The sequence below is a fragment of the Oncorhynchus clarkii genome, chromosome 21, assembly GCF_045791955.1.
Source record: "Oncorhynchus clarkii lewisi isolate Uvic-CL-2024 chromosome 21, UVic_Ocla_1.0, whole genome shotgun sequence".
NCBI classification, from domain to species: Eukaryota; Metazoa; Chordata; class Actinopteri; order Salmoniformes; family Salmonidae; genus Oncorhynchus; species Oncorhynchus clarkii.
Window position 1 is genome coordinate 47,625,491 of NC_092167.1, and position 144,179 is coordinate 47,769,669.

At 42.2% G+C, this 144,179-nt stretch overlaps 4 protein-coding genes across 7 annotated transcripts; 2 read left to right on the top strand and 2 right to left on the bottom strand.

The window, feature by feature from the left end:
• Window positions 1–12,106: 12,106 nt before the first annotated feature.
• LOC139379106 (CD68 molecule) lies at window positions 12,107–19,474 on the top strand. The gene is made up of 6 exons (XM_071121928.1): window positions 12,107–12,427; window positions 13,903–14,435; window positions 14,817–14,933; window positions 16,232–16,301; window positions 17,089–17,274; window positions 17,651–19,474. Exons 1-6 carry the CDS (start codon window positions 12,379–12,381, stop codon window positions 17,791–17,793), a joined length of 1,098 nt encoding a protein of 365 aa, XP_070978029.1. The 5' UTR covers window positions 12,107–12,378; the 3' UTR covers window positions 17,794–19,474.
• Window positions 19,475–55,774: 36,300 nt separating this feature from the next.
• On the bottom strand, window positions 55,775–60,374 carry LOC139379109 (protein c-ets-1-A-like). Of its 4 annotated transcripts, none has more exons than XM_071121932.1 (8): window positions 60,296–60,374; window positions 59,957–60,076; window positions 59,569–59,772; window positions 59,387–59,461; window positions 59,244–59,291; window positions 58,036–58,248; window positions 57,560–57,678; window positions 55,775–57,277 (listed from the first exon to the last, which is right to left on the bottom strand). In XM_071121932.1, exons 1-8 carry the CDS (start codon window positions 60,312–60,314, stop codon window positions 57,059–57,061), a joined length of 1,017 nt encoding a protein of 338 aa, XP_070978033.1. In that variant the 5' UTR covers window positions 60,315–60,374; the 3' UTR covers window positions 55,775–57,058. The 4 variants fall into 4 exon arrangements, with proteins under 4 accessions (XP_070978033.1, XP_070978031.1, XP_070978034.1 ...); XM_071121930.1 differs by having other exon boundaries at window positions 59,091–59,291; XM_071121933.1 differs by lacking the exon at window positions 59,387–59,461.
• Window positions 60,375–60,400: 26 nt separating this feature from the next.
• Window positions 60,401–63,939, bottom strand: LOC139379107 (zinc finger and SCAN domain-containing protein 5B-like). Its single transcript, XM_071121929.1, has 3 exons — window positions 63,010–63,939; window positions 62,543–62,872; window positions 60,401–62,299 (listed from the first exon to the last, which is right to left on the bottom strand). The coding sequence occupies exons 1-3, from the start codon at window positions 63,599–63,601 to the stop codon at window positions 61,707–61,709; spliced, it is 1,515 nt and encodes a 504-aa protein (XP_070978030.1). The 5' UTR covers window positions 63,602–63,939; the 3' UTR covers window positions 60,401–61,706.
• A 666-nt stretch (window positions 63,940–64,605) lies between these two features.
• Window positions 64,606–74,853, top strand: LOC139379493 (caspase activity and apoptosis inhibitor 1). The gene is made up of 6 exons (XM_071122310.1): window positions 64,606–64,825; window positions 69,105–69,296; window positions 70,031–70,115; window positions 70,362–70,419; window positions 70,854–70,918; window positions 74,203–74,853. Exons 1-6 carry the CDS (start codon window positions 64,721–64,723, stop codon window positions 74,700–74,702), a joined length of 1,005 nt encoding a protein of 334 aa, XP_070978411.1. The 5' UTR covers window positions 64,606–64,720; the 3' UTR covers window positions 74,703–74,853.
• Window positions 74,854–144,179: the final 69,326 nt, after the last annotated feature.

Below are 144,179 nucleotides of genomic sequence, written 5' to 3' on the forward strand. Positions count from 1 at the left end.
TTATTACAGACAGACCTCTCCCCATCTCTTTATTACAGACAGACCTCTCCCCATCTCTTTATTACAGACAGACCTCTCCCCATCTCTTTATTACAGACAGACCTCTCCCCATCTCTTCATTACAGACAGACCTCTCCCCATCTCTTTATTACAGACAGACCTCTCCCCTTCTCTTTATTACAGACAGACCTCTCCCCATCTCTTTATTACAGACAGACCTCTCCCCTTCTCTTTATTACAGACAGATCTCTCCCCTTCTCTTTATTACAGACAGACCTCTCCCCATCTCTTTATTACAGACAGACCTCTCCCCATCTCTTTATTACAGACAGACCTCTCCCCATCTCTTTATTATGGACAGACCTCTCCCCATCTTTACAACCATTGAATCTATGTTTTGACCATGACAGTTTACAATCTAAGGTAACGCCAAGTCATTTAGTCCCCTCAACTTGTTCAACAGCCTAAACTAGAGGCTTACCAGATTCAGCTGAGATCTATAGCTTTGGGAATGATTTGTACCAAATACAATGCTCTTAGTTTTAGAGATGTTCAGGACCAGTTTATTTTATTGGCAAACCATTCCAAAACAGACTGTAACTACTTGTTTAGGGTTTCAGTGACTTCATTAGCGGTGGTTACTGACACGTATGTGGTTGAATCATCAGCATACATGGACACACAGGTTTTTGTTTAATGCCAGTGGCAGGTCCTTGGTAAAAAAAAATAGAAAAGAGTAGAGGGCCTTGAGAGCTGCCCTGCCGGATGCCACACCCTGCATGTGTGACATAGGAGAAGCTTCAATTAAAGAAAGCCCTCTGAGTTCTAATAGATAGATAGATCTGAATTGTGGATTCAGAGCTATCTAAAAAAAAAAAAAAAAAAAAAAAAAAAAAAAAAAAAAAATTGTCAATAATATCAAAGGCTACACTGAAATATTTGTGTTTCTTTAACCCTAATTTTACCAGGTAAGTTGACAGAGAACACATTCTCATTTACAGCAACAACCTGGGGAGAGGAATAAACCAATTGGAAGCTGATTAGGTGCCTGTGATGGTATGAGCGCCAGATTGGGAATTTAGCCAGGACACCAGGGTTAACACTACTACAATAAGTGCCAATGCGATCTTTAGTGACCACACAGAGTCAGGACACCCATTTAACGTTCCATCCAAAAGACAGCACCCTACACAGGGCAATGTCCCCAATCACTGCCCTGGGAAATTGGGCTATTTTTTTTTTTAGACCAGAGGAAAGAGTGCTTCCTACTGGCCCTCCAACACCACTTCCAGCAGCATCTGGTCTTCCATCCAGGGACTAACTAGGACCAACCCTGCTTAGCTTTAGAAGCCAGCCAGCAGTGGGATGCAGGGCTGTAACAGTACAGCTCCCGCAATCGTTTTATTATAAACTTATTTCAACCAATCATCAGTAATTTGTGTCAGTGCAGTACATGTGGAGTGCCCTTCTCTATAAGCATGCTGAAATACTGTTGTAAATTTGTTTACAGAGAAGTGACATTGTATTTGGTGAAATGGGTTCTAAGCTGACATAAGGAAAATGGTCATAGTGTAACAAACAGTATTGCTTCCGCCCCTACCTGGGCTTGAACCAGGGACTCGCTGCACACATAGACAACGGCCACCCTCGAAGCATCGTTACACATCGCTCCACAAAAGCCACGGCCCTTCCAGAGCAAGGGGAACAACTACTTCAAGGTCTCAGAGCGAGTGACGTCACCGATTGAAACGCTATTAGCACGCACCACCGGTTAACTAGCTTGCCATTTCACATCGGTTACAATAGCATGGATCATTTAGCTATCAAAACCCCTTTAGGTATCAAAACATTTATATAAAAAAATATTTGATAAAATATTGAATTGGGCCTTTACTACTATAGCCCATAGAAACGCATTGAATAACACATTCAGAAATGGCAAAAAAGACAGTAAAAAATGTATCATAAGAAATAAGGTTTTGAAGTGTCTGTCCTATATAGGAGATATAACAAAGCTCAGGAAGCACAAAACAACCTCCATACTTCCGTTCCCTTTTAAACTGGTACCGAGTCTGTGACACCTGTGGGGTAATACTATATAGAGTATTGTGTTCGTGAGAGTACCATCTTTCCATAGAGTGGTCATGTTCAATATGCGGAGGCACAGGTTAGTCGAGGTAATTGTGGTAATGTGTACATGTAGGTAGCGGTAAAGTGACTATGCATAGATAATAAACAGAGATGGCTGGAGTCATTGGCAATTTTTAAGGCCTTCCTCTGACACCGCCTGGTATAGAGGTCCTGGATGGCAGGAAGCTTGGCCGTAAGCACTACCCTCTGTAGTGCCTTGCAGTCGGAAGCCGAGCAGTTGCCATACCAGGCAGTTGCCTGACCAGTGATGGGGTGAAATATGTTTTTTAAAATCTATATATATATATATATATATATATATATAAATGTCCATTGAAATAACATGAAATTGATCAGAAATACAGTGTAGACATTGTTAATGTTGTAAATGACTATTGTAGCTGGAAACGGCTGACTTTTAATGGAATATCTACATAGGAGTACAGAGGTCCATTATCAGCAACCATGTTCCAATGGCACGTTGTGTTAGCTAATCCAAGTTTATCATTTTAAAAGGCTCATTAGAAAATACTTTTGCAATTATGTTAGCACAGCTGAAAACTGTTGTTCTGATTAAAGAAGCAATAGACTAGTTGAGTATCTGGAGCATCAGCATTTGTAGGTTCGATTACAGGCTCAAAATGTCCAGAAACAAAGTTATTTCACGCTGTGTACTACTCCCTTCACAGAACAGCGCAAACTGGCACTAACCAGAATAGAAAGAGAAGTGGGAGGCCCCAGTGCACAACTGAGCAAGAGGACAAGTACATTAGAGTGTCTAGTTTTAGAAACAGACGCCTCACAAGTCCTCAACTGGCAGCTTCATTAAATAGTACCCACAAAACACCAGTCTCAACGTCAACAATGAAGAGGCGACTCCGGGATGCTGGCATTCTAGGCAGAGTTCCTCTGTCCAGTGTCTGTGTTCTTTTGCCCAACTTAATCTTTTCATTTTATTGGCCAGTCTGAGATATGGCTTTTTCTTTGCAACTCTGCCTAGAAGGTCAGCATCCCAGAGTCGCCTCTTCACTGTTGACGTTGAGACTGGTGTTTTTGCGGTGTACTTTTTAATGAATCTGCCAGTTGAGGATTAAAATGTTTTAATACCTAAAGGGGTCCTAAAATTCTAAATCAAATAGCTAAATGATCCATGGTATAACCATCTTAAAACAATTCCATATGTCAGTTTAGAACCCGTTTCAGAAAATACAATGTCACCACTCTGTAAACAAATTGACAACAGACTTTCAGCCTGCTAATTAGAGAAGGGAACTCAACATGTACTGAACTGACACAAATGACTGATGATTGGTTGAAATAAATTGATAATAAGAAGATTGTGGGAGCTGTACTGTTAGATTTCAGTGAAGCCTTCGATATTATTGACCATAACCTGTTGTTGAAAAAAACACGTTTTATGGCTTTTCAACCCCCGCCATATTGTGGATTCAGGGCTATCTATCTAATAGAACTCAGAGGGTTTCCTTTTTAATGGAAGTTTCCCTAATGTCAAACATGAAGGGTGTGGTATCCCGCAGGACAGCTCTCAAGGCCAAGTCATGCATTCTAAGAGCAAGTCAAGTCCAGTCACAAGGTTTCAAGTTTCAAGTCAAGTAAAAAACAAATATCAAAAATCTATACATGCAACCACTTGTTCTACTACAAATCTTTGTCTATTTATTGAGGCTACCAGACAGTTATTTTCATTATTTTGTCTACAACACATTTTTATTAGCCTATGTAATAGTAAAATAGGGACCTTGTAGATGTCCTGTGCATTGATTCAGCTGAAGGCAAGGCAGGTTGACGTGCTCAGAGTGTCGATTTATTTACAGGTCTTGGTGTTCCAATGGGGAAAGCACCATATCATACAAAACATGCATGTAGATTCACCAAATATACATAGGCAATAGCCCCAAAAGAAATAGCCTCTGTATCAGGCCTAACCTGTCCTATCTGAACGGACACAGGTGGAGGACAAGACCATAGAACCTCCCCTTGAGAAATCACATCTAATCTAACAGGAGCTTAAACAGGTAGGCCTGCATAAGAACCTGGCCCTCAGGACCATACAATTAGCCTACTCAATTGGCAATTACAACCAATAACCTGGTTCTACAATGTAAAAAGCATGTTCCATTGTTACATTGTTGCATTCGTCTTAATCAGACGTAACAGTTATGAATGATATTTCAACACAATGAATAGATGGAACAATCGTTTTCTCTTATCCAACGTTCTTCTGACTCCAAAAACGCGGAGCGCAGGCTACGTAGCCTATGCGCTCCTATTTCAGACAACAAAAATGACAGATATCACAGACACACGGAACTCCGACATAAACCGTGAAATATGAACAAAGGAACCCATACATTGAATTAAATAAACAGAACTTCTGAGTCTTGAAAACGTTCATGTGCACTATAAACATCGCTCCCACTCAGAGCATGGTAAGAAATAGTTGGCTATAAAATTAAAATGTATCGAAGACCTATCAAACATGAAACAGAAGTAGCTACGTGTTGCTATAAACGGTACTGGGATGGAATGATGAAACGCTAGCAATTGTTGTAGTATTAGATCGAATATAGATTTACCACATAGGGCCTATGCATTTAAACGTGTGAAAGCAACAGCGAACATTTAAACAATATTTTTTTTTTAAAGGAGTCTCTACTGGCGGGAGCCGGGCCTACCGTGCAACTTCGCCACCGTATTAATACATTTAAATAACACATTTCAAATGCACGCTTCATGAGTAACTGATCAATGTCAAGCAATTGTTACATGTCAATCGAACAGTAATGCTAGTAATTGTTGCTCCGTTGCTGGGGAGTTTGCGGAGTATTCGTGATCAGCACATTTTTTTGGAGCTGCATATTTTTTTTAATGGCAATCAAGGGCGCAACTTTGGTTTTAGAAGTGAGGGGATATAATATATACATATAATTTTCCCCAGTTGGATAAACACTCCAAATAGCCTACCCGACCGCTCGGGGCGTCCGCAAGGTCCTAAAGCACAACATTACCTAATTTTGTATCACATTCCAACGATATAACTGAGGGGGACAAAAATAATATTTCAGAATGTGGGGGACATGTCCCCCCTGTCCCCAGTGAAAGTTGCGCCCCTGATGGAAATCCTCTCTCCCTACAATTTGACGCATGCGTTGCACCGGATACCATCTGTACAGCAAATCATCAATCTGTTCGCTAGCTCACCCAGCCTGTGTTGATTGACAGTTTGCTGGTCAAATCAGAGTGCCGAGAGTGTGTTTCGTTTCACTCGCCAATCTGTTGCAATTATTTTTTTGCAAAGGCGATGCTGCGGATACTGTCTCTGGTTGTGTGTAGAGTAATCCGGTAGATTCTTGTGCCACAAAATACGTGACAAAACATTACAAACACTGACAATTTCAAGTCATCAATCTCAAATCAAAGTCGAGTTTTCAGACTCCAAGTCGAAGTCAAGTCTCAAGTTATTTTTATTTTCTATCAAGTCGAGTCTCAAATCATCAAATTCGTAACTTGAGTCAGTCCAGTCGGAGTCATGTGACTCGAGTCCACAACTGCTATTTTAAGCCCTTTCCTGGGTAGCTTCTCAAGAGTACTTTTAACTCGTTATTAGATTTTACTCCTGTGTTCCACCTGCAAAATAGTTAATCACTGGACTTTTCTGGTATAATGCTTTTTAAAGAGAGTTGTATAAAAAATGATTGCCATTCACAGTGTAGCAGCACCCAAAATGCTCATTTCCTTAACTTCCATTCACATTATCATACAAAAGATTTGGGTTTGTCCAGTCAAAATGTAGCATATCATATGTGTGTGTGTGTGTGTGTGTGTGTGTGTGTGTGTGTGTGTGTATGTGTGTGTGTGTGTGTGTGTAATAGTGAGTTCTGCCGAGGCACATTAAAACACTTGATATCATCGTGTGACCATTTTCAGCACACCCTGTGTGTTTTTATCACCTCTCTTCCTCATAGCCCAGAGAACAAGATATACAAGTTCTGACAGGAAACAACAACAAGCTAAATCCCTCCCTCTCAATTCAATTCATAGGGCTTTATTGGCATGGGAAACATATGTTTACATTGGCAAAGCAAGTGAAATAGATAATAAACAAAAGTGAAATAAACAATAAAAAAATCAACAAGTAAACATTACACGCACAAAAGTTTTAAAGGAATAGAGACATTTCAAATGTCATATTAGGGTTATGTACAGTGTTATAATGATGGGAAATAGTTAAAGTACAAAAGGGGAAAATAGAGAAAAATATGGGTCGTATTTACAATGGTGTTTGTTATTCAATGGTTGCCCTTTTCTTGTGTCACACATCTTGCTGCTGTGATGGCACACTGTGGTATTTCACCCAATTGATATGGGAGTTTATCAAAATGTGATTTGTTTTCAAATTCTTTGTGGGTCTGTGTAATCTGAGGGGAAAAAATGTGTGTAAAAGGGTCATACATTTGGCAGGAGGTTAGGAAGTGCAGCTCAGATTCCACCTCGTTTTGTGGGCAGTGTGCACATAGCCTGTCAATCTTGAGAGCCAAGTCTGCCTACGGAAGGTGGCAGGTCACAGTGCTCAGGTATTCTGCCACTGTGTACTCTCTGGTTTTAGAATTGAACAGCTCTTTTCGGGATATTGTTAATTCCAGGGTATTGGCCTAATTCTGCTCTGCATGCATTATTTGGTGTTTTACGTTGTACACAGAGGATTTTGTTTTTGCAGAATTCTGCATGCAGAGTCTCAATTTGGTGTTTGTCCCATTTTGTTAGTTCTTGGTTGGTGAGTGGACCCCAGAGCTCACAACAAGAAAGGGCAATAGGTTCTATAAAATATTCAAGTATTTTTAGCCAGATCCAAATTGGGATGTTGAATTTTATGTTCCTTTTGATGGTGTAGAAGACCCTTTTTGCCTTGTCTCTCAGATCGTTCACTGCTTTGTGGAAGTTTCCTTTAGTGCTGCTGCTTAGGCCAAGGTAAGTATAGTTGTTGTGTGCTCTAAATTTATGGTGTCTAGATGGAATTTGAATTTGTGGTCCAGGCAACTGCACCTTTTGCAAACACCATTATTTTTTTCTTACAGAGATTTACTGTCAGGGCCCAGGTCTGACACAATCTGTGCAGAAGATCTAGATGCTGCTGTAGGCCCCCCTTGGTTGGGGACAGGCGCACCAGATCATCAGCAAACAGTAGACATTTGACTTCAGATTCTAGTTGGGTGAGGCCAGGTGCTGCAGACTGTCCTATTGCCCAATTCGTTGATGTACAGTGCATTCGGTAAGTATTCAGACCCCTTGACTTTTTTTCACATTTTGTTACGTTACAGCCTTATTCTGAAATGGATAAAATAGTTTTTCCCCTCATCAATCTACACACAATACCCAATAATGATAAAGCAAAAACAGGTTGAGAATTTTTTGCTAATGTTTTCCAAATAAAAAAACGTAAATATCACATTTACATCAGTATTCAGACCCTTTACTCAGTACTTGAAGCACCTTTGGCAGTGAATACAGCCTCAAGTCTTCTTGGGTATGACACTACAAGCTTGGCACACCTGTATTTGGGGAGTTTCTCCCATTCTTATCTGCAGATCCTCTCAAGCTCTTTCAGGTTGGATGGGGAGCGTCGCTGCACAGCTATTTTCAGGTCTCTCCAGAGATGTTCGATGGGGTTCAAATCCGGGCTCTGGCTGGGCCACTCAAGAACATTCAGAGACTTGTCCCAAAGCCATTTCTGCTTTGTCTTGGCTATGTGCTTAGGGTTGTTGTCCTGTTTGAATGTGAACTTTCGTCCCAGTCTGAGGTCCTCAGCATTTTGGAGCAGGTTTTCATTAAGGATCTATCTGAACTTTACTCCGTTCATCTTTCCTTCGATCCTGACTAGTCTCCCAGTCCCTGCAGCTGAAAAACATCCCCACAGCATGATGCTGCCACCACCATGCATCACCGTAAGGATGGTGCCAGGTTTTCTCCAGACGTTCAGACGTTCAGCATTCAGGCCAAAGAGTTTAATCTTGGTTTTATCAGATCAGAGAATCTTGTTTCTCATGGTCTGAGAGTCCTTTAGGTGCTTTTTGGCAAACTCCAAGTGGGCTGTCATGTGCCTTTTATTCAGGAGTAGCTTCCGTCTGGCCATTGATTGGTGGAGTGCTGCAGAGATGGTGGTCCTTCTGGAAGCTACAGAGGAACTCTGGAGCTCAGTCAGAGTGACCGACAAAGCATGATAAGACATTGACTTTGATTTGTTTCATTTGTTTGTCAATTAGGGTGTGCAGAGTGACAACGTGGTCTGTCATACGGTAATTTGGTAAAAAGCTAATTTGACATTTGCTTAGAATTTTCCAAAGGTTGCTGATGACGCATATAGAACTGTAGTCATTTGGGATAAAATTTGTCTCCACATTTGTGGATTGAGGTGATCAGTCCTTAGTTCCAAATATTGGGGGAAGATGCCAGAGCTGAGGATGATGTTAAAGACTTTATGTATAGCGAATTGGATATTGTGGTCTGCATATTTTATCATTTCATTTGGTGTACCATCAACACCACAGGCCTTTTTGTGTTGAAGGGTTTGTATTTGCAGTGTATTTGTAATGTATTTCAATGTATTGCACAATTCAGTGAGTTCTGGAATCCAGTTTGTTCTGGAATCCAGTGGGTTCTAGTAGTTTTTAATAGCTGATTCTAATATTTGTAATTGATCAAGTATATGTTTTTGCTGTTTGTTCTTTGTTATAGAGCCAAAAAGATTGGAGAATTTGTTTATCCATACATCTCTATTTCGGATAGATAACTCTTTGTGTCCTGGTTTGTTTAGTGTGTTCTATGGATTCTTCAATTACGTTGAGCTGATTTCTGAGGTGCTGTCCCTTTTTTTTGACACAATAGTGTATTTATGTGTTGTTTAAGTGATTCACTTTAGCGAAGGCTCTGGTTTTCTGGGTTTTGGTTGGATTGGTTTCTCAATGTAACGATTCTCGTCCTCTTCTTCTGACGAGGAGTAGCAAGGATCGGACCAAAATGCAACGTGGTATGTATCCATAATGATTTAATGAATACAAAATACAAAAGAACAAGAGAATCAAAATGAAAACCGAAACAGACCCGAATGGTGCAAACACTGAAACGGAAAAATAAACACCCACAACTCAAAAGTGAAACCAGGCTACCTACAGTGCCTTGTGAAAGTATTCGGCCCCCTTGAACTTTGCGACCTTTTGCCACATTTCAGGCTTCAAACATAAAGATATAAAACTGTATTTTTTTGTGAAGAATCAACAACAAGTGGGACACAATCATGAAGTGGAACGACATTTATTGGATATTTCAAACTTTTTTAACAAATCAAAAACTGAAAAATTGGGCGTGCAAAATTATTCAGCCCCCTTAAGTTAATACTTTGTAGCGCCACCTTTTGCTGCGATTACAGCTGTAAGTCGCTTGGGGTATGTCTCTATCAGTTTTGCACATCGAGAGACTGACATTTTTTCCCATTCCTCCTTGCAAAACAGCTCGAGCTCAGTGAGGTTGGATGGAGAGCATTTGTGAACAGCAGTTTTCAGTTCTTTCCACAGATTCTCGATTGGATTCAGGTCTGGACTTTGACTTGGCCATTCTAACACCTGGATATGTTTATTTTTGAACCATTCCATTGTAGATTTTGCTTTATGTTTTGGATCATTGTCTTGTTGGAAGACAAATCTCCGTCCCAGTCTCAGGTCTTTTGCAGACTCCATCAGGTTTTCTTCCAGAATGGTCCTGTATTTGGCTCCATCCATCTTCCCATCAATTTTAACCATCTTCCCTGTCCCTGCTGAAGAAAAGCAGGCCCAAACCATGATGCTGCCACCACCATGTTTGACAGTGGGGATGGTGTGTTCAGGGTGATGAGCTGTGTTGCCTTTACGCCAAACATAACGTTTTGCATTGTTGCCAAAAAGTTCAATTTTGGTTTCATCTGACCAGAGCACCTTCCTCCACATGTTTGGTGTGTCTCCCAGGTGGCTTGTGGCAAACTTTAAACAACACTTTTTATGGATATCTTTAAGAAATGGCTTTCTTCTTGCCACTCTTCTATAAAGGCCAGATTTGTGCAATATACGATTGTTGTCCTATGGACAGAGTCTCCCACCTCAGCTGTAGATCTCTGCAGTTCATCCAGAGTGATCATGGGCCTCTTGGCTGCATCTCTGATCAGTCTTCTCCTTGTATGAGCTGAAAGTTTAGAGGGACGGCCAGGTCTTGGTAGATTTGCAGTGGTCTGATACTCCTTCCATTTCAATATTATCGCTTGCACAATGCTCCTTGGGATGTTTAAAGCTTGGGAAATCTTTTTGTATCCAAATCCGGCTTTAAACTTCTTCACAACAGTATCTCGGACCTGCCTGGTGTGTTCCTTGTTCTTCATGATGCTCTCTGCGCTTTTAACGGACCTCTGAGACTATCACAGTGCAGGTGCATTTATACGGAGACTTGATTACACACAGGTGGATTGTATTTATCATCATTAGTCATTTTGGTCAACATTGGATCATTCAGAGATCCTCACTGAACTTCTGGAGAGAGTTTGCTGCACTGAAAGTAAAGGGGCTGAATAATTTTGCACGCCCAATTTTTCAGTTTTTGATTTGTTAAAAAAGTTTGAAATATCCAATAAATGTCGTTCCACCTCATGATTGTGTCCCACTTGTTTTTGATTCTTCACAAAAAAATACAGTTTTATATCTTTATGTTTGAAGCCTGTTATGTGGCAAAAGGTCGCAAAGTTCAAGGGGGCCGAATACTTTCGCAAGGCACTGTAAGTATGATTCTCAATCAGGGACAACGATTGACAGTTACCTCTGATTGAGAACCATACCAGGCCGAACACAGAAAATCCCAAATTATAGAAAAAATAACATAGACAACCCACCCAACTCACGCCCTGACCATACTAAAACAAAGACATAACAAAGGAACTAAGGTCAGAACGTGACACTCAATATCTTTCTTAGGTTTTTGGATTCTTCATCAAACCGTTTGTCAATGTTTTTAATTTTCTTAGGTTGTCTGCTCTACATTTTTAGATTTGGTAGAGAAGTTGAAAGGTCAAATATACTATTTAGACTTTCTACTGCCAAGTTTACATACACCTTCACTATTACAGTGAAATGTTTTGTCCAAGAAGTTATCCAAATTGGATTTAATTTGTAGTTGCCTAATTGTTTTCTTGGTAGTTTTCTGCACTACTTTCTCTCCCCCCTCCCTCTCTCTCTCTCTCTCTCTCTCTCTCTCTCTCTCTCTCTGTCTGTCTGTCTGTCTGTCTGTCTGTCTGTCTGTCTGTCTGTCTGTCTCTCTCCCCCCCCCTCTCTGTCTGTCTGTCTGTCTGTCTGTCTGTCTGTCTGTCTGTCTGTCTGTCTGTCTGTCTGTCTGTCTCTCTCTCTCTCTCTCTCTCTCTCTGTGTCTCTCTCACTGTGTGTGTGTGTGTGTGTGTGTGTGTGTGTGTGTGTGTGTGTGTGTGTGTGTGTGTGTGTGTGCGCGCGCGCGCGCGTGTGTGTGTGTGCATGCCATTTAGAGGTGTGACTTATTTCCTGTTTTTTTTTGTCACATGATTTTGACCCCAGCAGCTGTAAAACTCAAGACCATTGCATGATCTGTGGTTGAGACTTTCCAAACCTAATGCCTATTGAAGTCCCCAAAATTATAGATTTGTTTCTGTCTAACATAATCTTCATCAAAACACGAGACAATGACAGTCTGTTCTTATCACAATTAAAATAAATAGGTATAATATTAGCCCAAGTTTCGTTTTCTTACTTTCTGCTTCATATCCTATTCCTACTGTATCAGTTTGATCACTGTTATCTGGGATCCTTGGGACGTCCCTCCCCTAACCCTAACCCTAAATGTAACCCCTACCCGAACCCTTACCATTTTACATTTCAACTTCAATTGGAGTAGGGACGTCCCATGGTTTCCGGTTAGCACGGACCCCATCAGTTTATTGAGCAATATCTACCTCAACCTCAACGCTCGTGGTCTGACTGTGCAGTGACTGAGGAATAGTTCCAACTTCCTCGAACTTGTTGGTTTAGTTTCGTTTCCTTCGTATAACGCAGCTGCTGATCGACACATTTCTCCATTTTGCTGGAGTCGTTTGTCTTGCTAGCCTACATCTCCGGGATAAAGAGTCTGGGTCAGACACATTGTAGGCTATTATATTGGTTTGAAAATCGAATAATAGAATCAGTCAAAATGAAGAAGGTACTTCTGTTCGTGTTTATACTCTGCGCTATTGTCTCAGGTAAGTTCCCCCTGATTTTCCTAAATAGAATAGATTTGTTGGTCAATCTGCTACTCATCTCAAACGGAATGTTTTCAGGTTAAAAAAAACTTCAATATTCCCCAAAATGTAATGATATGGAGTTGAGATATTTTTGATGATGTAAGAAGGGATCCACCTATTTTTCTGTTTCAGAGGTTGAAAAAGCTTTATTTTCTCTGATGTTAAATTCCCTGCAAATCAATAACCATGTGTTATTTCTGATCATTATATTACATAGCCTATTTATTTCCATATATTTTTCCATATTCCATACCCCTAATCACGTTACGGAGTAGTAGCCTATGTGTTTTGTTTTCCACGAGTTAGTTGAAGAATGGTCATGTGAGTTTCGATTTGTTGTCTAATAAATCATTATGAAATGTTCATTCTGATGAGCTTTTTAATTTTTTTTTTTTTAATTCATTCTGATGATCGTTCTGTTACGGCCGCGTTAGGACAGAGCTTTCACAGAAGGTAAAACAAATAAAAATAAAAATATTATATTTATATAATAATACATATGGGGGAGGGACAGAATTAGTTTTCATGCATTCTGGTATGATGTTAGCTAAATATTTATTCGTTTTTATCAACTTTATCGTTCATCTTTTATTATTTGATATGCTAAATATATACCACGTTCATGTTGTAGTTGGAACTCGGAAATGTCCGACTTGCTAGCTGGTTGAACGCGGCACGTGTTTAACTATAACCAGTTACAGTTTCCGAGTATTTAATAGTTCCGAATACAAAGCGAACGCGCTATATATTTAGCCAATTAAATAAGAAAAGGTGAACGATAAAGTTGATTTAAACGAATGCATGTATGGCCAACATCATACCAGAATGCATGAATACTAATTATGTCCCTGCCCCAAATGTATTATAGCACGTGAATGCGGCATTACGTCGAGGTTGTTGTTGCAGCCTACACGGAAGGCATTGAAATATTTTATTCTGCACTTCCGGATAAACCCACACCAAGTTGCAGGTTTCATGTTTCAGACTACATGCTTAGAAAAAATTATTCCAAAAGGGTTACTCAGCTGTCCTCATGGTAGAACCCTTTTGGCTTCGAGATAGAACCCTCTGTGGAAAGGGTTCTACAAAGAACCCCAAAAGGTTCTACCTGCAACCAAAAAGGTGATACCTAGAACCAAAAAAGGTTATTCAAAGGGTTATCCCATGGGGACAGCTGAAGAACCTGTTTAGGTTCTAGAAAGCAAGATTTTTTTTAAAGATTGTAGACACATGTATTTTAGGGCAGGGTTCATGGACTAAAGCCAACACCTAATTCTCCAAATCAAGATTTGAAAAAGTTACTTCACCATTCATCCCGGTTTATGGGAATCCTCAATTCAAATGATTTGATTTACATCTAATGATGATGCTGGAGAATATCTAATTAGCAAACAAGATTAAAGTTTAACTATTGGTTCTTTCTCCCCCTGAAGCGCTGGCATCTGCTCAAGAGGATACCAAAAGATCCAAACCATCTGCAACTGTCTTCCCCCCCTCTGAGTTTGGCACCACGTCCAACACTGCCACTACCACAACCTCTACTACAACTACGACTGCATTACCCACCACAGAATCCCAGACTAATACCACCACAGCAGCTCCTACTACAACACTTACACCCACTACGACTGCATCCAACACCACCACAGCTGCCCCCACAACAGCCAATACCACCACAGCTGCCCCCACAACAGCCAATACCACCACAGCTGCCCCCACAACAGCCAATGCCACCACAGCTGCCCCCACAACAGCCAATGCCACCACAGCTGCCCCCACAACAGCCAATGCCACAACAGCCAATGCCACCACAACAGCACATGTTCCCACCACTACTGCCACTCCAAAACCGCAGCCCACCCCTCCTGCTAACCTGACCGTGGGAAACTACACTCTCAAGTCGGAGAAGGGTCTGTGTCTGATGGCCCAGCTGGCCCTGCAGATCAGAGTGGAAGACACTGGAAAGGTACAGCACCGTGTGAGCCTCATGACAAACACATTGGCTGATTATTTTAACGGTCAAATTGGGTCCAACTAAGACTTACCGAAAGTGCGTTGCCCATGAGAGTGCATCAGTACGTACGAGGTTTACAAAACAGGGGAAAAATTCCCTGTGTCACCCAAGTTATTACATGTTTATCACATGTATTGAGCCACTGAGTTACCAACTCTTTCAGTTGATGTTTTGTAGATCCAGGATATTTTTTTTTTTACCATCCTCCATCTTATTGACACGTGGTAGGCCATAAGCCACCTCTGTGTTTTAATCTTCTGTTTCCTCAACATTACGTCATTGCGTGTGTATGACGTGTGTACGTACAACTAATGTCATCTGTTCATTTTCCAGACAGGAGTATTCATCGTTCAACCAGCGAAGACAATTGTTAAAGGGGGTTGTGAGAAATCCACGGCCAACTTAACCCTCACGTTCAAGGAGGGCTTCATCACCTTCATGTTTAATAAGGTAAGAAAGGCTTCGATACTCCTATCATCACTACCCACTGAGAAAAAGAACAACCACCCCATGGGTATTATTCATTAGGCACCAAACAGAAGAAAAATGTACTGAAACAGAGAGAACTGAACCTGAACTTGTCCAATAAGAATCGTTCATTTTTTTTTCGCTTTCTGTTGGAACATTTTTTTTTTTTTTTGCTACTGTGAGCCTTATTGAATATGACCCGTGTTTACAACATGTATAGACATTAGCCTGCAGTTTGTTGACCGTTTATTACTTTTATGGAGATCTATAATGATTAATCAAACACTGTTTGTAAAATGTTGAATAATGGTTATTTGTGTATGGGGAAACAAGACATGCATGAAAATGAGGTTATTCTACATGTGTCAGTGTTTTTTATTTTTAAGTATTGGATCAAAGGGCCAGGAGGTTTTCCTTGCATTGGGACCCGGACCTGGACAAACTCCGGGCCCTATATCTCTATATGCCACATGTGTTCCCAAGTTTTTCCTAGTCAGGTCACATGGTCCTGACCTTAGATAAAGCTCACCTTGTCACCATCACTTTGACATCCTGTGTATCAAGCTCCACGGTAACTATCCTGGGCTGTATCAAAACCGTCCGTGATCGGGTGTCCCATAGGGAGCTACACAATAAGCATTTCACTGTAAGGTCTACCTGTTGTATTCGGGCTCATGTGACAAATACAATTTGATTTGATTTGAATTGGCCCAGCGTCGTCCTGGTTAGGGGAGGGTTTGGCCGGTGTAGGCCGTCATTGTAAATAAGAATTTGTTCTTAAACTGACTTGCCTAGATTAAATAAAAGGTTAAATAAAACATGTACAAATTAATCTACACAGTTATGATCAATTGGTAAATTGTTTGACTGTGTTCAAAAGGGAACATTGGCTTGTAAAGGGGAAGTAGGGTGGCAGAAGACATATTTCTGCATCCTGTTAGGGAAACTCTAGCAACCTTCTGTGGGAAAAAGTGATGAATTAGTGGACTGGGTTAGATTGCAACGTTGTAATTTTTCTAGCTACTGTCTAGTGGTACTGTGAAATCATGATATTGTCATATTGTTTTAGCGGTGATGTTACTAGGAGGGTCATAAAATATATTATGGTAGATTAAACATTTGCTTTACTGCCATTGTGACGCAATACAAAGCTTTTGATTAGGTGATTCCGTGTGTGTGTGTGCGTGTGTGTGTGCGTGCGTGTATGCGTGTGTGTGTGTGTGTGCGTGTGTGTGTGTGTGTGTGTGTGAAAAAATTAATCTTTCTCTTGTCTTTTTCAGAACACCACCCAAAACGCTGTCTATGTCGACACGGTTTCTTTCTCTCTTTCCTACCCGTTAACATCTGGAGGTAATGTTACATGCCGTCTGGGCACAGAGATTCTTATTCCAACCTGTCTGTCAGTGCAGTGGATCACACATTATAGAACGATGAACGTGTTAACCCCAGCCAGTGTTATTCATGCAGTAAATGTGTTCTCCACCAAAAGTTCCTGTTTGTGGTTGACACTTTGGACTTTTTCATAGACCCACATCAGTTGCTCGTTTGCATTGATATGTCAGTCTCTGGAAAGAGATTGTGTAATATAAGGGTAAATATTAACACGGCTTTGCTTAACAACCAACCACCAACACATCTACAGATGTAGGATCTTCATTTGATCACTCTTTTTTAGTTACTGATCATTTTCCTGCATGCAGGAAAATGCAAACTTGTAGTGTATTTGAGTTTTAAAAGTGCTTCTACCGTTTGTAATTTCCACTATGAAATCTCATACTTGATTTGCCCTAAAGAAAAATGTACCAACCCCTACAGAAAATGTCCATGAATTATAATCCACATAAGAATTCACATTTCCTGTTGCTGCAGGATTATTTTCCTGCTGAAGCAAACACAGGCTCAAATTAAGATCCTACATCTGTATGTGTGTCTGCGTCATATGACTGAAACAAGGCCTTATCTTTGAATAGGGAATTTACAGTAGTGCACCTGTTCCCAGAATAAACAAACACCGTTTAATGCCATGTAGACTAACAAGTTTTATTGTTTTTTCACCAACACCTCCCTGTGGTCGGAGACAAAAAAACGATACATTTGTGATGGTGACGTTTGATTGGTGTTTGTTTTTATGCTGCAGACAACGGCAAAATGTCTCCACCTTACGTCGCCAAAAATGGGTCACTGGATCTCTTCCTCGCTAAGGTTGGCCACTCCTACTCCTGCAAGAGCGAATCAGTTTTCATGGGAAAAGGGCTCTATCTGGACATCACCCAGGACAGGATACAGGCCTTCAACATCACCAAGGAGTGGGACTTCGGCACATGTATGTATCCCATTTGCATTGCAATGTTGAACATACTAAACTTCAGGGCAAACCTGTTAAATGTCTTCTGACGTTTTGCATTGCCAGTATGTGTTTACGGGTTTTTAGATTGCTACAAAAACAAAACAAACATGTTTCATCTGTTCGTGTCATTGTTCCTCCCTGGTCCTCAGCGGTTGATTCACCAAACCGATCCAAACCAATACAGACAAATCAAACCAATCCAAACCAAATACTCTTTTAACAATTGATTAATAGCTTCAGTTGTCTAGATTAGATATCTAACACGCGCATAGTTAGTGAAATGCGAAAATGTCCCCCTGCAGATTCCATCCAGCCTTAGCTCTGACCCTAAACCCATTTGTCTGTGTTCCAGCTGACCCTTGCCCCGCCGACAGACCTGCTGACTACCGCGTGGCCATCGCTGTGGGGATTGTCCTCCTTATCCTCATCATCATCGTGGTGGTGGCCTATCTCCTGAGCAGGCGAAAAAGATCAGATGGCTACCAGTCTCTCTGAAGAGCCACTCAGGGGTCAAAGGGCGCACTGTATCAGCTCACAGTCTCAATCCACCCACCATCGTGTTTTTGTCACTTGCTGTTAACTGTTAACACTGCTGTAACCCCAACTGTTCACACATCAACTAATTGTACTGCTCACACACAAACTAACTAACTGTACCGCTCACACACAAACTAACTAACTGTACCGCTCACACACAAACTAACTAACTGTACCGCTCACACACAAACTAACTAACTGTACCGCTCACACACAAACTTTCTAACTGTACCGCTCACACACAAACTATCTAACTGTACCGCTCCCACACAAACTAACTAACTGTACCGCTCACACACAAACTTTCTAACTGTACCGCTCACACACAAACTAACTAACTGTACCGCTCACACACAAACTATCTATATGGATAAGATGAGGGAATATTTCAGCGTTGTAGACCGGCAGTTTCATTGAAGTTGATTTGTACATTCATTAATGGAGGTGGATCAAATGTATTGGATCAGATACTAGGATTAAAATATACTGACTTTGAATATACTCACTCTGAACTCTTTGGCTGCTGAACATTTTAGATTGTGTCATTTGTGCTACTGTGATATCCGGTGCTACTGTGATATCCGGTGCTACTGTGATATCCGGTGTTACTGGGATATCCGGTGCTACTGTGATATCCGGTGTTACTGGGATATCCGGTGCTACTGTGATATCCGGTGCTACTGTGATATCCGGTGCTACTGTGATATCCGGTGCTACTGTGATGTCTAGTGCTCGACAAACCATCAACTATTGTGTCTGTATTTGCTTTACCTTCTACGTCTGAAACTTTCAGTGCAGTATTTCACAATGTGCTTTCTACTATAGCTGGATTTTGAACCTATTTGGTTATTTTTTCTTCTTCTTATTATTAATTTCTTTGTGTTTGTACCACTGTCCTCAACCCTGTAGAACGGTCTATTAGGCTATTTGATTTCCGAATCGTAATCTAGATGAGGTTAATCATGGGCCTTTTTAAAAAAAAAACAAAAAAAAACGTATTCCACTCAGTTAATCAAAGGGAATGTTTCAGATTTTAAACGTAAAGTTTTGTCCAAAAGGGAGGCATACTTTTGAATGTAAATCTCGCAATTTGTGTTTTCAATTTTTTTGTCTATTTGTCTCAAGTGTTTAGTTGACCATTATTTGCTGTTACACACTCTTTCCCTTGTGACGTGGTAATAATTTGGTATGGAAACATGTTGGAGAACGTTTTATTAGTTGAATGTGACAACCATAAGTAATTGCAGGACCACTGATTGTTTATCTTGTCAACTTTGACAGTGGTCAGATAGCTTGAGGTAGAAGCTGCCTTTAACCACAGATATAGAATCAGGTGACCTCAACCGGCCAATCATAAGGAGGAAAAAAGGAATACAAGTATATGACTCTGGGGCAAATTGCATTGTAAGGGATTACATTTGAGATCAGAAAGCACATTGAACAAGTTCTGACTCATCTAAACGTAGGGAATATTACTGTTCTATGTTGCCATAGTTACAGGTTCCTAATGTTGATTAGGGGCTCAATTACTATTCTTTTAGTTTAATTTAGTAAAAATGTTATTATGTGCCATGTATCATCTTGGAAAAAAAGGTTGAGAAATGAAAACATCCCAAATAAACTTGTATTAATGTGTAAATGTGGTTTTGGAGTTTATTTGGAGTATTGAATCTGGCAAAACACTAAAGATCAAAGTTGGGGAGTAGCGGATTACATGTAAAATACACAAACAACGGGACCTGAAATCCGTTAAATTACCAGATAAAATATTGTAATCAGATTCCAGATACTTTTGAAACGCTAGATGATTACTTCGAGGATTACTTTTAAATTCAGAAAGGCTGTTTGGGGAAAAAAAATGATCTTTGACCCTTCTCTGTTTTCACAATGACATTCAAATCAGCATTGAAAAAAAGGTTCAAGTTAAAATTTGTTCCACCTGAGGGAGTCTGACCACAAATCAGAGACCACTATGACGACACACCAAATGATGACCACAAATCAGAGACCACTATGATGAAACACCAAATGATGACCACCAATCAGAGACCACTATGATGACACACCAAATGATGACCACCAATCAGAGACCACTATGATGACACACCAAATGATGACCACCAATCAGAGACCACTATGATGACACACCAAATGATGACCACCAATCAGAGACCACTATGATGACACACCAAATGATGACCACCAATCTGAGACCACTATGTTGACACAACAAATGATGACCACCAATCAGAGACCACTATGATGACACACCAAATGATGACCACCAATCTGAGACCACTATGTTGACACAACAAATGATGACCACCAATCTGAGACCACTATGTTGACACACCAAATGATGACCACCAATCAGATACCACTATGTTGACACAACAAATGATGACCACCAATCAGATACCACTATGATGACACACCAAATGATGACCACCAATCAGAGACCACGATGATGACACAACAAATGTGTTTGATGGATTTCGGGAAAAGAGCAGGAATAGGCTTTTGTAGGCTACTGTCCAAGCTATGTCTTCCAATGGTGCGACTGCTGTCGGCATCCAAAGATTATCCAACTTAAATAAACGCTTGGAGGTCAGGATGACAGCAGTGGTGTAGTCTACGGAGATACAGATATCACTTATTATTGATATCTACATAGCGCATTGATGTGAATCACACTGCTGCTCTCTCATTTAGCTATTTGCGCCTTACGGATTGTGGTTGTTGTGGGTGGCTGTTCACAAATCTAAATATGTATTTCAACCCAATAATGGTTGAATTCATAGAAGTTTAAGCTGCCTATCAATCATTGTTTTTGAAACCAATGGACAGCCAGTGAAAAATGCGCTCTTGCAACAGTTGCATAGTGCAGATCCCAGCCTATGGAACAACAGTTGCATAGTGTAGATCCCAGCCTATAGAATAACAGCTGCACAGTGCAGATCCCAGCCTATGGAACAACAGCTGTTTAGTGCAGATCCCAGCCTATAGAATAACAGCTGCATAGTGCAGATCCCAGCCTATGGAACAACAGTTGCATAGTGCAGATCCCAGCCTATGGAACAACAGCTGTATAGTGTAGATCCCAGCCTATGGAACAACAGCTGCATAGTGTAGATCCCAGCCTATGGAACAACAGCTGCACAGTGCAGATCCCAGCCTATGGAACAACAGCTGCATAGTGCAGATCCCAGCCTATGGAACAACAGCTGTATAGTGCAGATCCCAGCCTATGGAACAACAGCGGCATTATGCAGATCCCAGCCTATGGAATAACAGCTGCATAGTTTAGATGTTATGGTGTGGGGGTAATCTGTAGTTGCTACATCCATTTTTGGTAAAAGACCAAGTCTATATCATGGCAAGAAAAGCTCAAATAAGCAAAGAGAAACAACAGTCCATCATTACTTTAAGACATGAAGGTCAGTCAATATGGAAAATGTTCAAGAACTTTGAAAGTTTCTTCAAGTGCAGTCGCAAAAACCATCAAGCACTATAATGAAACTGGCTCTCATGAGGACCGCCACAGGAATGGAAGACCCAGAGTTACCTCTGCTGCAGAAAATACGTTCATTAGAGTTACCAGCCTCAGAAATTGCAGCCCAAATATATGCTTCACCGAGTTCAAGTAACAGACACCTCAACATCAATCGTTCAGAGGAGATTGTGTGAATCAGGCCTTCATGGTCGAATTACTGCAAAGAAACCACTACCAAAGGACACCAATAATAAGAAGAGACTTGCTTGGGCCAAGAAACACGAGCAATGGTTATTAGACCGGTGGAAATGTGTCCTTTGGTCTGGAGTCCAAATTGGAGATTTTTGGTTCCAACCACTGTGTCTTTGTGAGACGCGGTGTGGGTGAACGGATGTTCTCCACATGTGTATTGAAGGAAAAGCAGCCAACAAGTGCTCAGCATATGTGGGAACTCCTTCAAGACTGTTGGAAAAGCATTCCAGCTGAAGCTGGTTGAGAGAATACCAAGAGTGTGCAAAGCTGTCATCAAGGCAAATGGTGGCTATTTGAAGAATCTCCAATATAAAATCTATTTTGATTTGTTTAAGACTTTTTTGGTTACTACATGATTCCATATGTATTATTTCATAGTTTTGATGTCGTCACTATTATTCTACAATGTAGAAAATAGTAAAAATAAAGAAAAACCCTTGAATGAGTAGGTGTTCTAAACCTTTTGACCGGCTGTGTCTTGAAGAATATAACTTCTAAATGCCTCATGATCTTAGTTCAACTCTCACACGTCACGAGAACCTAAAATATAAACTTTTTTCTCTCGCTTGTTTGTAAACATTGTAAATGTTAACAAACATTGTATAGCCTCACAACATGGTTAAAACAATAATTTTATATCATGGAGGGTCAGTCCTTACATCCATAGCTCTGTCTATTAATCTGAGAGTGGTTACATTTCTCCAGGCCCATCCAGCGACCATTTTGTTATTGTTTCACCTGTGGATTTGCCCTTTAAACAGCTGCATATTATCAAGATATCTAAGAGTCACCAACACAAAGTTAAACAAAAGGCCTATATCAAATGCATTAATTTTTCACATGTAAATAGCACTTCTCAGTAGTGCTCAAAGCCTGCCATTCCATGAGCGCAACATTTATTTTTCAACTCGAATCAACGAGCCCAATCAGTCCTCTATGACAACAAAATCATAAACAACGGAGCAAAGCTGGCTAATAAGTCCTTAGTTGTGGGGGTTATGCTCGGGTAAAACAATTTGGCTAATCTATACTTACATATTTCCAAGTCTTATTCTTGAAGGTCAAGGGGTATAACATTTATAGGAATGACTGGAATTCTGATAGACTTTGGTTTTTAATATGAGAGTACAATTTAATTGTATTATTATATGTAGTAGAAAGCAATGGGTTAGAAGAAGTCTACATAACCAACCCATAAAGTACAATGTAACATCCATATATGGCCAGCTATGTAAACTTTAACATTGATTTATCCTGCAATAGATGTTGTTCAATTGGTAACAAACATTTTTGTCTTCTTCTAATGCCTCTTAAGGGGAAAGTAATCTAAAAGTAACTGAACGTAATCAGATTACGTTACTGAGTTTAGGTCATCCAAAAAATGTATTACAATTTTGGAGAGATAACTGTAACAGATTACTTTTAGGAAGTAACCTACCCAACCCTGCTAAGGATATACTGTAGGGGCTTTTAATTGAGTCATTCAAGTTATTTGGAATACATTAACTGTGGGAATGTCCTATTGTATAAACACTGATATAGTTATTGATGTTCATTGTATTCTCCCATCATGTAGATCAGGGATGGACCACTGGCTGCCTGCCCCCTTCTTTCGAAGGCCCTCGGATGAATTTCCACCTTTTTTTTAACGAACTCTGCAAGGGTCTCAACCTATTGTTTTGAGTTTGAATAGTAGAATACAAAAGACGCCATTTTGAAATTCGGTTGTGCATCAGCAGTTTTTCTCTTGTTATGTTAATCACTGATTGTCAAATAGCCCATGTCAGCTAACATTTTTTAGATTTGCAAAGTTAGTTTAGCGGCCAGCTATCTAAACTTGTTATCAACAGCGGCCCCTCGTGATGAGTTCAGATTTGTTGTTGCCCATCCCACTATGTAGCCTATGACACAACACACAGATCAATATCATAGGGGAACCTGGTCTCAGCGAAAAACGTATTATATATATTTTTAAATCCATAACACTCCATTTGGTTTGATATGTTACTTTAAGTTAGGTTACATTACATTGGCCTAACAATATAATAGCAGTTACACAATATAAAACTAATTGTAGGACATATATTATCCTATTATCCTCTGGGACGACAGGAAGCTTAATGGTTAGAGTGTTGGGCCAGTAACCGAAAGGTTGCTAGATTGAATCCCCAAGCTGACAAGGTAAAAATCTATATTTCTGCCCCTGAAGGCAGTTAACCCACTGTTCCCCTTAGGCCGTCATTGTAAATCAGAATTAGTTCTTAACTGACTTGCCTAGTTAAATAAAGGTTAAACATTTGTTTTCAATATGTCTTAATCCCACCAGTTTGGTTTATTCCATTTAGTATGATACATTACTTTCAACTGCTTTAGTATGATATGCTACATTAGGTTAGGTTACATTACATAAGGGTTAAGGTTAATGTCTGCAGGATCGGATTTTGCCAAAATGTGTAGCCGAGACGAGCGGGGACAACCAGTGGACGCATGTATTCTGGCCTAATGACAATCGACAAATTTCATTCGATTTTTGGTTTTAACGGACGTCTCTTTCCATTCACGACTGTTGTGAGGCTGGAAACGGGTTGTGAGGGGATGAAAGTGTGCGGGTAGCCTAGTAAAGGAGCGCTTTGAAGCGATTGTTTAGCAAGCACTTGCATACATCGGTCCCGTTCCGGGAATAAATCCATTCTACTTTCCCCTTGGCATGCAACTTTTGGGTTGTTAGATGTTCGAGTTAATAAGTAGTTTGTGAAGTTGCTAAATTAGATAAAATGCTAAAGTTGTCAGTGATGAGATTCGTGTGATTCGCCCAGCCATCCAACCCAACCAACCACCCTGCTTTCATTTTGATGTTAAGTAACCTATTGTCTTATGTGACCATCCTAAACGTAACATATCATACTAATTTGAGTGGCGTGGATTTGAGTCAAATATAATATGTTTTTCTCTGAGACCATGCTGTGCAAACTGGTCTTTAAGTATTTCCACGACTGGCGAATCAATCCCGTTGTTTGCAGAAAGATCGGAAGTTGGCCTATTGTATGTTTAGCATTTCTTCATAGAAAGTATTTTGTTGGTCAAGGGTTTCTCGTAAGGTAGCATAGTCTTCCTCAGATCATTGGTGGGTGACGACATAGTGATTGATGACAGGAATGGAATACACATTATCTCACTTCTGTCCCAGTCACACATACACACAGTAGCCTGCCTTTTGTTTTACAGTATTATCTGGAGAAAAAAAGCAACACTGTAGTAAAGTCTGCAAAATCACTACAGTTTTTTTATAAGTATAGGAAATACCACAGAATTCAATTTGTATACTGTTTTTGTATTTATTGAACCTTTATTTAACTTGGCAAGTCAGATAAGAACAAATTCTTATTTACAATGACGGCAAACCCCGGACGACCCTGGAACAATTGTGTGCCGCCCTACGGGACTCCCAATCACGGCCAGATGTGATACAGCCTGGATTCAAACCAGGGACTGTAGTGATGCCTCTTACACTGAGATGCAGTGCCTTAGAGCGCTGTGCCACTCGGGAGTAAATACCCTGACCATTCCCCTCCACATATTACAGTATATACCCTGACCATTCCACTCCCCATATTACAGTATATACCCTGACCATTCCCCTCCCCATATTACAGTATATACCCTGACCATTCCCTCCCCATATTACAGTATATACCCTGACCATTCCCCTCCACATATTACAGTATATACCCTAACCATTCCCCTCCCCCATATTACAGTATATACCCTGACCATTCCCCTCCCCATATTACAGTAAATACCCTGACCATTCCCTCCCCATATTACAGTATATATCTTAACCATTCCCCTCCCCATATTACAGTATATACCAAGACCATTCCCCTCCCCATATTACAGTAAATACCCTGACCATTCCCCTCCCCCATATTACAGTATATACCCTGACCATTCCCCTCCCCATATTACAGTATATACCCTGACCATTCCCTCTCCATATTACAGTAAATACCCTGACCATTCCCTCCCCATATTACAGTATATACCCTGACCATTCCTCTCCCCCATATTACAGTATATACCCTGACCATTCCCCTACACTGTATTACAGTATATACCCTTACCATTCCCCTCCCCACATTACAGTATATACCCTGACCATTCCCCTCCCCATATTACAGTAAATACCCTAACCATTCCCCTCCACATATTACAGTATATACCCTGACCATTCCCCTCCCCATATTACAGTATATACCCTGACCATTCCCCTCCCCATATTACAGTATATACCCTTACCATTCCCTCACCATATTACAGTATATACCCTGACCATTACCCTCCCACATATTACAGTATATACCCTGACCATTCCCCTCCACTGTATTACAGTATATACCCTGACCATTCCCCTCCCCCATATTACAGTATATACCCTGACCATCCCCTCCCCATATTACAGTATATACCCTAACCATTCCCCTCCCCATATTACAGTAAATACCCTGACCATTCCCCTCCCCATATTACAGTATATACCCTGACCATTCCCTCTCCATATTACAGTATATACCCTGACCATTCCCCTACACTGTATTACAGTATATACCCTGACCATTCCCCTCCCCCATATTACAGTATATACCATGACCATTCCCTCCCCATATTACAGTATATACCCTGACCATTCCCTCCCCATATTACAGTATATACCCTGACCATTCCCCTCCCCATATTACAGTATATACCCTAACCATTCCCCTCCCCCATATTACAGTATATACCCTGACCATTCCCTCTCCATATTACAGTATATACCCTGACCATTCCCCTACACTGTATTACAGTATATACCCTGACCATTCCCCTCCCCATATTACAGTATATACCCTGACCATTCCCTCTCCATATTACAGTATATACCCTGACCATTCCCCTACACTGTATTACAGTATATACCCTGACCATTCCCCTCCCCCATATTACAGTATATACCATGACCATTCCCTCCCCATATTACAGTATATACCCTGACCATTCCCTCCCCATATTACAGTATATACCCTGACCATTCCCCTCCCCATATTACAGTATATACCCTAACCATTCCCCTCCCCCATTTTACAGTATATACCCTGACCATTCCCCTCCCCATATTACAGTATATACCCTGACCATTCCCCTCCCCCATATTACAGTATATACCCTGACCATTCCCCTCCCCCATATTACAGTATATACCCTTACCATTCCCTCCCCATATTACAGTAAATACTCTGACCATTCCCTCCCCATATTACAGTATATACCCTGACCATTCCCTCCCCATATTACAGTAAATACCCTTACCATTCCCCTCCCCATATTACAGTATATACCCTTACCATTCCCTCCCCATATTACAGTAAATACTCTGACCATTCCCTCCCCATATTACAGTATATACCCTGACCATTCCCTCCCCATATTACAGTATATACCCTGACCATTCCCTCCCCATATTACAGTAAATACCCTGACCATTCCCTCCCCATATTACAGTAAATACTCTGACCATTCCCTCCCCATATTACAGTATATACCCTGACCATTCCCTCCCCATATTACAGTAAATACCCTTACCATTCCCCTACCACATATCTCAATATGTACAGTATATACCCTGACCATTCCCCTCCCCCATATTACAGTATATATATATATATACCCTGACCATTCCCCTCCCCATATTACAGTATATACCCTGACCATTCCCTCCCCATATTACAGTATATACCCTGACCATTCCCCTACCACATATCTCAATTGGTACAGTGAAAGAAGTGAGGCTGGAGAGGTGAAGCAGGTACGGGGAGTCAAACATTTAATAGGGAACACACAAAGAACGAGACAGGAACAGCATCAGAACATGTGTGAGGGGTATAGTTAGTTAGTTAGTTAGTTGATGTGTGAGAGGTATAGTTAGTTAGTTGATGTGTGAGGGGTATAGTTAGTTAGTTAGTTAGTTAGTTGATGTGTGAGGGGTACAGTTAGTTAGTTGATCTGTGAGGGGTATAGTTAGTTAGTTAGTTGATGTGTGAGGGGTATAGTTAGTTAGTTGATTGTGAGGGGTATAGTTAGTTAGTTGATGTGTGAGGGGTATAGTTAGTTAGTTGATTGTGAGGGGTATAGTTAATTAGTTGAGGTGTGAGGGGTACAGTTAGTTACCCCTCACACATCAACTAACTAACTATACCCCTCACACATCAACTAACTAACTATACCCCTCAGACAAAACTGAAACCGGGACCTGGTCAAGCCTGTTTTTTAAACTCCAACCAAACGTATCTTTTCCAGCAAGGATAATGTCTATTCTTTATGTTATATTTCTATGTTGACACTGACATTGTGGCAGCCGGGGAGCAGCTGTTGACCACCTTGCAGCAGGAGGCAGCCAGCGTGACAGAGACGAGAGACGAGAGACGAGAGACGAGAGACGAGAGTAACTCAGCAAAGAAGTGCACAGTTAAATCTTGTTGACAAAGATCATGACATTGGGTATTTTATTTTTCATTTAAAATCCCTAAAAATGTCATGGAACATGTAGTAGAACGTTCTCAGCCCTCTGTCAACATCACCAGTGTGGACATCCCCCTTCCTGGGAAATGTATCTGAAAAGTGATGTGTATATTTGTTAGATACTACTGCACTGTCGGAGCTAGGAACACAAGCATTTCACTACACCCGCAATTACAAATATGTGTACGTGACCAATAAGGTTTAATTTGTAATTCCTATTGGAATCCAGCCAGCGTTAGGATATCCAACAGTTTACATGTTTATTCCCTTGTAACCTGCAATCATGACGACTGCCATGACTAGGAACACTCTGAGTAAACTACCTAAGGCATTTAGGTTGGAGCAACCATTTCAGCAACAGGTGTGAAACATCTAACTAAATTATTGGATTACTTGAGAGAAATTTATGTTATTTATCTTTGTGTAGCATAAGATTAATAAATTAACCACTCAATCAATATACATGGAAAAACACAGATATTAAGAACAATTCCCAAAAATCAACCTGCAGTAGAGCATGCTGGGAAAAAAGAGAATTTGTTGACGTGACTTCTCATTTAGTTTTGAGTCATGTACCACATAAACATTTTAAGTAATAATTACTTGTCATTTACTTTGAGTTTAACCTAATAGAAGTATTTAAGTAAGAGATGCCTTGAGGTTTACAGTGTACAGGCTACATTTATTTATCCATTATTTTACCAGGTAAGTTGACTGAGAACACGTTCTCATTTGCAGCAACGACCTGAGGAATAGTTACAGGGGAGAGGAGGGGGATGAATGAGCTAATTGTAAACTGGGGATTATTAGGTGACCGTGATGGTTTGAGGGCCAGATTGGGAATTTAGCCAGGACACCAGGGTTAACACCCCTACTCTTACGATAAGTGCCATGGGATCTTTAATGACCTCAGAGAGTCAAGACACCCGTTTAATGTCCCATCCGAAAGACGGCACCCTACACAGGGCAGTGTCCCCAATCACTGCCCTGGGACATTGGGATATTTTTTTAGACCAGAGGAAAGAGTGCCTCCTACTGGCCCTCCAACACCACTTCCAGCAGCATCTGGTCTCCCATCCGGGAACTGACCAGGACCAACCCTGCTTAGCTTCAGAAGCAAGCCAGCAGGGTAGTATGCTGCTGGTACATAATGTACATAATGTTAATGTCCAAAATCCTGATTTATGTTATGCTGTGTAAGGGTGAATAAATGATTGATTAGGCGTGTGTACCCCTAACGCCATCGGTTCAGACTCCAGAAACTTATTTTTATGGTAAGCTTTCCTCTGAAATGTCACTGTGACAAGGGGACCTTCTGGCCCGGGTGTGGCGCTCGTGGATGGATCTGCCCTTGTCTCCAGGGCTGCCGACCTCCTCATCTGGGGGCAATCTTGCAGTTGCTACATCAATTGTTTAAAACTTTTTAATTAATTACATTTACATTCTTGAAAATTATGTCATACCCCATCAGAACCCCCAAAATATAAACTCGAAAACAATATAGGCTAAACAAACTATACTGTATAGCCTCAAAACATTTTGATATCATGGTGGGTCAGTTCTTCTATTCATCATGCAGTGAGTTTGAGAGTGATTAGATTACAGTCCTCCAGCCCCACCCTTAAGCTCTTTACCAAATCAGTGGTGTACTGACCTCTTTGTCATGGTTCGAACTGCGGATTGCACCCTTAGGATCGCTGAAATCTTCAGTGTAATCTTTACAAATGCCTACGTTTGACTTATTTTACGGACATTCATTGCGAAACCACTGGACGCCCTTAAACTTTTTGTTCCCCGTTACTTTTCATTCCTGGCCCGTTCCCTTTTAGTCAGAGGATTGACATCTGGAACGCACTATCTGTGCAGTAGGCAAATGTAGTGTAACCATAACATAAAGTAACATATCATACATGGGGCGGCAGGGTAGCCTAGTGGTTAGAGCGTTGTACTAGTAACCGGAAGGTTGCAAGTTTAAATCCCCGAGATGACAAGGTACAAATCTGTCATTCTTTCCCTGAACAGGCAGTTAACCCACTGTTCCTAGGCCGTCATTGAAAATAAGATTTTGTTTTTAACTGACTTGCCTCGTTAAATAAAGGTACAAAAAATACCAAATGGAGTGTTATGGATTTATTGTAAAAAATATAATACGTTTTTTCGCTGAGACCAGGTTGCCATATGGTATTGATCTGTGTGTTGTGTCATAGGCTACATGGTGGGATGGGCAAAAACATATCTGAACTCATCTTGAGGGGCCGCTGTTGATAACAAGTTTAGATAGCTGGCCGCTAAACTAACTTTGCAAATCTAAAAAATGTTAGCTGACATGGGCTATTTGACAATCATTGATTAACATAACAAGAGAAAAACTGCTGATGCACAACCGAATTTCAAAATTGCGTCTTGTGTATTCTACTATTCAAACTCAAAACAATAGGTTGAGACCCTTGCAGAGTTCGTTAAAAAAAAAAGAAATTGAAGGTCCTCGCAATTTTGAAATTCGGTTGGGCATCAGCAGTTTTTCTCTTGTTATGTTAATCACTGATAGTCAGTCAATTAGCCCATGTCAGCTAACATTTTTTGGTGGTCATCATTTGTTGTGTCATCATAGGGGTCTCTGATTGGTGGTCATCATTTGGTGTGTCATCATAGTGGTCTCTGATTGGTGGTCATCATTTGGTGTGTCATCATAGTGGTCTCTGATTGGTGGTCATCATTTGGTGTGTCATCATAGTGGTCTCTGATTGGTGGTCATCATTTGGTGTGTCATCATAGTGGTCTCTGATTGGTGGTCATCATTTGGTGTGTCATCATAGTGGTCTCTGATTGGTGGTCATCATTTGGTGTTTCATCATAGTGGTCTCTGATTGGTGGTCATCATTTGGTGTGTCATCATAGTGGTCTCTGATTGGTGGTCATCATTTGGTGTGTCATCATAGTGGTCTCTGATTTGTGGTCAGACTCCCTCAGGTGGAACAAATTTTAACTTGCACCTTTTTTTCAATGCTGATTTGAATGTCATTGTGAAAACAGAGAAGGGTCAAAGATCATTTTTCTTTCAAACAGCCTTTCTGAATTTAAAAGTAATCCTCGAAGTAATCATCTAGCGTTTCAAAAGTATCTGGAATCTGATTACAATATTTTATCTGGTAATTTAACGGATTTCAGGTCCCGTTGTTTGTGTATTTTACATGTAATCCGTTACTCCCCAACTTTGACCTAATCAACATTAGGAACCTGTAACTATGGCAACATAGAACAGTAATATTCCCTACGTTTAGATGAGTCAGAACTTGTTCAATGTGCTTTCTGATCTCAAATGTAATCCCTTACAATGCAATTTGCCCCAGAGTCATATATTTGTATTCCTTTTTTCCTCCTTATGATTGGCCGGTTTAGGTCACCTGATTCTACACTACCGTTCAAAAGTTTGGGGTTTTTGAAAGAAAAACACATTTTCTTTTGTCCATTAAAATAACATTGAATTGATCAGAAATACAGTGTAGACATTGTTAATGTTGTAAATGACTATTGTAGCTGGAAACGCCAGATTTTTAATGGAATATCTACATAGGCATACAGAGGCACATTATCAGCAACCATCACTCCTGTGTTCCAATGGCACGTTGTGTTAGCTAATCCAAGTTTACCATCAAGCGTTGTAAAGAAAAAGCCATATCTCAGACTGGCCAATAAAATGGAAAGATTAAGATGGGCAAAAGAACACAGACACTGGAGAGAGGAACTCTGCCTAGAAGGGCAGCATCCGGGAGTCACCTCTTCACTGTTGACGTTGAGACTAGACAGAGGAACTCTGCCTAGAAGGCCAGCATCCTGGAGTCACCTCTTCACTGTTGACTTTGAGACTAGACAGAGGAACTCTGCCTAGAAGGCCAGCATCCTGGAGTCACCTCTTCACTGTTGACTTTGAGACTGGACAGAGGAACTCTGCCTAGAAGGGCAGCAACCCCGAGTCGTATCAACGGTGTGTAACATCAACTATAGGTTACACGAAAGAATTCAGACAAATAGACAAGAAATTGAAAACACAAATTGACATTTACATTCAAAAGTATGCCTCCCTTTTGGACAAAACTTAACATTTAAAACCTGAAACATTCCCTTTGATTAACTGAGTGGAATACATTAAAAAAAAAAGGCCCATGATTAACCTCATCTAGATTATGTTTTCAGATATTAGATCATTAATTAGATACATTTTCAGAAGTCCTAATTATTTGAATAGTGGTTCTGAAATGGTCTCTAAAACTGGTAGATGTTTAGATTTTAGAGACCCTTACAGAGCGTTTCTGCAGGTGATAGATTGATAGTAGTTTGGCCATGTTGTGTGCTGGTCCGTCTAATGTTACAGTAACGGATGAATGAGAAGGTCACTGTGTAGTAGAGACTGAGAACAGTGCCTCTGTCAAGCATCTCCTTATTTCTGGCTATCTTCAAGGTTATTGTCTTTATGTGTGGTTTCCATGACAATTCATCATCAATCAAAACACAGAGAGAGCAGGTCGTACAGGTATATCATCAATATGGACCCCTGGCTAAATATAGTCTGTATTTTATGTACTTTGTACCAAGTAATTACATTGTTTTTGTTTTGTTTTTTGATTCAGTGACAATTTGTTGATTTTTAAACCTCTTTGAGAAATGACACGGTTCATCATTTGAGGGCCTTCAAAAGGGGGGCAGGCCCACGGACAGGCAGTTTTTCATCTCCGATCTAAAGTACAGTGGTGGAATAAGTACCCAATGGTCATACTTGAGTAAAAGTAAAGACACCTGAATAGAAAATGACTCAAGTAAAAGTGAAAGTCAGCCAGTAAAATACCACTTGAGTAAAAGTCTAAAAGTATTTGGTTTTAAATGTACTTAAGTATCAAAAGTAAAAGTATACATCATTTCAAATTCCGTATATTAAGAAAACCAGAAGGCACCATGTTTCTGTGTTCATGTATGTATGCATAGCCAGGGGTCACACTCCAACAGTCAGACATCATTTACAAACAATAGCATTTGGGTATAGTGAGTCCGCCAGATCAAAGGCAGTAGGGATGACCAGAGATGTTCTCTTGATAAGCGTGTGAATTGGACCATTATCCTGTCCTGCTAAGCATTCAAAATGTAACGAGTACTTTTGGGTGTCAGGGAAAATGTACGGAGTAAAAAGTACACTATTTTCTTTAGGAATGTGGGGAAGTAAAAGTAAAAGTTGTCAAAAATAGTAAAGTACAGATACCAAAAAAACTACATAAGTAGTACTTGAAAGTATTTTTACTAAAGTACTCTACACCACTGCTGAAGTATCATTGCAAATTCTAAAAGTGATTGATTGTATGCTGATTGACTATCCTATAACTGTGTTGACTGATGTCATTGTTATGTTCCCCAGCAAGAAAACCAAAAATGTCGCTTTAAACAGAAGGGGGAAGTAACAAAGAGTCACTAACAACAACCAAAATGAGACAGGAGGGGTTCTATGAGGGGTTTTAAAAGACACTCATGGGGGGGGGGGATGTCCACTGAAAGTTGCCTAGCAACAACAACTGGAACCTGAAAGACACCCATCATGAGCCGCCCACTAAATTTGCCCAAGAAGAGGCAAACTATAGAAAACCCCACACCAAACGTAGACAGGAAGCAACCCAAAAGGTGGAACAAAACAAAAACAGGGAAGATCAGATAAAGGACAGCTTTTTTATTTGATTTGATTTTTTTAGCAAATAGGGAGGGCCAATTTAAGGTGTTATAACCCTCCACATCTCTCAAGCTAACTGGAGCACTGGGCCAGCCACACTTAAATATCACCTGAGCCAACACAGGTGAAACGCCTTCCGACTGACGAGATGACAAACCAGCCCAGGTGTTACACATTCTGACTTAACGAGGTGACACCAATCAGTGCAGGCCAACGTGCTAGCGTGCTAACGTCCAACCTCAAAATATAAAGCAAAAAATCTAAACCTGTAACAGTCATTAAACTGTCTCCTCTCTGACATCAATGTCATTGGGAATATGGGAAGAAGAGCAGAAATATTGATACAAAGCATACCAAAAAATAAGTCCTTATGGAAAATGTGTAAATATGTTATTTAAATCACAGTTGCTGAGTTTTCTGTCATTCTAGTTGGTTTGAAAATTACAGGATTAAAAACAATGTGAATACATGGTATCCAAAAACATATTAGTAATATTATGATGGGCAGAGTTTATGATATTAACATTGAAGTCTCCCATGATATAACAGTTCTTTCCCCACCTAGTTCCTATAGCAAGTGTGTCTGCCAAGCGGAGGTTGAATTGTTTTCTGTTATAGTTAGGTCTGTAAAATTCACCCAATGATTTTGGTTATCAATGGTTTCCACTGGATTCTCCAGACAACAACAACAACAACAACAAAAACAATCTTCTATATCATTCGTTTGAGAGTATTCCATGTCGTCATCAAAGAGACCTCCATCGGTTCGGCCTTCTCTACACCTGCAAACATGATTATAGTTTTCAATATGGTAGAGCTCTCTACATTATCTTTACGCAACCATGTGTCTGTAACTCCAAGAATATATATATATATTTTTAATTAATTCCAGATAATCCAAGGATAAGATGATTAAACATGTACATGCAAGACAGATAAAGCAGCATGTCTAAATGTATTTTAAATCTTTCTCAAGATAATACTTACGGTTAGACAAAATATTTAGTTTGATACCAGAAAAAGCAATTTATGTCAGGATCAAAACATTTTCTCTTATCATAACCACTCTCGAATTTGGTAAATGCAATGTGTAGTATTAGGTATTGACTAACAAAATGATAGTCCAGCTAGATGTTTCAGACAGTGCTGTGCCAAGCTCTTCATCACTGAGATGATTAAATGGATAAGGGCTCAATACACATACAGATTGTATAAAATGAACGATCGATCATATCATTACTGGGAAGAGATAGGCAGCGATTTGTCAGACGAGATAAGTAGTTCATACTGTGGACATCGGTCATGACGAAACGAAGTGACTGATGCATTCACTGAGAATGTAAGATAGCCCGTCAGAAAACAGAGTCATGTTTTTAATGATCACTGTTGAGATGGACTCATGATCTCTCCGAATCTCCGTGATTCCTCATCATTCCTGGGCCTCGCAACAAGGTGATCGCAGCTGATGACAGCGTATTCACCCCGTGCCCTAACCTCCGTCATAAGCAGGGAGCAGCTCCAGCTCTCTTCTTATGCAGTCTGTCAGAGAAGTCCTTAATGTATAGAGCCCACAGTGGAGGTGTCATAATACCCATAAAACCTAGCTGTTAAACATGGAAATGGTTCCAATCGTTTTTACACAATTCAATTTTCCCAAAGGGGATTTTAGAAACACTTAAAATGAGGGCTGTGTTTCGTGTAGGCTCACCCTGGCTTGCCGTTTTGGTTAACCATGTAAATCTCTCTAGGATAAGGTTGCTTTTATCAACATATTTGGCTGTATTTACTCTCATATTCATATGGTTTGATTTACACAAGTACATGTCCCACAATACAGCACTTCGGCAGTTTACAATGAAGATCTTTTATATCCCCCCTCCCCTCCCCTCCCCTCCTATCCTCTCTTCCCCTTCTCGTCTCTCTTCTCCTCCTCTCCCCTCTTCCTCTCCTCTCCTCCCTCTCCTCTCTTCCCCTCCTCTCCTCTCTTCCTCTCCTCTCCTCTCCTCTCCTCTCCTCTCCTCTCCTCTCCTCTCCTCTCCTCTCCTCTCCTCCCTCTCCTCTCTTCCCCTCCTCTCCTCTCTTCCTCTCCTCTCCTCTCCTCTCCTCTCCTCTCCTCTCCTCTCCTCTCTTCTCCTCTCCTCTCCTCTCCCTCCCCCCTCCTCTCCCTCTTCTCCTCCCCCTCCCACTCCTCTCCTCTCCTCTCTTCCTCTCCTCTCCTCTCTTCCTCTCCCCCCATCTCCTCTCTTCGCCTCCTCTCCTCTCCTCTCTTCCTCTTCCTCTCCTCTCCTCTCCTCTCCTCTCCTCTCCTCTCCTCTCCTCTCCTTTCCTCTCCTCTCCGCAGCTGAAGGCCTGTCTGGGGATACAGGTAGGGGACTGTGTAGCGTTAGTGCTCAACTTGGTCCATTCAGTGTCAAACATTTTTTTTAAAACTACTACTTCCCTGATTTCAGCTGGGAAGTCTCACATAAAAATAGCACTGTTCTTTTCAAAAGGTGACATTCACTCATGGTGAGTATGTACAGACAGTATGTCAATGTGATTGGATATGTAAATGATATGTAAATACAGATGGATGAGGAACATTTCTATAGGAGGATGAAAACGTTCTATTACATGTTACATTAAATTTTAACCCCCCCCCCCCCAAAAAAAAAACGAAATACACAAGTCACAATGTAAACTGTTGGATATCCTAACGCTGGCTGGATACCAATAGGAATTACAAATCAAATCTTATTGGTCACGTACACATATTTGTTATTGTGGGTGTTGTGAAATGCTTGTGTTCCTAGCTCCGACAGTGCAGTAGTATCTAACAAATATACATATCACTTTTCAGATAAATTTCCCAGGAAGGGGATGTCCATACTGGTGATGTTGACAGAGTGCTGAGAACGTTCTACTACATGTTCCATGACATTTTTAGGGATTTTAAATAAAAATAAAATACACAATGTCATGATCTTTGTCAACAAGATTTGACTGTGCACTTCTTTGCTGAGTTACTCTCGTCTCTGTCACGCTGGCTGCCTCCTGCTGCAAGGTGGTCAACAGCTGCTCCCCGGCTGCCACAATGGTCAGTGTCAACATAGAAATATAACATAAATAATAGACATTAGCCTTGCTGGAAAAGATAAGTTTGGTTGGAGTTTAAAAAACAGGCTTGACCAGGTCCCGGTTTCAGTTTTGTCTGAAGACCCACAAATACTGGTCCCGTAAGGTGAGTCTAGATACAGTGAGTTGACCGGCCTGTTTTCACCCTGTATGGTGAGTCTAGATGAGTTGACTGGCCTGTTTTCACCCTGTATGGTGTGTTAGATGAGTTGACTGGCCTGTTTTCACCCTGTATGGTGAGTCTAGATGAGTTGACTGGCCTGTTTTCACCCTGTATGGTGTGTTAGATGAGTTAACTGGCCTGTTTTCACTCTACCGTTCAAAAGTTTGGGGTCACTTAGAAGTTTCCTTGTTTTTGAAAGAAAAGCAAATTTTTGGTCCAGTAAAACAACATCAAATTGATCAGAAATACAGTTTAGACATTGTTAATGTTATAAATGACTATTGTAGCTGGAAACGGCAGACTTTTAATGGAATATCTACATAGGAGTACAGAGGTCCATTATCAGCAACCATCACTCCTGTGTTCCAATGGCACATTGTGTTAGCTAATCCAACTTTATCATTTTAAAAGGCTAATTAATCACCTCAACCCACAAGAAACCTAACTAAATCTACATAAAGTCCCTACAGAATAATCAGTTATATTAATAAATGACCGATTCAGTTAAGAAATTGTTCTAAATGAATAAACTGACTTGATTTAATAAAGTTTAAAAGGAACCATTCAAATGTTCTGCATCTATCCTATAGGAATCCTGACCTTGTGGATATTTCCTCTCAACATATCACTCAGATCACTCTGGGAGTGTTCGTACTCAACTCTGTTTAAGTCAGTGTCGACAACCGATTGGACAAGGGAAATGAAGAAATAACCAGCAGGGCCATAGGCTCCCTGTCTGTGAGTTGGCTACCCTAATATAGGGCATATCCTTGACCTGGAAATAAAAACAACTATTCTTTTTATTACTATGGTAAATAAATTCATAAGGTTATTGAAAAATAAAAGATTGCTAAGATTTGTTCTAGTTTCGCCTTGCTGTGTCTTCTGTAATAACACGGAACGAGTGACTTTCAGCAGACACACAGTTAACATTCCCAGCATGCCCACTCCTTCCCGGTGGCCAGCCTCCAGTTCACTGGCATGTGGTGTGCAACATGCTCTGGGTGGCCAGCCTCCACTTCACTGTCATGTGGTGCGCAACATGCTCTGGGTGGCCAGCCTCCAGTTCACTGTCATGTGGTGTGCAACATGCTGCGGGTGGCGCCGTGTAGCCACCTCCCCCACACTGCCCGCTGGCTGAAGCAGGAGTACAATATGGATTGTTAAGCAAGGCCTTCAGTCGCCACTGTATGTTCCTGTAGACTTTGGCAGCGTCTAGGGCCAAGAAACAGAATCAGAAGGAAGTGGAGGAGGAGGGGGACAGATAGATGCCTCTTAAATCTAATGTTGGTTTATAGTAAAGCTGTACAGCAATTGGACCTGAATAGCTACAGGGCAAAAAAAAATAGGAATTAAGATGCGGGGTTTCGTTTCAAACCTGCATGAAAACATCTTATTTACCTAATTGACTGTTCATCAGGACCTTGGTTAATTGAATCCTTGAGTAGATTAGAAGGAGTGCAAAGGGCGAATAGAGTTATCACACACATCACATAGTAGGCGTTCCCTAATAGGAAATATGCAAATACATGCTAGAACGCGCCAATAGGATCTTGCTTACTCGTACTTGGCTCTGCCCCCCTCCTGGCTAGTTCTGCCCACTAGGGTGCAACTTTCACATTCCCACATTCGGGAAATTGCATTTTTTGTGTGTCCCACCCAGTTTTATCATTGGAATGTGATACAAAAACGAGGCACTTGGGGTGCTTTAGGACCCTGCAGGCGTCTCTGTGCAGTCGGGTAGGCTGTTTGTAGCGTTTACCCAATTGGATAAAACAAATTAGAATATTATGTCCCACCCATTTCTAAAACCGAAGTTGCTTCCCTGCTGCCCACCATGAATAATTTGTTCCCAATGGAAACAACAGGTTGTGGTCTATCTTTGATTAGTTAGAAAAATCTTTGCGACTAGCCTCATTAATAAGAGAGAGAGAGACCCAACTCGGCACTGCATCTCAGTGCAAGAGGTGTCAGTCACCGCAGTCCCTGGTTTGAATCCAGGCTGCATCACATCTGGCTGTGATTGGGAGTCCCATAGGGCAGGGCACAATTGGTCCAGCGTCATACGGGTTTGGCCGGGTTAGGCCATCATTGTAAATAATCATTTGTTCTTAACTGACTTGTCTAGTTAAATAAAGGTTAGATTTAAAAAAAATTGTATTAACTAGTAACACAAACATACAGAGGTGGAAAAAGTATTAAAATGTCATACTTGAGAAAAAATAAAAATATAAAATGACTCAAGTGAAAGTAACCCAGTAAAATACTACTTGAGTAGTAAAAATGTACTTAAGTACAGTGGTGGAAAAAGTACTCAATTGCCATACTTGAGTAAAAGTAAATACTACACACCAAATTCTTTATACAACACATCAAAAACCAGACGGCACCATTTCCTTTTTTAGTACTTTTTTTGACAGCCAGGGGCAACTCCAACGCAATTTAGACAGCCAGGGGCAACTCCAACGCAATTTAGACAGCCAGGGGCAACTCCAACGCAATTTAGACAGCCAGGGGCAACTCCAACGCAATTTAGACAGCCAGGGGCAACTCCAATGCAATTTAGACAGCCAGGGGCAACTCCAACGCAATTTAGACAGCCAGGGGCAACTCCAATGCAATTTAGACAGCCAGGGGCAACTCCAACGCAATTTAGAAAAATAAGCATTTGTGTTTAGTGAGTCCACCAGATCAGAGGCAGTAGGGATGACCAGGGATGTTCTCTGTTTAGTGAGTCCACCAGATCAGAGGCAGTAGGGATGACCAGGGATGTTCTCTGTTTAGTGAGTCCACCAGATCAGAGGCAGTAGGGATGACCAGGGATGTTCTCTGTTTAGTGAGTCCACCAGATCAGAGGCAGTAGGGATGACCAGGGATGTTCTCTGTTTAGTGAGTCCACCAGATCAGAGGCAGTAGGGATGACCAGGGATGTTCTCTGTTTAGTGAGTCCACCAGATCAGAGACAGTAGGAATAACCAGGGATGTTCTCTGTTTAGTGAGTCCACCAGATCAGGGGCAGTAGGGATGACCAGGGATGTTCTCTGTTTAGTGAGTCCACCAGATCACAGGCAGTAGGGATGACCAGGGATGTTCTCTGTTTAGTGAGTCCTCCAGATCAGAGGCAGTAGGGATGACCAGGGATGTTCTCTGTTTAGTGAGTCCACCAGATTAGAGGCAGTAGGGATGACCAGGGATGTTCTCTGTTTAGTGAGTCCTCCAGATCAGAGGCAGTAGGGATGACCAGGGATGTTCTCTGTTTAGTGAGTCCTCCAGATCAGAGGCAGTAGGGATGACCAGGGATGTTCTCTTGATAAGTGTGTGAATTGGACATTTTTCCTGTCCTGCTAAGCATTCAAAATGTAACTAGTACTTTTGGGTGTCATGGAAAATGTATGGAGTAAAAAGTACATCATTTTATTTAGGAAGTAGTCAAAAATATAAATAGTAAAGGACAGATACTCCAATAAACTACTTTTAAAAAATACTACTTTACACCACTGCAAACATAGGCACAGACACATGCATACACACACATGATAACATATGCACTATACATACACACGTACAGATGGATTTTGTGTTGTAGATATGTGGTAATGGAATATGGGCCCGAGGGCACACACACAGTGTGTTGTAAATTCTGTAATGAATGTATTGTAATGTTTTTAAAATTGTATAACCGCCTTAATTCTGCCGGACCCCAGGAAGAGTAAATATAAATACAAAATGACATGAATATCCATAGCCATCTCGTGACAACTCGATACAAAGTAGTTTTTCTCCGTTGCCGGGATGTGTCCTACTTATATACGTACACTCGTAACAACTTAAGCATTAAAATAAACTTCCATTCGATCAGATAAACCTCACGTAGCAAACATGCCATTCATTTTTTGTCGACCAAATTCGACACTCATTGACCCAAAAACTCCATGCTTGGTGGGCGAAACAACGCCACCTGCTGGAGAGATACAGAGTTTCCGCCAAGTTGGGTCTCTCGCTTTCTCTTCCTCTCTTTTAATCAGAAATCACATTTTCTACATTCTTTTTCTGACGTGAAATTGTTTGGTTCAAATCCAACCCTTGTACTGTACATGAAAATAAGGGTCTGGCAATTTGTAGGCTAATTAAACATGTTAAAATGTAAATAATGTGCCATGGGGAGCGTCGTAATTCTACATCGCGTATTTGCCGAGAATGATTTTAGAATACAGAGACTAAATCAGAAGGTCAATGGTATGGAGGAGGATTGCAGAGATGTTGGTGTTGGTGGTGGGTAAAGACAGATTTGCAAGTCAAAGCCACAATTTCCTTTGCCCAAAGTACCATCCATGTGTATGTAGACCTATGTATTTTACAGGAAGTGAGCTATTCATCAATGTCATGACACCAGTATAATGAAAGAGACATATCCTATAATATGAGAATCATAACGTTGAAATACCATTATCCAATTGGTAGCATATTACATGCGAAATGCATGCTTACTGTATCACTTAGAATATTATAATGCATGTTACTGGTGATTTCTATCCTTTGGCGGGCAAATTTCACAATTTAAATTTACTCAACACATTCACAAATGGTGGCTTTGAGCAGTTTTGAGGTTTAGGTTGCTTGATGTTCATAGCTAGCTAGCATCAAATCAAATTGTATTCGTCACATACACATGGTTAGCAGATGTTATTGAGTGTAGCGAAATGCAAAAACATTGTAGTGCACATTTTTCTTCACCCACCAACAACACCAAAAATCTCTGCAATCCTCCTCCATGCCTTTGACCTTATGATTTTGTCTCTGTATTCTAGAAATGCAAAATCATATCGAATTGAACACCATATAGTGATAATTTGCTTTCCTCCATTTCTGGGCGGATGTGCTTTCCCGGAACCGACAAGCAGAACTATGTTTCATGAACTGAAGATTTTTAAACAAACATCTGCTCGTCACCGATGACCGCATGCAATTTGCATAAAGTAGAGCGGAGCTGAATGTTTTCAACTACTCCCCTAAGCAGATCACCTTCCCACAATCCCTTGCGCATTGTTTCGCGTCCTTCCGTTGAAAATGAATGGGGGCGGGCCTTCGTCTGAAGAGTTCGGAAGTGGTGGAAACCCTACATGAGAATTTATTTTTTGTAAACTAAACGTTTCGTGTGTTTCAAATTAATAGGTGTTTAACCTAGTGCCTAATTAATACACACTGCAAAGCACAAATAACATTTAACTTTTCAAAATGTGCATTTGCAATACATATCTAAAATCGCCCAATTTTGTATCTAGGTCATGTGACGGGATACATACATGTTTTAATATATTTTGTTCAGGCAAAAAATGTAACAGAAGAACCATCCCCACGTATCACATTTGATGTTAACTCCGAGATTGGCAAATTCTAGTGGTCATTGGTGTGAAAATATTCATCTAGTATAATACAAAGTATAATATAATCTACTATAATATAAAGCAAGTTTCTGGTTGGTTAGATGGTCTGATTCAATAGTTGTGATTGGATACATTTATATTTCCTGAGTATCTAATCCCGCCTCTCAATACATTCACCAGTAGTCGACCCGCTTTCGTTATCTGTGGAACAAAATAACCCACCGTAACGTTTTGGATCATAAAAGGGACAACAGTGGGTGCCTTGTTTCCAAAAGTATGGATGTAACAACAGATCACATTCGTGACAAACTAATCAAGGAGTTCGGAGCGATACATGTGGTATGTGTCATGTTTCCCCATTCTCCAATGAATGCGCACACGTATGCTGCAACCCATAACGTTAGTGGGCTACGTTATCTATATTGGCCATTTTGTATTTAACATTTACACTGCTCCTGGAGAGCTACTGTGTGTTCAAGCTTTTGCACACTCTCAGGGGTGGGCAACACCAATCCTTGAGGGCCTTGATTGGTGTCACACTTTTTATCCCATGCCTAGCAGTAGCCTGAATCTACTAATCAATTGCTCATGATCAGTGTTGTATATTAGCGACACCTAGTGGTGTAACACCAGCGGGGAACTAGGGAGTCCAGTCAATACAATTACAAACAGAAAATTAGTTCAAGTTTTGTCACATACACAGGATACAGCAGGTGTAAAACAGTACAGTGAAATGCTTTATCTTGCGAGCACTTTCCCGACAATGCACAATACAGGTAATAATATAGAGAGGAAGAAAAACTGGAAATATGAGAGAAGAAGAAAAACTGGAAATATGAGAGAAGAAGAAAAAAAATAAGCCAAGCACTAGAATTCAGTTGAGTCGTGTGTTTAGTGCAGGACTGGAGGAAAAACATGCACCCCCCCAGTGGTTTTGGCCATTCCTGGGCTGATGTATGACCTCACCAATTACCTTTCTTTCTTTTGACAGGAGGTTGAAGACACATCCTCTAACCGATGTGCTGCCAGCTTCAAAGTTTTTTAAATTTATTTATACCTTTATTTAACTAGGCAAGTCAGTTAAGAACAAATTCTTATTTTCAAAGACGGCCTAGGAACAGTGGGTTAACTGCCTGTTCAGGGGCAGAACGACAGATTAAAATCTAATATAATAATTTGTTCTTAACTGACTTGCCTAGTTAAATAAAGGTGAAATAAATTCAAGATTTTCCTGGAAAAAGAAGAAGGTGAGCAGGTACAAAAATCAAATTGTAACAATGAATGATTAGACTCAAGGAAATTGCTTTTCAGACTGGAAAGCCCAAATGAAAATGCTTTCCAAGAAGTGTGAGATCAAGTGTAACTGAATAAAATGGACTGGCACAGCTTTGAATATTAATAATATGACTCCTCTATTGCACAAAGCACTAGAACAAAGAGTGTAGGTGCACTGGCTCCTCGTGTGTAGTGAGTGAGCTGCAATTGATTTTTCACACTGAATTAACAACTTATTGTTCTGGTCTGGAACATGAGTCAGACTCGCCAAAAGAGAAAATAATAAATATTATTTGTAAACATCTCCCCCCTGTTCTAGTGCCCAGCCTGCTCCCACATTGTTAGGCGTCTGCTGGCCAGCCCAGCCACTTGGCCCCCAGATCTCACTACTTGTGCTGTTCCTGCCTTTTCCCCTGGTTAATCTCAGAGGCCAGTACCAGGTCCTGTGGGCTGGTAGCCACCCTGCTGACCTGTGGGACAGTGACCGACCCTGTTCTGGGCTGCCAGGTCTTCATGCCTGCTCCTAGTGCTACTGTCTCATCAAACACACAGCAGAAGGGTGCACGTATCCTTTTTATATGCATCTTGTGTGTCCACTCTGCGATCATGAATTCTGCTACATTCTTAGAAACAAAGGAATTGCCCAGGCCTGTGACCTATTGGGACAGCTGAGGAACCCCTTTGGAACCCTTTTCTCTTAAGAGTGTATGTCTGTTTGAGGAAAGGCGAGGAATGCCCAATGGGTAAACATCTGTAGTATATACTGTATCTGGGGTCTGTAAAGGAGCAAGGATGTCTAACAGGCTGAGGTTTGCAGCATAACTCAGTTGAGGTTTGCCCTGACTGTGAGATTAGTCACGCCCTGGGTATCTTGGTTCAATCATAGTAATTATAGGCCCCTTGGCTACATTTACACATGCAGACAAATTATAATATTTTGCCTAATTATTGCTCTTTTGACAAATCAGATCTTTAGCTAATAATTGGACAAACAGATCAGAATTGGGCTCCATGTGTAAATGCAGCCCCTGTGTTTCCCAAATGTGCATTTTTAAAAAAAAACTTGTGATTAAATGAACAGCTTTATTCTGCCGTCCTGCTTTGCATTGTGACTCACCTGCACAGTCACTGACTGAGTGCAGAGTGGGAGAAAGCAAAACCAGTCGGAGACAAAGACATGACCCCGTCTCTGAGGATGTGAGGATTACTTCCACCACTTTTCTCCTCATGCCCAGGCTCCCATGCGGAAAACGGAAGGAACAGCATGGGAGAAGGAGAGATGGGAGGAGACAGGAGGGAAATGGTGCTCACGTTGTATCCATTTCACTGACTACCACTCTTCTTCTTCTCAGGGGGCTGAGATGTTTTAAGCCCCTACTCTAGATGGCCCAAAATGGAATATGATGTTCATGATCAGGGTTTGGGTAGGTTGCTTCCTAAATGTCGGGGCGGCAGGGTAGCCTAGTGGTTAGAGCGTTGAACTAGGAACCGGAAGGTTGCACGTTCAAACCCCCGAGCTGACAAGGTACAAATCTTTTGTTCTGCCCCTGAACAAGGCAATTAACCCACTGTTCCTAGGCCGTCATTGAAAATAAGAATTTGTTCTTAACTGACTTGCCTAGTTAAATAAATGTACAGTTAGTTACCTGTCCAGAATTGTAATCAGTAATGTAACTTGGATTACTCATCTCTAATGCTTCACCTCCTTATTGATTGGCAACTTGAGCTGGAGTTCTTATTTGGATTACTCAAACTCAGTAACGTAATCTGATTACATTCCGTTACTTTTAGATTACTTTCCCCTTTAAGAGGCATTAGAAGAAGACAACAAAATATGTGACCAATTGAACGACATCTGTTGCAGGATAAATCAATGTTAAAGTTTACATAGCTGGCCATATATGGATGTTAAATTTTACTTTATGGGTTGGTTATGTAGGCTTCCTCTAACCCATCGCTTTCTACTACATATACATATACATAAAATTATATATTTACATTAATATACAGTAAATCATTTATACGTCCAAAAATGTATGTAGCAACTACAGAATTCCCCTTTAAGTCTATAAAATGTGTGCAAGTTTGAGCATGTGTCCATTAGGCCTGTGGATTTTCTTTTTATATCAGCATGAATTAGATTGAGAAATAAAAGCCCCACTTTTATTCCATAGGCTGGGATCTGCACTGTGCAGCAGTTGTTTCATAGGCTGGGATCTGCACTGTGCAGCTGTTGTTCCATAGGCTGGGATCTGCACTATGCAGCTGTTGTTCCATAGGCTGGGATCTGCACTATGCAGCTGTTGTTCCATAGGCTGGGATCTGCACTATGCAGCTGTTGTTCCATAGGCTGGGATCTGCACTATGCAGTTGTTGTTCCATAGGCTGGGATCTACACTATGCAGCTGTTGTTCCATAGGCTGGGATCTGCACTATGCAACTGTTGTTCCATAGGCTGGGATCTGCACTATGCAGCTGTTGTTCCATAGGCTTGGATCTGCACTATGCAGCTGTTGTTCTATAGGCTGGGATCTGCACTATGCAGCTGTTGTTCCATAGGCTGGGATCTGCACTATACAGCTGTTGTTCCATAGGCTGGGATCTGCACTATACAGCTGTTGTTCCATAGGCTGGGATCTGCACTATGCAACTGTTGTTCCATAGGCTGGGATCTGCACTATGCAGCTGTTGTTCCATAGGCTTGGATCTGCACTATGCAGCTGTTATTCTATAGGCTGGGATCTGCACTGTGCAGCTGTTGTTCCATAGGCTGGGATCTGCACTATGCAACTGTTGTTCCATAGGCTGGGATCTGCACTATGCAACTGTTGCAAGAGCGCATTTTTCACTGGCTGTCCATTGGTTTCAAAAACAATGATTGATAGGCAGCTTAAACTTCTATGGATTCAACCATTATTGGGTTGAAATACACATTTAGATTTGTGAACAGCCACCCACAACAACCACAATCCATAAGGCGCAAATAGCTAAATGAGAGAGCAGCAGTGTGATTCACATCAATGCGCTATGTAGATATCAATAATAAGTGATATCTGTATCTCCGTAGACTACACCCCCACTGTCATCCTTTCCTCCAAGCGTTTATTCAAGTTGGATAATCTTTGGATGCCGACAGCAGTCGCACCATTGGAAGACATAGCTTGGACAGTAGCCTACAAAAGCCTATTCCTGCTCTTTTCCCGAAATCATAGTGGTCTCTGATTGGTGGTCATCATTTGTTGTGTCATCATCCTGGTCTCTGATTGGTGGTCATCATTTGGTGTGTCATCATAGTGGTCTCTGATTTGTGGTCAGACTCCCTCAGGTGGAACAAATTTAAACGTGCGCCTTTTTTTTCAATGCTGATTTGAATGTCATTGTGAAAACAGAGAAGGGTCAAAGATCATTTTTTTTTTCCCCCAAAACATCCTTTCTGAATTTAAAAGTAATCCTCGAAGTAATCATCTAGCGTTTCAAAAGTATCTGTAATCTGATTACAATGCAATTTTAGCTGGTAATTTAATGGATTACACTTAACCGTTAATCTTTTACAAAAAGTCAACCCTGCTCATGATACTCATTGTGGAAGGTGGACAAGTTGAAAAGCCTTGTTTCCCATTTGGTGATACGGTATGTAACACTGCGCTGTGATTGGTTTCTTTTGAGTAAGTCAGGCTTTCGGGGCGCATCATAACAATAAGTAGAGATAAACTTCAGTACATCTTTGCTTTCACCGTGTTGGTGAAAGCGGATCCTGTGTTCTGCCTTTCACCCAGGACAACGGAATGGATCCCAGCCGGCGACCCCAAAAAAAACGACTTCGTAAAAAGGGGAAACGAAGCGGTCTTCTGGTCAGACTCCGGAGACGGGCACATCGCGCACCACTCCCTAGCATTCTTCTCGCCAATGTCCAGTCTCTTGACAACAAGGTTGATGAAATCCGAGCAAGGGTAGCATTCCAGAGGGACATCAGAGACTGTAACGTTCTTTGCTTCACGGAAACGTGGCTCACTGGAGAGACGCTATCGGAGTCGGTGCAGCCAGCTGGTTTCTCCACGCATCGCGCCGACAGAAACAAACATCTTTCTGGTAAGAAGAGGGGCGGGGGCGTATGCTTCATGGTTAACGAGACGTGGTGTGGCCACAACAACATACAGGAACTCAAGTCCTTCTGTTCACCTGATTTAGAATTCCTCACAATCAAATGTCGACCGCATTATCTACCAAGGGAATTCTCTTCGATTATAATCACAGCCGTATATATTCCCCCCCAAGCAGACACATTGATGGCTCTGAACGAACTTTATTTGACTCTTTGCAAACTGGAATCCATATATCCGGAGGCTGCATTCATTGTAGCTGGGGATTTTAACAAGACTAATCTGAAAACAAGACTCCCTAAATTGTATCAGCATATCGATTGCGCAACCAGGGCTGGAAAAACCTTGGATCATTGCTATTCTAACTTCCGTGACGCATATAAGGCCCTGCCCCGCCCTCCTTTCGGAAAAGCTGACCACGACTCCATTTTGTTGATCCCTGCCTACAGACAGAAACTAAAACAAGAAGCTCCCGCGCTGAGGTCTGTTCAACGCTGGTCCGACCAATCTGATTCCACACTCCAAGACTGCTTCCATCACGTGGACTGGGATATGTTTCGTATTGCGTCAGACAACAACATTGACGAATACGCTGATTCGGTGAGCGAGTTCATTAGAACGTGCGTTGAATATGTCGTTCCCATAGCAACGATTAAAACATTCCCAAACCAGAAACCGTGGATTGATGGCAGCATTCGCGTGAAACTGAAAGCGCGAACCACTGCTTTTAATCAGGGCAAGGTGACCGGAAACATGACCGAATACAAACAGTGTAACTATTCCCTCCGCAAGGCAATCAAACAAGCTAAGCGTCAGTATAGAGACAAAGTAGAATCTCAATTCAACGGCTCAGACACAAGAGGTATGTGGCAGGGTCTACAGTCAATCACGGATTACAAAAAGAAAACCAGCCCAGTCACGGACCAGGATGTCTTGCTCCCAGGCAGACTAAATAACTTTTTTGACCCGCTTTGAGGACAATACAGTGCCACTGACACGGCCCGCAACCAAAACATGCGGACTCTCCTTCACTGCAACCGACGTGAGGAAAACATTTAAACGTGTCAACCCTCACAAGGCTGCAGGCCCAGACGGCATCCCCAGCCGCGCCCTCAGAGCATGCGCAGACCAGCTGGCTGGTGTGTTTACGGACATATTCAATCAATCCCTATCCCAGTCTGTTGTTCCCACATGCTTCAAGAGGGCCACCATTGTTCCTGTTCCCAAGAAAGCTAAGGTAACTGAGCTAAACGACTACCGCCCCATAGCACTCATTTCCGTCATCATGAAGTGCTTTGAGAGACTAGTCAAGGACCATATCACCTCCACCCTACCTGAAACCCTAGACCCACTCCAATTTGCTTACCGCCCAAATAGGCCCACAGACGATGCAATCTCAACCACACTGCACACTGCCCTAACCCATCTGGACAAGAGGAATACCTATGTGAGAATGCTGTTCATCGACTACAGCTCGGCATTTAACACCATAGTGCCCTCCAAGCTTGTCATCAAGCTCGAGACCCTGGGTCTCGACCCCGCCCTGTGCAACTGGGTACTGGACTTCCTGACGGGCCGCCCCCAGGTGGTGAGGCTAGGCAACAACATCTCCACCCCGCTGATCCTCAACACTGGGGCCCCACAAGGGTGCGTTCTGAGCCCTCTCCTGTACTCCCTGTTCACCCACGACTGCGTGGCCACGCACGCCTCCAACTCAATTATCAAGTTGCGGACGACACAACAGTGGTAGGCTTGATTACCAACAACAACGAGACGGCCTACAGGGAGGAGGTGAGAGCCCTCGGAGTGTGGTGTCAGGAAAATAACCTCACACTCAACGTCAACAAAACTAAGGAGATGATTGTGGACTTCAGGAAACAGCAGAGGGAACACCCCCCTATCCACATCGATGGAACAGTAGTGGAGAGGGTAGTAAGTTCAGGAGGCTGAAGAAATTCGGCTTGTCACCAAAAGCACTCACAAACTTCTACAGATGCACAATCGAGAGCATCCTGTCGGGCTGTATCACCGCCTGGTACGGAAACTGCTCCGCCCACAACCGTAATGCTCTCCAGAGGGTAGTGAGGTCTGCACAACGCATCACCGGGGGCAAACTACCTGCCCTCCAGGACACCTACACCACCCGATGTCACAGGAAGGCCATAAAGATCATCAAGGACAACAACCACCCGAGCCACTGCCTGTTCACCCCGCTATCATCCAGAAGGCGAGGTCAGTACAGGTGCATCAAAGCTGGGACCGAGAGACCTGAAATACAGCTTCTATCTCAAGGCCATCAGACTGTTAAACAGCCACCACTAACATTGAGTGGCTGCTGCCAACACACTGACTCAACTCCAGCCACTTTAATAATGGGAATTGATGGGAAATGATGTAAAATATATCACTAGCCACTTTAAACAATGCTACCTAATATAATGTTTACATAACCTACATTATTCATCTCATATGTATACAGTATACTGTACTCTATATCATCTACTGCATCTTTATGTAATACATGTATCACTAGCCACTAACTATGCCACTTTGTTTACATACTCATCTCATATGTATATACTGCACTCAATACCATCTACTGTATCTTGCCTATGCCGCTCTGTACCATCACTCATTCATATATCTTTATGTACATATTCTTTATCCCCTTACACTTGTGTCTATAAGGTAGTAGTTTTTGAATTGTTAGCTAGATTACTTGTTGGTTATTACTGCATTGTCGGAACTAGAAGCACAAGCATTTCGCTACACTCGCATTAACATCTGCTAACCATTTGTATGTGACAAATAACATTTGATTTGATTTGATTTACACCAATAGGAGAAGAGTCCACTCACACTGTCACCCATGTATAATATGTGCAATTCAGTCAGAAAATGAAGTAGGCTAAAATAAGCAGATACTATTTGGACAAAATAACTGGAAATAAGAACTCCAGCTGGAAGTGGGCTCAGGCAGCCAATCAATAAGGAGGTGAAGCATTAGAGATGAAAATAGAACAGAGAGAGGGCCAGTGTTATTAACACTGCTTGAGTCATATCTCCACAGGGTCCAGCTTTTACACACACACACACACACACACACACACACACACACACACACACACACACACACACACACACACACACACACACACACACACACACACACACACACACACACACACACACACACACACACACACACACCTGCTACCCTTGACTTGATTTGGTGAGCAAGAAGACACGTCTCATTTAGGTTCCATTAGTGCAACTTGTGTCTGTGTCAACCCCCCCCCCCCTTCAATCATATCTCAAAACACAGCATAGACTATTTTATAAACAGACAGACATTATTTTTAACCACTTTTTATTTGCTAAAACCTGTAAAACTGACAAACTGTTGACCAATAAGATCCGTGTTGCTGAAGATGGTCGATAAAAGACATCTCGGAGATACACAGCACCTGTATGTCTTCAGAAAGGTTTCGCTCCCCTTGACTTTCTTCACGTTTTATGTTACAGCCAGAACTTAAAATGGATCCAATTATGATTTTTTTCTTGTAACTGGTCTACACACAATAACACAATGTCAAAAGTGGAAATGTTTTTGTGGTTGTAATTTTTTACAAATTAATTTAAAAAAATGAAAAATGAAAAGCTGAAATGTCAACCCCTTTGTTATGACAAAGCCTTAATTAGTTTGGGAGTAAAAATCTACTTAAGTCACATAATAAATTGAATGAACTTACTCTGTGTGCAATAATAGTGTTTAACATGCTTTTTGAATGCCTACCTCATCTCTGTACCCCCACACATACAATTAACTGTAAGCGGTCGAGCTGTGAATTTCAAACACAGATTCAACCCCAAAGACTCGCAAAGGGCACCTATTGGTAGATGGGTACAAGTAAAGAAGCAGTCATTGAATATCCCTTTGAGCCTGGTGAAGCTATTAATTACACTTTGGATGGTGTATCAATACACCCAGTCACTACAAATTCAGATTCCAAGAACACAGGATGAGATGTTACTATCCTTTGTGCAAGCACTTCCAAGAGTTAATGAACAGTGAGCCTGGTGAAATTTGGGGAGCGCATCATCAGTAGTGTACCTTTGGTTCCTAGGGTGTTTCGGCCTTTCACACTATACACCCTCCCCAAAGGCGGCCAGCGACAGGGTGATCAATCCTACGCTTGCGTCCCATTCCCAATTAGTCATAGGAGTTGCCTTGTTGATGATAGCCAACATCCCATGGGACTATGCATGGCAGGGGCATCCTCCTCCCTGAGTCAAGCATTGTTGACCGCATACCTCCTGGCCCTCTCACTTCGGGGCCCAGCTGGGGTCTTTCCTCTTCATCCAGAGCCACTGACTGCTGCCTTCTGCCGCCTCCGATACAGCTTTGATTGCCGAACGCTGGCTCTGGCCCTTAATTCCAAGGTCTCTAAGCAGTCTGGTTGTAGATGTTGCCACAAAACCTCTGCAGCCCACCTCCACTGGTCGGACTTCTGTGTTCCAGCCATGATGCCGTGCTTCGGCAGCTAGATCGGCATAGCGCAGATGCTTTCGCTCATAAGCCTCATCTACTGAGTCTTCCCAGGGTACTGTGAGCTCAATGATGAAGACCTTCTTGAGTGAACGGGACCAGAGCACCATGTCAGGTCTTAGGGTGGTGGTTGCGATCTCCGGAGGAAACACAAGTTGCCGGCCAATGTCAGCTAGCATTTTCCAGTCGCGGGCCAAGCGCAGCTGGTCTCGCTCTAATGGTGTCGAGCCGCGCTTCGGTGGTTTAGCCCCTTCGTGGACAAAGTTTGTCCGTAAGAGGTGTGATGCTGCTGGGGGTGGTAGGGAGTTGGTGGCAGCTCGCTTGTCCTCCAGGGCGGACGCAAGGTTTTTAAGGACTTGGTTGTGACGCCAAGTGTAGCGTCCTTGAGTGAGGCTTGTTTTACACCCTGTGAGAATGTGCCTGAGGTTGGCTGGCATGGAACAGAGGGCACAGTCCGGATCTTCACCATACCATTGGTGAAGATTAACTGGTGTTGGAAGGACGTCATATGTTGCTCTGATGGAGAAGCTCAACCGCCTCGCTTCCATGGCCCACAGATCCTTCCAGCTTATCTTCCTCTTCTCCACACTGTCCCATCGAGTCCACTGTCCCTGTTTGGAAAGAGAGACTGCCTTGGCCCACCTTGCAGCCTCCTCCTGATGGCGTACTTCCTGCACTACCATCTTCCGCCGCTCTGGTGCAGTGGCCTTACTCCAAGCAGCACGGCTAGTTAGCCCAAGGCCTCCTCTCCCTTGCTGAACATGACCCACAATGTCAGCATGTCTGAGGGCTGCTGTTGCCTCCTGGACTGCTTTTCCTGGCCTCCATTTGCGCCCAGTTGCCAAGGTCGGCGCGTTGTTGCTCACCACTGGGTCTCGAGATTCATTCAGTGTCATCTGGAGCCTGGTTTTTGAGCACTTGAATTCCTCTGTTAGACTGGTGAGGGGCAGCTTGAGGACACCATCTCCATAGAGGCCTATGGTGGTAAGGCATCGTGGAACTCCGAGCCACTTCTTTAAGTAGCCTGTGACTACTCTTTCCATCTTCTCCACTGTTGAGATTGGAACCTCATACACTGCTAAGGGCCACAACACCCGGGGTAGGAGACCAAACTGCAGACACCAGGCCTTTAACTTTCCAGGTAGCTGGGTGTTGTCGATGGACTGTAGGCTACTACTGATGTCTTTGCGCAGCTGTTGCACCTGGTCTTTGTCCTTCAGGCTTGCATCATACCACCTTCCAAGGCTTTTTACCGGCTGCTCAGACACTGTTGGGATTTGGTCATCTCCGATGAAGAATTTCAGGTCAGAGAGTACTCCCTTCACAATCGAGATGCTGCGTGACTTGGATGGTTTAATCTTCATACGGGCCCAGCTGATGTTCTCCTCGAGTTTTCTGAGCAGTCTCCTGGTGCATGGGACAGTGGTGGTCAATGTTGTAATGTCGTCCATGTAGGCTCTGAGTGGAGGGAGGCGGAAACCAGAGTCGACTCGCTGTCCACCAGCAACCCATTTTGAGGATCTGATGATAACCTCCATTGCCATTATGAATGCCAACGGAGAAATGGTACATCCCGCCATTATACCTACATTCAGGCACTGCCATGAGGTGGTGAACTCTGAGGTGGTAAAGCAGAACTGCAGATCCTGGAAGTACGACTTCACCAGGGTTGTGATGGTGTCCGGTATGTGGAAAAATCTGAAGGCAGACCACAGGAGTTCATGGGGCACAGAGCCAAATGCATTGGCGAGGTCAAGAAAGACTACATGGAGGTCCCTTTTTTCCACCTTGGCCATTTGGATCTGGTGCCAGATCATGCTGGAATGTTCCAAGCAGCCAGAGAACCCTGATATTCCTGCCTTCTGTACAGATGTATCGACGTACGCATTCCTTTGCAGGTACTCGGCCATCCTCTGGGCAATGACCCTAAGGAAGATTTTACCCTCGACATTCAGTAAGGAGATTGGGCGGAATTGGCTGATGTTCACTGCATCCTTCTCCTTAGGGATCAGGACCCCACCTGCCCTACGCCACACTTTGGGTATTATCTTATTTTTCCAAGCTGTTCTCATAAGCCTCCAGAGGAACCTCAGGACGTCTGGTGCGTTCTTATACACTTTGTACGGGACTCCATTTGGCCCCGGGGCTGATGCTGTTCTTGCCCGTCGAACTGTGTTTTCCACCTCTTTCCATGTCGGAGGGCTGGTCTCAATATGATGTTCCGGGGGTTCAATGGGTGGGATATCTGATGGAATGGCCAGATGTTCATGTCGCTTTGAGTCAAAGTTTGTTGTTCTCAGGTGCTCCTCTAGGTCTTTCTTTGTTGTTTTTAGAGCTCCACTTTTTTCCTTTGTGAAGAGACTTTTAAGGAACTTGAAGGGATCTTTATAGAATCGAGTTCTAGTTTGTTCTTTCTTCCTTCTGCGTTTCCGTAGGTTCTCTGCTCTGCGGAGGGATGCCAACCGGGTTTTGATATCAGCCTGAAGTGCCTCTATGCCCTCCTTTTCCACTTCCGAGGCCTTCTTCCACTGTTTCTTAAGCTGTCGCCTTTCTTGAACGAGGCGCTTGATTTCTTGTTGCCTCCTGGAAACTGGTGGGGTTGGAACCTTTTCTCCCGCCTTTTGCCTCTTCCACTCCAAATCTTTCTGTCCCGTACTCATAGATAATGTCCCCCATCCTCTCCAACTTCTTCTCCACTGTGCCTCGAAGTTTCTCGAGGGTCAAGGTAAGGTCAGTATTCACTGTTTCCCACAACTTCTTGTCACTGGCGCCAGGCCACTTCACATACGGCCTGTGCCCTGGTAGTCTCCTCTCGACTGCAGGTCTGGGAGGCTCGGTGAGTTCCACTCCTGTTGTTGGTTCCACCTCAGTTGTTACTTCGGTGCTTGAGTTTACGTCCTCCATGACAGTGGTGCTGATGCACTGCAAACTATGGTTTGCGTCCAGTTGCTGTGCTTCATTCGACTGATTTGATCGCTTTCGCAGAAAGTAATCAATGCGAGGCCTCTGTCTCTCTTTACCCAAACACCCCTTCTTCCCCTGGTGGATCCTCAACCCATGGTGTGATGTAACTTTCCTCCAACCACAGACACATACCTGCATCTGTTTGTGGCCCGCTGTTGCAGCAGAACTTGTGACAGTTGCTGTGGTGTTCTCTTGTGCTGTGCTCTCATTACTCGTAGTCGTTTCCGGTCCAGTCGTTACCATGTTGTCAGCCGATGAGTCGACAAAGATACAGGCGTCCTTCCTAACTCAGTTGCTGGAGAGGAAGGAAACTGCTCAGGGATTTCAACATGAGGCCAATGGTGACTTTAAAACAGTTATATAGTTTAATGGCTGTGATAGGCGAAAACTGAGGATGGATTAACAACATTGTAGTTACTCCACAATACTAAGCTAAATGACAGAGTGAAACAAAGGAAGCCTGTACAGAATAAACATATTCCAAAACATGCATCCTGTTTGCAACAAGGCACTTAAGTAAAATTGCAAAAGATTTGGCAAATTAGTGAACTTTATGTCCTGAATACAAAGCGTTAGTTTGGAGCAAATCCACCACATCACGGAGTACCACTCTTCATATTTTCAAGCATGATGGTGGCTGCATCATGGTATGGGTATGCTTGTCATCGGCAAGGGAGTTTTTTTTTTGATAAAAATAAATGGAATAGAGTTAAGCACAGGCAAAATCCTGGAGGGAAACCTGGTTCAGTCTGCTTTCCAACAGACACTGGGAGACAAATTCAACTTTCAGCAGGACAATAACCTAAAACACAAGGCTAAATATACACTGGAGTTTTTTACCAAGAGGACATTGAATGTTGTTGAGTGGCCTAGTTACAGTTTTGACTTAAATTGTATTAAATCTATGGCAATACTTGAAATCGGCTGTCTAGCGATGATCAACAACCAACTTGACAGAACATGAAGAATTTTGTAAAGAATAATGTGCAAATATTGTACAATCCAGGTGTGTAAAGCTCTTAGAGACTGACCCAGAAAGACTCACCGCTGTAATCGCTGCCAAAGGTGATTTCTAACATGTATTGACTTAAAGGGTTGAATACTTAATAAGTCATCAAGATATGCGTTTTATTTATTTTTTGTTTTAGTTGTACAAATGTTAGAACATTTCTTCTACTTTGACATCACAGAGTACTTAGTGTAGACCATTGACCAAAATGTTTTTAATCAACCTTTTAACCCAACAAAACGTGGGAAGAGTCAAGAGGGTGAATACTTTCTGAAGGCCCTGTATAAACAACAATTTAAACAAAACTGTTTCTCTGGTCATATCTTCAATAATTATATTGAATATATACATGTCACATATAAAACATACAAGCCCCACAGCTTACAGTTGACCATGATCAAAGAAATGATTGCCAAATGATAAGGAGGTTGAGTTTTTGTAAACACAGTCTCTTGACCCGTCGCCGTCTGCACCAACGTCTGGGTGAATCTCATAAAGTCTTTCCTTGGTTCTTCAACCTCCTTCTCAAAACTCATTGGAGGAGAAGATCTGAGGTTCCTCCCCTTCCGCTCTACAGCTCCTCCCCTCGGATCTTCTCCTCCAATGCGTGTTTAGAAGCGGTCGAGGAATAAAGGAAACGCCCATTTCCCCGCTTTCACTCATGGCCGCCTTTGGCCGTGATATCCAACATGGCGTGCAGTTCCCAGGGTTCGTATCCCAGCAGGCCTTGCAGGTCACAGACAAAACGGTAGACGTAGCGCTTGCCAGCGTTCTTGTGGATGATGTTCTTGTCGTAGTAGTAGCGCAGGCCTCGACTCAACTTCTCGTAGTTCATCTTAGGCTTGTTCTTCCTCCGGCCCCATAGCTGGGCCACCTGGGATAACAAACCATTAAACTAGTATTATCATCAACATATTATACAGTATATAGGCCTATCTAGCCACCTGGGATAACAAACCATTAAACTAGTATTATCATCAACATATTATACAGTATATAGGCCTATCTAGCCACCTGGGATAACAAACCATTAAACTAGTATTATCATCAACATATTATACAGTATATAGGCCTATCTAAAGTTGGCTAATTGACCTTACTTCAGAATAAGAACACAGTAACAACATGTTTGCATATAATAGGCTACACCTCTTGCCTCGTCAGGATCTGTCAGTTTAAACTCCCATCCATCCCCTGTCCAAATTATAAATGATTGACAGCTGCGGTCAATGAGGAGCTCCAATAGAAACTGCCACAGCTGAATGGGACCACTGCCTGTTGAGACATATAGGGAGGGATTAAACTGTTAAGCAAGTCAGTTAAGAACACATTCTTATTTACAATGACGGCCAACCCCGAACAAACCCCAACGACGCTGGGCCAATTGTGTGCATCGCCCTATGGGACTCCCAATCACGGCTGGTTGTGATACAGCCTGCAATCGAACCAGGGTCTGTAGTGACGCCTCTGGCACTGAGATGCAGTGCCTTGGACCGCTGCACCACTCAGAAGCCCCAAGACTAAGGAGATCAAGATCCAGGCAAAGGAGTTGGCTAAAGCAGAACCTAGATTGTAGATCAACGGGTAATCAAAGAGAGAGTGGTCATTTTCTACACAAAGAACATCACTCACCAGTATAAGCAGACAGAATGCCTGCCGGAACCACAGCTCTACCCAGATCAGTCTTGTCCCCGATAAACTCTTTGAAGCTCCTGTGTGGGGGTGGCAAATTGAAGGGGTCCTCAGGAATGGACTCTTCCACACCCTGCGTTGGTCTAGTCAAGGACAGAGAAGCGGTGATGTCCGTGTCCTCATAATGCAGGGTCCCAAACCCAACGTCACAATCTGAAGTCAAGAGATTGAGAAAATTGGTTGATGATAGGAAACTATTCCATGAATCTCTCTTAACAGAAGGAGAGACACCTCCAAAGCCCCTGGTCTAAAGCAATAATACATTTCCAAAGGCTTATCAATTAGAAATACATTCTGATTGTTAACCCCCTTTCCCTTCAATCAAATATTAATCCAACACAAAGGGAGAAGAGTCTCCTCACATAATTAAATAGAACACACATAGTGGTATGAAGAACACAAGGCATATCTATATGGTTTCCTACCAAGGTCTCTATGGTTTCCTGCCAAGGTCTCTATGGTTTCCTGCCAATGTCTCTATGGTTTCCTGCCAAGGTCTCTATGGTTTCCTGCCAAGGTCTCTATGGTTTCCTATCAAGGTCTCTATGGTTTCCTACCAAGGTCTCTATGGTTTCCTACCTGTCCTACCAAGGTCTATATGGTTTCCTGCCAAGGTACCTATGGTTTCCTACCAAGGTCTCTATGGTTTCCTACCAAGGTCTCTATGGTTTCCTACCAAGGTCTCTATGGTGTCCTACCAAGGTCTCTATGGTTTCATACCTGTCCTACCAAGGTCTCATTGGTTTCCTACCAAGGTCTCTATGGTTTCATACCTGTCCTACCAAGGTCTCATTGGTTTTCCCACCTGTCCTACCAAGGTCTCATTGGTTTCCTACCTGACCTACCAAGGTCTCATTGGTTTCCTACCAAGGTCTCTATGGTTTCCTACCAAGGTCTCAATGGTTTCCTACCTGTCCCACCAAGGTCTCATTGGTTTCCTACCAAGGTCTCTATGGCTTCCTACCTGTCCTACCAAGGTCTCCATGGTTTCCTACCTGTCCTGTCAAGGTCTCGGAGCAAAGGGACAGAGGACAGGTAGTTTCTGTAAGGTCCTTCCTGTTTGACCCGGTGGTAGTCCTGATATCTCACATTCACAGGGTCAAGGGTCAGAAGCTGTGGGGGTTCTATTGGGAGATGGGAGAACTGACCATGGTGATTCTGCTTGTCCATGGGCTGCACATGGTCCACGTAACTGTCTGAGGAAGACAGAGCATAGCTGATATAGATTATATGTATACTGATATGAGACATACAGACTATATACACCTCTGAAGGGATGCGTTTTTAATACCTTGGTTAATTTGCGACTGGCAGAGAGAATTCAACGTGCAAAGGACTAGAGAGGAACCAGAATCATATTCACAATCTGAAACACACATAGATACACACATGCAATAGAAATCTCTACTACTATCATAGTTCAATGAATGAATACATACACTGGTATGATACAGCATCACTCCCCCATTTTACCTCTGCGCATAGTTTCCAGATGTTCCCAGAGGATCTCTCCTGCTGTGTAGTCAGAGCTCAGGTCCAGGAAGGCCTCTCTGTCCAGGGTACAGAGCTCACTCCCAGGCAGCCCTCTCCAATCCGAGCCCAGGCTTTGGAGCCCGAACTCAGCCTGGCACCAGTCTAACCAGTGGTTCACCTCCCACTCTGACCACAGTTTAGGGTCTGGACACAAAAGAGGAAATAGAATATTAGTCACAATACAATTTGTATCGCTCTTTACATCTTGATTTCCATACACACTGTGCAGGTTAGGCTGAAACAGAGAGACCAGTTACAGGTAGGCTATACAACAAAACTACAAGTTATATAATACCAGATGTCATTGTATGTATACGCCACATGGTACCTTGTGGGAAGTGCATACGGCTGCTCTCCTGGGCGAAGCCAGCGAAGGTGGCCCTTATCGCCTGGCTCAGGACCTCCTTACTGGTGGGGGTGAGAGGAGGGACATCCAGTGGATCTACCTCTACACCGGAGACAGGTCACGGAGTCATCCCAGAGACAATAACGAATCGGGGAGGAAAAACAGACAAGAGCTGAGAGCTCAATAGCAGAGTTTGAGCACACACAAATTAACCGACTACTAAAAAGAGGACACCATAAATGACAGTATAAAGTTGTAAATAAAGTAGTGAAAAGAATACAACACAGGATTATGGTGAATGACAAAAGGGGAGGGAAATACCGTAAGCGCTCCAGTCCATCCTTAGGTCTTTGGAACGAGGGATCAGGTGGAAGAAAGTGATCCAGAGAAGGGAGAGGAGTTTTAATAAGACCAATGGGACGAGGAGGGAGGAGAAGGGTTTTAATAAGACCAATGGGACGAGGAGGGAGGAGAGGAGTTTTAATGAGACCAATGGGACAAGGAGGGAGGGGACAGGTGGTGACGGATATGTGTCAATCGGCAGTGATGGAGGGGCGGGTATTGGGGACACTACCAAATAGGAAACGAGAACTCCCAATTAGGCAACATGGAAAGGATACTGCAAAAAGACATACAGGGAGGTTATCTAGAGAGACGATGCCACAAAAGGAGCCATTACAACTGAGAAGGGTAGTTGTGATAGAGATAAGGAACTACTCTTTTTGTTTTTAAGTTGATAGCGTTTAACTAAGGCAATACACTAGTATATCATCAGGAACCACTGAGATCATGGCAATTCAATTGGAAATATTTACACCAGCAGCAGCGAATCAGGTCTTTCTATTTCAACATGGCATGTGGTGTAGTGACCACCCAATGAGGGGCTGGCTGTAAGTGCATATCTGTGCAGGGGGTTTCTTCAACCCCATTCATATAACAGAAACACTGGGATTATATCAGGTAGTGTATCGTAAGTAAGTTAACATCTAATTGTGTGTGTGTGTGTGTGTGTTCCCCAGCCCAGCAGGGAGAGCCTTTAGAGCCAGACACCCATTACCGGACCACTGTGGCTGCCTTACTGCGATGAGGTTCTTCCATGAAGTGGGTTTAGGGAGCCATGACAGTGAGCAATTTAGTCACAAAATGAGTCACACATTGTGTAAGACATTTGTAGAAAACAACAGAGGGGGGAAAAGAAAGGACAGACCTGGTTGGTGTTAAAGCAGCAATCAGCAGTTAAAACAATAACAAAGCAAACTCCCCGCCACTGTTTCGTTAAGAGCTGAGGGACGGGGCTGGAGAAATGAAACCACTCTCAAATTCATAGAGCTGTGGATGCAGGTGGTCCATGATATCAAAACTAAAGGTTTAACCATGTTTCCATGGTAGTCACGGTTTGTTTACATTAACTTTGTTTACAAACATCGGAGTAAAACAAGATCATATTTTGAGGTGTACGAAAATGGTAACTATGTTCAAAAAGTTATATTCTTCAAGAATCAATGGGTACATATCCTTATTAACGGACAAATCAATAAACATTAGTAGTGACTGCAGATTTCCCCTTTATGGCCTGGCCAAGTTTAATATGTTTTAATCTTGATATCTGGGAGAGTTTGGTAAAGACTTTCAGCCTGTGCCATGGGTTCTGGACCATTATGGCAAAGGAGGTAGTGACTGAGCTTGCCCTGCGGTATCCACATAGCTGGACCACTACCCTTACATCGCTACACTAGCACTGTCCCTGTCTACTATGGGAGCGCTGGTGGAACCGGAGTCCCCCACAGTTCCGGAATGTCTTTCCGCACTGACTGCAGACATACGGCTTCTCCCCAGTGTGTATGCGGAAATGCCTGGTGAGCGCCCCCGAGTGGCGAAAGCGCATGGAGCACACCGAGCAGGTATAGGGTCTCTCTCCAGTGTGGATTCTCAGGTGAGTCTTCAGGTTCTCCAGACGGTTGAAATCCCGGTCACACTCGCTGCAGTGGTAAGGGCTCTGGCCAGGGGGGAAGACCTGACGCTTGGGGTGGGCCTGGGTGTGGTGTCTACGGAGCTCGCTGGGCTGGTGGAAGCCCTGGCCACAGAGTTTGCAGATGTGGCTGGGGTGGGGGATGGTGGGATTAGGGTTGGGGTGGGGGATGGTGGTATTAGGGTTGGTTCTGATCTGGACTCCATAGATCTGAGGTGGGGCAACAGGGATGATGGGAGCTGCTGCCTCTCTTGGTTGGAAGAGGTTGTTGGGGAACTGGGAGGAGAAGGCTGGAAGGGCACTGGCTGTTGGGGCAGTCAGTTGTGGAACATCTGTGTTGACCATATGAGGGTGAGCTGTGGAGAGAGAGAATACATTAAAACATATATATTTAATGTTTTATTACACAGGTTCCATATACATACATCCTACATGCAGGCAAAGGTGTTACTCATTCTAATAAAATAATTTTGAGAGATACTGACACATAATGGTTAGTGTTACTCAGTAAGTGGTCAATCTTATGAAGTCTGGTGGCATCTTGTGGGTGGTATAGTCAGTGGCTATTTGGAAGCTCTCTGCTATTATCTGGTACTTACACAGACTATGGCTGGTTCCAGGAAGCAGAGAGTCAGAGATCTGTAAGTCCAAAGGGTCCGGCTTCCACTCCTCTAACATCTTGGACTGAACCAGAGACAGACTATCAGGACCAAAGTCTTCTTTTACCACAGAGTCAAAACTAGAACCAGAACCGGAACCAGAACCGTTCTCCTCCTTCACTCTAACCTGCTCCGTCTCAAGGCTCTGGACCACTACGTGAAGTGGTGATGGGTCATTATCTCCAAATGTTGTTTCTAGACCACTATGACTGATGCTTTCTACACTTGCCTTGTGGTCCATACACAAACTGGAGGCCTCTTCCCCGACTTCTGAAAAGAAAAAGACATTCAGAACAATTGTCAGGCTTAGACGCTATTTCTTGTTCTTATCTAGCTAGTCAATCACAAACTGTATTTCTCTAATATTGTATGTATGACATATAATTTGTCTTGATAAATAGGCCTACCTTTAAGCAGGTCATGATGAGGGATAGACTGTCCTCTTGTAGCTGGGTGTAGGTCTTGGGAACACACCCGACCATCCTCGCTGATTTCACTGAAAGACCCATGGTCTTTCTGTCGTTCACTACTGATCTCTGCCTCCACAATTTCATATCCATATTCGTCCAATGAATATGAGGACTTTATATTTAGTTCGTTGTCCTTTGACTGCTTTTGAGTCTTTGCTAAGTTGTTGTTGTGGAGAGGACTTGTCGACAACTGTCCCTGCGGACTTACACCTCTCGTTGTTTCCACACATTGACGCGCAGCATTCAACTCTTGCTCGGTTGTTTGCAAGCGTTGTTTAAGAGACTTGTTTTCCCGTAGGGTTTCGTGCATCTGATCGCGGACATCCCCAAGCGCTTGACCTACCAGTTTAGTGACTTCTAATACGGCAATTTCCACAGCCACTTCGAACGCACCGTGGATCGTCGCCGCCAGTTCGTCCTGGAAAGAGAGCGATATCTCACCCTCTCCAGCGGTTTTCGAGGGGCGAGCTTGGGCTGACATTGAAGTCTCCCTTTTGATCCCTGTGTTAGTTTTTGACTGAGGCTTCATGTCGCTACAATAACCTTACTGCTAGTCTGATTATAATATTACTGGCTACTATGTTGCAATGTGATTGGCTACAATATAGCAGGAAGAGAGTAACTCCGTCTGAATCTTCCTCGCTTACCCAGCATCTGGATATATCAGCTGGACATTATATATTATAGAAAACCTTCTAAATGTCTATTGGCGAATGTTTTACATTTGCGCTATGAAATGTGTATCGCGCTCTTCTTCCCCAGCGTCTTACAAACAATGAATGTAAGGCAAAGAGGATCAATTATATTGACAAGATGGTTGACTGACCGCTCTAACGATGGAAATACATGTCCGCAAAGGCTAAAAGTAGGCGGGAGGATGCGCGATCAGGTGGGAACATTCTAGCCAATGAGAGGGCAGATACGCCTGTGAACAACAACTCCCATATAAAAATGTTTTTCACAAAGTTGCCGGAATGTTACGTGCATTACACTTAGGCTACATCAGTACACTCGTAGCAACCTAATCATTATGAAACTTATATTTGATTAAATGATAAGCTTCTCATATCAAAATAGTACTTACCATATTCGCCGCTCTCTCATTGCCACCCGTACAAAAAACTCCGCCCTCTGCTTAACGCTTTTCGCCAAGACAGATTTTAGGCGGAGTCGACCATCTCACTTCACCGCTTCCTCTCGGCTGTATATGCAAACAACATTAACGAGTCACGTCCGGGTCACGGATTTTTTGAAGATTTCTAAAGTAAAAGTTCTCCATGTAATAGAATAAACGTTTTAATAACCTGTATTTATTCATGATATATGACGCTAATGTGTGTTATGTATTTGACCTTGGAAGTTGCAAATGGCACTTAAATATAAACAGATATGAATCACTGTGAATGTTTTGACAATGATTGTGTAATATCATGATTAAATACAGGTTATTGACACTTTTCTACTATTATGGTGAGGCTTTTATTTAGAAAAATGTATAAAATTCCCTGACCCGGAAAAGCTTTTATGTCGGTTGCCGTCGAGACAGTGAGCAGCAGTCATCCCGTTTACAAGAGTAGCAGTAGCTAGTTGTTGAAGAACACTTTAGCTATATTGTTTGCTCGTAATTGTAACCAGTAAAACAAAAAAAATGCTAAGGAAAAAATCCACTAGCAGAGAAAAGAAAAGGAAAAGTTCACATACGGAAGAGCAGCATGTCGACAGAAGACGAAGGTGTACAGAGTCTAGTGTGGAGGTGAGAGAACATTGCTGGCTACGTTGGCTGCTTTGCTCATTTATACAACAAACTAATATTCCAAGTGTCTGTATCGCAATCACTTAATTACTTGTTTTATTCGTGTTGTCTTTTTGGTCTTCTCACCTTCGCTCCTTCTGTTCTGTGTGCACTTTCCCATTACACACACACACACACACACACCAAGCCCCCCGTCCCCCACAACAACAAAGTCTGTCCAGCAGAATCGGACCAAGGTAAAGTTGGTTTTATATTCACACATTGACGTTCAACAGACATTCTCCAAAATTCTCCATTTAAAAAAAGTAAAAACCAATAACTAATTGACTAAATTCACTGTTTTGTCACATAATCATCAAACTAGATATGATCTATTCTATAAATGTCTAGTATACTTCTACCATCTTTGGTTTGAGGAGAAATTCCAGTAAGGATTTGATAGAAATAAAAATTGCATAGACTACATGCCCCGATTTATACAGTTTTAAATGGCATTTGAAATAGATGTTATTGATGTATTTCTAGCAAGTCAAAAAAAAAAAAAAGGTTGTAAAAGTATTCTAGACATCTATAGAATAAATATTTTCTAGTTTGATGTTTCTGTGACAGACGGTGAATTAGTTAAATATTTTTTGTTACAATTTTAAATGGCTTTTGGTGAATGTCTGAATGTGAATATAAAACCAACTTTACCTTGATCAGAATATATTTTCCTTTTTTTTAAACTAGGCAAGTAAGTTAAGAACAAATTCTTATTTTCAATGACAGCCTAGTGGGTTATTTTTTTATTTCACCTTTATTTAACCAGTTAGGCTAGTTGAGAACAAGTTTTCATTTACAACTGCGACCTGGCCAAGATAAAGCAAAGCAGTTACACATGGAATAAACAAACATACAGTCAATAATACAGTAGAAAAAGTCTATACACAGTGTGTGCAAATGAGGTAAGATAAAGGAGGTAAGGCAATAAATAGGCCATGGTGGTGAAGTAATTACAATATAGCAATTAAACACTGGAATGGTAGATGTGCAGAAAATGAATGTGCAAGTAGAGATACTGTGGTGCAAAGGAGCAAGATAAATAAATACAGTATGGGGATGAGGTAGTTGGATGGGCTATTTACAGGTGGGCTATGTACAGGTGCGGTGATCTGTGAGCTGCTCTGACAGCTGAGCGCTTGGTTACTTTTCCTTTACTCTGCGATCCAACTCATCCCAAACTATCTCAATTTGGTTGAGGTCAGGTGATTGTGGAGGCCAGGTCATTTGATGCAGCACTCCATCACTCTCCTTTTTGGTCAAATAGCCCTTGCACAGCCTGGCGGTGTGTTGGGTCATTGTCCTGTTGAAAAACAAATGATAGTCCCACTAAGCGCAAACCGTTTGGGATCGTGTATCACAGCAGAATGCTTTGGTAGCCATGCTGGTTAAGTATGCTTTGAATTCTAAATAAATCATTGCTCGTGTTTCTTGGCCCAAGTATGTCTCTTCTTCTTGGTGTCCTTCAGTAGTGGTTTCTTTGCAGGAATTTGACCATGAAGGCCTGATTCACGCAGTCTCCTCTGAACAGTTGATGTTGAGATGTGTCTGTTACTTGAACTCTGAAGCATTTATTTTGGGCTGCAATTTCTGAGGTTTAATGAACTGATCCTCTGCAGCAGAGAGAACTCAGTCTTCCTTTCCTGTGGCGGTCCTCATGAGAGCCAGTTTGATCATAGCACTTAATGGTTTTTGCGACTGCACATGAAGAATCATTCAAAATTCTTGACATTTTCCGTATTGACTGACCTTCATGTTTTTAAAGTAATGATGGACTGTCATTTCTCATAGCCCTATTTGGTAAAGACCAAAAGACAAAAAAAAACATTACACCACCCCTACCATGTCACAACACAACGGATTGGCTCAAATGCATTAAGAAGGAAAGAAATTCCACATTTCAATGAACACCTGTTAATTGAAATGCGTTCCAAGTGACTACCCCATGAAGCTGGTTGAACTTTTTTTTTGTTGGTTACTATATGATTAGGTTGTGTTATGTGTTATTTCATAGTGTTGATGTCTTCACTTCTAGAATGTAGAAAATACTAAAAAATAAAGAAACCCTTGAATGAGTAGGTACAGTTGAAGTCGTAAGTTTACATGCACCTTAGCCAAATACATTAAACTCAGTTTTCACAATTCCTGAAATTGAATCCCAGTAAAAATTCCCTGTTGAAGGTCAGTTAGGATCACCACTTTATTTTAAGAATGTTAAATGTCCGAATAATTGTAAAGAGTGATTTATTTCAGCTTTTATTTCTTTCATCACATTCCCAGTGGGTCAGAAGTTTACATACACTCAATTAGTATTTGGTAGCATTGCCCTTTAAATTGTGTAACTTGGGTCAATTGTTTCGGGTAGCCTTCCACAAGCTTCCCACAATAAGTTGGGTGAATTTTGGCCCATTCCTCCTGACAGAGCTGGTGTAACTGAGTCAGGTTTGTAGGCCTCCTTGCTCGCACACGCTTTTTCAGTTCGGCCCACAAATCTTCTATAGGATTGAGGTCAGGGTTTGTGATGGCCACTCCAATACCTTGACTTTGTTGTCCTTAAGCCATTTTGCCACAACTTTGGAAGTATGCTTGGGGTCATTGTCCATTTGGAAGGCCCATTTGCGACCAAGCTTTATTTTCTTGAATGATGTCTTGAGATGTTGCTTCAATATATCTGCATAATTTTCCTGCCTCATGATGCCATCTATTTTGTGAAGTGCACCAGTCCCTCCTGCAGCAAATCACCCCCACAACATGATGCTGCCACCCCTGTGCTTCATGGTTGGGATGGTGTTCTTTGGCTTGCAAGCCTCCCCCTTTTCCTCCAAACATAAAGAATGGTCATTATGTCCAAACGGATCTATTTATGTTTCATCAGACCAGAGGACATTTCTCCAAAGAGTACGATCTTTGTCCCCATGTGCAGTTGCAAACCGTAGTCTGGCTTTTTTATGGCGGTTTTGGAGCAGTGGCTTCTTCCTTGCCGAGCGGCCTTTCAGGTTATGTCGATATTGGACTTGTTTTACTGTGGATACAGATACTTTTGTACCCGTTTCCTCCAGCATCTTCACAAGGTCCTTTGCTGTTGTTCTGGGATTGATTTGCACTTTTCGCACCAAAGTAGGCTCATCTCTAGGAGACAGAATGCGTCTCCTTCCTGAGCGGTATGACGGCTACGCAGTCCCATGGTGTTTATACTTGCAAACTATTGTTTGTACAGATGAACGTGGTACCTTCAGGTGTTTGGAAATTGCTTCCGAGGATGAACCAGACTTGTGGAGGGCTACAATTATTTTTGAGGTCTTGGCTGATTTCTTTTGATTTTTCCCATGATGTCAAGCAAAGAGGCACTGAGTTTGAAGGTAGGCCTTGAAATACAATTAGCCTATCAGAAGCTTCTAAAGCATGACATCATTTTCTGAACATTTTCAAGCTGTTTAAAGGCACAGTCAACTTTAATGTATGTAAACTTCTGAAGCACTGGAATTGTGATACAGTGAAATAATCTGTAAACAATTGTTGGGAAAATGACTTGTGTAATGCACAAAGTAGATCTCCTAACCGACTTGCCAGAACTATAGGATGTTAACAATAAATGCGTGGAGTGGTTGAAAACGGGTTTTAATGACACCAATCTAAGTGTATGTAAACTTCCAACTTCAACTGTATGTCCAACTTTTGACTGGTACTGTGTGTGTATGTGCATATATATATATGCACACTGTGTGTGTGTGTGTGTGTGTGTGTGTGTGTGTGTGTGTGTGTGTATATATGTGTGTATATATAATTTCCCATAAGTTTGAAAAAAATATAGATAGGATTTGTAGGCTATATTGCTCAGCCCTTACACACAAGTTAAATATCAAAACCAACTGAATCAATTGTATTAGTTTGGGGGAAGGTCAACACACGTATGAAACATTCATGTGTATTTAACGTTAGATGGCTAGTTTGTCTCGAGATGAACTAGAGATGGGTTATTTTACCTGAAATTCATATGGTCCTTTTCGTTTTGCTGCTTCTTCGTAGAATTTTCATGCAAAATCTGACTATTTTAATCCACTGGAAACAAAGTTTGTTTTCAACGTGGTCGGTCTGTTCGGGGTGTAAAGAGTTTTTTTAGGAACACTGCATTTTTCACTTCAGTGGTTACTTGCATTCTACCTTTTGACACAATGTTGGCCCTCATTGACTCGGTTACTCCTGGTGAAAAAACATACTGCTATATGACTCCTTGAAACAGGACTCCAAGGAGGAGCAGGCAGATCTGGAGCTGATTGAGCCTGGCAGCGACGTCGAGGAGGGAGGACTGGACCTGAGTGTGCCATTTAAACCCATCAGTGCCTATGTCGCAGACAGACATGAGATGCTCGATCAGTGCTTTCACGTGCTGGGAGAGAATAAGCTGCAGAAGATGCTGCCTGATGAACTCAAGGTGATTGTGTAGTGAAATTTAGGGGGTAGCATGAAAAGGACTGGAACCAGGGGTCCCTGCGTCAGGGGTGTTGGCTGTGCAAAGTGGCTAGGCCTAACCTAATTTCTAACTCCTAACCCATTTGTGTGTTTGGTCAGCACATCTGTTCTATGCTACTTAATGTAAAGATTGGATGTGTGTTTGATGTATTGTGGACAATCAGTGAAGAGTATAGTCAGACGGTACCATTAGTCACATTTTGGTAATTTCTCTGTTTTAAATTTGATTTGGTGCTGTGGGCATTTGCCAGTTTTTTAAATTAATTTGTAATACATTGATAGGTTGAAAGTAGAGACTGTTATGGTATCTTCTCTCCCTCCCCTCTCTCTTGTTTCCATATTTGTTCTCTCTTGTTTTGTTTTTACAGAGCTGTAGTCTGGATTACATCTTGTTGTTTTGTTTTTACAGAGCTGTAGTCAGGATTACATCTTGTTGTTTTGTTTTTACAGAGCTGTAGTCTGGATTACATCTTGTTGTTTTGTTTTTACAGAGCTGTAGTCTGGATTACATTTTGTTGTTTTGTTTTTACAGAGCTGTAGTCTGGATTACATCTTGTTGTTTTGTTTTTACAGAGCTGTAGTCTGGATTACATCTTGTTGTTTTGTTTTTACAGAGCTGTAGTCTGGATTACATTTTGTTGTTTTGTTTTTACAGAGCTGTAGTCTGGATTACATCTTGTTGTTTTGTTTTTACAGAGCTGTAATCTGGATGAAATCAAGACATTGTGCAGGGAGCAGCTGGAGCAGCTGTCTCAAAGCCACCTCCTTCAGATACTGGAGGGTAAGCCCATGGGTCCATTCAGCATCACAAGGTGGTGGTCTACAGTTAACCCTGCTGTCTTGTCGGTTCTCTTGGTCTGTTATAAACTGGGTGGTGTTCAGAAGACACAAAATGGGGAAGTAGGTTATTACCTGAACTTTTCCCAACAAGAACTCTACAATTAAAAATTGTACGTTGTGTCATTCTGAACACGACCCATTTTCGCCTCATTAATCCGATGGTGTGTTTGGTTGATGTTCTCAAAAGGTGAAGAGCTGACTGGTTCATCTGAAGGGGATAGGGAAAATGGCGCCACCGATAGCCAGTGAGTAGAACTGCATTTAATTGGAGCATAATGTTGCTTCTTCCCTTATCATAATCTGTTACAGGGACCTGAAAAGGACATGTTATCGCTGATGTTTTTGCTGTTGTGTTCAACCTGTGTAGCGAGAACCAATTGTAAGACATGGCTTTGTGTACACACACAATAGGCCAAACTGCTTATTTGCTGTAAAAAGCTAATTTTTTTGTTCTACAAAGACTGTTTTACTCTTATAGATTTCTATTGCTTTGCTATTACTGGTCTGTAGGCTAGTTGACATTTTGGTGCGAGTTGCAGGTAGAATTGCAAACATTTGTCATAATCGTATCCTGATTTAAAAAAAAATAATAATAAATTATTCATTGTATCTGATTGGTCAATGTTAGTCTGGAAGTGATTCAACAAAGTGTTTTTTTTTTTTCATTCTTTCTGTTAAGGCAGGATAATAATGTGGATTCTACGTCGTCCCTGAAAGAGAGTGTTGAAGTGGAGATCAAACAAGGTACTGGTAGCTGATATTGCTCTAGACAAGTTGTTCCCAAACTTTCTATAGTCCCGTACCCCTTCAAACATTCAACCTCCAGCTGCGTACCCCCTCTAGCACCAGGGTCAGCTGTACTCCCTCTAGCACCAGGGTCAGCTGTACTCCCTCTAGCACCAGGGTCAGCTGTACCCCCTCTAGCACCAGGGTCAGCTGTACCCCCTCTAGCACCAGGGTCAGCGCACTCTCAAATGTTGTTTTTTGCCATCATTGTAAGCCTGCCACACACACACACACAAACTATATGATACATTTATTAAACATTATAATGAGTGAGTTTTTGTCACAATCCGGCTCGTGGGAAGTGACCGAGCTCTTATAGGACCAGGGCACAAATTTTGTTCTTTATTTAACCATCTTACATATAAAACCTTATTTGTTCATCAAATTGTAAATAACTTACCACAGGTTAATGAGAAGGGTGTGCTTGAAAGGATGTACATAACTCTGCAATGTTGGGTTGTATTGGAGTCTCAGTATTAAATCATGCTAGTGAGGGCCGAGAATCCACTCTCCCATAGGTACGTGGTTGCAAAGGGCATCAGTGTCTTAACAGCACAATTTTCCAAGGCAGGATACTCTTGAGCGCAGCCCAATCCAGAAATCTGGCAGTGGCTTCTGATTAAATTCAATTTTTACAGTACCGCTTGTGGCAATTTCAATGAGGCTCTCTTGTTCAGATATCGCTAAGTGGACTGGAGGCAGGGCATGAAAGGGATAACGAATCCAGTTGTTTGTGTCATCCATTTTGGGAAAGTAATTGCGCACCCAGCTCACTCAGGTGCCTCGCTATATCGCATTTGACATTGTCCGTAAGCATGTTAATTTGCACATAAAAAAAATCATACAATGATGGAAATACCTGTTGTCCTTGTTAATGCGGACAGAAAAGAGCTCCAACTTCTTAATCGTAGCCTCAATTTTGTCCCCGCACATTGAATATAGTTGCGGAGAGTCCCTGTAATCCTAGATTCAGATCATTCAGGGGAGGAAAAAAACACCCAGATAGGCCAGTCATCATACAAGCGGTCAGACAAGTGAAAACTATGGTCAGTAAAAACTTTAAACTCGTCTCTCAATGAAAAAAAAAAAAAGTGTCAATACTTTCCCCCTTGTTAACCAGCTCACTTCTGTATGTTGTAAAAGCGTTACATGGTCGCTGCCCGTATCGATGCAGAAAATACAGGAGTTCAGGGGCCTTGCTTTAACAAAGCCTCTCGGTGAATGCTGCATAGAATTCAATGGATTGTATGCAAAGCAATAATTGTTTCAAAATATCTCCTGCCATGTCACTGATGCGTCGTGAAACAGGGTTGTTTGATGAAGGCATTGTCTGTAGATTTTTGGGGCCTTTTCCCTCAGCATTGTTCCAGCTATATCCGCAGCAGCAGGGAGAATGAAGTCCTCCACAATAGTATGGGGCTTGTCTGTCCTAGTCACTCGGTAGCTCACCATATAAGACGCTTCTAGCACCACCTTATTAATGGTATCTGTTTCTTTTATACATGTCTGACCATGCTGGTCATTTATGAACATTTGAACATCTTGGCCATGTTCTGTTATAATCTCCACCCGGCACAGCCAGAAGAGGACTGGCCACCCCTCATAGCCTGGTTCCTCTCTAGGTTTCTTCCTAGGTTTTGGCCTTTCTAGGGAGTTTTTCCTAGCCACCGTGCTTCTACACCTGCAGTGCTTGCTGTTTGGGGGTTTTAGGCTGGGTTTCTGTACAGCACTTTGAGATATCAGCGGATGTACGAAGGGCTATATAAATACATTTGATTTGATTTTGTCAAATGGGCATGTTTTCATTTCTACCTGTCTGCGCAAGAGTGACGGTTCTAATGGACTGTTTGAAAATGTGAATCACATTTTGGGAAATAGCCGGTCTAGATTTTTAAGCCATATTGGCCACACTCTGCTCTCGTGTCAGATGTAAGGAAAGTGCGTTACGATGGATGCATCAAGGATCTTTTTTTTTGTTGTTTTTTTGTTGTTCCAAAACTTTTAACATTTTTATAAAGCACAATCTAGATTTAGGTGGTCATGATTTGAAATCTTGTTCTATTGCCAACGTGACGACCAAAGTTATAAAATACAATCTTAATAGTGTTAGGCTTTCACAAGACAATTCAGATTGTAATTTTGGTGAGCATAGAAAGAGGTCATGAGTACATTCAGGTGCACGTGCCACAGCGAATTTTCTTCACAATAAACCAAACCGGCTCATTCCGTTTAGAACAACCCCGTGTCATCTTGTCACTGTCTTTGTACATCAAACATCGTTTTCATAAATGTGGACACGGTGACATGAGTTTTATCATTTGTAAATGTGAAGTGCATGTTTGGACTCACGGGTGTTTTGGCTTGCTTGTATGACAATCAAAGCAGTATTTCACTATAATCAAGGACTCCTCTTTAAAAACACATGGAATCCTCTTTAATTTACAGCATTTCTCTCTGGGGGGGGGGGGGGGGGGGTGGTGGTGATGACTTCCTGTCACATGGTGCTCAAGTTCAGAGCCGCTGTCAATCAAAACCCCCATACAGAGCTGTGGAGCTGAGACCCTGAGGTCTGACGACTTGTTGAGCATCTTACTGTACAGCCACTGTGTTCCAATGTAGGCGCTTATCAGTGTCCAAACCTGCCATTTCCAACCTGTATACGAGTGTAAAGCAGTGGATTTTAAAGCACAAACTATTTAAAAGTTACTTTTGTGGTGTAGTATTAGTTTAAGTTAAGTCAATCGTCATAAAAACATTACTGAGTTTTCTGGGCCCTGATGTCTGCAGTAGTGCTGCACGGGGTTCAGCTGTTTGTTCATCCTATTGTATGAAAATTTGAGGTCCGACCCTAAACCCGCAAATATATAAAATGTGCTGTAGGCTACAGTCAGATGGTGGAACGATTTATTTTTATGGGGGTGAAGGATATATATATATATATGTGTGTGTGTGTGTGTGTGTGTGTGTGTGTGTGTGTGTTTCTGCTTAGAATTTCCAGGATTTTGGTAAGCTATTTGTTAGTCAACTTTTCTATAATTAGATACATGCAGCTTCTCTTTTGTGGTATGTTGCCCTACAAGACTAAATAATCCTTTGCCAACCTGAATGTCATAAATGATAGAATGAATGCTTCAATCTAGTCGACGTCGGTAACGTTTTCTGTCATGTCTGCTGGGATGGTTGATGAGTGTGACGAACAGACTCCTTTTGACCCAAACTGATTCCTGTCACTTTATCTGCAGAAGGTGGTGGCTCGGAGGAGAGCGACGTCCTTAGCATCAACGCCGACACCTACGACAGTGACATCGAGGGACACAAAGACGAGCCGTCTGAAAAAACTGAGGAAGCCGCCAGGACACCGGAAGTAGTTGCTGGAGAAACATCTAACCCCGGCCCCTCCGCGACCTTTGCCCCTGCCGACGGGAAACCCTTTGTGGACAAACCCCCCGAACCGAAGAAAGAACTCCAGAAGGACATAGACAAAAGCGTTAGCGAGATCCTAGCTTTAGCATCGACACCTGACCAGGAAGACGCAAAAAAAACGGTGGCGCCACCACTAGCCGCTGCTCCAGAGGCCCCCTTGTTGGTTACGAGGCTACCCGCTCAGAGTGCACCCGTCCCTGGCCTAGCTCCAGCGCCAAGCCAGCCCTCAGCCCAGCAGCTGGAGCTCCTGGAGTTAGAGATGAGAGCTAGGGCCATTAAGGCCCTAATGAAAGCCAACGATGTGAAGAAACGGACGTAAACAACGCAGGCTGAGGCTCTCAAAGACTTGTCGTTTTTTTTAAGATGTTTCTAAAAATAATTTCATTCTCAGAAAAGGAGTCATATGAGTCACTTGTTGTTCTTTTGAATTTTACGGATTGTAATCGAGTAAAGTTTTTTTTCCCCTTCTACTTAACATGCTTTGTACATATTTATTTGAGAGAATGTGTTCAGTGGATTCTCTATCACGGGAACCTACGGGCCCGAGCCGTGAGCGGGGGCCCGAGCCGTGAGCGGGGGCCCGAGCCGTGAGCGGGGGCCCGAGCCGTGAGCGGGGGCCCGAGCCGTGAGCATATGGAGCAGCTGCACCCACACTTTCAAAATAGGATTGCAAAAGTACACTGACTGTACAAAACATTAAGGACATGTTCCTAAAATTGAGTTGCACCCCCTTTGCCCCCAGAACAGCCTCAATTCATCAGGTGCATGAATTCTACAAGGTGTCGAAAGCATTCCACAGGGATGCTGGCTCATGTTGACTCCAATGCTTCCCACAGTTGTCAAGTTGGCTGGATGTCCTTTGGGAGGTGGACCATTCTTGATACACACGGGAAACTGTTGATTGTGGGAAAAACCCAGCAGCGTTGCAGTTCTTGACAAAAACTGGTGCGCCTGGCACTTACTACCACACCCCGTTCAAGACACTTAAATATTTTGTCTGGCCCGGTCACCCTCTGAATGGCACACATACACAATCCATGTCTCAAGGCTTACAAATCCTAAATTAACCTTTCTCCTCCCCTTCATCTAAACTGATTTAACAACTGACATCAATAAGGGATCATAGCTTTCACCTGGGGCGTCATTTCTTACCATTGCTTTACGTGTCACACTAAATATCTGCTTGGGCCATTTTCTGAAAAGACTGCACACTTACAAAAAATATTGAGAGTTATCATCTTGGCTCATGCCATACATACCCATGTTTCTGTTTATAAATCAGACTGGTCCTGAAACACGCGTGAGCGAGCGTTAACTCCGCCTGAAAAAAAGATGAAGTCTATTTAGTGTGAGAATATCGCCCATATGTGCTATATACTTTGGAAGTATTTTGCATTAGGCCGAGGCAGTTCTTCTAAAGGGAAGAGCAGTAAGCAAACTTGATCAAGTGTCTTTGTTGGTGATGGCAGAATGCAGTGACATTTGCTGTAGGCCTAGGCTGACGGACAACGTTTTTATGAAAGACTACTGCAAATTACTGTGCACCTGTAAACCGACCGTTAGATTTTAATAGGGGATTATGTTTTGCATGGACTTTTCCTTTAACCTATGCTGCTGCACTGCTTACATTCTGAAACATTGTTTGCCTTTCACTGTAAGTAGACAGACTTCAATGCTAAACATCAACTGTCTGTTCACCTGTTACATTCTACTGTAAGCTACAGACCGTTTTCCTTTCTGACGTATAGAGCAAAATACCTGCGCTAATAGCGTATCTAATACACCCAATTAAATTAGAAATGCACATGGTAATTTTAGGGCTATGACTATTTCGGGAACATGAACCCATCATGGCCAGAAAAAGTGAAGTGTGTTCAATGTTTATAAAAAAAGATGGATCGTGCATAAATGCAATAATATGCCAACTGTTACATATCATACTAATTTCAGTGTCCTGGATTTCTATGTATTATGTTACGTCTGGAGTAGGAGACCTTGCTTTAGTGTCCAGTGGGGGGTGGGGGCAGGCCTTTGTGCTAATACAGTGGAGATGGGATAAAAACACTCAAATTAACTTTTTTGTGATGTTTTTAATTTCTTTAATTTCAGCTCATGAAGCATGGGACCAATGCTACAGGTTGCGTTTAAAAAATATATTTTTGTTCAATGTACAGTGGGGCAAAAAAGTATTTAGTCAGCCACCAATTGTACAAGTTCTCCCACTTAAAAAAATGAGGCCTGTAATTTTCATCATAGGTACATTTCAACTATGACAGACAAAATGAGAATAAAAATTCCAGAAAATCACATTGTAGAATTTTTTAAATTATTTGTTTTTACAAATTATGGTGGAAAATAAGTATTTGGTCACCTACAAGCAAGCAAGATTTCTGGCTGTCACAGACCTTCTTCTTTAAGAGGCTCCTCTGTCCTCCACTCGTTACCTGTATTAATGGCACCTGTTTGAACTTGTTATCAGTATAAAAGACACCTGTCCACAACCTCAAACAGTCACACTCCAAACTCCACTATGGCCAAGACCAAAGAGCTGTCAAAGGACACCAGACACACAATTGTAGACCTGCACCAGGCTGGGAAGACTGAATCTGCAATAGGTAAGCAGCTTGGTTTGAAGAAATCAACTGTGGGAGCAATTATTAGGAAATGGAAGACATACAAGACCACTGATAATCTCCCTCGATCTGGGGCTCCACGCAAGATCTCACCCCGTGGGGTCAAAATGATCACAAGAACGGTGAGCAAAAATCCCAGAACCACACGGGGGGACCTAGTGAATGACCTGCAGAGAGCTGGGACCAAAGTAACAAAGCCTACCATCAGTAACACACTACGCCGCCAGGGACTCAAATCCTGCAGTGCCAGACGTGTCCCCCTGCTTAAGCCAGTACATGTCCAGGCCCGTCTGAAGTTTGCTAGAGAGCATTTGGATGATCCAGAAGAAGATTGGGAGAATGTCATATGGTCAGATAAAACAACTTTTTGGTAAAAACTCAACTCATTGTGTTTGGAGGACAAAGAATGCTGAGTTGCATCCAAAGAACACCATAACTACTGTGAAGCATGGGGGTGGAAACATCATGCTTTGGGGCTGTTTTTCTGCAAAGGGACCAGGACGACTGATCCGTGTAAAGGAAAGAATGAATGGGGCCAATTATCGTGAGATTTTGAGTGAAAACCTCCTTCCATCAGCAAGGGCATTGAAGATTAAATGTGGCTGGGTCTTTCAGCATGACAATGATCCCAAACACACCGCCCGGGCAACGAAGGAGTGGCTTCGTAAGAAGCATTTCAAGGTCCTGGAGTGGCCTAGCCAGTCTCCAGATCTCAACCGCATAGAAAATCTTTGGAGGGAGTTGAAAGTCCGTGTTGCCCAGCAACAGCCCCAAAACATCACTTCTCTAGAGGAGATCTGCATGGAGGAATGGGCCAAAATACCAGCAACAGTGTGTGAAAACCTTGTGAAGACTTACAGAAAACGTTTGACCTCTGTCATTGCCAACAAAGGGTATATAACAAAGTATTGAGATAAACTTTTGTTATTGACCAAATACTTATTTTCCACCATAATTTGCAAACAAATTCATAAAAAATCCTACAATGTGATTTCTGGATTTTTTTCTTCTCATTTTGTCTGTCATTGTTGAAGTGTACCTATGATGAAAATTACAGGCCTCTCTCATATTTTTAAGTGGGATAACTCATTAGATCCGCCCCACAGGAGGCCCACCTCCTACAGAAGATTTGATTTATTTATTTAACTAGGCAAGTCAGTTAAGAACAAATTGCCTTAGACCGCTGTGCCACTCGGGAGACAGAAATACAGTGCCTAGTGAAACTCTTCACACCCCTTGCACAGTTGTCACATTTTGCTGCCTTTAATGTGAAAAATCTCCCTCAAGATCTACATAAATACAGAACTACATACAGTTGAAGTCGAAAGTTTACTTACACCTTAACCAAATACATGGAAACTCAGTTTTTCACAATTCCTGACATTTAGTCCTAGTAAAAAATTCCCTGTTTTAGGTCAGTTAGGATCACCACTTTATTTTAAGAATGTGAAATGTCAGAATAATAGTAGAGTGATTTATTTCAGCTTTTATTTCTTCCACATTCCCAGTGGGTCAGAAGTTTACATATACTCAATTAGTATTCGGTAGCATTGCCTTTAAATTGTTTATCTTGGGTCTAATGTTTTGGGTAGCCTTCCACAAGCTTCCCACAATAAGTTGGGTGAATAACTGAGTCAGGTTCGTAGGCCTCCTTGCTTGCACACGCTTTTTCAGTTCTGCCCACACATTTTCTATAGGATTGAGGTCAGGGCTTTGTGATGACCACTCCAATACCTTGACTTTGTTGTCTTTAAGCCATTTTGCCATAACTTTGGAAGTATGCTTGGGGTCATTGTCCATTTGGAAGACCCATTTGCGACCAAACTTTAACTTCCTGACTGATGTCTTGAGATGTTGCCTCAATATATCCACATAATGTTCCTCCCTAATGATGCCATCTATTTTGTGAAGTGCACCAGTCCCTCCTGCAGCAAAGCACCCCCACAACATGATGCTGCCACCACCATGCTTCACGGTTGGGATGGTGTTCGGCTTGCAAGCCTCCCCCTTTTTCCTCCAAACATAAAGATGGTCATCATGGCCAAACAGGTCTATTTTTGTTTCATCAGACCAGAGGATATTTCTCCTTTACTGTGGATATAGATATAGATACTTTTGTACCTGTTTCCTCCAGCATCTTGACAGGGTCCTTTGCTGTTGTTCTGGGATTGATTTGCACTTTTCACACCAAACTTGAAGATAAATCTAACATATTTTATTATATATTCTGTGCTCAGATATGACACTGCCGTAGAGACTGGGGTAGAAGATATTTTGAGGGTACAGAAGGTTTCCAAAGAGAGAATTAAGACATTTACATTTGCGATGGGTACAGCTGCACAAAGGAGAGGTTTACTATGAAAGTTACATATTTTAGTTGTGTTTTTGGGACCCTTTGAAACCAGAAAGGCAGTGTTGTTGACAATTCTCCATGTGTTTCCCTTTTATAACACTAGATGGTAGACTTACTCTATCACACGTGGTCATTTTCATGCAGCCTATCTCAGTTGCTGTTATCTGTCCTCCTACCCGTTATCTGCACTGATTGGACAATACTTGATATGTTAAAAGGCTCATTGTCAGGCTGGCTTTCTCCTGGTCAGTTCTCATTGTCAGGCTGGCTTTCCCCTGGTCAGTTCTCATTGTCAGGCTGGCTTTCCCCTGGTCAGTTCTCATTGTCAGGCTGGCTTTCTCCTGGTCAGTTCTCATTGTCAGGCTGGCTTTCTCCTGGTCAGTTCTCATGATCATGTTTGCTTCCCCATGGTCAGTTCTATCGTCTCAGTGCAGTGAAGGACAGGATGCGATGGTATGTGTGTGTGTGTGTGTGTGTATATTTTTTGACTTAAATGAGAAATAGCCACTCCTGTTCAAATGTGTAAAACTTCCTTACTTCCTACCCTTCTTGAGCCTTGAGAATGTTATTGGGTTGGTGAAAGCCAGGTTTCAAACCTATTTCTGTCACGTACATAACCTTGTCAACAAAATTATTATTCAGAGGGAGGTCAAGGTGTCATCACAGGTTTCAGTATTAGACGGTCTCAACACTGGCACATTGTCCAGACAGATTATAGAGCCAAGCCAGCAGCATTTACTTTAAAATACCATTTATTTATCATAAATCCAAACTTGTATATATATTCAGCGATCACGTTTTAAGTTGCCAACTATGTCAATATAAGTGAATTGAACACATCAAAGGTAATTGATAAAGAGGGAAACGAGGCTGTTTTAATACAATAGGGATCGTATTAGGGCTCACGAGTGGCACAGCGGTCTAAGGCACTGCATATCAGTGCTTGAGGCGTCACTACAGACCCTGGTTCGGTTCCAGGCTGTATCACAACCGGCTGTGATTGGGAGTCCCATTGGGCGGTGCAAATGACCCAGCATCTTCCGGGTTTGGCCGGTGTAAGCCGTCATTGTAGATAAGAATTTGTTCTTAACTGACTTGCCTGGTTAAGTTAAATGAAATGGTTCAAAACATAACGCTCCCAGTTCAATAAGCAATTCATGACCAGAGCTGTAGGTGGCACAATTACACTAGTTCACAGAGAACTATTAGTATGCAATGTGTGAACAGAAACGTTGATTTTGATTAGCAGTCTCTCCTTAATTCCTTGTGTCCTCTCTACTTGATTCCTTGAAAACTTTTTGGAGGAGAAGGCGAGGTGGTACCACCAGATCTTCTCCTCCAATGAATTATGAGAAGGAAGTCGAGAAGAAATGAATCGAGGAAAGACTAGTGGAGAAAGAAAGTTAATGCTGTGTCAGTCTGTTAAATTACCCTATTCACGTGACCACTGATTTCTGTCAACTATCCATTAAAGTAGCATGGCCGAGACTGATACACTATCTGATCTATATAGTATCCACCACACTACTTGTACCTATCCAGTCTGATTCAGGTACGGTAAGAAAGGGAAAAGAGACGATTTGAATATTGTGCCACTGAAACAACCGCCTGTGGAGAACCAATTGTGCATAGGCCAAGTGACTCATGGTGAAATTGATGCCATTAAGTCGCCTTTTTTAAGCTGCGTTTGATACCTTAACCCTCTTGTTGTTTTCAGATCTGCTTATACCTATCCAGACCCTTCAAATTGGCAAGCATGGAAGGATTAGGACGAAGGGGTAGGGGGGGGGGGGCGAATTGGAACCAGCAGATACTACAGGGAAAACAGGGCTTATAGGACTACATATTAACGATTGGCCATTCTTCTTATGACGCCAACTCTCAACATTAGTGTAGTGGACTAGAAGATGGATACTTTTGTGTATATAAAGTGTATGTGGACATCCCTTCAAATGAGTGGATTCAGCTATTTCAGCCACATCAGTTGCTGACAGGTGTATAAAAATCGAGCACACAGCTAATGCAATCTCCATAGATGAACATTGGCAGTAGAGTGGCCTTACTGAAGAGCTCAGGGACTTTCAACTTGGCAACGTCAAGTCAGTTCGTCAAAATTCTTGCCCTGCTTGAGCTGCCCCGGTCAATTGTAAGTGCTGTTATTGTGAAGTGGAAACGTCTAGGAGCAACAACGTCTCAGCCGCGAAGTGGTAGGCCACAAAAGCTCACAGAACAGGACCGCCGAGTGCTGATGTAACAGTATAACTTTAGACCGTCCCCTCGCCCATACCCGGGCGAAAACCAGGGACCCTCTGCACACATCAACAACAGTCACCCACGAAGCATCGTTACCCATCGCTCCACAAAAGCCGCGGCCCTTGCAGAGCAAGGGGAACCACTACTATCTAGCGCGCACCACCGCTAACTAAGCTAGCCGTTTCACATCCGTTACACTGAAGCGTGTAAAAATGGTCTTTCCTCGGTTGCAACACTCCCTACCGAGTTCCAAACTGCCTCTGGAAGCAACATCCGCACAAGAACTGTTCGTCGGCAGCTTCATGAAGTGGGATTCCGTGGCCGAGCAGCAGCACGCAAGCCTAAGATCACCATGCGCAATGCCAAGTGTCAGCTGGAGTGGTGTAAAGCTTGCCGCCATTGGACTTTGGAGCAGTGGAAATGCGTTCTCTGGAGTAAGGAATCACGCTTCGCCATCTGGCAGTCCGATTGACGAATCTGGTTTTAGTGGATCCCAGGAGAAGGCTACCTACCCCAGTGCATAATGGCAACTGTAAAGTTAGGTGGAGGAAGAATAATGTTTCATGGTTCGGGGCTACGCCCCTTAGTTCCAGTGACCGGAAATCTTAATTCTACAGCATCCAATGACATTCAAGACGATTCTGTGCTTCCAAATTTGCGGCAAAAGTTTGGGGAAGGACCTTTCATGTTTCAGCATGACAATACCCGACAATATAATGCTCCAACATCTAGGGGAAACCCTTCCCAGAAGAGCGGAGGCTGTTATAGCAACAAAGGGGGGACAAACTTCATACTAATACCCACGATTTTGAAATTAGATGTTGGGATGATACCATTGGTCATGTCATGTATTGGACTTGTAGGTAGATGCTGCTGTCCAGTGTCCAGCTCTATAAAGCACGATACACTGGGCTATCTATCTTCAGGTCCTACCTCCATGTACAGGAGGAGTAAGTCAAAACCTTTTAATAACGGCAATCTGTGTGAAGACAGGGGTTTATCTGTTGATTTTTATATTCACAGTAACCCTAGGAGCACCTATAAGTCACCCTGCATATGCGTTAACCATGGGTAAAAGTCTGCACTGTTGTTGAACTTGGCCTGCACACCCATATGCAAAGATGAAGAAAAAACCCCACCCACAATGGACTTTAAATCAGATAATTGGCCATGGTTTTATTAATGATATAAATCAAGTAAAGTAGGCACCGATTTGATCAATTAAAACAGCTTTTGAATTAATTTCTACTGCTTTTTCCCTCTTCAACCGGGAATTAGAGTACATAGCATGCTCTCACCTTACGTGTTTTTGCGTTTTGCTGTGATTTAGTCTGAAGCCGCTTTGTTCTGGTAAACTGTAAGGTTAGGGGGCGCAATTACATGCAGATTCAGAACCAAACAGCCCCCCCCCCCCCCCCCCCTCCTCCCCACAGGAACAAATGAAATGCAGAATAAGTGTTGAAGTGCCTCTTGGGTATTTGCATTTAAAATCTTTTTTTTATTTTCTAAAAGCAGAAAGCTATTCTCCACACCAACGTTTATCAACGGGTATCCCTCGTAATTAATTTCTGATTTCAAGGGGGAAATGTCCGCTTTAAAAAATTATAAAGACTGAAGTGTTCATAGTGTCTATGATTGATTACTGTTTTATTTTAAAACCGGTGTCATTTTTAACTGCGTTAGGATGTGAATTATTATCTGGGATGAGCTCATAAACTGCTCTGACTATCACCGTGTAGACCTAGAAATAGTGGATAGCTGTGATCGTTATGCTATTGACTCCAGCCAAGGTGGAGTGTACATCACAGCAGCGTCTGAAATGGCACCCTGGTATTGTCTAATATAGTGCACTACTTTTGAAAATACGGTGCCATTTGGGATGCACAGAAGGGTAGGGGGGGCTTTCTTACTACAGTCATACATGTCATGAGGGTGGGGGGGGGGCTTTCTTACTACAGTCATACATGTCATGAGGGTAGGGGGGGCTTTCTTACTACAGTCATACATGTCATGAGGGTATGGGGGGCTTTCTTACTACAGTCATACATGTCATGAGGGTAGGGGGGGCTTTCTTACTACAGTCATACATGTCATGAGGGTGGGGGGGGGGGCTTTCTTACTACAGTCATACATGTCATGAGGGTAGGGGGGGCTTTCTTACTACAGTCATACATGTCATGAGGGTAGGGGGGGCTTTCTTACTACAGTCATACATGTCATGAGGGTGGGGGGGGGGCTTTCTTACTACAGTCATACATGTCATGAGGGTAGGGGGGGCTTTCTTACTACTGTCATACATGTCATGAGGGTAGGGGGGGGGCTTTCTTACTACTGTCATACATGTCATGAGGGTAGGGGGGGCTTTCTTACTACTGTCATACATGTCATGAGGGTAGGGGGGGCTTTCTTACCACTGTCATACATGTCATGAGGGTAGGGGGGCTTTCTTACTACAGTCATACATGTCATGAGGGTAGGGGGGCTTTCTTACCACTGTCATACATGTCATGAGGGTAGGGGGGGCTTTCTTACTACTGTCATACATGTCATGAGGGTAGGGGGGCTTTCTTACCACTGTCATACATGTCATGAGGGTTGGGGGGCTTTCTTACCACTGTCATGTCATGAGGGTAGGGGGGGCTTTCTTACCACTGTCATACATGTCATGAGGGTAGGGGGGCTTTCTTACTACAGTCATACATGTCATGAGGGTAGGGGGGCTTTCTTACCACTGTCATACATGTCATGAGGGTAGGGGGGGCTTTCTTACTACTGTCATACATGTCATGAGGGTAGGGGGGCTTTCTTACTACAGTCATACATGTCATGAGGGTAGGGGGGCTTTCTTACCACTGTCATACATGTCATGAGGGTAGGGGGGCTTTCTTACTACAGTCATGCATGTCTTGAGGGTAGGGGGGCTTTCTTACTAAGATCGTTTTTTTGTTTGTTTTTTTTACTCATGAAGGGAAATAGACAGGTGCTAGTCAAGAGGTATGGATGGGAGGATGCCAGGTCCTGTTGGACTGGACCCTGTAACAGGATGTTGCAAAGTTTAAAAATAAAATAAAAACTAAGTATTTGAATAGTTTTCCCCCTATAGCCTGCCATAGGGATGACAGCTAGACGGATACATCAACTGTGACTGGTAAATGACTGGACTCTGTGGTCCAGATCAATTCGCACACATCAGAGTTGTGGTTACATCTCACGTAAACATGTTTCACGTAAAGCGGGGGTTCTGTATTGTCTCATGACAGTAGACATGTTGGGAATCCATTTAACATGTAGGCTGTGTATGTATATGTGTGTATAATATATATATATATATATATATATATATATGTATATATGTATATATATGTATATGTATATGTGTATATATATATATATATATATGTATATATGTATATGTGTATATATATATATATATGTATATATGTATATATATGTATATGTATATGTGTATATATATATATATATATATATATATATGTATGTGTATATATATATATGTATATATATATATATATATATATATATGTATATATATACATATATATATATATATATATATATATGTATATGTATGTGCGTGTCTGTGTATATATGTACACACATACATACATACATACATACACGTATGTGTGTGTATATATACAGTGCCTTGTGAAAGTATTCGGCCCCCTTGAACTTTGCGACCTTTTGCCACATTTCAGGCTTCAAACATAAAGATATAAAACTGTATTTTTTTGTGAAGAATCAACAACATTTGGGACACAATCATGAAGTGGAACGACGTTTATTGGATATTTCAAACTTTTTTAACAAATCAAAAACTGAAAAATTGGGCGTGCAAAATTATTCAGCCCCTTTACTTTCAGTGCAGCAAACTCTCTCCAGAAGTTCAGTGAGGATCTCTGAATGATCCAATGTTGACCTAAATGACTAATGATGATAAATACAATCCACCTGTGTGTAATCAAGTCTCCGTATAAATGCACCTGCACTGTGATAGTCTCAGAGGTCCGTTAAAAGCACAGAGAGCATCATGAAGAACAAGGAACACACCAGGCAGGTCCGAGATACTGTTGTGAAGAAGTTTAAAGCCGGATTTGGATACAAAAATATTTCCCAAGCTTTAAACATCCCAAGGAGCACTGTGCAAGCGATAATATTGAAATGGAAGGAGTATCAGACCACTGCAAATCTACCAAGACCTGGCCGTCCCTCTAAACTTTCAGCTCATACAAGGAGAAGACTGATCAGAGATGCAGCCAAGAGGCCCATGATCACTCTGGATGAACTGCAGAGATCTGCAGCTGAGGTGGGAGACTCTGTCCATAGGACAACAATCAGTCGTATATTGCACAAATGTGGCCTTTATGGAAGAGTGGCAAGAAGAAAGCCATTTCTTAAAGATATCCATAAAAAGTGTTGTTTAAAGTTTGCCACAAGCCACCTGGGAGACACACCAAACATGTGGAAGAAGGTGCTCTGGTCAGATGAAACCAAATTGAACTTTTTAGCAACAATGCAAAACGTTATGTTTGGCGTAAAAGCAACACAGCTCATCACCCTGAACACACCATCCCCACTGTCAAACATGGAGGTGGCAGCATCATGGTTTGGGCCTGCTTTTCTTCAGCAGGGACAGGGAAGATGGTTAAAATTGATGAGAAGATGGATGGAGCCAAATACAGGACCATTCTGGAAGAAAACCTGATGGAGTCTGCAAAAGACCTGAGACTGGGACGGAGATTTGTCTTCCAACAAGACAATGATCCAAAACATAAAGCAAAATCTACAATGGAATGGTTCAAAAATAAACATATCCAGGTGTTAGAATGGCCAAGTCAAAGTCCAGACCTGAATCCAATCGAGAATCTGTGGAAAGAACTGAAAACTGTTGTTCACAAATGCTCTCCATCCAACCTCACTGAGCTCGAGCTGTTTTGCAAGGAGGAATGGGAAAAAAATTCAGTCTCTCGATGTGCAAAACTGATAGAGACATACCCCAAGCGACTTACAGCTGTAATCGCAGCAAAAGGTGGCGCTACAAAGGGGGCTGAATAATTTTGCACGCCCAATTTTTCAGTTTTTGATTTGTTAAAAAAGTTTGAAATATCCAATAAATGTCGTTCCACTTCATGATTGTGTCCCACTTGTTGTTGATTCTTCACAAAAAAATACAGTTTTATATCTTTATGTTTGAAGCCTGAAATGTGGCAAAAGGTCGCAAAGTTCAAGGGGGCCGAATACTTTCACAAGGCACTGTATATATATGGCCAATATACCACCGCTAAGGGCTAAATTCAGCCCTTAGTCGTGGTATATTGACCATATATGACAAACCCCCGAGGTGCCTTATTGCTAGTATAAACTGGTTACCAACATAATTAGAGCAGTAAAAATGAATGTTTTGTCATACCTGTGGTGTACGGTCTGATATACCACGGCTGTCAGCCAATCAGCATTCAGGCTCGAAACTCCCAATTTATTTATATATATATATATATATGTGTGTGTATATGTATATATATATATGCTGTATATATATATATATATATATATATTGTATATTAAGTGTCAAAATGCAACTTACTTTCTTTTCACATTTCTCTGCCTGGATCCCATCATAAAGTCTCATTCACCAAACAAAATGTTCTATCTAACTAAGTAAGACATTTGATTAAAATGAAAATGGGTTAAATGGCAGAGGTGTCCTATATTTCTTCCTAAGTGTTTATACTTTGATGCCAGCGATTTTTTTTCTTTTCTTCTCCCCCTCAATATGTGAACGAGTCAAATGTCACATCAATCTCTCAACTCAACATCCAAAATGGCGGCCTGCCCATTGTGATCCATCAATCAAAAAAAAGTTCTGAAGTGAAAGAGAGAAAAAAAAAGTTACTCAAGATTCTCCACAGGGGACAGGACTCTAGTCTACAGTGCAGGACTCTAGTCTACAGTGCAGGATTCTAGTCTACAGTGTGTATTTGTTATTGCATAATACGTTTAAATAGCTTAATCCATTCTTGTAAAAAAATACCTCTTTCCAGCCATTTTGTATGCCGAGGTCCACTTTGCCGATGTCGAATCTATACAGATATAATCGGGTGTTCATATCTCCGACGCCGTCTGAAGAAAGACACTGTATATTCAAATAAGGAGACACTTCTATATGAGTGCTCAGTTCTTTGTGTGCACATCAACATTATATTTCTCCTTCTTTTCCCTTTTTTGTTCTTGCTTGGAATTAAATTGAAGCAACAGCACATGCTGACAAGCAATAAATAACTTAGCACCTCTGAGTGACTAAATAAATTGATTTCCCCGAGCAATGATTCATCGTGCGCATTTCATTTTCATCAAGTTGAGGCTGCAAATATTTTACCAAAGCAAAGGAGATATGTTATTACCAGGCATCCTTTTACATTTTTTTAAAAAATGAAGTTGCCCTTATTTTTAATGGAGTAAATTGCTGTTGAAATCCTTAATACTCATGATTACTAGTTTTTACAGGTTCCTGCTCTGAAGGCTATGTCATCGATTATAAATCAATGTTGAATGTCATGAAAAAGAAAAGTAATATATTGGTTAATTTGGCTGACATTTGAATTATACAATTATGGGAATACATCTATCAAAATAGCATGGTTGCTAATTTACTACTTTTTGATGAACCAAGAAAGGAGAAGAGTTGAAATAGTCCTACTTAGGATGGTTTGCAAACAGTTGTTGTTTTGCAAACAGTTGTTGGTTTGCAAACAGTGGTTGGTTTGCAAACAGTGGTTGGTTTGCAAACAGTGGTTGGTTTAGAAATAGTGGTTGTTTTGCAAACAGTTGTTGGTTTGCAAACAGTTGTTGGTTTGCAAACAGTTGTTGGTTTACAAACAGTGGTTGGTTTAGAAATAGTGGTTGTTTTGCAAACAGTTGTTGGTTTGCAAACAGTGGTTGGTTTGCAAACAGTTGTTGGTTTGCAAGCAGTGGTTGGTTTAGAAATAGTGGTTGTTTTGCAAACAGTTGTTGTTTTGCAAACAGTTGTTGGTTTGCAAACAGTTGTTGGTTTGTAAACAGTTGTTGGTTTACAAACAGTGGTTGGTTTAGAAATAGTGGTTGTTTTGCAAACAGTTGTTGGTTTGCAAACAGTGGTTGGTTTGCAAACAGTTGTTGGTTTGCAAGCAGTGGTTGGTTTAGAAATAGTGGTTGTTTTGCAAACAGTTGTTGGTTTGCAAACAGTTGTTGGTTTGCAAACAGTGGTTGGTTTGCAAACAGTGGATAGTTTGCAAATAGTGGTTGGTTTGCAAACAGTGGCTGGTTTGGAAGTGTGCAAAACTAACACACCTCAGATACACTTGCAGACACACAGTTAGTTGTCTTTGCAGCAATATTGCCGAAATCCTAAAAAGCCTCAATGTGGAAATTTGACATGCCACTCCAGCTTAACACCAGCATTTTGAGAAATCCCCCCCCCTCCCATCCATTGACATCTGACTTACATATTCCCTCTGTGCCCTACCCGAGTTTTCCCCAAGTAAAGGGCCTAGCATACAAATGCTGCATAATGCCATCAAACATCCATTGATATTCCAGCGTGTTGGCTGGCGAGCCAATAAAGCAAAAATGTTCCTGATGGATATAGAGAGACATAAGCCAGGATAGATGACCTTGCACAGTCAAACAGGATAATAGAATGAAATATCGCAATATTACATCAAAGCCAACTCACTTCCATGGCAGCCAGTGCTACGAGATAAACAAGCTCAGTCCTGAGATAGTTGGTGGCTTGTCCTCTTGAGAGGTTTCAGGCCATTTAGGTCTCTTTCTAATGTGTGTGTGTGTGTGTGTGTGTAATATATATATATATACACACACAGTGGGGCAAAAAAGTATTTAGTCAGCCACCAATTGTGCAAGTTCTCTCACTTAAAGATGAGAGAGGCCTGTAATTTTCATCATAGGTACACCTTAACTATGACAGACAAAATGAGAAAAAAAATGTATTTGCAAATTATGGTGTGTGTATATATATATATATATATATATATATATACAGTGCCTTGCGAAAGTATTCGGCCCCCTTGAACTTTGCGACCTTTTGCCACATTTCAGGCTTCAAACATAAAGATATAAAACTGTATTTTTTTGTGAAGAATCAACAACAAGTGGGACACAATCATGAAGTGGAACGACATTTATTGGATATTTCAAACTTTTTTAACAAATCAAAAACTGAAAAATTGGGCGTGCAAAATTATTCAGCCCCTTTACTTTCAGTGCAGCAAACTCTCTCCAGAAGTTCAGTGAGGATCTCTGAATGATCCAATGTTGACCTAAATGACTAATGATGATAAATACAATCCACCTGTGTGTAATCAAGTCTCCGTATAAATGCACCTGCACTGTGATAGTCTCAGAGGTCCGTTTAAAGTGCAGAGAGCATCATGAAGAACAAGGAACACACCAGGCAGGTCCGAGATACTGTTGTGAAGAAGTTTAAAGCCGGATTTGGATACAAAAAGATTTCCCAAGCTTTAAACATCCCAAGGAGCACTGTGCAAGCGATAATATTGAAATGGAAGGAGTATCAGACCACTGCAAATCTACCAAGACCTGGCCGACCCTCTAAACTTTCAGCTCATACAAGGAGAAGACTGATCAGAGATGCAGCCAAGAGGCTCATGATCACTCTGGATGAACTGCAGAGATCTACAGCTGAGGTGGGAGACTCTGTCCATAGGACAACAATCAGTCGTATATTGCACAAATCTGGCCTTTATGGAAGAGTGGCAAGAAGAAATCCATTTCTTAAAGATATCCATAAAAAGTGTCGTTTAAAGTTTGCCACAAGCCACCCGGGAGACACACCAAACATGTGGAAGAAGGTGCTCTGGTCAGATGAAACCAAAATTGAACTTTTTGGCAACAATGCAAAACGTTATGTTTGGCGTAAAAGCAACACAGCCCATCACCCTGAACACACCATCCCCACTGTCAAACATGGTGGTGGCAGCATCATGGTTTGGGCCTGCTTTTCTTCAGCAGGGACAGGGAAGATGGTAAAAATTGATGGGAAGATGGATGGAGCCAAATACAGGACCATTCTGGAAGAAAACCTGATGGAGTATATATATATATATGTGTCAAATATGTACAAATATATACATAACAGTCAAAAGTTTGGATACACCTACTCTAAGGGTTTTTCTTTATTTTGACTATTTTCTACATTCTAGAATATTGGTGAACACTTCAACTATGAAATAACACATGGAACCATGTAGTAACAAAATAAGTATTAAACAATTCAATATATTTTAGATTCAAAGTAGCCGCCATTTGCCACAAGCCACCAAATCTCAAATTTGGACTCATCAGATCAATGTCCGTTGCTCGTGTTTCTTGGTCCAAGCAAGTCTCTTCTTCTTATTGGTGTCCTTTTAGTTGTGGTTTCTTTGCAGCAATTTGACCATGAAGGACTGATTTCACACAGTCTCTGCTGAACGGCTGATGTTGAGATGTGTCTGTTCATTGAACTCTGTGAAGCATTTATTTGGGCTGCAATAATGAGGTGCAGTTACCTCTAATGAACTTATCCTCTGCATCAGAGGTAACTCTGGGTCTTCCTTTCCTGTGGCGCTCCTCATGAGAGCCATTTTCAGCATATTATAATTTTCTGCATTGAATGATCATGTCTAAAAAGTAATGATGGACTGTTGTTTCTCTTTGCTTATTTGAGCTGTTCTTGCCATTAATATGGACTTGGTCTTTTCCCAAGTAGGGTTATCTTCTGTATACCACCCCTACCTTATCACAACACAACTGATTGGCTCAAACACATTAAAAAGGAAAGAAATTCCACTATTTAACTTTTAACAATGCACACCTGTTAATTGAAATGCATTCCAGGTGACTACCTCATGAAGATGGTTGAGAGAATGCCAAGAGTGTGCAAAGCTGTTGTCAAGACAAAGGGTGGCTACTTTGAAGAATCTCAAATATAAAAATATATTTTGATTTGTTTAACACTTTTTTGGTTACTACATGATTCCATACGTGTTATTTCAAAGTTATTCTACAATGTAGAAAATAGTACAAATAAAGAAAAACCCTTGAATGAAGTAAGTGTGTCCAAAACTGACTGGCACTGTATATATCTGTCTGTCTATCTCAGGCCTGGGCAATTATTTTCCGTGGAGGGTCACATTAGAATATATTTTTGCCATCGCGGGCCAGACTCATATTACAGGTTTATACATCATGTGTATCACTGTGTTGACAGATATATCTACTGTAAATCACATCCTGATATGCTACTTATTTCATTTTTTTTTTAACATGCACAGAAATAAACCACATCCATGTTCTCCTTTTGGTAGGTATTTTCATCGTTAAACACACAATGAAACTGCACTGGGGGAAAAAGTACACTGTGCATTCAGCACCACGGACAGAACTCTTGTTAACAGGTATTCACAGGTAAAACACCAGAAAGAGAGAGAGCTCAACATTACACTTAAACTACTCAATCAGTGTGAGGAGTGATGATGGGTGTAGAGCAGTGAAGTCGGGTATAGTTTCTGACATGGCTATGCGGAAGGTTTGCTAAGAGGAAGTGATGTAAAGTAGTTAAGTAAAAAATAATTGAAAGTACTACTTAAGTAGTTTTTTTTAGGGTATCTGTACTTTACTAATTATATTTTTGACTACTTTTAGTTTTACTCCACTACAGTCCTAAAGAAAATGATGTACTTCTTACTCCATACATTTACCCCTGACACCCAAAAGTACTCGTCACATTATGAATGCTTAGCAGGACAGGGAAATTGTCTAATTCACACACTCATCAAGAGAACATCCCTGGTCATCCCTACTGCCTCTGATCTGGAGGACTCACTAAACAGAGAACATCCCTGGTCATCCCTACTGCCTCTGATCTGGAGGACTCACTAAACAGAGAACATCCCTGGTCATCCCTACTGCCTCTGATCTGGTGGACTCACTAAACAGAGAACATCCCTGGTCATCCCTACTGCCTCTGATCTGGAGGACTCACTAAACAGAGAACATCCCTGGTCATCCCTACTGCCTCTGATCTGGAGGACTCACTAAACAGAGAACATCCCTGGTCATCCCTACTGCCTCTGATCTGGAGGACTCACTAAACAGAGAACATCCCTGGTCATCTCTACTGCCTCTGATCTGGAGGACTCACTAAACAGAGAACATCCCTGGTCATCCCTACTGCCTCTGATCTGGAGGACTCACTAAACAGAGAACATCCCTGGTCATCTCTACTGCCTCTGATCTGGAGGACTCACTAAACAGAGAACATCCCTGGTCATCCCTACTGCCTCTGATCTGGCGGACTCACTAAACACGAATACTTAATTTGTCAATTATGTCTTGTGTTGTGCCCCTGGCGATCTGTAAATGGGGAAAAAAAACAAGAAAATCGTGTTATCTGGTTTGCTTAATATAAGGAATGATTTAATGATTTTTACTTTTGATACTTAAGTACATTTAAACCAAATACTTTTACTCAAGTAGTATTTTAGTGGGTGACTTTTCTGTTAAGGTCTTTACTTTTACTCAAGTATGAAAATGTGGTACTTTTTCCACCACTGCGGAGAGGTAAGAGTCGGTAAGAGATGATATGTTCCTTGTCTTGTAATATTTCATCACTGAAAATGTCTGTTCACATACATAGATTGACCCAAACAGTACAAACGTCTTTTGAGCATGACTCCTAGTCTTTGGAAAGTCTTGTTCATCGAGAAATGCATGCATAGAACCTCGTTAGAGACATTGTTTTGAATAGTTCTCCAATCACTGCATCAGACTGAAGATGGATAATCTCAAGTTGCAGGTCAGTGGGAAGAAGAGGAAACCAACAGCATGTCATTTTTTCAAACACTTTGAAATCCTTAAAACGACGAGAAAACTCACAGTTCAAAGCACGCAGCAGTGATGTATACTTCTCCCGCTGGTCATCTGATAGACTAGTAGTGTCGGAAGATGGGTGAGATTGTTGTCATCTGATAGGGAACAGACTAGTAGTGTTGGAAGGTGGGTGAGATTGTTGTCATCTGATAGGGAACAGACTAGTAGTGTCGGAAGATGGGTGAGATTGTTGTCATCTGATAGGGAACAGACTAGTAGTGTCGGAAGATGGGTGAGATTGTTGTCATCTGATAGACTAGTAGTGTCGGAAGGTGGGTGAGATTGTTGTCATCTGATAGGGAACAGACTAGTAGTGTCGGAAGATGGGTGAGATTGTTGTCATCTGATAGGGAACAGACTAGTAGTGTCGGAAGATGGGTGAGATTGTTGTCATCTGATAGGGAACAGACTAGTAGTGTCGGAAGATGGGTGAGATTGTTGTCATCTGATAGGGAACAGACTAGTAGTGTCGGAAGATGGGTGAGATTGTTGTCATCTGATAGACTAGTAGTGTCGGAAGGTGGGTGAGATTGTTGTCATCTGATAGGGAACAGACTAGTAGTGTCGGAAGATGGGTGAGATTGTTGTCATCTGATAGGGAACAGACTAGTAGTGTCGGAAGGTGGGTGAGATTGTTGTCATCTGATAGGGAACAGACTAGTAGTGTCGGAAGGTGGGTGAGATTGTTGTCATCTGATAGGGAACAGACTAGTAGTGTCGGAAGGTGGGTGAGATTGTTGTCATCTGATAGGGAACAGACTAGTAGTGTCGGAAGGTGGGTGAGATTGTTGTCATCTGATAGGGAACAGACTAGTAGTGTCGGAAGATGGGTGAGATTGTTGGCTTCTACTTGGCAGGTCAGGAGGAGTAATTTTCCCTTGAAGGCTTTGACAAGGCTGTATATTTGATGTGTAAAAAGGCCCTTCCCTTGTAGTTTGGAATTCAATTCATTCATGAGGGTCATGATGTCCACGTTGAAGGCAAAATCAGCCAAACATTCTTTATCTTGCAGTTGAGGGAAATCCACATATTTTCTTTTCACTTGCAAAAACTCAGCGATCTCCGACTTCAGGTCCCACACCCCAAACTCAGCCATCTCACGTTTGTGTGGTAGGGGAGAGCTGCATGACCCGACTCTCTCTCTTCCAACAGTGAGACAAACTGCCTGTGGTTTAAAGATTCTGCTCTTATGAAGTTCACCACTTTAGTGACTGTATCCACAACATGGTTCATTTTCAGAACACATTAACAGAGCACCTCCTGATGAATAATGCAATGCAGGAAAATAACTTTCTGATCTGGGTCCAGCTCAGCTAATTGATTTTGTATCCTTTTCAAAAAGGCCAATGTTTTTTTTCTGTCAAGTTTGGGCACCCATCAGTGGTCACACTGGATAACTTTTCAAAACTCAGTCCCAGCTTTGCCACACAGTTATTAACCTCCTCCATGAAATCTTTCCCTGTGGTTGTGCTCTTCATTGACTGCACTGAAGCAAGCTCCTCTGTAATTTCAAAGTCTGGGGTTATGCCTCGTAAGAATATCAACAACTGTGCCGTGTCACGTGCATCACTGCTCTCACCCAGGGCCAAGGAGAAATAGATGAACTGCTTTACCTTGTCTTTCAACCGTTGTTCCATATTCTCTGCGATTTCCTCAACACGCCGTGTCACCTGTTCGTCTTGACAGGGAAACATTTTCAAAACAGCTCTTTCTCGTCGGGGAAAAGTATTGCTGCAGAGTCAATGAAACATTCTTTAATTAATTCACCCTCAGCGAATGACTTGCTATGTTTAGCAATTTTGTGGGACAGTAGATAGCTAGCTCTCGCAATTCCGTCGTTTGCTGAATGCAGTTTTGTGAAAAGTCCTTGCTGCTTTTGCAACTTGAGAAAGCAACTCGTTCGATGCACTTGCCCTCTGCTCAGAAGACATATTACTATATTTCTCTGCATGCTTTGTCTGGAAGTGTTGGGACAAGTTGTAGTCTTTCAAGACAAAGATGCTCTCTTTGCACACCAAGCACACAGCTTTCCCTGATACCCCAATAAAGAGATATTTCAATGTCCACTACTGATCAACACTCTACATTCATTATCTACTTTCCTTTTCTTTTAAATCTTTGAAAACAAAATACTTTTTCAAAACTACAATCGCAAATTCTCTATGTGATCTGAACATGATTCCGCGGGCCGTATTGAATCAGGTGGCGGGCCACATACGGCCCCCGAGCCGGCCTTTGCCCACGCCTGTTCTATCTATATCTCAGTGTTTTCCAGTGAGCCTCATACATTGGTTTGTCTCGACTATTTATTTTTGGTTTAAGTCAGTTACATTTCTGTAAGGATCAGAGGCTAATAATTTAGAGCTACTAGACTAAGGGCTGTCAAATTCATTCAGATTGGTGCTAGTGACTACCCGCTCAGCTATTGTTTTGGTGTTGTTGAAGGTGGGACTTTGTTAGAGCTGTCCAATCCACAAGCAGCTCCTGGCATTATATCTAAAGCGGACATTGCCAATGGCTGCACATAGATGTATTATTTAGAAATCTCACGCAGCCGTGTTTTTAGTTTTAACGCTGAAACGTGTGATGTCATCTACACCTCAGTTAGGCTGATATAAATCCTCATTATTTTGGTGAATGATTTTCAATTTGATCGTCATGATTTCTAAATAGCGTACGCTTTCTCCTGCTGAACTCCTAATGGGAGTGGAACGGATGTGGCTTTGGGACGATGACCACAAGAGCATCTGCTCACCGATTTGACAGCTCCAAACGCAGTTACAGCTCCGACAGCATTGCGGGTGATGGCTAGCGTGGGTTAATGCTCGATCTGATTTGAATCTAGGCCTTACTGACTATAGAATGTTAATATTCATGGTAGTTGGTCAATAGGCCGGGCAATGCCCATCTCGTCTACTTCCTATATCCTTCCCCCTCACTGGCCACATGCGCCCATATCTCCTGAGGACCAGGATCCGACTCTGACCACTTACCACAGACCTTATGTCAGGAGAATTTCTCTCCTCTCAGACCTTTGGGAAGGATGTAAGGAGAGAGGATGCAAGGAAAAAAGGTCAAACTTGGGACACTCATTAAAATGTTGCCAGTAACACAGTTAACCTAGATAACATAACATGTCTCATAACATAACCAGCTCTTCCAGAGTGAGTAACATAGTTAGTCACTCATCTGTCTAGATAACATAACCAGCTCTTCTCGAGTGAGTAACACAATCAGAGTGAGGTGTTCTCTCATTTGTGTGTTCAGATAGCTAGCAAGCTAGCCAAAATTAGTCAATAAGCTTTGGTGCTTGACTGATATTGTGAGATCAGAACATTGCTCTTTATCCGGAGTGTCCAGTGTGCCCTCCGAAAGAGAATTAACAAAAAACACCTACGTGTTGGCTGGCATTACTTGAAATCAAAACCAACCTTCAAATGTTACATAGACGTCACAGACATACCCGTTATGTCAGACTTTCTCGTTTTGGAAAATTCTGACTTCATGTCCTTAGTTTATAGTTTTCACAATTGTTAGTTAATTTTGGGCCAATCATTTGTTCAACTGGGAAAGTGATTTTTTTCAACCCAGTTCTGACAGTTCCATATAAGAGTGCAAACAACAAAATCTGGTGGAGGGTAGCAAACCATTCTACATCTGGTGGAGGGTAGCAAACCATTCTACATCTGGTGGAGGGTAGCAAACCATTCTAAATCTGGTGGAGGGTAGCAAACCATTCTACATCTGGTGGAGGGTAGCAAACAACAAAATCTGGTGGAGGGTAGCAAACCATTCTACATCTGGTGGAGGGTAGCAAACCATTCTACATCTGGTGGAGGGTAGCAAACCATTCTAAATCTGGTGGAGGGTAGCAAACCATTCTACATCTGGTGGAGGGTAGCAAACCATTCTACATCTGGTGGAGGGTAGCAAACCATTCTACATCTGGTGGAGGGTAGCAAACCATTCAACATCTGGTGGAGGGTAGCAAACCATTCAACATCTGGTGGAGGGTAGCAAACCATTCTAAATCTGGTGGAGGGTAGCAAACCATTCTACATCTGGTGGAGGGTAGCAAACCATTCTACATCTGGTGGAGGGTAGCAAACCATTCTAAATCTGGTGGAGGGTAGCAAACCATTCTACATCTGGTGGAGGGTAGCAAACCATTCTACATCTGGTGGAGGGTAGCAAACCATTCTACATCTGGTGGAGGGTAGCAAACCATTCAACATCTGGTGGAGGGTAGCAAACCATTCTAAAAGATGGACATCAGAACATCTCCTGCGCCAGTTTCCTTATCAGCAAATGAAACGTACTCAGCTGTTTGGTTATGGGCCCCAGCTGTTCTCAGAACATCATGGACCACCAAGCCTCCCAGGAAGGTTGATATATCACAGCATGTAGCACGGTTCCCTCACATTTTTACGATGGCAAGTGATTCCTCCCTCGCTTGCGGAGGGCCTGGAGACATGGAGCTGTCAGTTCCCTTCGGGCTTTCATTTATTTATTTATTTTATTTCTAGGATTTACATTCTCCAGAGAGCCACAAAGGAGTGAGCCGAGTAAATTACTTTTGTCAAAGTTGTGATAAACCTGTCAAATTGTTCTCCCACCAGCTGGCAGGCAATTGTATTCTATAAGTAATTGTCAAAAAGGAGCTTAACAGAAACGTTTGTCCAGCCTATGATTTTATATCAGGCCTTCCTTGGGGCCTCACTTTCCTTTACTCAGTATAATGCTTTAAAAAAAAGTGTTTTAAATAAGGAACATTATACATTTCTCTGGGAGGTACTGTTTAATGTGATCCTAATGTTTTGTACACTCAGTGTCAATGGACATATACAAATGAATATCAGTCGTACTTTTGACAGTTGACTTTGAGAAAGAATGAAAATCTCCCTTGTCTAGGCTGAGTAGTTTAATCGAATGCTTGTAACCAGTTGCAACATCTTGTGATGATCAATCTATCCATGGTTTTGATCGTCATACACTTTGGCCACACAATGGCTTCAGGTAATGGTGTACTCATGCGTTTTAAACGTGCAATACTTCGGCCTACAGGACCACCTTGATTGCTCAAACGCACCAGTCAGACATCTGGAGTGGGTTACCCGTCTGTAAATCTCCATCAAATAAAGTAACATAAGTCATCCTAAAAGCAAACGGATGCCATGGCAACCTCTCCTCCCCTCCACTGATCCCTAGCCCTATTCCCCTCCTTCATCATCACCACCACGTATGAATAGAGTGTTATTTCAGCACAACATGTTGACAGACAATTACCAGGGAATGTCTGCCCGACAACGCTTCCCAAAGTGATTGCTTGTCCCCCTCCTCTGATTGCACATAGGTCCAATGGAAGAGACAGATTTTGTTGTTGTTGTTGTTGTTGTAGCTTTAATGTCATTTGAAGCTAAAACAATCAGACACCATGACTTAGAAAAGCAGTGCCGGTGGATGAATCAAGGGCTTTTTTTAAGGACAGTCACACCTTGCTTTCTTGGTTGTACGGAGATGTAAGCACATTAAATCACTTTTTTTTGAAAGAGGGGCCATGCAAAAAAAATGAATTATGGATGGTTAAGACCTTTCTAATTACCATTAAAATATAATTTACAGTATAAGAAATACGTGTTAATAATTTGACGCACAGTTGTAACTCATCATTACAACTTATTTAAACATGAGTAAGCTATTTATAAATGGTTAATATGTTTATAAGGGATGTGGTTATTATTTGTAAATTATTTATAAGTAATTATAACTATATGTGTTTAGGCCATCGGTCATTTGTAAACATACTTATGAAGAAGTTGTAAACGATTAGCCAATGACTGATTAATGCAAGGTAACAGCAGTGTGCTTGCTTAGGCTAGCACACTGATAATAAGGAATATGGAAGAGAACGGAGGTGTATGACATGAAGCAAGATTGAACTTGAAGCAAGATTTAAACGTTGGTAAACAAATGGTCACAAAGTTATCAAGTATATTTACATTTTTAAATTACATGCTATTATTTCTAATCAAAAATCTCAGACCGTGTTTTCTCCTTCATATCGGGCTCATCTATTTGACTGACAGGAGTGATGACCAACGGGAAGGAGTTTTTCACCGTCAATATCTGTCTCGGGGTTTAAGAATGGATAGAGTTTCTCAGTGAATGTGAATCCAGTGAAAGAATAGATATGAGAGCTGGTCTTCACATCATAGAAGGAGACCTGACCCTCCTCATAACCCACAAACACCCCCACCTTCTGGGGCGTCTGTCTGAGAGAGAAATTTCTCTTCCATATAGTTCAGTATCCAAATTTAGGGTTCCGGCTAATCTGCCCCTTCCTGTTGATGGACTCTCTGGCCGTTCCTTAAAGACCATTCAGTCTTACCCTCCACCTCATAGTAGAATCTTCCTGAAGAGAAACCTTCTTTTCCCAAGACATTGCAAATCATATCAAACCTCTCTGGGTTGTCAGGAAGATTCTGTAGTGTTTTTCCATATTTCACTTCCCTGTCTTCAGAAAGGATGAGTCTGGGATGTGCTGTTTCAGGGTCCAGAGACACATCCACTGTGGAAGAAAGAAGGTGAGATGTGTAAGTAAGTGTGTGCATGCTGCTGAAGTGTACACTGTCAAACACTCAATTCACTGGGGCGGAAAAAGTCTGCTAAAATGCATTCCTGAGTTGTCTCAACACATTTGCTAAAGTTGAGAAAACTAAAAATCTTATTACACTTGGTTGCCTTGATTTTCTTCTGGGTTGACTCAACTTTTGTTTTAAAGTCCTCTCAACTTAAGGATATCATCAGCTGAACTATTTAAGATCAATGGACCAAAGTAGCTCATTTGAAGGAAAACCCCAACCGGGGTTCAAACCCCAGTCCAGCTTCTGTCAACCCAACACCGTAACCATTAACCCAAGAGTTACGAAGTTGGATAACTCTAGCTCTAACCTTAACTCTAACCTTAACTCTAACTCTAGCTCTAACCTTAACTCTAGCTCTAACCTTAACTCTAGCTCTAGCTCTAGCTCTAACCTTAGCTCTAGCTCTGACCTTAACTCTAGCTCTAACTCTAACCTTAACTCTAGCTCTAACTCTAACCTTAACTCTAACTCTAACCTTAACTCTAGCTCTAACTCTAGCTCTAACTCTAACCTTAGCTCTAACTCTAGCTCTAACTCTAACCTTAGCTCTAACTCTAGCTCTAGCTCTAACTCTAACTCTAACCTTAACTCTAGCTCTAACTCTAGCTCTAACTCTAACCTTAGCTCTAACTCTAGCTCTAACTCTAGCTCTAACCTTAGCTCTAACTCTAACTCTAACCCTAGCTCTAACTCTCTCTAGCTCTAACTCTAACCTTAACTCTATCTCTAGCTCTAACTCTAACCTTAACTCTAGCTCTAACTCTAGCTCTAACTCTAGCTCTAACACTAGCTCTAACTCTAGCTTTAACTCTAGCTTTAACTCTAGCTCTAACTCTAGCTCTAACTCTAACCTTAGCTCTAACTCTAGCTCTAACTCTAGCTCTAACCTTAGCTCTAACTCTAACTCTAACCCTAGCTCTAACTCTCTCTAGCTCTAACTCTAACCTTAACTCTATCTCTAGCTCTAACTCTAACCTTAACTCTAGCTCTAACTCTAGCTCTAACTCTAGCTCTAACACTAGCTCTAACTCTAGCTTTAACTCTAGCTTTAACTCTAGCTCTAACTCTAGCTCTAGCCTTAACTCTAACCCTAGCTCTAACTCTAACTCTAGCTCTAACTCTAACTCTAACTCTAGCTTTAACTCTAACTCTAACTCTAACTCTAACCTTAACTCTAGAAGCGGATCCTGTGTTCTGCCTTTCACCCAGGACAACGGAATTGATCCCAGCCGGCGACCCAAAAAAACGACTTCGTAAAAGGGGGAAACGAAGCGGTCTTCTGGTCAGACTCCGGAGACGGGCACATCGTGCACCACTCCCTAGCATTTTTCTCGCCAATGTCCAGTCTGTTGACAACAAGGTTGATGAAATCCGAGCAAAAGTAGCATTCCAGAGGGACATCAGAGACTGTAACGTTCTTTGCTTCACGGAAACATGGCTCACTGGAGAGACGCTATCGGAGTCGGTGCAGCCAGCTGGTTTCTCCACGCATCGCGCCGACAGAAACAAACATCTTTCTGGTAAGAAGAGGGGCGGGGGCGTATGCTTCATGGTTAACGAGACGTGGTGTGGCCACAACAACATACAGGAACTCAATAAAATGTCGACCGCATTATCTACCAAGGGAATTCTCTTCGATTATAATCACAGCCGTATATATTCCCCCCCAAGCAGACACATCGATGGCTCTGAACAAACTTTATTTGACTCTTTGCAAACTGGAATCCATATATCCTGAGGCTGCATTCATTGTAGCTGGGGATTCTGAAAACAAGACTCCCTAAATTGTATCAGCATATCGATTGCGCAACCAGGGCTGGAAAAACCTTGGATCATTGCTATTCTAACTTCCGCGGCGCATATAAGGCCCTGCCCCGCTCTCCTTTCGGAAAAGCTGACCACGACTCCATTTTGTTGATCCCTGCATACAGACAGAAACTAAAACAAGAAGCTCCCGCGCTGAGGTCTGTTCAACGCTGGTCCGACCAATCTGATTCCACACTCCAAGACTGCTTCCATCACGTGGACTGGGATATGTTTCGTATTGCATCAAACAACAACATTGACGAATACGCTGATTCGGTGAGCGAGGTCATTAGAACGTGCGTTGAAGATGTCGTTCCCATAGCAACGATTAAAACATTCCCAAACCAGAAACCGTGGATTGATGGCAGCATTCGCGTGAAACTGAAAGCGCGAACCACTGCTTTTAATCAGGGCAAGGTGACCGGAAACATGACCGAATACAAACAGTGTAGCTATTCCCTCCGCAAGGCAATCAAACAAGCTAAGCGTCAGTATAGAGACAAAGTAGAATCTCAATTCAACGGCTCAGACACAAGAGGTATGTGGCAGGGTCTACAGTCAATCACGGATTACAAAAAGAAAACCAGCCCCGTCACGGACCAGGATGTCTTGCTCCCAGGCAGACTAAATAACTTTTTTGCCCGCTTTGAGGAAAATACAGTGCCACTGACACGGCCCGCAACCAAAACATGCAGACTCTCCTTCACTGCAGCCGACGTGAGGAAAACATTTAAACGTGTCAACCCTCGCAAGGCTGCAGGCCCAGACGGCATCCCCAGCTGCGCCCTCAGAGCATGCGCAGACCAGCTGGCTGGTGTGTTTACGGACATATTAAATCAATCCCTATCCCAGTCTGTTGTTCCCACATGCTTCAAGAGGGCCACCATTGTTCCTGTTCCCAAGAAAGCTAAGGTAACTGAGCTAAACGACTACCGCCCCGTAGCACTCACTTCCGTCATCATGAAGTGCTTTGAGAGACTAGTCAAGGACCATATCACCTCCACCCTACCTGTCACCCTAGACCCACTTCAATTTGCTTACCGCCCAAATACACAGATGATGCAATCTCAACCACACTGCACACTGCCCTAACCCATCTGGACAAGAGGAATACCAAATCAAATCAAATCAAATCAAATGTTATTTGTCACATACACATGGTTAGCAGATGTTAATAATGCGAGTGTAGCGAAATGCTTGTGCTTCTAGTTCCGACAATGCAGTAATAACCAACAAGTAATCTAACTAACAATTCCAAAACTACTGTCTTGTACACAGTGTGAGGGGATAAAGAATATGTACATAAGGATATATGAATGAGTGATGGTACAGAGCAGCATAGGCAAGATACAGTAGATGGTATTGAGTACAGTATATACATATGAGATGAGTATGTAAACAAAGTGGCATAGTTAAAGTGGCTAGTGATACATGTATTACATAAGGATACAGTCGATGATATAGAGTACAGTATATACGTATGCATATGAGATGAATAATGTAGGGTAAGTAACATTATATAAGGTAGCATTGTTTAAAGTGGCTAGTGATATATTTACATCATTTCCCATCAATTCCCATTATTAAAGTGGCTGGAGTTGAGTCAGTGTCAGTGTGTTGGCAGCAGCCACTCAATGTTAGTGGTGGCTGTTTAACAGTCTGATAGCCTTGAAATAGAAGCTGTTTTTCAGTCTCTCGGTCCCAGCTTTGATGCACCTGTACTGACCTCGCCTTCTGAATGATAGCGGGGTGAACAGGCAGTGGCTCGGGTGGTTGATGTCCTTGATGATCTTTATGGCCTTCCTGTGACATCGGGTGGTGTAGGTGTCCTGGAGGGCAGGTAGTTTGCCCCCGGTGATGCGTTGTGCAGACCTCACTACCCTCTGGAGAGCCTTACGGTTGAGGGCGGAGCAGTTGCCGTACCAGGCGGTGATACAGCCCGCCAGGATGCTCTCGATTGTGCATCTGTAGAAGTTTGTGAGTGCTTTTGGTGACAAGCCGAATTTCTTCAGCCTCCTGAGGTTGAAGAGGCGCTGCTGCGCCTTCTTCACAATGCTGTCTGTGTGAGTGGACCAATTCAGTTTGTCTGTGATGTGTATGCCGAGGAACTTAAAACTTGCTACCCTCTCCACTACTGTTCCATCGATGTGGATAGGGAGGTGTTCCCTCTGCTGTTTCCTGAAGTCCACAATCATCTCCTTAGTTTTGTTGACGTTGAGTGTGAGGTTATTTTCCTGACACCACACTCCGAGGGCCCTCACCTCCTCCCTGTAGGCCGTCTCGTCGTTGTTGGTAATCAAGCCTACCACTGTTGTGTCGTCCGCAAACTTGATGATTGAGTTGGAGGCGTGCGTGGCCACTATGGTGTTGAATGCCGAGCTGTAGTCAATGAACAGCATTCTCACATAGGTATTCCTCTTGTCCAGATGGGTTAGGGCAGTGTGCAGTGTGGTTGAGATTGCATCGTCTGTGGACCTATTTGGGCGGTAAGCAAATTGGAGTGGGTCTAGTGGGTCTACCTATGTGAGAATGCTGTTCATCGACTACAGCTCGGCATTTAACACCATAGTGCCCTCCAAGCTCGTCATCAAGCTCGAGACCCTGGGTCTCGACCCCACCCTGTGCAACTGGGTACTGGACTTCCTGACGGGCCGCCCCCAGGTGGTGAGGGTAGGCAACAACATCTCCACCCCGCTGATCCTCAACACTGGGGCCCCACAAGGGTGCGTTCTGAGCCCTCTCCTGTACTCCCTGTTCACCCACGACTGCGTGGCCACGCACGCCTCCAACTCAATCATCAAGTTTGCGGACGACACAACAGTGGTAGGCATGATTACCAACAACGACGAGACGGCCTACAGGGAGGAGGTGAGGGCCCTCGGAGTGTGGTGTCAGGAAAATAACCTCACACTCAACGTCAACAAAACTAAGGAGATTCAGGAAACAGCAGAGGGAACACCCCCCTATCCACATCGATGGAACAGTAGTGGAGAGGGTAGTAAGTTTTAAGTTCCTCGGCGTACACATCACAGACAAACTGAATTGGTCCACCCACACAGACAGCATCGTGAAGAAGGCGCAGCAGCGCCTCTTCAACCTCAGGAGGCTGAAGAAATTCAGCTTGTCACCAAAAGCACTCACAAACTACAACCGTAAGGCTCTCCAGAGGGTAGTGAGGTCTGCACAACGCATCACCGGGGGCAAACTACCTGCCCTCCAGGACACCTACACCACCCGATGTCACAGGAAGGCCATAAAGATCATCAAGGACAACAACCACCCGAGCCACTGCCTGTTCACCCTGCTATCATCCAGAAGGCGAGGTCAGTACAGGTGCATCAAAGCTGGGACCGAGAGACCTGAAATACAGCTTCTATCTCAAGGCCATCAGATTGTTAAACAGCCACCACTAACATTGAGTGGCTGCTGCCAACACACTGACTCAACTCCAGCCACTTTAATAATGGGAATTGATGGGAAATGATGTAAAATATATCATTAGCCACTTTAAACAATGCTACCTAATATAATGTTTACATACCCTACATTATTCATCTAATATGTATACGTATATACTGTACTCTATATCATCTACTGCATCTTTATGTAATACATGTAACCTTAGCCACTTTAACTATGCCACTTTGTTTACATACTCATCTCATATGTATATACTGTACTCAATACCATCTACTGTATCTTGCCTATGCTGCTCTGTACCATCACTCATTCATATATCTTTATGTACATGTTCTTTATCCCCTTACACTTGTGTCTATAAGGTAGTAGTTTTGGAATTGTTAGCTAGATTACTTGTTGGTTATTACTGCATTGTCGGAACTAGAAGCGCAAGCATTTCGCTACACTCGCATTAACATCTGTTAACTATGTGTATGTGACAAATAAAATTTGATTTGATTTGATTTAGCTCTAACTCTAGCTCCAACTCTACCTCTAGCTCTAACTCTAGCTCTAACCTTAACTCTAACCTCAACTCTAACTCTAGCTCTAACTCTTACTCTAGCTCTAGCTCTAACCTGAACTCTAGCTCTATCCTTAACTCTAACTTTAGCTCTAACTCTAGCTCTAACTCTAACCTTAACTCTAACCCTAGCTCTGACTCTAGCTCTAACCTTAACTCTAACCTTAACTCTAACTCTAGCTCTAACTCTTACTCTAGCTCTAGCTCTAACCTGAACTCTAGCTCTAACTCTAGCTCTAACTCTAGCTCTAGCTCTAATTCTGACTGACTGACTCTAGCTCTAGCTCTAACTAACTCTAGCTCTAACTCTAGCTCTAACTCTAGCTCTAACTCTAGCTCTAACTCTAGCTCTAACTATAACTTTAGCAAGCTGTTGCCATGTCAACAGAATTACAGTAATCGTTAGTTGATAGCTTCACCATCCGTAAATCATCTATAGGGGACTATTCAAATAAAGTGTTCCCCAAGACGTTTTCCTATTTGACAGACAACAATATATCTCTCACAGAAACCCCAAATATTGTTGGAAGGCCTGTCAATTTAAATGTGATTTTGAGTCCTTCACGACACGAGACAACCTGGATTTCACTCTGAAGATTCCCCATCAGCCTAGACAGGAATCTCCTCACAGTCCCTACTGATAGAGCACTGTCAACACTGATCTCAGACCAGTCCTTGGATGGGAGACTCACACTCTCACTGTAGCAGGAGACAGCCAAAGTTATGAAGTGGTTTTCGGAGTAGTAATCAGAGTAGTGCAGAGAGATTGACCCACCTCAGTTTAATTATTTTACTTCCATTTAGTTCAGGTTTTTTTCTGATCTTAAGGCACACATTGCGCAATACATTTCTCTAGAGATAAATCAGATCAATCCCAAACTGTGCGATGTAGTAGGGAGTTGTAGTTTTCAACGGGCCAATATTCTACATAGTTTAGTGCAGAAAACTTGGTAATTAACTACAATGACCATAATCGATTGAGCACCAACTTGTCCGGTCTGTGTGATTCTGTAATATTCAAAACAACTGAAATATTTTACTAAAGTAAATTAATGTGAGTAAATTAGGGTTCATAAATGATCAGCAGTAATGTACAGTCACTACCATCATGGGACTTTTATTACAGTCACTACCATCATGGGACTTTCATTACAGTCACTACCATCATAGGACTTTTATTACAGTCACTACCATCATGGGGACTTTTATTACAGTCACTACCATCATGGGGACTTTTATTACAGTCACTACCATCATGGGGACTTTTATTACAGTCACTACCATCATGGGGACTTTTATTACAGTCACTACCATCATTGGGACTTTTATTACAGTCACTACCATCATGGGGACTTTTATTACAGTCACTACCATCATGGGGACGTTTATTACAGTCACTACCATCATGGGGACTTTTATTACAGTCACTACCATCATGGGGACGTTTATTACAGTCACTACCATCATGGGACTTTTATTAATTGTTTTATTCTGTGTTGTTACAACATTTAACCCAAATAATGGATAGTGCATTTAATGATAAAAAAAAAAATTGAAACCGTGATTATTTTGTAATAATGTAACTGAAACAGATCCGACCTGAAAAAGCACTAATCTCCCAGCACATTTTATTTCACTAGGCAAGTCAGTTAAGAACAAATTCTTATTTTCAATGACGGCCTAGGAACAGTGGGTTAACTGGTCTAGGAACAGTGGGTTAACTGGTCTAGGAACAGTGGGTTAGCTGGTCTAGGAACAGTGGGTTAACTGCCTGTTCAGGGGCCGAACGACAGATGTTTACCTTCTCAGCTCAGGGAATCGATCTTGCAACCTTTCTGTTACTAGTCCAACGCTCTAATCACTAGGCTACCTGCCGCCCCTGAAGTTAGATCAAAGAGAGGGACACTGACCTGTAGGAGGTGGAGGTGGGCCTCAGTGTGTGACCAGAGAGAGGGACACTGACCTGTAGGAGGTGGAGGTGGGCCTCAGTGTGTGACCAGAGACAGGGACACTGACCTGTAGGAGGTGGAGGTGGGCCTCAGTGTGTGACCAGAGACAAGGACACTGACCTGTAGGAGGTGGAGGTGGGTCTCAGTGTGTGACCAGAGAGAGGGACACTGACCTGTAGGAGGTGGAGGTGGGCCTCAGTGTGTGACCAGAGACAAGGACACTGACCTGTAGGAGGTGGAGGTGGGTCTCAGTGTGTGACCAGAGAGAGGGACACTGACCTGTAGGAGGTGGAGGTGGGTCTCAGTATGCTAGAGCTGTTCTAGCTCAGTGCTTCTCCTCTGTGGCTCAGTGATTTCCTGTTGCAGCTCTTCAATGATTCCTTCAGCCCGCCTCGCTGTTGCTTTCTCCTTCTCCTCAATCTCAAATGAGCTCAGCCTGGATCCTCATCAAGCAAGAGCTTCAGATCACTGATACATTGCATACTGACATCTCACTCTCTGTCTGCAGTTCTCTAATTATAAAATAGAGAAGAAATTAGCAAGCCTACATTTAAAAAAAAAAAGCAGTCGTTATTGTTTTGTAATAAGCCCATCCTGAACACAATTCAACTTGATGATGTGAGAGGTAAGGACTGACCTTGGAGCTTCAGATCCCTGAACATTACATACTGACCTTGGTGATCTCCACTGAGTGTTTGACCTCCTTAACCTTCTCCAGTTGCTCCTGGATCATCTGCTTAAATATCTGCCTTCACTTTCTTCAACCTAATAAAGTTTAGTTTTTTAAAAGTTGTTCCTTTTGTTTTGCATTGATCCTTCTTCATCCCCATATTTACATTTTTTTTTTACATTGTCCCTGTGCGTCTCTCACCGAACACGTTTCACTCAGATCAAGTTCCAGGTGAGGTTGTTGATACATCACATACACCACACACACCAAGCAGAGCACCAGGGCCATGATTCTACCAGAAATTACTCCAGGTCTCAATGGGGCTGGGACTGGAGCCTGAGCTGTAGCTGGGACTGGAGCCTGAGCTGGAGCCTGAGCTGGGACTGGAGCCTGAGCTGGGACTGGAGCCTGAGCTGGGACTGGAGCCTGAGCTGGAGCTGGGACTGGAGCCTGAGCTGGGACTGGGACTGGAGCCTGAGCTGGGACTGGAGCCTGAGCTGGGACTGGAGCCTGAGCTGGGACTGGGACTGGAGCCTGAGCTGGGACTGGAGCCTGAGCTGGAGCCGGAGCTGGAGCTGGGAAAGGGGCTTGGTCTTGAGGGACACTGACCTATAGGAGGTGGAGGTGGGCCTCAGTCTGTGACCAGAGAGAGGGACACTGACCTAGTCAGGTCTTCTGTGGAGTAACTCCGGACAGAGTGGACACTGGTACTGTTCTCTGCTAGCCCAGTGTTTGTTGATACACTTCTTGCAGAAGTTGTGTCCACATAGGATGGAAACTGGCTCAGTGAACACTTCCAGACAGATGGAGCACTGGCACTGCTCTTCAAACAGGACATTTCTTGGGTCAGCCATACTGTCCTGCAGACATGAATGATTCGGGAGACAGACACAGGAATGCGTAATAGTTTTTTTTATTAAGCCCAAATTACGGCGTGCCTTGTAAAGGCACGGGGACGAAGACCAAACGAACACGGAACAAAAACACAGGGTAGAAACCCAAACAAAAGAGAGAGGAGTACCTCGACTAAATAAGACACGCGCACAATGATCAACACTACGGGACGAGACCCGTAATCATCTGCGCAATCCGCAAGGGCACGAAAGCCCAGAACACACAGCACAGGTACTCACACGCACCGACGGACATTGTAACAGTAGACGACAGCCCAATGGAAACCAAAGGGCACATATATGTACAAATACAATCCGTGGGAATAGGGGCCAGGTGTGCGTAATGAAAGTTCCGGAGAGATCCGTGACACATACATGGGAAGAAATGCACTAGTATTACTGTTAAGTCTGCAATACATCTTTGATCTGGAAAGCAAGCTAATTTCCAGAGGTTATACTACTATAATAACATGTTCTGAACATGGTATCATCAATGCAACAAAACCCATTTTAATACACATCTCCAATCTATAAATAAACAAATCTAAGAAAAGTAATATTTTACACACTGTCACGGTCTTCCTCCTCTTCATCTGAAGAGGAGAGGCGAGAAGGATCAGAGGACCAAAATGCGGAAGTGGTATGTGTTCATGATGAATATTTAATTAAAGAAAGCACTGAATACAAAAACAATAAACCAATAACGACCGTGAAGCTACAAATGAGACCTGTGCTGACACAAGCCACTAACATAGACAATCACCCACAAACAAACAGTGCAACCCAGGCTACCTAAGTATGATTCTCAATCAGAGACAACTAATGACACCTGCCTCTGATTGAGAACCATACTAGGCCGAAACATACAACTCCCCAAATCATAGAAAAACAAACATAGACTGCCCACCCCAACTCACACCCTGACCATACTAGATAAATACAAAACAAAGGAAATAAAGGTCAGAACGTGACAGACACAGAAAGGTATCCAAGCCATAAGCATTCATTTCTGATGAAAAAAAACACAGATGTGAAAAAATTGTGGATATAGCAGTTTTCAACGAAACTCTTCATTTGGCCACGTTATAGTATAAGCTCTAATATTTATTGCAACAGGTTGAATGATTCAAATTGTGTGTAAACTGAAAATTGTTTGCTTTTTGGTGAAGACAGTATGATAATAAACTGTCATTCCATTTTGGAGGGCAGAGTGTCACAAAAGAAGAATGTTGTGTGTATGCAATTAGAATGTTGTGTGTATGCAATTAGAATGTTGTGTGTATGCAATTAGAATGGTGTGTGTATGCAATTAGAATGTTGTGTGTATGCAATTAGAATGTTGTGTGTATGCAGTTAGAATGTTGTGTGTATGCAATTAGAATGTTGTGTGTATGCAATTAGAATGTTGTGTGTATGCAATTAGAATGTTGTGTGTATGCAATTAGACTGTTGTGTGTATGCAATTAGAATGTTGTGTGTATGCAATTAGAATGGTGTGTGTTTGCAATTAGAATGTTGTGTGTATGCAATTAGAATGGTGTGTGTTTGCAATTAGAATGTTGTGTGTATGCAATTAGAATGTTGTGTGTATGCAATTAGAATGTTGTGTGTATGCAATTAGAATGGTGTGTGTTTGCAATTAGAATGTTGTGTGTATGCAATTAGAATGGTGTGTGTTTGCAATTAGAATGTTGTGTGTATGCAATTAGAATGTTGTGTGTATGCAATTAGAATGTTGTGTGTATGCAATTAGAATGTTGTGTGTATGCAATTAGAATGTTGTGTGTATGCAATTAGAATGTTGTGTGTATGCAATTAGAATGTTGTGTGTATGCAATTAGAATGTTATGTGTATGCAATTAGAATGGTGTGTGTTTGCAATTAGAATGTTGTGTGTATGCAATTAGAATGTTATGTGTATGCAATTAGAATGGTGTGTGTTTGCAATTAGAATGTTATGTGTATGCAATTAGAAGGCAATGTTTTGCTGGAAAATCAACAACTTGCTCTTCAAGGGCTACGAAGAAATGTCTCTGTTAAAGGAGGAATGTGCAATTGCTATAAACATCTTTGGACTTTTAAAGGTCAGCTGTGGGCAAAAATAACAAAAACTGTGTAACTGATCAACGCACCATCATACCAGGTCATTTAATGCTTAACCCCCCTTTAAAAATGTATTAGATATTTAGCTAAAGAAGTGACATTTCTTACAGATCTGTCCAAAAACAAATCCTGGGAAATGATTTCAACACATCCTGTAGGAGTTACTGGCTAGCTTAGATAAGGAACTAGCTACGGTTGAAGTCGGAAGTTTACATACAAGTTTACGTACACATACGCCCACAAATTTTCTATAGGATTGAGGTCCAGGCTTTGTGATGGCCACTCCAATACCTTGACTTTGTTGTCCTTAAGCCATTTTGCCACAACCTTGGAAGTATGCTTGGGGTCATTGTCATTTGGAAGGCCCATTTGCGACAAAGCTTCAACTTCCTGACTGATGTCTTGAGGATGTTGCTTCAATATATCCACATATTTCTCCTTCCTTGTGATGCCATCTATTTTGTGAAGTGCACCAGTCCCACCTGCAGCAAAGCTCCCCCACAACATGATGCTGCCACCCCTGTGCTTCATTGTTGGGATGGTGTTCTTCGGCTTGCAAGCCTCCCCATTTTTCCTCCAAACATAACAATGGTCATTATGGCCAAACAGTTCAATTTTTGTTTCATCAGACCAGAGGACATTTCTCCAAAAAGTTAGATCTTTGTCCCCATGTGCAGTTGCAAACCCTAGTCTGGCTTTTTTTTATGGCGGTTTTGGAGCAGTGGCTTCTACCTTGCTGAGCGGCATTTCAGGTTATTTCAATATAGGACTTGTTTTACTGTGGATATAGATACTTTTGTACCTGTTTCCTCCAGCATCTTCACAAGGACCTTTGCTGTTGTTCTGGGATTGATTTGCACTTTTCACACCAAAGTACGTTCATCTCTAGGAGACAGAACGCATCTCCTTCCTGAGCGGTATGACGGCTGCGCAGTCCCATGGTGTTTATGCTTGCATACTATTGTTTGTACAGATGAACGTGGTACCTTCAGGCTTTTGTAAATTGCTCCCAAGGATGAACCAGACTTGTGGAGATCTACAAATCAGTCTTGACTGATTTATTTTGATTTTCCCATGATGTCAAGTAAAGAGGCACTGAGTTTGAAGGTAGGCCTTGAAATACATCCACAGGTACACCTCCAATTGACTCCAAATGATGTCAATTAGCCTATCAGAAGCTTCTAAAGCCATGACATAATTTTCTGGAATTTTCCAAGCTGTTTAAAGGCACAGTCAACTTAGTGTATGTAAACTTTTGACCCACTGGAATAGTGATACAGTGATTTATAAGTGAAATAATCTATCTGTAAACAATTGTTGGAAGAATTACTTGTGTCATGCACAAAGTAGATGTCCTAACCAACTTGCTAAAACTATAGTTTGTTATCAAGAAATTTGGGGAGTGGTTGAAAAACAAGTTTTAATGACTCCAACCTAATTGTATATAAACTTCCGACTTCAACTGTACGTCACATCAATATATATTGTAGGAGATAATGGCTAGCTACAGCGGCTAGCTTAGATAAGGAACTAGCTACGTCACATCAACACATAGTGGAGGAGTTACTGGCTAGCTACAGTGGCTAGCTTAGCTAACTAGCTACGTCGGTCAGGGCGCACCAGAATGACACGTCGTCGATGAACCACCAAAAGCACACCACATTTCTGTTTGAAAACTGAGAAAGGGGCGAAATTGGTCCATTTTCGTGCCCAAATTCGACCTTGATATTAATGATAAAATGATTCTTGAAGAATGTAACTTATGAGGCCTTATGAGCTTAGTTCAAGTGCTGTACCCCATCAGAACCTAAAATATCAGCCTGTTTTATTCCATTGTTTGTTGTTGTTTGAATTGCAGATTACCCCCTTTTAATATTGTCTATGGGATGAAATAAATGTATGTACTCTTAAACATGTCCATGTCCCATTAACCCCCTTTTTCTTCCTCTAAACAGCATGGTATTTGCTTACAAATGATTTGTGAAGTATGTTTGAAGGATTTATAAAGGTTTTTATGACTGTAAGACTACTATAAGAATATTACTCTCACAAACCCAAACTCATCGGTAAGACTTTGAATAAAGTGGCTATAGATAACACCTTTATAGAACCAGTCATAACACCTTTATAGAACCAGTCATAACACCTTTATAGAACCAGTCATAACACCTTTATAGAACCAGTCATAACACCTTTATAGAACTAGTCATAACACCTTTATAGAACCAGTCATAACACCTTTATAGAACCAGTCATAACACCTTTATAGAACCAGTCATAACACCTTTATGAATGTTGCAGTTGCATTCATAACAACATTCATAAGACATGTATTCAACATCATTCATAAGGACTTTTCAAAATAAAATTGTAAAATAGCTGTTCATTTGGCTCCCAAACAGTTCTCCGTTCAGCTAAAAGAGCTGTTCATTTGGCTCCCAAACAGTTCTCCGTTCAGCTAAAAGAGCTGTTCATTTGGCTCCCAAACAGTTCTCCGTTCAGCTAAAAGAGCTGTTCATTTGGCTCCCAAACAGTTCTCCGTTCAGCTAAAAGAGCTGTTCATTTGGCTCCCAAACAGTTCTCTGTTCAGCTAAAAGAGCTGTTCATTTGGCTCCCAAACAGTTCTCCGTTCAGCTAAAAGAGCTGTTCATTTGGCTCCTAAACAGTTCTCCGTTCAGCTAAAAGAGCTGTTCATTTGGCTCCCAAACAGCTCTCCCTTCAGCTAAAAGAGCTGTTCAAACGGCTCTTCGTTCAGTAGTGCAAAAATGTGTTTGGACCAGAATTAGCTTCTCTCTTTACTATCTACTGTTCCTGCAGTGAGGAATTACCATCTTCAGAGAATGTTTTTATAACTTATCTGCAGATAATGGTTGTCTGGAGCTCATAAAGCAGTGGTAACAGTATGCAAATCAGGGAGTCAAATGAACAGCTCTTTCACATATGCGAATCGGTTCCCGACGTTCACCAAAAAGATCAGTTTTAAAAAGAGCCGTTCGTTCGCAAACGAACGACCCGTCACTAATGAATCGTTATATAGTGTGAGGGTCAACATGAAAACCAAAAGATTCATCAGCAACCTTATTACACAGTAAAGGTCTTGCTGTCATGTTTCCCCCAGATATGGACAACCTCGGTAGAGTTCATTAGGCAGCAAACGGTAGAAAATCAACTAAAACAGGGAGGGACTATCTTTCCGTTGGGTGCCCTAATGAACACGACCATAGTAGCTTTCTTCAGCAAAATAAGACTTACATTTGAGCAAATAATGGATGTATTGTAATGAGCTATTGTAATGGGGTATTGTAATGAGGTATTGTAATGAGGTATTGTAATGGGGTATTGTAATGAGGTATTGTAATGATGTATTGTAATGAGGTATTGTAATGAGGTATTGTAATGAGGTATTGTAATGAGGTATTGTAATGGGGTATTGTAATTAGGTATTGTAATGGTGTATTGTAATGAGGTATTGTAATGAGGTATTGTAATCATGTATTGTAATGAGGTATTGTAATGAGGTATTGTAATGAGGTATTGTAATGAGGTATTGTGATGGTGTATTGTAATGAGGTATTGTAATGAGGTATTGTAATGATGTATTGTAATGAGGTATTGTAATGAGGTATTGTAATGAGGTATTGTGATGAGGTATTGTAATGAGGTATTGTAATGATGTATTGTAATGAGGTATTGTAATGAGGTATTGTAATGGTGTATTGTAATGAGGTATTGTAATGATGTATTGTAATGAGGTATTGTAATGGGGTATTGTAATGAGGTATTGTAACGAGGCATTGTAACGAGGCATTGTAACGATGTATTGTAACGAGGCATTGTAACGAGGCATTGTAACGATGTATTGTAACGAGGCATTGTAACGAGGCATTGTAACGATGTATTGTAACGAGGTATTGTAACGAGGTATTGTAACGAGGCATTGTAACGAGGCATTGTAACGAGGCATTGTAACGATGTATTGTAACGAGGTATTGTAACGAGGTATTGTAATGAGGCATTGTAACAAGGAATTGTAACGAGGCATTGTAACGATGTATTGTAACGAGGTATTGTAATGAGGTATTGTTATGGATGTCAGCAATAATAATGGTTATGTCTAGTACAAGTCACAACATGCTATGCAGCTCAACCTGAGGCAAAAGAGCAGAATACACTCTGCACTTGAAGTAGTTCCCAAAAAGCGATCATCTCGTAATCGTCGTACCCTTAGGACCAAACCCTCTGGACGCTTAGAAGCCACTGGAATTGAGTCCCTAGCGTTCACCGAACCATTTTTTTTTTTATGTACTCTGTGGCGGAGAAGTCATAATGGCCTCCTCAGATCTTTTATCATCGCCTTATTATCGCCACGCCAGGCTCGTTAAGCTGGCAACCACGGTGGGAGACAGCGTAATAAAATGCAACTTAATCAAAACCAAACAGGCCCGAGAGGAATGGCTCCCCACAGTCAAATATGCGAAACAATCAGTCCCCATGTTAGAGCGCTAGTTAACCTCATCATAGGTCTTCATTTAGGAGACGGAGGAACCAGACGCAGAGGCCATCGGGCTCGAGGTGTTCATTATTTTCAATTTGCGTTTTGATTAAATGAGGCAGCCGGTTTATTTGGGGGGGGGGGGGGTTGTCATATCATCAGACACCTTTGCTTTCGATATACTCTAGTGAGCCCATTACAAGTTGTTAACTTCAAAAAGGAGGGACATTCTGGTCATTCACTCGCAGTACTCTGAACGTGATGGAATCTGTCTCTTCTAGTCTGGTCGTTCACTTGCAGTATATTTGAATGTGATGGAATCTGTCGCTTCCAAAATGGCCTCTGATCCCTTTTGAAGGGAAAGGGGCAGTGAAGTCGTCAGCGAAGTCTATGCTATAGCCCCCCCCCCCCCACAAAAAAACCCAGAACACTGTCCCCTTCTTCTCATACAGGTAATGCAAGAGGAGGGACATTCAGGAAATAGACTATTTCAGCCTTTTTACTCTGGCAAGAAATCACCCGAAAGCTTTGCCCGAGTCTGTTTCTGTAATGGGCTACGCCATGGGAATGTTTCCATGGAAACATGGCAAAGGCGCCAGTACAGCTCAATGCTGCTCTCAGGAGAGTAGGCTATCTGGGTAGTTTCTGTTTTAGTGGGAAATGGTGATAACAGCACTGAGTGTTAGATAAAACTCCACAGGAGAAAACTATTTGTTTATAGCGTGGAGTCTAGTGTTTTAGATGTTCAATTATGCTATTCCTCATGTGCCGATTTGTTCATTTGTATGAAGAGCCATCCTAATAAAAAAAAAACGACAATTTATAAAGCATTTACAGTAAGAGGTCTTCTCGGATCCAAAAAGTTGGACCCGGACCTGAGGACAATCAGACCCAGTTCCGAATGAACCGATCATTTAAAAAAAAGGGGGACATGGACCGAGAACAATCAGACCCGAACTCAAATGAACCCGACGACAACCAGACCCAATTGGTCCCTATTGACAAAAAAAGATCAGCCAAGTTGCTCTTTTGGTTTACGAATAGGTATTTTTTTTATGGTGGCTAGTCATTCTGTAAGTCAATAAATTCACCACCAAATTTACCGAAAAAATAAATATGTGTATTTCATTCAAATAAAAAATAAACAAACAGATCTTTGTATTGGATTAGATCATTTGAACTGGGATTAATTTATATTCATAGCTAGTGTAAAAAGATACACAAAAAAAACAAGAAGGCAAAACCCCTTTTGGAGTAGAAAATGTAACATTAATTTAATTTCGAACACATTACCCCCGGCCGGAAGTCCTACTGAAAATACCCATTAGAATGGCATACCTGCTTACTCCCGAAATATATATATATTTTTTTATGTGTCTAAGCCAATTACCAAACTCTTAGTGATAAGGAAATGCTAAGCAGAGCTGGACTTGGTCCGAATGGAGCAACTAAATTGTTGAATATTCGCAGGCCTCCACTTTGAATTATTAACAGAGTTCTTCCAGCACAAATGTACTGTCCTTGCGATACCATTGAAAAAAAGTCAGTCTAACTAATAAGGTAGAATTAAAGATATGTTTCAAAAGGAAGCTGGACTTTTTTCCCCCCTGGTCCCTTCCAAGAAAGAGATCGAAAGAGATTGAAAGGTGTGATAGCAACACAAATAGGTGTGCAGTGTGTTTTGTGAGCTCTGAACCAATGCCGTATATCCCAGCAGAAGATCAAGAGCATGTTTTATGTCAATTGTGTCCTTTTTCTACAAAGAGTACAATACACTTTTCCCTAAACTTGATACAACATTGATCCGATACCATACAGCACTTGCCTTTTCACTTATAAGTAGTAGTGACATTGTAGTAGAGAATTGTTATGACATCTATGTATGACATGTTTGTGACATAATCTGTGACATATTTTTGACTTAAGGACATGTGATTCACTATGAATGTCTTGAGTCATCAGTACACCAAATCCATTGTATATCTGAATTTATGTTATCTGAATTCAAGGTATTGTTACTGCAGGCCTAGTTGTATTTGGAAACCGGCGAGCAGTCCCTTTAGTTGACTGTTCCAAGATGGACTCCCCTGGTCCCTCAATGTTTCCCTGTCCTTGGCAGACTCGTTGGAGAAGCGCTGGGACAAACATTGGATTAGTCACTGAGAAAACAATTCCCTTGGATATGCCCAATGTGTGTGTGTGTCTCTCTCTCTCTCTCTCTCTCTCTCTCTCTCTCTCTGTTTATCTCTCCCCTTCCCTGTCTCTCTCTCCTTCTCTGTATCTCTCTCTCTCTCTCTCTCTCTCTCTCTGGGGATGAATCATATTTCTCACTCACTCACACACCCACACCTCTGCTAAAAAGTCAATAAAAAAAAAGCATTGTCTTCTCACTTTCTGCTGTTGGCGTCAGGCTGTCTAAATTGTCTCAGAAAGCAGTGGAGTGTGAAATTGAGTTCAAAACTGTGTGCAGCGCGAGGAGCCTGAGAGGAGCGTATGCTTGGTTATCTATTCATATCGCGTTTGAAATTCACTTGCTGTTTTGCACGAAGAGGTCAATTAACATGTTGGTGATGTTGTTCTTGGTTCTTGGCAGAATTCACCAGCAGGATTTAAGCGGTCAATTAACATGTTGGTGATGTTGTTCCTGGTTCTTGGCAGAATTCACCAGCAGGATTGAAGCGGTCAATTAACATGTTGGTGATGTTGTTCCTGGTTCTTGGCAGAATTCACCAGCAGGATTGAAGCGGGCAATTAACATGTTGGTGATGTTGTTCCTGGTTCTTGGCAGAATTCACCAGCAGGATTGAAGCGGTCAATTAACATGTTGGTGATGTTGTTCCTGGTTCTTGGCAGAATTCACCAGCAGGATTGAAGCGGTCAATTAACATGTTGGTGATGTTGTTCCTGGTTCTTGGCAGAATTCACCAGCAGGATTGAAGCGGTCAATTAACATGTTGGTGATGTTGTTCCTGGTTCTTGGCAGAATTCACCAGCAGGATTGAAGCGGTCAATTAACATGTTGGTGATGTTGTTCTTGGTTCTTGGCAGAATTCACCAGCAGGATTGAAGCGGTCAATTAACATGTTGGTGATGTTGTTCCTGGTTCTTGGCAGAATTCACCAGCAGGATTGAAGAGGGGAATAGGGTTGAAAGGGTGGCCATTCGACCCTCAATATTGTCTCAAATAGATTGTTCCTCTTGGAGGTCAGTGAAGCTTTTAAAGTGAAAAGGTCCAGATAAATGTTTTCTGTTCATGTTTCTCTGAGAGCCCATGAACCAGGTGGATGAGTTCTGTGCGTGGTCGCAATCGTCACTTCACCAGAGCGCAATGCTTGTTTTTGTAAAAGGGACACATTTAGCTTGATACCATTTATTGTAGTAACAGTAACTTGGAGTCCACGTGTTTTTAAAAATGTTTTTATTGTTTCTTCTTCATCCTCGGGTGAGGTAGAATATTTCTTCTTACAGCCCAACGTCAGAGACAATGCCAGAATAATAACACTTGTCCATATTCATTTGCCGAAAACAAATGATTTTGCTTGAGAATGTTACTTTTGCTGAGTTTTGTAGATTTAATCAACAGTGCCACTCAGCAGTTCCTCGGCTCGAGTCTCTCCTGAGCACGCGATGATGAATGTTTTGAAACCAGATGATATATGCCTATAGATTGCTCTTGCGAATTTCTGTCGGTTCGAAGACTAACGGGTCCTCACACATTTCAGAGCATTCTATGCAAAGATCATTCAATGATTTCAGCTCTTCTCCTCTCAGCGTGATGAATGCGTCAGTGGGGAATTGTAAAGACGGCCCCCCAAACTTTGTCACCAGACTTAGAGGACTGCTTTGTGAATGTCACAGCCCACAAATTATTTGTGCTGTCAGTGGGAGAAAAAAAAGAGTTCCTGAAACATGTTTTTTTGTTTTTAGATTAGCAGCACTCTGAGTGTCCTTCAGTGTCTGTAACATGACAGACGCTTTGTCAACCTCTTCAACTCAATACTTTGAGTGACAGAAAGTGTAGTGTGAGAGAAATATCTTCAAATTCGAAGGATTCACTTAACTTTAACTTAAAGGGTCAATCTTTTGTCTGTTAAATTAATGATATACAGCCATAGATTTTTTTTTAAAGAATATAACTTAAGAGCTATGTTCAACTGTCGTACCCCATCAGAACCCCAAATATAAGGCTCTATTCAGTCTGTATCGCTGAATAGTCATAGCACAGACACACCGGTAGGATTGTCAACCGGTTGCCTGGCCACAGCACTTAGCACCTCTGTTAAAATACCTTGTTAACATACTCCAAACCAGAGGGTGGCAGTAGCATTGTTTGTCAATGCATATTCGTGTGCATTGCTTATGGTCTAGATTCTAAGCTATCTGCGCAAATGTTGCTATTTTGTAGAAAGCCCTTGTTGTTACTAGCCAGACGGCCACAGCTAGATAACTACCTAGCAAGATAACAAGCAATTGAATTCACTCACTCACACTGCATAAGCCCATACTGCCAGTGGCAGCCTATAGTCAAATGTTTACCTAGCTAGCTAACATTAGCATATTTGCTAGCTAGCTATCTAAGGACACTGCACTAACTCGGCAGCTGACACAGGCAGTTTTTTTCATGGAAACTAGCTAATTCATTGTTCTTTAATCATAATGTCAATACTAGCTACAGTGGTTAGTTTGCTTGGAGGAAGTATTTAGCCTACAGATGTACAGAGAAAATGCTCTCTTTTTTTCCTGTTACTTTTTTTGGCTCCCCACATATTCTCAGATTGGCTCAAAGTTGTTGGCCACTGACACGTGCATTGCGGTTATACAAGTAAAATCTATAGGTTAGTCGCTTCCCGGGTCGGCGCCCAGCAGGTATCGCTTTTGTTCTAGCAAGAGAAGGAACGGCCTCCCACTGTGATAAGTACCCATCGGCAGTGAGATTCCCGATGTGTTTCATGCACTACAGATTGTGATGGAAATGTAAAGGTAATATCCGATTGAGCTGACACATGCAGCCGTGAATGTAGTCCAGGGGCGGACTGGGACAAGAATCCGGCCCTGCCATTTTATCCACAACAGTCCACATCACTGTGTGCATCGTCAACTAACCCCACCCCTCCGAACGGGCCACAAGCCATACACACACACACCCTATCCCCACACATACACTCTGACCCTACACGCTCTACAGAGGCAGTAGTGCTGACAACATTGGCAGTACAGAACAGCGTTTATCAAACATTTCTGTACCAATGACTAGCGAGACGTGGTCCTTCTCAGCTCGTATACAATACAGTGCCTTCGGGAAAGTATTCAGACCCCTTGACATTTTCCATTTTTTTTTAGATTACAGCCTTATTCTATAAGTGATTCAATTGTTTTTTTTCCCCCCTCATCAATCTACAGTACACACAATACCCCGTAATGACAATTTTTTTTGTTTATATACATTTTTGCTAATTTATAAAAATAAAAAACTGAAATGTCACTTTTACATAAGTATTCAGACCCTTTACTCAGTACTTTGTTGAAGCACCTTGGCAGCGATTACAGCCTTGAGTCTTCTTGGGTATGACGCTACAAGCTTGGCAAACCTGTATTTGGGGAGTTTCTACAGAACTTCTCAAGCTCTTGCCAGGTTGGATGGGGAGCGTTGCTGCACAGCTATTTTCAGGTCTCTCCAGATATGGTCGATTGGGTTCAAGTCCGAGTTAAGCAGAACGGCTTGGCAGGCCAGATTTCGGTGGACGTAAGTCTCGACCTTCAACCTCTCGTGACCCCGTTGGGGAGTTGCAGCGATGAGACAAGATCACAATATGGATATCACAAAATGGAGATCACAATATGGATATCACAAAATGGGGGAGAAAGATGAGGTAATGAAATAAAAACGCTATTTCTCTGTTAGTGAGCATTTCTCCTTTGCCAAGAGAATCCTTCCACCTGGCATATCAAGAAGCTGATTCTACAGCATGATCATTACACAGGTGCACCTTGTGCTGGGGGACAATAAAAGGCCACTTTAAAATGTGCAGTTTTGTCACACAACACAATGCCACAGATTTCTCAAATTTTGAGGGAGCGTGCAATTGGCATGCTGATTGCAGGAATGTCCACCAGAGCTGTTGCCAGAGAATTGAATGTTCATTTCTATACCATAAGCTGCCTCCAAACGTCATTTTAGAGAATTTGGCAGTACGACCAACCGGGCCTTACATCCGCAGACCACGTGTAACCACGTAAGCCCACAACCTCCACATCTGGCTTCTTCACCTGCGGGATCGTCTCAGACCAGCCACCCGGACAGAGGATGAAACTGAGGAGTATGTCTGTCTGTAATAAAGCCCTTTTGTGGGGAAAAACTAATTCTGATTGGCTTGGCTTGGCCTGGCTCCACAGTGGGTGGGCTTGGCTTCGAAGTGGTGGGCCTATGCCCTCCCAGGTCAACCCAAGGCTGCACCCCTGCTCAGTCATGTGACATCCCTAGATTAGGGCCTAACGTATTTATTTAAATTGACAGATTCTTCTTCTATGGACCTCATGAACTTTATTTAACCTTTATTTAAACTAGGCAAGTCAGAACAAATTCTTATTTACAATGACAGCCTACCGGGGAACAGTGGGTTAACTGTCTTGTTCAGGGGCAGAATGACAGATTTGTACCTTGTCAGCTCGGGGATTCGATCCAACAACCTTTCGGGTTACTGGCCCAACGCACTAACCACTAGGCTACCCTGCCAAAATCATGTTGACTTTATATGGAAGTATATATTGGTCAGGACTTGAATGTGATTGGACAATACTTTGTGTTGACCCATAGCAACTCTGAATGGTTCTACATTGCAGGACCTGAAACTTGAACTGCTGCATCCCAGCGGCCATAGATCTGTTCTTATAAAATCACAGCTAAAATGCTAAACCCATTTCTGTCAGGATATGATCATATCTTGTAACGACATTCGTAGGTGGAAGAAGGTGAAGAGGACCAAGGTGCAGCGTGGTACGTCTTCATGGTAAATTTAATAAAGAAACTGAACACTAGAACAAAAAAACAAAGAGGACCAACCGAAACAGTTCTGTCTGGTGCAGACACACAAAGACAGAAAACAACTACCCACACCCATAGTGGGAAAACAGGCTGCCTAAGTATGGTTCTCAATCAGAGACAACGATAACCAGCTGCCTCTGATTGGGAACCATACCAGGCCTAAACATAGAAACACAACACCTAGACATACAACATAGAATATCCACCCACATCACACCCTGACCAAACTAAAAATAGAAACATACAAAGCAATCTACAGTCAGGGCGTGACATATCTGAATCTATATCCAGTTTGAACATGGATATTGTAACCACATCACAAAACTGAGAAGCTCAATCTGTGGTGTAAAGCCTAAAACTGAACTTTGGAAAAGCATGCCGAAATGACAAAGCACTTCATGTAAGCTAATCACAGTTCCCTGGGGAAATGTTGGACCATTATCTACTTTTAAGCATCTGCACTCATTAAAAGGGTAAATACATAATTACTGGCATCCTAATGAATGTGTCATTTGCCCCTGTCTTTGGATTCTAAGAGCCACCATCCCTCAGCCCCCAGTAACTAGGACATGCAAACTAACAAACAAACAGATTGCATGTTATATTTAATAAGTAATTTGCCCTTTTCTGAAATGCAAAGATGATTTAATGTGCTTAATGATGTAGAGATTCCTACTTGGAAAATGTTCTGCATCCAACTAATGCCAGTGGTTCATTTCCATAAAACGGTAAAATGGAGATTATATATTTTTTTGTTGACTTCAGGATCTTCTTCTGAGCCACTGTAGTGGCTTGAAAAACATACCAGAAAAAGCCTTTGTCGCATGAATATGTAAGTGCAGGTGTTTCGTAGTTAATTAATTAATCATAAGCGGTCCAAAGTGCATTTTACAGTGAAAGGTAATTGTGAGTTTGGGTGCTATGGTGCTGAGTCCGAATCCGAGTCCACGTTGCGTTCAGGTTCGAATCCGAGTCCACCTTGCGTTTGGATTCGGTCCAGAATCCACGAGTTTAGCTGTTGTAGACGCTAGACACATAGAAACTATGTCAAACGCTGTTGTAGACGCTAGACACGTAGACGCTACATCAAACACTGTTGTAGAAGCTGGACACGTAGACGCTACATCAAACGCTGTTGTAGACGCTAGACACGTAGACGCTACATCAAACACTGTTGTAGAAGCTGGACACGTAGACGCTACATCAAACGCTGTTGTAGACGCTACATCAAACGCTGTTGTGGAAGCTAGACACGTAGACGCTACGTCAAATGATGTAGACGCTAGACACGTAGAAACTATGTCAAACGCTGTTGTAGACGCTAGACACGTAGAAACTACGTCAAACGCTGTTGTAGACGCTACATCAAACGCTGTTGTAGAAGCTAGACACGTAGAAACTACGTCAAACTCTGTTGTAGAAGCTAGACACGTAGAAACTACATCAAACGCTGTTGTAGACGCTAGACACGTAGAAACTACGTCAAACGCTGTTGTAGAAGTTAGACACGTAGAAACTACGTCAAACGCTGTTGTAGAAGCTGGACACGTAGAAACTATGTCAAACACTGTTGTAGAAGCTAGACACGTAGAAACTACATCAAACGCTGTTGTAGATGCTACGTCAAACGCTGTTGTAGAAGCTGGAAACGTAGAAACTATGTCACACGCTGTTGTAGAAGCTAGACACGTAGAAACTACGTCAAACGCTGTTGTAGAAACTACGTCAAACGCTGTTGTAGAAGCTAGACACGTAGAAACTACATCAAACGCTGTTGTAGAAGCTAGACACGTAGAAACTACATCAAACGCTGTTGTAGACGCTAGACACGTAGAAACTATGTCAAACCCTGTTGTAGACGCCACGTCAAACGCTGTTGTAGAAGCTGGAAACGTAGAAACTATGTCAAACGCTGTTGTAGAAGCTAGACACGTAGAAACTACGTCAAACCCTGTTGTAGACGCTACATCAAACGCTGTTGTAGACGCTACATCAAACGCTGTTGTAGAAGCTGGACACGTAGACGCTACGTCAAATGATGTAGACGCTAGACACGTAGAAACTACATCAAACGCTGTTGTAGAAGCTGGACACGTAGACGCTACGTCAAATGATGTAGACGCTGGACACGTAGAAACTACGTCAAACGCTGTTGTAGAAGCTAGACACGTAGAAACTACATCAAACGCTGTTGTAGAAGCTGGACACGTAGAAACTACGTCAAACACTGTTGTAGAAGCTAGACACGTAGAAACTACGTCAAACGCTGTTGTAGAAGCTGGACACGTAGAAACTACGTCAAACGCTGTTGTAGAAGCTGGACACGTAGAAACTACGTCAAACACTGTTGTAGAAGCTGGACACGTAGAAACGACATCAAACGCTGTTGTAGACGCTAGACACGTAGAAACTATGGCAAACGCTGTTGTAGAAGCTAGACACGTAGAAACTACGTCAAACGCTGTTGTAGATGCTACGTCAAACGCTGTTGTAGAAGCTGGACACGTAGAAACTATGTCAAACGCTGTTGTAGAAGCTAGACACGTAGAAACTATGTCAAACACTGTTGTAGAAGCTGGACACGTAGAAACTATGTCAAACACTGTTGTAGAAGCTGGACACGTAGAAACTATGTCAAACACTGTTGTAGAAGCTGGACACGTAGAAACTATTTCAAACACTGTTGTTTTTTTATGCCAGTCGGCCCTTCCTTTTTTTCTTTGACCCTAATCAATATTTCAAAATAAAATGGCAAGTTCCTCCTTCAACAAAAATTATTTTCCTTGACAACCTGAACAAGCATTAAGAGACAGTTTTGGATGGCCCAGTCTGTTAAAAGGCTTTTAATGAGCCGTGAGTGAGAGGAGGCAGGGACCCCTACTAGCTACTGATACAATACACCATCTCATTAATTGATGGTGAACCGCGCGCTAGCCGGGCCAGTTTGAGGAACAAAGTGCCACTCTGTGAATACTCTATGTATGACACTGTCAACCAGGGAGACGATAGACGGGCACCGACTGGCATTGCCACCACAGCTCTGCCCCCAGACGTTGCTAATGGCTTATGTCTTGCAACTGTGGCATCAAAAGCTTCTGTAACAGGGTTGAGGTGCCTCTATTCGAGTAATTACGGTTGTCATGTGAAATTTGTATGCTTTCCTATTAGTCCGTTTGAATTAATTCTTTGAGTGTTCTGATTGGTTGCAGGTTGTAGCTTTTGTTGTAAATTAGAACTTGTTCTCAACTAGCTTACCTGGTTAAATAAAGGTGAAATAAAAAATTGCTCTGTAGAATGCACCTCCACCTGTTCCTACAAAATGGGGATGCATTTCCTGGAGCGGGAGAAGGGAAAGATCTGCTGCTGTCTCCTAGTACCACACCACACCAGACCAGATCAGTCCACACCACACCAGACCAGACCAGACCAGACCAGTCCAGACCAGACCAGACCAGTCCACACCACACCACACCAGACCAGACCAGACCAGTCCAGTCCACACCACATCAGACCAGACCAGTCCACACCACACCAGACCAGTCCACACCACACCAGACCAGACCAGACCAGTCCAGTCCACACCACACCACACCAGACCAGACCAGTCCACACCACACCAGACCAGTCCACACCACACCAGACCAGACCAGTCCACACCACACCAGACCAGACCAGTCCACACCAGACCAGACCAGACCAGTCCAGACCAGACCAGACCAGTCCACACCACACCACACCAGACCAGACCAGACCAGTCCAGTCCACACCAGACCAGACCAGACCAGTCCACACCAGACCAGTCCACACCACACCACACCAGACCAGACCAGACCAGTCCACACTACACCACACCACACCAGACCAGACCAGTCCACACCAGACCAGACCAGTCCACACCAGACCAGACCAGTCCACAACAGATCAGACCAGACCAGACCAGACCAGTCCAGACCAGACCAGTCCACACCAGACCAGACCAGACCAGTCCACACCAGACCAGACCAGACCAGTCCACACCACACCACACCAGACCAGATCAGACCAGTCCACACCAGACCAGACCAGTCCACACCACACCAGACCACACCACACCAGACTAGACCAGTCCACACCACACCAGACCAGAACCAGACCTACTGTAGCTTTCAAACCTGCTTCCTTCACGGATAACACATCTTCTATTCAGTCTCTGTGTGTTTGTGTCAAAGTGTTAGCTGTAAGTATCTGGAATACAGCTGGTGTTTGACTGAGTGGACTTGGAGACAGCCAGAGAGATAATTCTTGTGTTTTATGTATATTGTGTCCATCCCTACATATAAGGGTTTACCTATGTATTGCATGTGCACTTGTAGGTGTTTCTGCCTAGCTCAGTGCTTTCTGTGGTACTGGGGCAGCCAGCTGAAAATACAGAGTGTAGGAGTTGATAAATGTTCTTTAGTTGCGGCATGATTGGCACAGTGTTCTGTCACTCATGGGACACTACGTCACCACAAAATCTAAAGGGAAGAGCTCGAAAATTCTAGCCCCATACTGTAGGTACTGCCATTGATTTAAATTAGAAGTGCCCATCCAAGAAGGCTCAAGGTCATTGGCCACAGATAAAAATATGTCAAATCAATTTATATTTACTGTAGCTTTGATTGGACTGATCATGTCAACATCATACTTTCAAAATCTTAGCTAGGAAGCTAGACAACCAGTCATCATTTGTATTTATATATTTAACCTTAATTTAACTAGGCAAGCCAGTTAATTAAAAATACAAAATAAAATAAAAATTTTGGACAAAACACACATCATGACAAAAGAGACACCATAACACGACATAAAGAGAGACCTAAGACAACATAGCATGGTAGTAGCACATGGCAACACAGAGTGGTAGCAACACAACACCAGGTCCCGGGTGAAGAGGCATACCTTCTGCCCGAGCCCATATCGTGGAGCAGGGGTCTGGTGGCAATCCGCTTGTCACCTATACCTGGAAGTGGTCTTCAACAGAACGGCCCGGGCTCTCTTCCATGTATGGCGTCAGCGGTGAATATCTGGGCAGAGGGATTGCGGTTCTCCAGAAGGCGCTGGAGAACCTGTCGGACGTGGAGCATGTGTTCTTGGGGGGAGCGGGAGAAGCCGAGAATGTCATCAATGCTTTCAAAGATGAACCAGTTCAGCATGTCGCAGAGAACATCATTCACCAGAGCCTGGAACACGGCAGGGGCGTTGGCGAGGTCAAAATGCATCACCAGATATTCGTAGTGGCCGCTGGCCGTGTTGAAGGCGGTCTTCCACTTGTCCCCCGCACCAGGTGGTAGGCGTTTCGTAGATCCAAGGAAGACATCCGGGGCAGGTTGCACCGACTTCAGACAATGGGCGTGGCAGAACGGACTCCAGCCCGTGATAACACCCGTAGACTAGTTGAGGAGTGGATTGTGTTGCTGGAGCCAGGAGAATCCCAAAACCACAGGAATCTGGGTGGACTTAATGAGCAGGAACTGAATGGTCTCGCTGTGATTCCCGGACACATGTAGGTTGATGGGAGTGGTGTTATGGGTGACCCGACCTATAGAGTGCTCGTCCAGCCCTCTAATATCCATGGGAATGGAGAGGGGCTGATGGGGGATGTTCAGCTCGGAAGTCAGTATGGCGTTCAAAAAGCTCTCATTAGCCCCAGTCAATGAGGACCCGGAGAGATTTGGACTGGTTTCCCCACAGCAGAATGACATGAAAAGGGGTGTGAGTAAGGGAAGCAGAAAATATCTCCATATGGCCCACCAGAGTACTCATTCCTACCAGTGAGCCTGGTCTTTTACCGGGCAAAAGGACACAAAATGACCAAAAGTCTGGCAATACAGACAGCTCCTTGTGTTGATCCTGTGTTGCCGTTCCACTGGCGACAGCCCAGCTCGGCCTAGTTACATAGGCTCGGGAAACAGTGCCTTGGCAGTCTTCGGTGACTCTCGAGGAAGGTCGGGAAACCTCGGGAGCTTTTGGCAACAGGACTATTGGGGACATCCGGGATGACTCGGAGGCGAGGTGGAATCCCTGGACGTGCGAGGGAAATCGAATTTCCTCTCCATCCGTCGTTCCCGCAATCGCCCATCGATGCGGATGGTCAAAGCGATGAGTGAGTCAAGATCCGTGGGTAACTCCCGGGCAGCAAGATTGAATATTGTAAGAGCTTTCATTGTCTACTTATATGCCCCCTTTATTTATCCTACAGTTCTGACTTGGTGTACAGGGAGCATACGTGTTCTGAATTCTGTCGCTGTACATTTCAAAAGTGCTGAACAAAAAGTTATGTTGACTACATGCGTCGTAGCTTCCTCATGAATTTCTTAATCTAAATTACGGATTGTCTCTTATCCGTTCGTCGTCCCCTTATGCCATAGTTTGTACCTCTCCATTGTCAGTAGAAACCACATTTGTTTAAGCAAGTCAGCCATATCAGCTATGTAAATGAGGCTGAATGAACTGTTTCGATGCCAGACAAGGCTCCACAGCGGTAAGAATTCACTCCATGATGCTGAAAAGAAAGCTCTACTGTTGGGACAGCTTTTATGTAGGCCCTAACAGTTTGTAGGTACCGTTTGTCACCGTTATAGTGCAATTAATGTCTTGTTTAGTGTTGTGTTGTGACTCTGCTGGCATGCATGTTATTATTTTATATTTTTGTGGGTGGGTTGCCCCACCAAGATTTGCATGCTAAAGTTGCCACTGTATACATGGTTGGTTAGATGAGAGCTTGTAGAAGGCTTATACAGTATATATTTAAAATGTCGGATGTTGATTTTGGGAGACTTGCCATCACGAAAAAGGAAACGGACCACTTTTTCTGTTAAATTAATCCAATCACCTACACAGCATAGGTTATCAACAGTGACAACGGGTTGGCTGCTATTTAACCGATAATGTCAATGTCAAATACATGTATTGGTGTGTGGGCCTGCAACTTTTATAATACCTCCTCGAATTTTGAATTTTCCGTGTCATTTCCTGTCCGTTTCATTGATAACTCCTGTGTTCTAAGTCCTGCACATCCCAGTGCTTGACAGAATCAACCATACAAAACCAAAGATTATTGATCTGTTTTAAGTAATCAATCGTATTCCATCGTGATGACTACACACTTTCATACTAACATCACTAATCTGAGGTATAAAAGTATGTGTAATTCCACTCAATTGTATGGGGTGAAAATGCAAATTATTATTATGTGTTATGCAAATTTGTATAGAGTGGTAACACAAACTGTTCATATTTGGTAAATTAGCGCATATTGTAAAATAATTTAATATGGCAACATAATTACACATATGCATTGATGATGATGTGGCCCACTCACAAACTGTTGCAACAACGACATCTATTTCTCACTCATTAAAACCCTTTACTGTGTTATTGACTTGTTAATTGTTTACTCCATGTGTAACTCTGTGTTGTCTGTTCACACTGCTATGCTTTATCTTGGCCAGGTCGCAGTTGCAAATGAGAACTTGTTCTCAACTAGCCTACCTGGTTAAATAAAGGTGAAATAAAACAAATTAAATAAAAAAAATTAGATAGTTTATAAATGTTCTCAAACGCAACTTAAAAGGGTGCTCTAGACTAGATCCCCCATAGTGAAGGTACGCAAACCTGAACGTTTAACGTCCCTAGCAATAGGCCCAATAATAAGATTGGTTGTACTTAAAAATATATATATATATATATGTGTTTTTTTAAAAGGTGTCTATCATTCAGTAGATGTTACTATGCACTTTCAACTATTCAACATTACTGCTCTTGGTTTAGCCTGATTGATCCTATTGATGTTATGACATTAGAAATGCATACTGATTACTGGATAAATACATATTTGACATTACATACGATGGTGTATCATCTACAAAAGGCACATTGCAGGTGGTATTGATGCCATTGTCGATGACTGATTTCTATAGTATGGTCAATAACGGTTACCCATGTTTAGACGTGTGTGAGTCTGGTAGAGGTTTTAGGTCCCTTCTTTCTCTGTGTTGCTGTTGTGAACGCTGTCTCTATGTATTACTTTGATCAAATCAAATCAAATGTTATTGGTCACATACGCATGGTTAGCAGGTGTTATTGGTCACATACGCATGGTTAGCAGGTGTTATTGGTCACATACGCATGGTTAGCAGGTGTTATTGGTCACATACGCATGGTTAGCAGGTGTTATTGGTCACATACGCATGGTTAGCAGGTGTTATTGGTCACATACGCATGGTTAGCAGGTGTTATTGGTCACATACGCATGGTTAGCAGGTGTTATTGGTCACATACGCATGGTCAGCAGGTGTTATTGGTCACATACGCATGGTTAGCAGGTGTTATTGGTCACATACGCATGGTTAGCAGGTGTTATTGGTCACATACGCATGGTTAGTAGATGTTATTGGTCACATACGCATGGTTAGCAGATGTTATTGGTCACACACGCATGGTTAGCAGGTGTTATTGGTCACATATGCATGGTTAGCAGGTGTTATTGGTCACATACGCATGGTTAGCAGGTGTTATTGGTCACATACGCATGGTTAGCAGGTGTTATTGGTCACATACGCATGGTTAGCAGGTGTTATTGGTCACATACGCATGGTTAGCAGGTGTTATTGGTCACATACACATGGTTAGCAGGTGTTATTGGTCACATGGTTAGCAGGTGTTATTGGTCACATACACATGGTTAGCAGGTGTTATTGGTCACATACGCATGGTTAGCAGGTGTTATTGGTCACATACGCATGGTTAGCAGGTGTTATTGGTCACATACGCATGGTTAGCAGGTGTTATTGGTCACATACGCATGGTTAGCAGGTGTTATTGGTCACATACGCATGGTTAGCAGGTGTTATTGGTCACATACGCATGGTTAGCAGGTGTTATTGGTCACATACACATGGTTAGCAGGTGTTATTGGTCACATACGCATGGTTAGCAGGTGTTATTGGTCACATGGTTAGCAGGTGTTATTGGTCACATACACATGGTTAGCAAGTGTTATTGGTCACATACGCGTGGTTAGCAGGTGTTATTGGTCATATGGTTAGCAGGTGTTATTGGTCAAATGGTTAGCAGGTGTTATTGGTCACATGGTTAGCAGGTGTTATTGGTCACATGGTTAGCAGGTGTTATTGGTCACATGGTTAGCAGGTGTTATTGGTCACATGGTTAGCAGGTGTTATTGGTCACATGGTTAGCAGGTGTTATTGGTCACATGGTTAGCAGGTGTTATTGGTCACATGGTTAGCAGGTGTTATTGGTCACATGGTTAGCAGGTGTTATTGGTCACATGGTTAGCAGGTGTTATTGGTCACATGGTTAACAGGTGTTATTGGTCACATGGTTAGCAGGTGTTATTGGTCACATGGTTAGCAGGTGTTATTGGTCACATGGTTAGCAGGTGTTATTGGTCACATGGTTAGCAGGTGTTATTGGTCACATGGTTAGCAGGTGTTATTGGTCACATGGTTAACAGGTGTTATTGGTCACATGGTTAGCAGGTGTTATTGGTCACATGGTTAGCAGGTGTTATTGGTCACATGGTTAGCAGGTGTTATTGGTCACATGGTTAGCAGGTGTTATTGGTCACATGGTTAGCAGGTGTTATTGGTCACATGGTTAGCAGGTGTTATTGGTCACATGGTTAGCAGGTGTTATTGGTCACATGGTTAGCAGGTGTTATTGGTCACGTGGTTAGCAGGTGTTATTGGTCACGTGGTTAGCAGGTGTTATTGGTCACATGGTTAGCAGGTGTTATTGAGTGTAGCGAAAGGCTTGTGGTTCTGGTTCCGACAGTGCAGTAATAACCAACAAGTAATCTAACAATTCCACAACAACTACCTAATACACACAGTCTAAGTAAAGAAACTTAGATTGTTAGATTAGTGTAGGAACAGCATGCTGTTGAAGGTTTAGCTAATTGTATGCAGTACCTTTTTAGAGTACAACTCAAAACAACTCAAATGGCTGTGTTAACATTACATATAATGCAGACTTGATTCTGTTGGACTCCTTACTATGTTGAGGTGTGAAACGACCATTGTAGAGTCCACAGCATTATTGTCAAACACATTTATGTCAATCTGTTTGTATGGGTTTTTGCTTTTGGGATAATGAGAGAGATGGTGAGTGTTTTGTTTCCAAATGTAAACTCCCCAAATTAAGAGGCTTTAAGCATTGAGCGAAACCCATGGCATTAACAAGCATGAGCCCAATCACCAAGCATCATCAAGCAAAGCATGTCATTGCTATATTGTTTTTCAATTTGAATTACTGCCGAAATTATGCATTTCGATGAATGTGCAAAATGCGCACCTCATTCTCCAGGCTTTCTTTAGTCTGTGTTATTTTAATCACATTGAACCGTGGTTTAGCAGAATAAGAAAATGATTGGATAGTCTAAATTTACCAGCTTTCATTTTTTATTCAATTCAACCAGAGGCATATTTGGCGGCATTTCATTTTTTTTATTCAAAGCCATTTCCTCTTTGGTTTGCTTTCCTGGGTGTAGAATTTGGTGCCATCCCTTGAATTTCTTGAATTTCTCAAAGCATAAATATGACGTACAGTACACTACATACCAGCCCAAACATATTGTCTGTGTTTCTACTATACTGTCAATAAAGTTATTACAAAACAGGAACTATGCGTTCTCTGTTGGTTATTTTCATTGTATTCTTTATTCTGAAGGCTGTTCCCCTTGAATCCCTCAACACGTTTAACAAACTATCCCATGTCTGACAATGGCCAGTTGCCACTTGGGCTTTTGCAGTAAGTAATAGTTACACTCTGGTTATTTTATTTTTAAGGCATTTCTATCAGCCTTCCACTCATGAGACAAAAGGGTCCATTTACTCTCAATGCGACTTCCCTTCCGACTGTCGACAAGAGTCAGTGTTTGTAATTACCATGACTACCAAATCACATCAACATTACTGTTGGTCATTTTCCTCAGAGGAAATCAAGACAGCCTTCCTCACTCAGTGCAGTCAAAAACTAGATTTTCCTGTATTTTATATATACTGAACCAAAATATAAAACGCAACTAGTAAAGTGTTGGTCCCATGAACTTGTTCTCAACTAGCCTACCTGGTTAAATAAAGGTGAAATAAATAAATAAAAATGTTTCATGATCTGAAATTAAAGCTCCCAGAAATGTGAATACACACAAAGCGTATTTCTCTCCAATTTGGTGCACAAATATGTCACAACCGTGTTAGTGAGCATTTTTCCTTTGCCAAGATAATCCATCCACCTGATAGGTGTGGCATATCAAGAAGCTGATTAAACAGCACGATCATTACACAGGTGCACCTTGTGCTGGGAACAATCAATGGACACTCTAAAATGTGCAGTTTTGTCACACAACACAATGCTACATATGTCTCAAGTTTTGAGGGAGCGGGCAATTGGCATGCTAGCTTCAGGAATGTCCACCAGGGCTGTTGCCAGAGAATTTAATGTACACTTTTGTAGCATAAGCCGCCTCCAACGTAGTTTTAAAGAATTTCGCAGTACGTCCAACCGGCCTCACAGCCACAGACCACGTGTAACCACACCAGCTTAGGACCTCCACCTCCGGCTTCTTCACCTGTGGGTTCATCTGAGACCAGCCAACCAGACAGCTGATCAAACTGAGGAGCATTTCTGTTTGTAATGAAGCTATTTTGTGGGGAAAAACTCTGATTCTGATTGGCTGGGCCTGGCTCCCCAGTGGGTGGGCCTATGCCACTTTTAATGCCCCTGCCCAGTCATGTGAAATCCATTGATTAGGGTCTAATAAATGTACTTCAATTGACTGAAATCCTTATATGAACAGAAACACAGTAAAATCATTGAAATTGTCACATGGTTGCATTTATATTTTCGTGGAGTAAATATATTTCCATACTATAGGTTTGCAATAATACTGTGAAACTGTGAAAATTATGACAAAGCCCTTTTAGTGTAATAACTGATTGAAAATACCGCCTGAAATATTCACCTGTTTTGGTGGGATGAAGTTTTGGCCTGCCTGGTGACGTCATCATAATTAGTTAATAGACCAATAAGAAAGAGAGTTCGAAACCTCTGTCAATAACAGCTAGTCTTCCATTTTCCCCTCCCCACTCAGACCACACCCAGTCAATCTAGCAAAATGTATAGCTAAAAAGCTATTTTTGTATATTTTTTAACATAAGGTACTTAATTGTTACCCAGAAATGATTTGATGTCAATATGACTGCATTGGGTCTTTAAGATTTGACATTCTCTCAAAAAGTTCAACACATTCATTATGGATGCTTCATACGTTGTCATAAATATTAACTTGGGCTTCATACTTTCCTTCCTATACAGATTGGATAAGACTTCTATAGCCTACGTTTGACCAGATTTGAAAGGCACACACACACCCTCACATGGATGCAATGCAGAGCTAAACAGATTACATGAATCTGAACAAGAGTTCAAATTCTAGAGGCTATTGGTGATCCTTGTGTCTATGTGCATTTCTCCTTCTCTCTCTCTCGCTTTATTTCTTTCTCTCTGTGATAGACTCTCACTCTTTATAAACAAGCCGACACTGTGGTAGTTCTTACGCTGGAGTCACTAACAAGCAGCTGTCACAGTGCAGTACCACTTCAGTGCCTTTTCATCATGTGGGATTTGGTTTGAAAGACAGTAGTTCATTTTCAAATATGTAGGGCCTCCTGTGAGCCTCTCCGACTGTGTCCAACCAAAACTATTCTTAGGTCAGTGGTAATGTGATTATTCAACCACTCTCAGAACATAAGAAACAGTTTGGAGAGTTTCCTAATATTAAACTTTCATTCTCTTTGCTGGCTTCATCTCTGCTTTTGGCTTTAGTTATAGAATGTTTAACAATAGCCATTTTACAACGTAATGGGGGCAACTCATACATACATATGCTGCCATTGTGTAGCACCCACCTCTGTGATGTCACTGCGGTCATTTTGTGAGAAGGCTCGCCACACGTCACAGTGGAGAGGTGATGATCTCACGTATCTTATTTTCAGTGGATATACATAATAGGCTAAACCTTGTTTTCTGTTCTTGCATTCCAACGGTACAAACTGATATTTCTGATCAGGCTTTTACATAAACCCAAAGTATGCATACTTGGACACTACACTACTTAGATATATGACTGGGTATTGAGAATAAGCTGAGACAGGGTGCAACTTTACACAAGCATTCATAATAGGGTCTATTTTTATGTTCCTACGACACAACGTTGATTGATTCTCACCAACAGGGGGCAGTGTAAGTATTTAGAATGATGGCTGATTTGGCCAATTACTACCGTACAGCCAGGCAGCCAGGATCACAGAACGGCTCACAGGCAGTGGAATGCCCAAATAGTGTCTTCTATCACAAACTAGGCATAGTCACAGAAACAAAAAACAGGTCCTCTTCACATGTATTAGGCCTTTAGTGTTTCCAGACCATGTTGAATTTATGATTGGGTACCACTTACTCATCATGGGGAGATGTCCTTATAAGGCAAATGATTGGGTACCACTTACTCATCATGGGGAGATGTCCTTATAAGGCAATGATTGGGTACCACTTACTCATCATGGGGAGATGTCCTTATAAGGCAATGATTGGGTACCACTTACTCATCATGGGGAGATGTCCTTATAAGGCAATGATTGGGTACCACTTACTCATCATGGGGAGATGTCCTTATAAGGCAATGATTGGGTACCACTTACTCATCATGGGGAGATGTCCTTATAAGGCAATGATTGGGTACCACTTACTCATCATGGGGAGATGTCCTTATAAGGCAATGATTGGGTACCACTTACTCATCATGGGGAGATGTCCTTATAAGGCAATGATTGGGTACCACTTACTCATCATGGGGAGATGTCCTTATAAGGCAATGATTGGGTACCACTTACTCATCATGGGGAGATGTCCTTATAAGGTAACATGTAAAGCAAAAAGAGAACTATGGTTCAAATGACACTTTTGTTACATCTCAAGGGGCACTAATTATTTTAATATAATGCATTAATGCTATACCATTGACATGGTCTCCAAGTGTATTTTTTATTTTACTAGGCAAGTCAGTTAAGAACAAATTCTTATTTCCAATGACAGCCTAGAAACAGTGGGTTAACTGCCTGTTAAGGGGCAGAACGACAGATTTGTACCTTGTCGCTAGGGGATTTGAACTTGCAACCTTTCGGTCATTAGTCCAACACTCTAACCACTAGGCTACCCTGTGATTTCCAATAGGTACCTTTCCTGTGCACATACTTTGTACTCCACATTCAGCATAGTCCTTATTGTTCCAGATCCCTCTGGAACTGTGTCATTACGCACACCTGGTCCCCATTTCCCTGATTGTAATTGTATAAATATGCTCTTTGGTTCACCAGCGAGCTGTCGATTATTGTTCCAAAGTCCGTTGGTCGTGTCAGTATCTTACGTTCCCCAGCTTCTGTGTTGTTGTGGGTTTATATTGTGCATTTCAGGAAATGGCTTCCTGGAATCCTAAAGCAGCTGATTGGTCGGCCCCATCGCTGATTGGAGCTCTGACCCCTCCCTCTCGTCAAGGGATACAGCTGGCTCTTCATTATACCAACTCCTTCTCCAGCTTGATAAAAGCTAGTGTTCCTTCCCCAGGGAAGGGAACTTATTTTTATGTCCTGTGTTGGTTGTTGGTCAGTGAAAGTTTTGTTGATATTATTTTGTAGCCGCTCCTTCAGAGGTATGTGTATGCCAATAGGACTTAGTGGTTTTGGTTAATTGAAATTGTTCACTTAAATTATTCTGTTTCACTTGGTCCCAGGGGGGGAAGGGGACTGCACCTAGGGAGTGTTTAGGCAAGAGGCCTGTGGGCATACATAACTCGTAGTATTTCATCTGTCTATACACACTAGGTAAGACCTGGGTGGACCACCCCCTGTATTTTGGTTAGCATGCCAGGTGGTGCTTAAGGTAAGAAGTGAGAAGGCGGGTAAGGTTAGCATGCCAGGTGGTGCTAAAGGTTAGGTGAGAAGGCAGGTAAGGTAGGAGAGGCTACTAACTTTTACTTTCTGTCCGGCCCACTTTCCCCCACTTAGGAATACTACATTCCTGAAAACTGTATTTTTCTCTGCCTCTGTTGTCCTTCCGCGCACCTACGATCAGGCTTTTTGTTTTTTTCCCCTCCACGGTGAGTTGAGATGTAGCGTTGCCTCCAAGAGCTGTACGTAACAGAGTACCTGTGCTGTGTTTTGGCTTTTGTGCTGCTTGTATTGCGCAAATTATTATGGGGTCTCGTCCTGTGTGTGTGTGGTATCGCTGTGTGTGTGTGGTATCGCTGTGTGTGTGTGGTATCGCTGTGTGTGTGTGGTATCGCTGTGTGTGTGTGGTATCGCTGTGTGTGTGTGGTATCGCTGTGTGTGTGTGTGGTATCGCTGTGTGTGTGGTATCGCTGTGTGTGTGTGGTCTCGTCCTGTGTGTGTGTGTGGTATCGCTGTGTGTGTGTGGTATCGCTGTGTGTGTGTGGTATCGCTGTGTGTGTGTGGTATCGCTGTGTGTGTGTGGTCTCGTCCTGTGTGTGTGTGGTATCGCTGTGTGTGTGTGGTCTCGTCCTGTGTGTGTGTGGTATCGCTGTGTGTGTGTGGTATCGCTGTGTGTGTGTGGTCTCGTCCTGTGTGTGTGTGGTCTCGCCGTGTGTGTGTGGTCTCGCCGTGTGTGTGGTATCGCTCCGTGTGTGTGTGGTATCGCTCCGTGTGTGTGTGGTATCGCTCCGTGTGTGTGTGGTATCGCCGTGTGTGTGTGTGGTATCGCCGTGTGTGTGTGTGGTATCGCCGTGTGTGTGTGTGGTATCGCCGTGTGTGTGTGTGGTATCGCTGTGTGTGTGTGGTATCGCTGTGTGTGTGTGGTATCGCCGTGTGTGTGTGGTATCGCTGTGTGTGTATGTTACGGGTCTCACCTGGTGTATTTATTCAAGGTACTCCTCTTTTGTTTTCAACCCTGTGCTTTGTTTTTGGTCTTTGCGTCAATAAAATCCCCCATCATGCCTTTTTTTATTTAACGAGGCAAGGCACTTAAGAACAAATTCTTATTTTCAATGACGGCCTAAGAACAGTGGGTTAATTGCCTTGTTCAGGGGCAGAAAAACAGATTTTTTTTTTTTTTTTTTTTTTATCTTGTCAGCTCGGGGATTTGATCTAGCAACCTTTCGGTTACTGGCCCAATGCTTTAACCACTAGGCTACCTGCCGCTGCATTCTTGTGCTTGTCTCCCGATCTATTTATACCCGCATGACACTTATTTTAATGTCATTCAATAGAATTCCTCAAAGGTCCACGGTTTGACCTGGGAGCATTGAGGCATGCATTCATCAAATCAAGTTGTATTGGTCACTTGCAGATACTACTGCAGGTGTAGTGAAATGCTTGTTCCTAGCTCCAACAGTGCAGTAGTATCTAACAATACTCACAAATCTCAAAGAAAAATAATGGAATTAAGAAACATATCAAAATTAGGATGAGCAATGTTGGAGTGGCATTGACTAGAATATACGTCTGAAATTAGTAACACAGTATATAAACATTATTAAAATGACCAGTGTTCCATGCCTATGTACAGTACATAGGGCAGTGGCCGCTAAGGTGCAGGGTCCAGTAATCGGGTGGTAGCCGGCTAGTGATGGCTATTTAACAGTCTGATGGCCTTGAGATAGAAGCTGTTTTTCAGTCTCTCGGGCCCAGCTTTGATGCACCTGTACTGACCTAGCTTACTGGATGATAACTGGGTGAACAGGCTGTGGCTTGGATGGTTGATATACTTAATGATCTGTTTGGCCTTCCTGTGGCATCGGATGCTGTAGGTGTCCGGGAGGGCAGGAAGTGTGGTGCGTTGGGCAGACCGCAGTGTGGTGCGTTGGGCAGACCGCACTAGCCTCTGGAGAGCCCTGCGGTTCCGGGGCTGTGTCACGGTGGCGGGGCTGTATCACGGCCCGACAGGATGCGCTCAATGGTGTGTCTGAAAGTTTGTGGGTCTTAGAGGCCAAGCTGAATTTCTTCAGCCTCCTGAGATTAGAGGCACTGTTGCACCTTCACCACACTGTCTGTGTGGGTTGACCATTTCAGATTGTCCGTGACGTGTACGCCAAGGGACTTGAAGCTTTTCACCTTCTCCACTGCAGTCCTGTCGATGGGGTGTGCTCACTCTGCTGTCTCCTGAAGTCCACGATCAGCTCCTTCATGTTGTTGATGTTGAGAGAGAGGTTATTTTCCTGTCACCACTCTGCCAGGGCCTTCACCTCCACCCTGTAGGCTGTCTCATCATTGGTAATCAGGGCTACTACTGTTGTGTCGTCTGCAAACTTGATGATTGAGTTGGAACAATGCGTGGCCACGTAGTGATGGGTAAACAGGGAGTATAGGAGGGGGCTGTGTACAGTCCACATTATCAAAACAATATTGAAGCATGGATTCCGATTGGTCGGACTAGCGTTGAAAAGACCTTAGCACAGGTACTCCTTGTTTGAATTTCTGCCTCTAGGAAAGGAGGAGCCGAATGGAGTCGTGATCTGATTTGCTGAAGGGAGGGCGGGGGAGGGCCTTGTAGCCATCCTGGAAGGGCGAGTAACAGTTGAGAGTTTTTGAAGCGCGAATACCACAGACAATGTGTTGATAGGATTCAGTAGCATTTTCCAAACATGTGCTTTTTTAAGTCCCCAGCTACAGTAAATGCAGCCTCAGAATTTGTGCTTTCCAGTTTGCAGAAAGCCCAGTGTAGATCCTTGAGGGCCATTGTGGTATCGGCTTGAAGGGGAACATACACAGCTGTGACTATAACCGAAGAGAATTCTCTTGGGAGGTAATACGGTCGGCATTTGAATGAGGTATTCTAGGTTGGGTGAACAAAAAGGACTTGAGTTCCTGTATGTTATCACAATCACACCATGAGTAGTTCCCCCAGATGGTTCAATAGTATCATAGTATCTCGCAACTATTGATACACTTTAAAATGACTGAAGCGTTAAAGAGGTGTCACTAAGAGCAATTAGCAGATCGGCTAATTGGTAGATTGGTTAAAAAAAAAGTAAGCTGACATTGTATATCCTTTTGGCATGGTGAAGATATTAATTACACTTTTTAGATGGTGTATCAAGACACCCAGTCACTACAAAGATACAGGCGCCCCTCCTAACTGATTTCCCCATGAGGCCAATGGTGACTTTAATGTTCAAAATTGTGCACTCTCCTCAAACAATAGCATGATATTCCCTCACTGTAATAGCTACTGTAAATTGGACAGTGCAATTAGATTAACAAGAATTGAAGCTTTCTGCAAATATCAGATATGTCCTGGGAAATGTTCTTGTTACTTACAACCTCATGCTAATCACATTAGCCTACGTTAGCTCAACCGTCCCATGGAAGGGACACCGATTTTGAATACGTTTTTTAACCCACTGTTCCCCGGTACGCCGTCATTGTAAGTAAGAATTTGTTCTTAACTGACTTTTTTTTGTCCTGAATACAAAGTGTTATTTTTGGGGTAAATCCAATACAACACATTACTGAGTACTACTCTTCATATTTTCAAGCATAGTGAAGGCTGTATCATGGTATGGGTTTACTTAGGATTGTTACGGCCTGGGGAGTTTCAGTCTGCTTTCCAACAGAAACTGGGAAGATGAATTCACCTTTCAGCAGGACATTATCCTAAAACACAAGGCCGAATCTACACTGGAGTTGCTTACCATGAAGACAGTGAATGTTCCTGAGTGACAGAGTTACAGTTTTGACTTAAATTTACTTACATCTATGGCAACACCTGAAAATAGTTGATTAGATATTAACAAGAAATTGTACATAGCTTAATTAAAGAATTTTGAAATATTGCACAATCCAGGTGTAGAAAAGAGATTTACACAAAGACTCACGGCTGTAATTGCTGCCAAAGGATCTTCTACAAAGTAATGACTCAGGGGTGTGAATAGTTATGTAAATGAGATATTTCTGTAATTCATTTCAAGAAATTAGCAAAAAATGTCAAATGTTTTCACTTTGTCATTATGGGGTATTGCGTGCAGATGGTTGAGAAATAACCAACAATTTACTCCATTCTGAATCCAGGCTGTGACACAACAATAAGTGTAATCAGCCATTTTATTCCTTTCTGTTGACACAGTTTATTGTTCCGTTCGTGGTGCTGAGCGTAACTGAAATGTGTGTTTTTTTTATTTTCAGATTTAAAATAACTAATTGACCAACAGTGGTTCAAATATCTGAATTCCTTTACATTTTTTTCCCCTCTGCGCTCAATGCACCATTTGTGCCTTTCTCTCTGTGATATATTGTCCAACTTATCATGGTTAAGAGCAGAACACGTGGTAATTAACTACAATGACCAGAATCCATTGCACCTACAGCTGTCTGCTCTCATTGGCTCTTGCCAGGCAAGCCTGTTGGCATAGCGCAGGAAGTAGTTTGGGGCAGGGGTTGCTGCGATTTTTCTGTTGGGGGGGGGGGGGGGGGGGGCAGTCGCAACCAATATGTGATAGTAATGAGCCGTCGCTACCATCAATTGTTTTATTCTGTGTTGTTACAGCATCGAACCCAGATAATGCATTTATTTTTATCAACAACAACAAAAAATTATCTAAACCGACGTAAACCTTTTATTATGTATTAAACATTTTTACCGAAACCAAACCGACCTTAAAAAGTACATATCGCTCAGTGCTGTTTGTTAGTCAGCATGTATACCAGACATTTTTGGGTGTGTCAGCATGTGCTTTTTTAATAGACCTTCCGTATGCCTACCAACTGTCACTTACAAGAGGTATTTTCATAGATACAAGCCCTATGTGTCGAACAGCAATGAAGCAAATGTTAGCATAGATTGCAGTCTCCCCCCCCCTTTTCCCCCCTTTGTTGATCTCAAGGTGCCTTTGAAAAAAGAAGGTGATGTAAGACCTATCTTTTATAACTGTAGGCACATAGCCACTGAAAAGGTGCAATGTGGAATTAATGCTGCAAAGTATTTACCAGTACTGCCTAACAAACACTCTTAGGACTTAAGTGAGGAGATATAACTCCAAATGACCTGTAATGAATACCTAATGAAGTACCCCTTTAACCATTTCACAATGTGCTTTGCCTTCACGTCAGCAGGACGGTAATTGCAATTGTGAATGTGAAGTAAATACTATTTAATATGGAATGAGTATTGAGTAGAGCATTCAGGATGCCATAACCTCCAGATGATCTATTATCTGCTTATTAACGATTTAATTGGACCTAATTGTAGTCAAGTTCCATTCATTATGTGGAAAGAAGCCATCTCGCAGATCACACGGTGACCCAAAGAGTGGCTCATTTTTTACACTTGGAGGGTTTTCATCATGCTTGAAGATGTCTTGGAATCATTTGACAACAGGAAAATAGGAGCTGGACTTGTGCCATCAGTCGAATCCATCATATTAAAACGGTAAGTCTGCAAAATATTTAACCTGGTGAAGAGAAATAAATGAAGGAAATAAAGGAAGTTTATTTATTTATATGCTTTCACAATTAATACATTTGATATCAGAACACATAAAGGGTTTTTGTGCATAATCATGAAAATGTAAGCAATGGAAATCGCTTTGCCAGTGGGAATGAAATAACAAGCTATATCTCAACGGTTGAAGATCTGCTTGTATCTGTTATCCAACTCCCCCTTTCTCCCTGTCTCCAATATCACGCTATATACTCCGTGATGCATTGGAAATCATTGGCAGCCTGTTTAGCAATTATTTCCCAAACGGTGATTAGAGTTTGTGCTTCGTCCAAGCTTTTCCCTTTCCTCTGAGGCTTTCATTGGCACTGGCAGCGCACCACATCAGAGAGCAGTAGGTCTGGCTAGGCCCCCATCCTCTCACTTCCTGTGGTCATAGGGAAGCTCCATTTGAAGGATTAAAACCACTTCTTCCTTATCTGAGGAACAGAGCTCCTCACTCGACCAGCTGGTCCTTAAAGATGAGTTCTGGACCATGCTACCCCT

What these genes read in the sequence shown, in the direction of transcription:
- LOC139379106 (XM_071121928.1), top strand. Translation starts at nt 12,379, where the DNA reads ATGAAGAAGGTACTTCTGTTCGTGTTTATACTCTGCGCTATTGTCTCA. An exon ending in ACTCTGCGCTATTGTCTCAG is followed by an intron (nt 12,428 to 13,902) that starts GTAAGTTCCCCC and finishes CTCCCCCTGAAG; the next exon opens with CGCTGGCATCTGCTCAAGAG. An exon ending in GGAGTGGGACTTCGGCACAT is followed by an intron (nt 17,275 to 17,650) that starts GTATGTATCCCA and finishes TCTGTGTTCCAG; the next exon opens with CTGACCCTTGCCCCGCCGAC.
- LOC139379109 (XM_071121930.1), bottom strand. An exon ending in TCTGGAAACTATGCGCAGAG is followed by an intron (nt 59,462 to 59,568) that starts GTAAAATGGGGG and finishes TGTGTGTTTCAG; the next exon opens with ATTGTGAATATGATTCTGGT. An exon ending in CCAGTCGCAAATTAACCAAG is followed by an intron (nt 59,292 to 59,386) that starts GTATTAAAAACG and finishes TGTCTTCCTCAG; the next exon opens with ACAGTTACGTGGACCATGTG.
- LOC139379107 (XM_071121929.1), bottom strand. Translation starts at nt 63,601, where the DNA reads ATGAAGCCTCAGTCAAAAACTAACACAGGGATCAAAAGGGAGACTTCA. An exon ending in TCATCATGACCTGCTTAAAG is followed by an intron (nt 62,873 to 63,009) that starts GTAGGCCTATTT and finishes TTTTCTTTTCAG; the next exon opens with AAGTCGGGGAAGAGGCCTCC. An exon ending in TGGAACCAGCCATAGTCTGT is followed by an intron (nt 62,300 to 62,542) that starts GTAAGTACCAGA and finishes CTCTCTCCACAG; the next exon opens with CTCACCCTCATATGGTCAAC.
- LOC139379493 (XM_071122310.1), top strand. Translation starts at nt 64,721, where the DNA reads ATGCTAAGGAAAAAATCCACTAGCAGAGAAAAGAAAAGGAAAAGTTCA. An exon ending in TGCTGCCTGATGAACTCAAG is followed by an intron (nt 69,297 to 70,030) that starts GTGATTGTGTAG and finishes TTGTTTTTACAG; the next exon opens with AGCTGTAATCTGGATGAAAT. An exon ending in TGAAGTGGAGATCAAACAAG is followed by an intron (nt 70,919 to 74,202) that starts GTACTGGTAGCT and finishes CTTTATCTGCAG; the next exon opens with AAGGTGGTGGCTCGGAGGAG.